General features: G+C 43.7%; 3 protein-coding genes across 9 annotated transcripts; all 3 read right to left on the bottom strand.

Annotated features, from left to right (window-relative positions):
* Nucleotides 1-29,547: 29,547 nt before the first annotated feature.
* LOC121857808 (arylsulfatase J-like) lies at nucleotides 29,548-42,721 on the bottom strand. Of its 5 annotated transcripts, none has more exons than XM_042354045.1 (12): nucleotides 42,515-42,721; nucleotides 41,435-41,602; nucleotides 40,317-40,480; nucleotides 39,462-39,565; nucleotides 39,113-39,270; nucleotides 38,853-38,926; nucleotides 38,284-38,449; nucleotides 36,745-36,842; nucleotides 33,848-33,984; nucleotides 31,618-31,794; nucleotides 30,535-31,469; nucleotides 29,548-29,798 (listed from the first exon to the last, which is right to left on the bottom strand). In XM_042354045.1, exons 2-12 carry the CDS (start codon nucleotides 41,598-41,600, stop codon nucleotides 29,605-29,607), a joined length of 2,373 nt encoding a protein of 790 aa, XP_042209979.1. In that variant the 5' UTR covers nucleotides 41,601-41,602; nucleotides 42,515-42,721; the 3' UTR covers nucleotides 29,548-29,604. The 5 variants fall into 5 exon arrangements, with proteins under 5 accessions (XP_042209979.1, XP_042209987.1, XP_042210006.1 ...); XM_042354053.1 differs by having other exon boundaries at nucleotides 42,554-42,721; XM_042354072.1 differs by having other exon boundaries at nucleotides 41,594-41,602; nucleotides 42,554-42,721.
* Nucleotides 42,722-48,255: 5,534 nt separating this feature from the next.
* Nucleotides 48,256-62,735, bottom strand: LOC121857825 (proclotting enzyme-like). 2 transcript variants are annotated; one of them, XM_042354093.1, is made up of 6 exons: nucleotides 62,608-62,735; nucleotides 55,731-55,921; nucleotides 55,168-55,338; nucleotides 54,935-55,072; nucleotides 54,603-54,751; nucleotides 48,256-48,370 (listed from the first exon to the last, which is right to left on the bottom strand). In XM_042354093.1, exons 1-6 carry the CDS (start codon nucleotides 62,714-62,716, stop codon nucleotides 48,358-48,360), a joined length of 771 nt encoding a protein of 256 aa, XP_042210027.1. In that variant the 5' UTR covers nucleotides 62,717-62,735; the 3' UTR covers nucleotides 48,256-48,357. The 2 variants fall into 2 exon arrangements, with proteins under 2 accessions (XP_042210027.1, XP_042210030.1); XM_042354096.1 differs by lacking the exon at nucleotides 55,731-55,921 and having other exon boundaries at nucleotides 55,168-55,328.
* A 3,534-nt stretch (nucleotides 62,736-66,269) lies between these two features.
* On the bottom strand, nucleotides 66,270-84,955 carry LOC121857798. Of its 2 annotated transcripts, XM_042354022.1 has the most exons (8): nucleotides 84,591-84,949; nucleotides 77,699-77,799; nucleotides 75,620-75,813; nucleotides 75,320-75,517; nucleotides 74,626-74,722; nucleotides 74,206-74,312; nucleotides 67,931-68,064; nucleotides 66,270-67,138 (listed from the first exon to the last, which is right to left on the bottom strand). In XM_042354022.1, exons 1-8 carry the CDS (start codon nucleotides 84,771-84,773, stop codon nucleotides 66,941-66,943), a joined length of 1,212 nt encoding a protein of 403 aa, XP_042209956.1. In that variant the 5' UTR covers nucleotides 84,774-84,949; the 3' UTR covers nucleotides 66,270-66,940. The 2 variants fall into 2 exon arrangements, with proteins under 2 accessions (XP_042209956.1, XP_042209965.1); XM_042354031.1 differs by lacking the exon at nucleotides 67,931-68,064 and having other exon boundaries at nucleotides 67,006-67,138; nucleotides 84,591-84,955.
* Nucleotides 84,956-144,179: the final 59,224 nt, after the last annotated feature.

Raw genomic sequence — 144,179 nt, 5'->3', positions numbered from 1 at the left:
ACTTGCCATACGTCGTCTATAGAGCAGTTGACAAGCAGACAGGTCGGAGAGCACTACTCCCTCTGTGTACATATCTCTTATCCAGTAAATCGAACCTACAAAATCTATACAGGTGTTTGTGTTCGCTCCTGTATATTGAACTTATTACCCAGAACATAGAACAAACACATGATGCGCAAATTTTTCAATTCCACTAAAACATTTTATGAGCCAATCACTCATGGTACATCCCACCTCCGCCCATCCGATGGTAACTCCATAATTAAAGGAAAAGAAGGCATCCTTCAGCGCTGGAAAGAGCACTACCATTCCCTGCTGAACCGAAACACCGATTTGGATGTCCCACTACTCAGCAGGTTCCTCAGCATCCAGAGCTGACCCACCAACAGCTATCCTCCATCCCTGAATGAGGTAGATATGCCATCAAACAAATGAAAAATAACAAAGCCTCAGGGCCTGATGGAATCCTAGCCGAGGTGAATTAAGCAGGAGGACCTCTGCTACCAGCCGTCTTCACTCTCTCCTGGAGAATATATGGGAAAAGGAAGAAATCCCCCAAGCTCTTAAAGACGCCGCCATCGGCAATGTTTATAAGAAAAAGGGAGACCGATCAGACTGTGGTAACTACCACGGAATCCCACTGCTGTCCGTAGCAGGCAAGATTTTCGCCCGAATCCTCCGTAACAGACTTCTTCCACAGGTGGAAAACCTTCTCCCAAAAACTCAATGTGGCATTAGACTATCATGTAGCACTACTGACATGATCTTTGCTGCCCGCCAGATACAGTAAAAGTGCAAATAACAGCATCGTGATCAGCACATGGCCATCATCTACAAAACTAAGGCCTTCGACTCGGTCAACAGGGATGCCCTCTGCCGTTTTGGCTGCCCACCAAAATTCATCGCCATTGTGAGGCAACTCCACGATGGCATGAACGGCAGTATGCTGTACAATGACACCCAGTCTAAGTTCTTCCCCATCCAAACGGGGGTTAAACAAGGGTGTGTACTAGCACCAATTCTCTTTTCCATTTTCTTGGCTGCCTTCCTTATTTATGCCAGTGCCAAATTGCCCACCAGGGTGGACATCCAGTACCTCTTGAAGGGTCTTTTCAACGTAAGACGACTTCAGGCAGGAACAAAGGTGTTGGCAGCTTCCATTACTGAACTTTAGTATGCAGACGATCTCACCCTTGTCGCTCACACTGAATGCGACCTACAGGAGGTCTTAAACACTTATGCATATGCATATGCACACTTCGGCCTTCAGCTGAATGTACGTAAGACTGAGATTCTCTTTCAGCCTGCCCCTGGTTCAGCCACACCACCACCACCCATCCAGCTTAATGGTACTACCCTCTCTACTTTTACCTACTTTCGGTATCTCGGCTCCCACCTTTCCAGAACCGCGACCGTCGCTGAAGAGATTCAATATCGGATCAGATGTACATCTTAAACTTTTGACAGACTCCGTACCGGTGTCTTCAGCTCTAGGGAGCTGAAATTATCTACAAAGTTGCATGCTTATCGAGCAGTGGTCCTCCCCATCCTGCTATATGACAGCGAGACATGGGTCACATACAGGAGGCACCTGAAGGCACTCGAAAACTTTCACCAACACAGTATACATTTCATCCTCCGAGTACGCTGGGAAAACAAGAGAACAAATGCCCGTATTCTCGCTGTCACCAACTGTAGGAGCAATGAGGCTACCAGTGTCCATGAACAGCTACGTTGGACTGGCCATGTTACTCGCATGGACGACAGTAGACTACCAAAGCAGCTACTTTACAATCACCAAACGAATAGTAAACGTAACGCCAGCGGGTAATTGAACAGGTTTAAGGATAGTCTTAAGACAAACTTGAAAACGTGCCAAATCGACCCCCTCACCCGGGAGACGATTACTCCACACCGTAACGCTTGGAGGAGCACCAAACGAGAAGGTGTCAATACTTTCGACTTAGCCTGTCGTTCCAGCATCGGCCTCTCTAGTCACCTCAGAGCTCATCAACGAAGGTGACATCCTTAATAACTCATGTTATTTTATCAGAGCTGGATGATCATCATACTCGATTCCGAGTGACAGCAAAGTAGTAGTAGTAGTAGGTGGTGGTAGACCCCAAGGCTGCATGTCACCGTAACCTATCTTTCAAAGCTGCACATAAGAGGAACGAAAACGACAAAAACAGGGTGTAATCCAAGAGAATTTAGAATTTGGATCAGGGCAGCTTAACTCCTCTGGTGTTCACAGCCTCTGGTAGGATGGGACCAAGTGCAAGATGCTTCTACGCAAGACTGGCCGAGATGTTATCTGAAGAGAAGTAGCAGCCCAGAAGCCACGTTGCAACCTGGTTGAGATGTCGACTGTCCTTTTTTCTGATTATGTCTGCATTGCTTTGGTCAGGGAAACGAGATCTTCGGCCTCAAAACCAACAACAGTCACAGATAATGACTAGAAAGCAAGAGTCACTGAATGCCGCATAGATCTGCGCCTTAATTAGTTTAACACAGCTAGGGTAGCTACTTTTGGATTAGGATATTTAATAATAAAGTAATAGAATGGTGGCAAAGGTGTGGCTATTGGCCACGTGATAAAAAAGTAGTAGTACTAGTAGTAGTAGTAGGAGGAACGACAACGACAAGATAAAGGCATACTGGGAGAGAATTCAGAACGTTGATCAAGGCAGCTTCACTCCTCTGGTGTTCACAACTTCTGGTGGGATGGGGCCAAGTGCAAGATGCTTCTACGCCAGACTCGCGGAGGTGCTATCCGAACAGAAGCAGCAGCCCAGAAGTTATGTTACAGCCTGGATGAAATGTCGCCTGTCTTTCTCTCTCCGTAGGTTTGCTTTGCTCTGCCTCAGAGGAACGAGAGCATCGGCCCCAAAGCCGACAACAGTTGCAGATATTGACTATGAGGCAACAGTCACTAAATGCCGCATTGATCTGCGGCTCAACTAATTCAACACAGCTAGGATAGCTACTTATGTATTAGGATAGTTAATTTTACGGTAATACAATGGCGGCGAAGGTGTGGCTATTGTGGGAGGATGGAGGCCATTTAAAAGAAAAAGAAATAGTAGTTGTAGTAGTAGTTGGTAATTATTGGAGAACCTGTGACTGTGTCACAGGTGGTGCTGGTGTCATCAGTGTCATACAGGCCTGTGACTTATAATTTGAGCTGGTCAAGTCTGTCGGCCACCCCTGTTACCCACAAACTACCTACCCCCACCACCTGCCTCCCAACTGCCTCACAGCTGGCACTTACTACCTGACGGTGGAATCTTTAAACTACAACAATTAGCCTCCTCCACCCCTCTCCCCTCCTCCCCGATCCTACCACATCCTACCCGGAGCAAGCGCACAACACCATGACAGGAAACTGTCGTTGCATCTCTTCTGGCCGGAACTAAAACTGCATAAACTGTGAATGTGTGAGTAATAACCAAAGATGTACTATATGGCGCAGGAAAGGGAACGGCTGTCAGAATCCCCTAGGCCGGGACCCGTCACGGAAAGACACAGTAGCTCCTGCCCTAACAACACCGGCAGACGACAACCTGAACGATAGCAGTGGGCCCACTCAGTTTGAAAATGTAGAGCCAATAAACGTTGTGCCAAAAAGATGAGTTGTACGATACAGTTGCCTCCGCATGAATGTACAGTCTCATTCAAGATTCTTCGAACACTGCTGGAGACAGTTGGCAACTCAAGGCAGGTTTGTTTAATATAGTAAGTAGTATAATATAATTAAACTAAGCAAAGGGGAAGTAAGTAACCAATCACCGATCACTTTTACATTTAATCATAATTTTTACTACATACAATAGTAAACAAACGGCCTTGAGTTGCCAGCTGTCTCCAGCAGTGTTCGAAGAATCTTGAATGAGACTGTACCACAACCTGGGAGTGTGTGATGGTTCGGGTATGAGATATGGCAATGCAACACCATAGTCAGGGTTGACTGAATGGGTGTGAAATACTGAAATTATCTTGTTTGCAATAAAATACAATCAACAATAAAAGGGGTAAATAGATAAACACACTCTATATTACATTTTATGCAGCATTGTTATGTAGCCCTGACCCAAGTCACTAGGACTGAACTACGGGGAACCGGCAAACAGGGTAATCCTCAGTTTCACGCCCATGACTACGGCACTGCATTTCCACATCTCGTAAATGTGCTCTGATACACAACTAGGCCATGGTATGTTCATGTGGAGGCAACTGCATATGAGGTGAATGGTATAGGGGATTCTTCCTCTTTCTATTTTACTTCAACTTCCTTTATCTCTATCCTACTACTTTAAACAATTTGTAGGGAAGGTATTGTAATTACTTAATTTTCTCCTTTCTTTCTACCTTACTCTCCTCTTTTCTTTATTTCTTATTTGGTTCTCTCTTCTTAACCTTCTTTCTTTCAATTTCTTACTTTATTCACTTCTTAGTATTAGGCAGAAGGTAATAGGCAGCTACCAACCAGGGAGGTGCTACCGCCTTGGAAGATATTGGAAGCATAATGTGTTATCTAATGGTAGACCCTGCTGCCATATGGCACCACAAAAATTGTGACCAAGTCCCAGGCTGCTAATCTGACTTTCTGCCTCATTTACACACAATTGTAGGGTCTCAATTGTTTCCCCTACTATTGACAACACAACACATATATTGTTTCTCACTTTTGATCTCTTTCAATTTTGTATTCTTTATTATTATTATTATTATAATTATTATTATTATTATTATTATTATTATTATTATTATTATTATTATTATTATTATCATCATTATTATTTTATTTTATTTTTTTCTGATTATAAAATTTACTTACTATAAATTATTATTATTATTATTATTATTATTACAGTATTATTATTATTATTATTATTATTATTATTATTATTATTATTACAGTATTATTATTATTATTATTAATATTATTATTATTATTTTTATCATTACATTTTTGCCCCCCAGGCCCTGATGTGGGTCAGTGACCTGTGCCCGGGTGGGCTAATCCCCGTAAAAAAAAAAAAAAAACTCTGACCTGTGGTAGCATGGCTCGAGGGTTAGGTTTTACTGTAATTATTTGGTACCAAGATATGGGAAGAGGCAAAGGCGAATACTGCAGGAGAATGATACCCCCAACATACAATAAAGATGGTTTATTGAAATGTAGGTAGACTTATGACTACTTAAAGTAACTCACAACGACAAGGATCATCTCCATGACTCCACTCATTTTGTACTCATCAAATAGGTATACCTTCAAACATCCACCATTTCTTGGTTTACTTTATGATGACACACAACACTATTATCTTATAATAGCACACTTGAACATAATCAATATAGGTTACCTGAGAATTGTAGCTCTTACGTAGGAACAGGACACTTAGCAATAGCACCACATTAATACCTCACTAGCTTCCCTGCGCTACTTTGTTACATTCGCCGAAAATAAAGTGGCGACCCTCATACACTTGTTTACACCAAACACCTACAGAACTGAAGAGAATACACACATGGATGAATAACACACCCAATTAGCAACTCTACTTAGTGTGGTGGACTCATAACAATGCCTATGAGCTGGTCTTGTTTATTCCTCACGCGAGATCAACAGGTGGACAGTGAACCCATACTGGCCTTCGTCCATCTCCATACTGGTGTTGGACAGCGTCCTGGCATACAACGACCACCCGTGGTCTATTAAGGCACCTGTTACAGAGGCGTCATGGGCTTGAGTCAGGACAGAGCAAAGTGTTAGAGGATACATCTTGTAAGCTGATGGCGCATGAACACTTTCCTTTAATGTATACATTGGCTTGTGAAAACCAGGCTATGAGCTTATGTTGATTTTCTAAGATTAACTTTCTAAACTAAGCAGTGTCAGAGCTTTCAAAGGCAAGAATTAAACTGATGTCAAGTATTCATGATGGCAGTGCATGGTGGGTGGAGTTTTGCGAGGAGATAATGAGATTTTTGCGTTATATTCCAGCGATAAGCAATAGACTGTTTGCATTTCAGAAGACTATTAATTTTCAGAATACAATTTGAATACCCTTATCAGATTCTCAGATGTTCGTAGATCAAAAGGAAATGACTTGAGTTTTGGATTGCCATCCCCTAAGTTCACAAGAAACATACTGATTACAGCTGGCGAATGGGTACTCAAAACGGAGGTCAATGGCAGACAGTCAACACATTGGAATGGCATGACGGGGGGGGAAGAGGCAGTTGCGTGGGTCAAAGAAGCCTACTCAGAAGTTGTCCTGTAGTCCTCCACTAACCTCTTTCATCTACCAAAATGTGGGGCCACCGAAGAAATGATCAGGGAGATTGTTACGTTTCAAATGCAGGAAAGTGGCTTTCTTACCGTAGAACTCGGATACCTTCACACTGGTTACTCACCCAAGAGATTATGGTGTATCACTACGTAGGATTTTGCTCTGCTTCCGGCATTCAATGCGTTATGTACTTGATAAATGATGATTTAGTGAATTCCACTAACTTCCAACATCCATCTAAGTTATTGGTTATACTTAGTCATAACCAATGAGTCATTACCCTTGGTAATAATGATAATAGAGGGATCACAGATACGGGCAGATGATTGCACTTACGTTTATTTGGCACAATTCCATACACTGGACTTATAATTTGCATGGATAGGTCAGTCACTCACATTCACGCCACAGTACCGTAAGTTATAAGGGAGAGTTTGTCAACCTGGTGAATTAATCGTTTAGATCTATTAGGCCGGCCTGGAGTGCTCTTGTAGCAAACAGGCCCTCACCATTGATCACTTCCTTTACAGGATGTGTTAACTTGTCGCTGGACTTAAAAAAATCTCGGGGATTTGCACACACAGACCCGTAGCACTGGTAGGCTGTATGGCCCCTAATCTTAAGTCCGCGGAGCAGGAGGTCTTCTCTAACCCAAGGTCTAAAGCCCACTGGCTAAATTGGTTTTTTTTGAGGCGTGAAGTGATGAACAGTACACCACTGTCTCACTGGCCTGCCCCCCCCTACATGTCCCAGTCATGGCTGGCCGGTTACCTTATCTCTACCGTAAACAAACATTTGGGATGGGTTGTGCGGGAGGCCCAACGCAACCCATGACAATCGCCCCTACTAAGAAAAAATTTTTCTCTTGGAGAATAAATTTTCACCACCTGTATACAATCAAGAGAATGCCTAGCCCAGACACACAATTCGACATTCACACTGTGGTGTGTGTGTAACACTAACACTGCAACGGAATGTAGTCGCCAATCGCCACTGAGGGAAAACCTCAACATTTACTTTATTTTTTTTTTGGCTGGAGGAAAACTCCGCGGCGAGGGTGACAATTCCCGAGCAATAGTTCATGCTAAGCGTAAGCATGCTACATTTACATTAGAGCAACGTGTTGTGTGGTGTAGGGTATGTAGACATTGTTTAGGTGGCACAGGTGTTGTGTTATGTTCTCAAGTGTAGAAAGGTGTGAGAAAATTATACATAACATATGACGAGCCGCCAGACGCTTGGAGGCTCGAGTCGACTGGAGTCTAGACCAACTCCGCACTCATTTGGGAAGGTGACCTCTCAATCAGTTGCTCAGGTTCCCCCACAAGTCGAGATAGGAGGTCAGCCCCCACATTCAGGCTGCCCTTGATGTACCGGAGGACGAAGTTGAACTGCTGGAGATACAGTGCCCACCGCATCAGACGAGCATTTGCATTCTTAGACGGTCGGAGATTGGTGAGCGGCATGTGGTCTGTCTCCAACACAAACTCACCTCTGTAGAGATAGTAGTAGTACTTCCTGATGCCTTCCACCACTGCCAGAAGTTCCTTCTCGACCGTGCTGTAATTCCTTTCTACAGGTTTCAACTTGCGACTGTGATACGCGACTGGAAAAACCTCGCCGTCTGCCTCTTGTAGTAGCACTGCGCCAACCCCATCCTGTGAAGCATCGGTCCGGAGGATGAAAGGCTCTTCCTTCCTCACCAGTTGAAGGATGGGTTGCTTGCATAGCAGGTTCTTGAGGGCACTGAAAGAATCCTCTTGTTCAGGTCCCCATTGCACCTTGTTAGAGGCATGTTTCTTGAGCAGGTCGGATAAAGGGAGAGCCACCACGGCAAAGTTTGGGATGAAGTTCCGGTAGTACCCTACGAGGCCCAGAAATGACCTCACTTGTTTTTTTGTAGTGGGCCGTGGTGCATCTTGGACCTTTTTGATCTTCTCATTCTGACAGGTGCAGCGTCCTCCGCCGACAGTGTGCCCGAGGAACTGTACTGCAGCCTGACCGATCTCGCACTTGCTTGGTTTCACGGTCATGTTTTTTTGTTGGAACCTCCGGAACACCTCCTCTAAGAGTTCCAGGTGTTCCTCAAATGTTGCTGAATGGATTAACACATCGTCCACAAATGCCTCAACTCCCTTGATGCCGTTTAGGACTTGCCTCATAACGCGGTTGAAGATGGCAGGGGAGTTTGTGAGACCAAAGGGAAGGACTCTGTACTGATAGAGACCCCCTGGCGTACCAAAGGCTGTGATCTGCCGACTCTTCGGGTCCAATGGGATTTGGAAGAACCCCTTGGTCAGATCAAGTTTGGTAAATAACTTGGAACCAGCTATTCTTGAAAAAATAGTTTTCTGATCACACATAGGTTCAGCATCCACCTGGGTAATGGCATTTACTCTCCTATAATCCCCACAGATCCTGACACCCCCATCCTTTTTTCGGACGACTACCATAGGACTACAGTATGGAGACGATGATTTCTCGATGATTCCTACTGCTTCCATTTCCTCAATTTCTTGTTTGACAGTGTCCAGTAGTCGCATAGGTATAGGATAGGGCTTTACCCGAACAGGTGTAGGGCTGGTCAGTTCAATAGTGTGACAGTCGACCCGGGCAACTCCTGGCTTATCAGAGAAGATGTCCTTGTAGCGATGCAACAGAGAGCCAATGGCATCTCGTTCCTCTGCTGATAGATTTCTGTTCACCTCAACGTCCGTGAAAGTCTCACTCTGGCGGGAGCGTGCAGTGACAGGCCCATCCTCCTCATCACTGTCAGAGATCACTGTGGCAGCACAAGTTACCCCTGAATCACACTGGGAAGGCTCGTCCCTGTCTTCCTCAGTGGAGACTGTACCCCGGATCGGTGACTGGAAGTACTTCTTCAGCATGTTGATGTGGAACTTCTTTCGTCGAGATCCCACCTGGACGATGTAAGTCAGATCCGAGACACGCTCTGCAATGTCGAATTGACCTTTCCACTGAGCCAGTAACTTATTGCGCATCGTAGGCAACAGAACCAGGCACTGATCACCTGGCTTGAAACAACGAAGCTTGGCCTTCTTGTCATAGTAAGTCTTCTGGACCTCTTGAGCCTTTATCAGCTCTTGCTTTGCCAGTTGGCAGGTTTCTTGGAGACGATCAGCTAAGTCAATGACATATGTATAAGTGGTCTTGACTTCCGGATCTGATTCCTCATCATCCCACAGTTCCCGAAGAACCTGTAGTGGTCCCCGGACGGACCTGCCGTACATAAGCTCAAAGGGAGACACCTTGAGCGAGCTCTGTGGCGCCTCCCGGTACGCGAACAGAAGTTGGGGCAATGTAGCGTGGCCACTCCTTAGGTTGTTCGGCTGCCATCCTCCTGAGCATTTTCTTCAGCGTCCCATTAAACCTCTCACAGAGTCCGTTGCACATCGGGTGATAGGGTGTTGTCTTTAGCCCCTTTACCGATAACAACCGCATCAACTCCTCCATCATGGCAGAAGTAAACTGGGTTCCCCTGTCACTGAGGACTTGTTTGGGAATACCAACCCGACAGAAGATTTCCAACATGGCTTCTGCAACAGTCGTGGCCTCAATGTTCCTCAAGGGCACAGCCTCGGGCCACCTCGTGCTAAAGTCCACCAAGGTGAGAATATACTTTGCCCCATCGCTCGCCCTTGGGTTTATCGGCCCTACAATGTCCACCGCCACCCTCTCAAAGGGTTCAGAGATCAGTGGGAGGGGCCGTAGTGGTGCAGGCGGAACTCGCCCTCGATCACTGGTTTTCTGGCACACATCACAATAGCGGACTAGCCTGGTGATCTCCTGGCCCATCCTTGGCCAGAAGAACGCTGCATTGATGCGGTCAAAGGTCTTCTTTTTACCCATATGACCGCCAAGAGCAGTGCAATGACCTAGCTTGAACACAGCCAGGCGGTACTTGGAAGGAACCACGAACTGTAGTCGTGTTTCACCCAGAGACGTCACGGTCTCTCGGTAGAGACGGTTCCTATTCTTTACGAACCTCGTTCGATTCCCAAATGTCTCCTTGATGGTCCCAACTATCAAACTCTTGTGTACCGAAGTGAGCGTGCTGTCATCCTCTTGCTCTTGGACGACATCCTGACTATTGATGAGATCAGACGATGTGGCAATAGCCAATGGGGTGACTCGAGGTTTTGTTTGGGCCATACCCCGAGTGACTGCAGCAGCATTAACTTGGGTCAAAGCGGCAGCATCAGTTTGGGTTGCAGCATCCACTGCACAACTGTTTCTTGCTCCCTTGATATTCCCAATGATGAGATCGTATATAGGTTCCCTCATGACTGCTGCAGTGACCCAACCTGAGAAGAAGGGGGTGTCCACCTCAATCTTGGCCACTGGAACCGTTTGCATGTAACTATTGGCTAATTTAACACTTACTTGTGCTCCGGTGTATTGATGTTGCCCCACCAATTCCTTCCTGACAATACAGCCCGATGCCCCACTATCTCGCATGACAGTCGCTGGAACTCCTCCAACGTATCCAGGTTTAACAAGAAAGGTGGGGTGACCCCTCGAGGAGAGGTTGGAGGCGGCAGTTAGTCAGTAGGGGTGTTGGGGTAGACTTGATTCGGTATGAGCCCCTGCTTCAGGTTGCATGACGATCGGCCCTGCTGGAAGGTCAGGCCACTCCCCGCCCACAGTTTGAACACCGGAGGCTTCCTGCTGCTGGTCTCTTTGTGGATTATCATTGCTGGCACCTTGGCCTACGAATTGAGCCACGGCGGCTTCCTGCCGCCGGTTCCATCGTGGATTGTTGCCCGGGCGCCAACTGTCCTGATACTTCGGGGGGCCTTGGTGGTACTGCTGCTGCTGTTTCTGTTGCTGTCTTTGCGGTTGTGGTTGCTGGTTATTTCCTTGTTGCCTGGGTGGGTTCGGTGGCTGTTTCTGTAGAGGTTGTTGACTTTGTTGGTTACCTGCCGACTCCCTGTTCGACCACCGCCTCCGAGTGTGGTACCCGAAAGCGCTGAAATGAGCGTCTGATTTGCTTGCCATTTCCTTCGACGTCTTAACTCCATTAGCCCTGATTTGAGCCACAAGTTCAGGGGGACAAGACCTTTCTAACTGCGTGCGCACCATTAAGTCTATAATCCCTTCCACGGACATGGGGGTTTCATCCTTACTCATCCACTGAGCCACATAGTCCCTTAAACGATCCCGGAGCTGTGCAGCCGTTTCATTTTCTTCCAACATTGCCCTGTTGAACTGATGCCTGGCCTGCTCAGTAGTCAGCCCATATGCCCGCAGCAGTGCAGACTTCATGTCAGGGAATTTATTTTCAGGACGCTCTAGTCATCGAAGAATCCCTAAAGCTTTCCCATCAAATAGGCTCAGGAACTCAAATTCCTTAATGCTGTCATCAAGCTCGTAGGCTTCTGCGAGATGTTCAAACCGGGAAATGTACATTTCCATGGATTCGCCCTCCTTAAAGGTGGGCATCTGGGGAAATTTCCTATAAGTGACGTTTTGAGTGGGAGAATTTTGGTTCCTTTCCGCTAAGGCCAGTTGGAACGCCCGTTCCCTTTGTCTCTCTTCACGTTCCAGCTTCTTTTCTTCCTTCTGAAAGTCTAGCTGGGCTAAGAGTTCTTCGTGCTCGCGTCGCTTGTCTTCTCTCTCCTCAGCCTTCTCCATGTATGCAACCGCCTCAGCCCCCTCCAGCCCGAGGGCACGTGCTTCCTCAAAAGCCGCTGCACGAGCTGACATGGTGTAGGTGTGGGCGATACAATTGTGCAATCATCCACGGTCTGGGTCCCTGTTCGGGCGCCAATTGTTACGTTTTAAATGCAGGAAAGTGGCTTTCTTACCGTAGAACTCGAATACCTTCACACTGGTTACTCACCCAAGAGATTATGGTGTATCACTACGTAGGATTTTGCTCTGCTTCCGGCACTCAATGCGTTATGTACTTGATAAATGAAGATTTAGTGAATTCCACTAACTTCCAACATCCATCTAAGTTATTGGTTATACTTTGTCATAACCAATGAGTCATTACCCTTGGTAATAATGATAAAAGAGGGATCACAGATACGGGCAGATGATTGCACTTACGTTTATTTGGCACAATTCCATACACTGGACTTATAATTTGCATGGATAGGTCAGTCACTCACATTCACGCCACAGTACCGTAAGTTATAAGGGAGAGTTTGTCAACCTGGTGAATTAATCGTTTAGATCTATTAGGCCGGCCTGGAGTGCTCTTGTAGCAAACAGGCCCTCACCATTGATCACTTCCTTTACAGGATGTGTTAACTTGTCGCTGGACTTAACAAAAAAATCTCGGGGATTTGCACACACAGACCCGTAGCACTGGTAGGACTGTATGACCCCTAATCTTAAGTCCGCGGAGCAGGAGGTCTTCTCTAACCCAAGGTCTAAAGCCCACTGGCTAAATTGGTTTTTTTTGAGGCGTGAAGTGATGAACAGTACACCACTGTCTCACTGGCCTGCCCCCCCCTACATGTCCCAGTCATGGCTGGCCGGTTACCTTTTCTCTACCGTAAACAAACATTTGGGATGGGTTGTGCGGGAGGCCCAACGCAACCCATGACAGAGATGATTCACTCACTACAGCTCCCTGGACCCAATAGCTCTCCATATATTCTGCCAGACAACACACGCAAGTAACAAGATGCAAGCCGGAAAAGTGTCATCGGCAGTAAGATCTCTCACAGAGGAATCTTCTGGCGGTGTGCCATCAATAAACAAAGAGATCATACAACTACTGAAGGATACCCCCCCGCAGTGCAAGTGCAGAGGAAGGCATCAGGTCCCAGGGTGCTTATGTCCCAACAAACGTCGTTATATTTGAGAAAATAACAGGAGGGATAGTGTGAAAAAAACACATTGAAGACACAGAGAGGGGCCGACCCATCAGGCCTTGATGCAGACGGATGGAGAGTGATCCTCAACACTAACAAGTTTGGCGACGCAGCAAATGATATCCACAACGTCACCGACGCCCTTGCAAGAAAGCCGGCAACCGCTTCATCCCCTTGGACAAAAATCCAGGGTGCAGGCCTATAGGGGTGGGGGAAGTAATGAGAAGACTAATTGGACAATGCATAATAGATGTGGTCAACGATGACGTCAGGGCAGCAGCAGGGAACTGGCAAGTATGTACTGGCCACCAGGATTGGGGGTAAAAATGTCATTCACGCCATGAAAAAGATATCTAAGCAGCATGATTGTGAGGCCGTACGCCTGGTAGATACCTCCAATGCATTCAAAATAATCAACCACAAGGCTACATTGCAGAATATCAGGATCAAAATTCCAAGCTTTGTACTGTACATTGAAAACACCTACAGGAACCCATCAGACCTCTATTTAACAAGCTTCAAGGCCCTAAGAGGAGATACCACCATACAGTTAACTGAGGGAACAATGCACGGGGACCCAGTCGCCATGGCAATGTATGCAGTAGGCCTATCAGTGCTCCAACATACAATAAACTATGAAATAACCCGAGGTCAAGCAAGCTGCATATGCCGATGACCTTACAGGAGCAGGAAAAGTGGAGGACATAAAAAAGTGGTGGGACCTGATAACATCATGTGATCCACGAATAGAGTACCACCCAAATGCCAGCAAGTCCTTCCTCATTGTGAAGCTAGAACACTATGAACGGGCAACGGAGGTGTTCAGCGGAAGTGAGGTCAAAATAACAAAGGAGGGCCAAAGACATCTAGGTGTGGTAATCAGCACTTAGGACTTCAAGACCGAGTACGCAACGGGAAAGATATCGGACCCCTCATCTACCCTCTGGAAGACGCATTCAAGGTCGCTTTATGCCAAAACTAGTTAAAAACCACTACTAAACAACAGCAGAAAGTCACTCCTTGCACAGGGAGAAATGGAAATTAGTAATTCAGAGGAGCTACCTGCTCTTGTCAAGCTCACGGCAGCCTTCACAGAGCACAAAGAAGCTAAAATGCAGCAAGCGAGGTGGACACCAATGAATTACACAAGATTCGACATTCCATCACGACAGAACGGCAGCACAACCAAAGTGTAACATTTCAACAACTGATGCAACAACTGTCAGTGAATTTAAGGATTAAAGTAGCTGTAGCGCAGGAGGTGGGCGCCTCGAACTAGCTAACAACGTTACAGATAAGGGCAAAGGGCTTCAGCCTTAAGAAACACGAATGTACAGAGGCCATTGCTCTAAGAGTCTAAGGTATGGTTGGCCAGTAGGAGGTTTGCCCACCCAATGCGTGTGTGGCTCATCCTACTACATCGACCACCAGACCACGCCATGGTGTACAAGAAAGTTGGCTTCATATGCATGAGGCATGACGAAATAAGGGATCTCACAGCAAATATGCTGAAGGAAATCTGCCACGACGTCATGGTAGAATCGACCCTCCTTCCATTGCACGGTGAGAATCTCCATTACAGAACTTCCACCACAACCAACCAAGCCCATGTGGACGTCAGTGCTCGGAGATTCTGGACGCGGAGACAGGAAGCCTTCTTTGATTTCGATCCCATGGCTGCATGTCACCATAACCGTCTCTCGAGGCTGCACACAGGAGGAACAAGAACAACAAGAACAGGGCGTAGGAAAGAGAATTCAGAATGTGAATCACGGCAGCTTCACTCTTCTGGTGTTCACAACCTAGGGATGGAGTGGCTACCCTGGCTGAGACTCTCGAAAGGGCAGTCCAAAAGATGTCCAACTCTTTAAACTGCTAGGGGAACATGTGAGTACGGGGGTGGAGGAGACTGCAGTGGGAGCTGGTAAACAAAGTGAAAGGTTACAGGGAAATAGTGTTAGGAATGCTGACAAAACTAAATTAGACAGCGAGTTAAAACCTAAACGGGGCAAAGGGAGGACTCAGAACACGACTAACTTAAATGTCTACTTCGCGAACAGTAGAAGTACGAGAAGCAAAATGGATGATATTAGGGGCTTGGTATGTACCGAAAAAATCGATATAATAGCATTCACTGAAACATGGATCAACCTAGACTCACGTGAGTTACCTGTCGAATACCAAATTGCAGGTTACAAATTATTACATACCGATAGGCAGATTTGGAAAGAGGCGAAGTAGCAATCTATGTCAGGGATAATCTGAAGTGTGAAATAAATAAGGAAATAAAAACTGAGCAGAATACAAAAACAATTTGGATAGAATTAATATACGGTAGGGAAAAATTAATCACAAGAGTAATATATAGACCTCCCAATCTTGACAGAGTTAATGAGCGACTTATCTGGGATGAAATGCGCAGAGCTTCACTACACAACAAAGTCTGTATAGTAGGCGACTTTAACCTTGGCCAAATAGATTGGATTGACCTTACGGGTAACTCAGAATCAGATGATTTTCTTGAAACGATCTAGGACTGTTTCCTAAGTCAACATATAACCAAACCCACCCGGGGTAATAATATACTCGATTTAGTTCTGTCGAACAGAGAAAACCTCATTAGTAATGTCGAGGTAGGGAACGAACTTGCAAACAGCGATCACAAAGAAATTAGATTCCAGTTAGATTTTCAGGGCAGCAGTAAGGAAAATTCCACAAAAGTCCCAGATTTCAGAAGGGCAAACTTTGATAGTTTGAAGATGCAGTTGAGAGAAGGGGTTTGGCGCTTGGGGGTGAACCCACCTGATAACGAGATCTGAGGTTGCCGAGTTCCACGACAATTTAAATAATAATAATAATAATAATAATAATAATAATAATTAACGGTTTATTTTTAAGAGCATGGCAGCCGGAAGGCTGAAAATATACAATTACATAATTGGGGAATGGTTCTCTTGATTTAATAATGATGTACAAGTAACATAAGTGATACAAATATGATATATAATAATTAGGTGTTGATAATTTTTACAATGGCTGGGACTGGGCTGTTCTTGTGGTAATCAGTTTGTGCTCGTATGGGCTGGTAGGATGCGGTTGGGCAGGTGTGTGGCCACTTGGCCAGGACAGTAGCTTGGGGCAATGCAGGTGTGCTCCATCCTTCAGGTTAGGTCAGGTGAAGCCGTGAGGTCAGGTCAGGTTAGGTCAGATCCAGCCACACTCAGTATTGCTGTGTTTTTGTGCTTTTCCTTCGAGTTGAAATCGCCACTTTTGTATATCACTTGTGGGTTGATCGTCAATATTTGCACTGTACTGTTGATGTGAGGATGTTGATAAATCCAAATGGGAAGGAGGAGATGGGGGAGGGGAGGGCCCGACAGACCGGGCTGGCAGCTGTCTCCATGATCAAGAGACCACACCCGCGTTAGCGGGCAGCGCCGACTACACACGTCCTTACCCTATGAAGGCTGAGGGAAGTGTGTGAGTTACTTAATGCACAAAGGCAGAACATACCATACAAAAAACTCAGATCAAACAACAATGACCCTAAATGGATAAATAATTATTTAAAGAACATTATTGGTCAAATGAAGGCTATAAGTAGGAAGATAAATCGTGGCGAAATTTACCTCCGGGATTATTATAAGGTATTGGCCAGTAGGGTTAAGACCGAGATAAGAAAAGCAAAGAGGAATAATGAGCTGAGGATGGCAAGGGAGGCGAAGACAAACCCCAAGGGATTCTATCAAATGTATCAAACTAAAACACGAGAAAAGATTGGACCAATACAGTCAGATACCGGCGAGCTAACTAATAACAACGGAGAAATGAACAATAATCTGAATAAATATTTTTCAACAGTTTTCACCACCGAAAATTTAAACATGATACCCGAGGCACCGACTCTATTCAGAGATAATGAAGAAAACAAATTAAGCGAGATAGTAGTAACTAGTAACGATGTTAGCAAGCAAATAGACAAACTAAAGCCTAATAAGTTACCTGGTCCCGATGAGATATTTGCCAGTATTAAAGGAATGTAAGGAAGAGCTTAGTATGCCCTTAGCAAAGTTGTTTAACATGTCCTTAAAAAAAGATGTAGTACCAGAATCCTGGAGGATAGCGAATGTAATACGGATTTTCAAGATGGGGGATAGATCACTATCCTCTAACTACCGTCCAATCAGTCTAACATCAATTGTAGGCAAATTACTGGAAGCAATCATTTCAAACTCTATTCGAAACCACCTGGAGAAGCACAAATTGATCAATGATTCTCAGCATGGCTTCACAAGCAGGCGTTCATGTCTAACTAATCAGTTTTCGAGTCGGTGGACGAGGGGCACAATTATGATGTGGTATACCTCGACTTTAGCAAAACCTTCGACAGAATCCCCCACGAAAGACTAATAAGAAAGGTAGAAGCACATGGCATTAAAGGTAATATTCTAAAATGGATTAGGGCGTGGGTTACATGACAGGAAACAGCGAGTGAGCATTAACGGCACTAAATCCCATTGGAACAACGTCACTTGTGGAGTTCCGCAAGGCTCAGTACTTGGACCATTATTATTTATTTTATACATAAACGACATAGATATCGGCATAGACAGCAACATAAGTAAATTTGCTGATGACACTAAAATAGGACGTGTAATTAAATCTGACGAGGACTCCGTAAAACTACAGGAAGATCTCAACAAATTTTTCGAATGGTCTGAAAAATGGCAGATGACATTCAATGCGTACAAATGTAAAGTACTCAGTATTGGAGATGAAAACAGGGAAACCAGATGAACAACGATGCCATTGAGAAATCCGCCTGCGAGAGAGATTTAGGAGTAATGATAAATAGGAATCTTAAACCAAGTAAACAATGTGTTTTTGCTCATAACAAGACTAATAAAGTACTTGGGTTCATACAAAGGAGTGTTAGTTACAAGACTAGCGAGGTCATCTTAAGATTATATCTTGCGCTTATGAGACCTCACCTGGATTACGCAGTTCAGTTCTGGTCACCGTATTACAGAATGGATATAGGATCCTTGGAAAGAATCCAGAGGAGAATGACAAGACTAATCCCGGGCATTAGGAACCTTGAGTACAGAGACAGGTTAAAGCATCTTAATTTGCACTCCCTCGAGAGACGTAGAGCGAGGGGCGACATGATAGCGGTGTATAAATGGAAGTCAGGGCTAAACAAAGGGGACATTACAAAGGTACTCAAACTATCCAACCAGGAGCGAACTCGTAACAATGGTTTTAAATTAGACAAATTTAGATTTAGGCACGAAATAGGTAAACACTGGTTTGGAAACAGAGTAGTGGAAGAATGGAACTAGTTACCAAATATCATCATTAACTCGAATATGCTGGATAGCTTCAAACATAGGTTGGATGCTTATATGAGCAATAGGGGTTGGGTGTAAATGGCACTGCCCAGTATGGGCCAATAGGCCCGTTGCAGTTTCATCCATTCTTATGTTCTTAACCTCTGGTGGGATGGCACCAAGTGAAAGATAGCTTCTATGCAAGACTGGCCGAGGTGTTATCTGAACAGAAGCAGCAACCCAGAAGCCAAGTTGCAGCCTGGTTGAGATGCCGACTCTGCTAAGGTCTGCATTTAATTACTTTGCCTCAGTGGAACGAGATCTTCGGCCCCAAAGCCAACAACAGCCTCAGATATTGACTTTGAGGCACCAGTAACTCAATGTCGCAGAGATCTGTGGCTGCACTAACTGATCACAGCTAAGGTAGCTGCTTTTGTATTAAGATATTTAACATTAAGGCAATAAAATGGTGGCGAAGGTGTGGCTATTGGGCACGTGAAAAAAGTAACAGGATGAGTAACAGTAGTTCTAGTAGCAGTAGTAGTAGTAAAAGGTCACATGACATTTTATGACGATAAAAGTCGACTGATTAAACAAGAGAAAATAGATGAATAATTGAAATGTCAGAGACTAACTGTGGGTGATCCACTCAACACCTGTCACCTGAGGCTCTCGAGACACGCACGCAGAGAGGTGTTGTCCTCGACAACATATACTAAGACTACATACTTCTCTTCCAGAATTTCATCTGTAAAGTAGTTTCAAGAAAAATAACTTTATCAAAATTGTATTGTCTTAATGTGTTACGGAGAAGGCAAGACATGAATAAATGATAGACAATATTAAGTATATGCATTTATAATCAAGAACTGTCGAGGTGTCTCTCACACCTTCATTCAACTGGACACTGACACAACAGCAGCGAGACCTTATATATTATATAGTATATGCCTTGAAGCTGAACGTAATTGTAAACAATATCACAACGTTAAGGTCCACCATAAGTACAGCTGCACACGTCTGCTGGTTGACAGAGTGAGAGGATGACACAACACACACCGTATTTGGCTGGTGGTGGGAACCTGCAGCTAACACCAAAATGAAAAATCATCACGCACAATTAATATAGCAATAATGGATGCCCCTCGTGTAATGAGGATGGCCGGCCCTAAGGCCATCTAGGCGTGAATTTGTTTAAGGTGTAGAAGTTGTCACCAACACACCCGTTAACGAGCTGCATGACCCAGTGTCAAGGAATGTGAAGACCAGACAACTCGCCAACTGTATTGGCAAACTATTACCCCGGAACACGATCCGCAAATTGATTAACATCCATGTTCCCAATTACTGCTAGGTAAACAGAGGCAAATGGCGTAAAGAAACTTGCCCATAGTTTCACCCTGCCCGGGGATCGAACCAGGGTCCGTTCACTTGCGAGGCGAGCATGCTGACCATTACACCACAGGTCGCACAATTAAAGAAGTACAGACAACATCCTCCGAGACACAGGGATTAATTGTGTTAGTTCGTTTCTTTATTTCGAAGCAGAGGATCGTTCACTGGTGCGTGATGACGATTTCTTGATGTAACACCAACAGTCACTAGTAAGGTCGACTGTAGTACAAGAGCACGAAGGTGTTTTCTTTACCTTTTACTGTTTTGTTCTTTGCAAGTCGAGTAAGATGTGGTCATGGGTGTTGTTTACAGCGAGTGATGGAGTAACACGACCCAAAACAAAAATGGTCTCACACAAACTTAGACAAACAGTCATATTATTGACCGCCCTATGACACAATTAGTCTTGCAAAAAAATATAATATAATTAACATGGTCAGAGCTTGATAGATTGCGGCACTATTACTCGCTCGGAGGCTGACACACTATATACTGACCAAGCCTACGTACAAGTTGATGACCGGAGTGAATTACAAATAAAAAGAAGTCAATGAGAATTTTGTATTGTTGAAAATGAAGCTTATTAACTCCATTTTAAAAGCAGACAGTGTGCCTGGTAACATAATAAACTCAAAATGTAGCAATAAATAAATTTATTAATCAAGTGCTAAAGTTTTTGTGATAAATATTAATTATAAAAAAATGTAAAGCTATTTTTCTTATAGAAATCAGTGATAACAATGACAGGCAAATTTCTTAAGCTGGTCAGAAGGATGATTAGATGAAGCTTATGTAATCGAGGTAAAGATGGTGAAATCCTCATTGGAGAAGAGGAAGAAATCAGACCACCACCAGGTTCAGGGGACAAGGAACTGTCAACAGGAAGATCTATAAAGGTGAGAGAAAAGAGATTAACTACGTTACTTTAGTCGAGAGGATACAATATTTGCCTCCTGCCCTTAAGGTAGCTGGTTCGAGCGCAGGACACCCCAAGTCAACCCAACTGCGAATGAGAACCTAACTTTAAAACTGTGGTAAAATGAAAGCAATCAAAGGTAGTGCACTGATCCTAACTAACACCCCAACACCAAGTCCTTGATGTGGCACAGTACTGTATCTGTAATGGTAAGACAGCTGACAATTATTAATATTGTGTCCACTTTTTTACACTTTGTAACTAGGTCGCTTCACATGCACAGAACTAAACACACAAAGTGCTTGAATACATCTCACGCAGATGTGAATAACAAAGTGTGTGGCCAGCACATTGCCTCACGCTGCTGTACTTACGCAGTTGTGAATAAGTTAACTCCTATGTACAAAACTAAACAAACAATATATTCTAAATACTTTGTAACTATCAATACCACACTATCCTGACCACTGGGTCTGTTATACACACCCTTTGTGACCTGTACTCTGTAATCTTTTTGCGCTACCGCTCACAGGATGAGTACGGGGGCGCAATAAACTAGCCGCTGTATCTGTCAAAATTTAAAAAAAATCACTCTTCATATTTGTTCTAACAAAACAAACACCGATCCATTTGTAATTCTCTTTGGAACACACACACACACACACACACACACACACACGCACACACACACACACACACACCCCTTGTTCTTATCTATATGTGTGTAGTGGGTCCTGAGACATGAGTTAACGTTTACTTTTTTAGTTTGTGATTGAACGTAAAGCTGCTGGAATGTCATGGTTCTTTGTCATCACAAAACGTAGTTATTAGACTCGTGATCGGTAGTTACGTCAATGGTGTTTTAATAGGTGACCAGCGGCGTAGGCCTCCCTGTCGCCCCAGGAGATGGATAGTGGAGCGTTGTTGTGCCATACCCCTCCTACCCCCACACACTGTGGCGCCGAGTCAACATGGCCTGACCAGTGGAAATAACACAACCACTATTATTATGGTAGAATAAAATTGGGTTTATTGTAAGTTTACTCTATCGTGGAGGAGAGCTAATATACTGAACGTGTTCCCATACACCAGCCAGACCCTTGTGGGCTAAATGATGTTGACTTTATCGAGCTAATGTCCAGGGCGAAGTATAGGAGTGAATCTTTATGTGGCAGCCGATCCTTAATGTCTTATTGCTGTTTTGTAATGAAGGGTTTTAAGAGTAGAGTGTATAGAAAGAATATTTAGTAGGAAGATGTAAAGAGAGGAAGAATTTGGTAGCGTGGCCGTGTTAGTTATTTACTCTGTCAATACACTTATCTTATCTTATACGTCAACACACATCTATTACATTCTTAAGGACGACTTCTCAAACACCGCTTCGTTACAACTATTTATTAATTACGACAATGACATGGACACATTAATAACACCTTCTATCGAAGTTATTAGGACATTATATTTACGTTACTAGGACATCATATTACGTTACTAGACACTGATTCTCGGACACTAACATGAAATGAATACACTTCCCACGTAAGTAACTCATCCCATGGAAAGCTCTGACAAAAACTCACGTGACCTAGGGGAGGCCTAGCAGGTTATTCTGGGTTGTCTCTATGGGAGAGACTCTTCTCCGTCGACTCTCTCTTGTGAGAGGGCTACGACGTCCTATATATTGGGAGACGAGCCGTCAGGTTGAGCTGATCGGGGGGGGGGGGGCGAAGGGTCTCCTTACATTTGACCTCGCTAATGTAGGGTCAGGTCTGGACTTTTTCTGAGACTAAAGTTGTTATATATATTGGAGACAGGTGGCCTCTTCTGCTGACTGGGTGTCTCTTACATATTTGTTGGGGCCGTGTGACATGGAGAGGGGTGCTGGTTGATTTGTAACCCCCTTGAGCGGCCGCGAGGGGTACCCTTACACTTGACCCCTAATGTCGGGTTAGGTCTGGACTGCTTCTGAGATGTAAGCTGTGGTCTGACAACCCATCACTACACCTCCCGCCAAGACCAAAGCTTCCATGCTCAGAGAACTGATGACACATATATACAGTAACATCATGTGCAGTATCTAATATAGTCCCTGAGGCGATAATGCATCCTCACATTTTACAAACAATAACCTTAGAGATGTATGTTTTTCTACTGGCATAGTTTGATCTGACAAAGCTTACTATACCTCCCGTCAAGATTAAAGCTTCTATGCCAGGAGAAAAAAAATAAGACATATACACAGTAAGTGAACATAGAGTGAGCTAAAGATCCTTCATATCTAGCATAGTGTCCGAGGCAAACTTGCAAATCACATTCTACAAACAATAACAGGTGTTACATTGCCTAACCAGGCCGTGTCAAAATAATAATTCGTCCCTCTCAGTAGTATATCTATAACCTTGAGTTTTGTAATACAAAATATTGATCAAATGAACTCATAGAAAAAGTAATTAATTTTTCTTAAAAAAAACATTTTTTTGTAGTACAAGTTAAAAAAAATCAGAGAATGAAATACTTCAAAATACAAAAAAAAATGCTCCTACTTCACATGTTAGGGTGTTATATCTTATTATTGGACATCAAAAACATCAACAACATCAGTACATTAGTTGGGTCCAGCATGGCTCACGTTCTCCGTCCAGCTGGTATCGGAGATAGGGTATGCTGGCAGCACAACAGCGGTAGTCGGTTGGTCCTTCTGATGAGCCACCTCTTCATCGTCGACTTTCTTCTGATGTCAGCACAGCACGTCTTCTGTCTTCTTTCGTCACATAGCACGTTTTTCTTTCTTCAATACCGCACCTTGTAGGTCGTGTCTCCACACCTTCTGACTTCTTCTCACTTCCTCCTGGTTTCTATCATATTCCAGATGATTTTTCTGTTCATCTGCGCTTCCTCTACATTTAGAGCATTTTCCAACATATTCCAGATGAGTTTTTTCTAGTTCCATCTGCGTTTTTCTCCTGTACAGTTCCATTTCCATATTCCAGATGATTTACTGTCCCATCTGCCTTTCTTTTCTGCAACATAACTTTCCGCCAGTCCGGCCGGGGGTAGCTGGTCACACTGTGGGGGATGCCATCGCTGAGGACGACGTGTGGGGCAGTCTCTGTAGCCCTGGTTTCGCCCTCTGTACAAGAGTATCGGCTGGATCCTTGACCGTCCTGTCCCACGCCCCCACAGCGGAAATCCCCTCCCTGGTGCGGCCTGCCAGGGTTTTGATGTGTGGTGGTGCTGCATTCCACACTCCTTAACTTCCTAAAGTAGAAAAATGTAAAATCTTCTTAATCCTAGACCAGGGAGGACTTGAAAGAATTGGAGTGGTGTGTGGTGGGTGTGGTGCTGCATTCATCAAGCTGCATTCATCACGCTGCTTCTCCTCTGCTTATATGTGCTGTGGTTGGATCCCAGTCATCTAGGGATCGGGGGAAATGACATGGCAGACGAAGCAGCCAAGGTAGCCACACGTTTTAGAAGCGTACACATTCAAGTTCCAGCAAGCGTGCAACAGATTAAGAACCACCTGAGAAAGACTACCAAGCTCCATATCCAAAAGAGCTTCCTTGACGCATTCAATGCTGGTTCTCAATCAGGGAAATGGTACCTGGTGGCTACAAAAGGGGAACCACCATTCGCGGACAAGAAAACACCAAGACAAACCCAAGTTAGCCTTCATCGACTACGACTAGGGTACACGTGCACCTGGCAGACGATCGGAAATGTCGTCAGGGAATGCACGTACTGTCAGGAGCCAGCGGCCAACCCACTGGAACACTATCTCCTCGACTGCTAAGTCACACAAAGTCTGCGAAACAGAATTCGAAACTTCCAAGAACACACAACACCAGCGGCCACTCTAACCCGAAAGGCCCAAACAAACCACATTCACCACCTTCTACGGGTCATCACACGATACCCACCACCCAGATAGCTTAGGAAGTATCCTCCCCCAGCAAGTGCAGACCTCGGTTCGGGGGGCGCGCTACTCCGAAACTGACCACGTCCAAGAGTGGGCGTTGGTGGTAAGCGCTCACTGACCAAGGGTCCGCTCACACTTGCAAACCTGCAGTATCCTTTCATATCTGCAAGTAGGACAACCTCCATCCCAAAATCCCAAATCCGGTCTGGCTGCTCCACGAAATCCAGCCGGAACCACCAAACGGGCCGCCTACAGGCAAAGGCCCGTGTCGGACTACGGTCCGACAATCTCAACAACAACGGTCTTGATTCAGTCAGCCGTTTCTGTTCGAAGTGTAAAGTACAAGCCTCGTAGAACAACTGAAGATAATTGTTGTGCAAGTATTATGGAATTGCTGTGATCAATATAAAGTGAACAGACTAAGGAATTGTACATTGGTAGTGTGCTGACTGTATATTCGAAGTGAGAAGTCCAGCTGTGAAGACATTACCCTGTGAACAGTTTGTGAAAAATGAGTGACTATTAAAGCCGACTACAGTGCACAACTGTGTTTCTGTGATCTGATGGAAATCTACCTGCCTGTTGTTTGTCTGTACACTGATACCGATCGTCGGGAAATTACCGGAGATTGGCGGGACAGCCAGGGGTAATTCGACAACACTTGTGATATATCTAATGCTTCTGTACACCCACGTGCCATAGTTTCGATGCACCCTCTACCCCTACTTCTAACTCGATGGAAGTCGTGGCCTTGGTTTCGTACCGAAAGTCCCCTCCCCAACCCCCAACCACTCTCACTTCCCCCTACTCATCGTTCAGTGGTGCAATGTGGTAGCTCGAAGCTTCGCTAGATTGTACGAATAGCAGTTCATGATGTAATATTTGAGAGAATATACGCACGATACAGGTTTTTTCTAGTGTCTTCACAACACTTTATTTACCATCACTATACTTAACATTACTATACAAGAGGGACCGTTCGGTTTGCAGCCCTGGCTACGACTTCCCTCGAGACAGGAGTAGAGGTGAGGGTGCATCGAAACCATGGCGCGTGAGTGTACATACGACCTGGCCGCTGGTAACCAGTGGTGGAAGCTGGGTAAGAGGTGAAATGGGTTCGTAACAATAATTACGAAAGTTGTAATTTATCTTCTTTTTTTCTATAAGAGTTCTTTTATAGAAAATCTTCCCTTAGTTGCTGGTTATCACGAGTCAGTCTTCTAAAGCATTACCAATTTTTGACAATATGAGTAAAAGATTTAATCACTGTATGTCAAGGTATAAATCTTTATACCTTGCTATATATCTCTCACCAACATGTCAAGGGTTCCAACCTCGGCCCGGAAATACGTGAACACGACCCTACCAAACATTACAGGTATCCCGGTACCCAGTTTCCTCCTGTACTGAAAGTGGATGGGTCCATAACAAAACCCCACTGGACAAAAACCTCACCCCTACCGGACAAAACCTACAACGGAAAAAATCCCCTCAGTAAAAAAAAAAATATATATATATTTAAAGTTTATAGTAGCGAACATTATGTAATGTAATATATATGATAAAGAATAAATTAAAACTATATAAGCATCAACATTTATCTCGTTAAAGTAATAAGACAATCTAATTGGATTTTTTATTAATTTCTTACAAATCCACTCTGACAATATCTCTTATTAATGCCTCCGGGCATTTCCTCCAATGTCTTGCGGCCATCTCTAAAATCAACACAGAGATTTCTGAGTCGTTTTTGAAGGTCTCTGGTCTCCCGTCTTACACGTTTTTGAAGTGGTTGCCCTCTCGCGTCAAGTGTAAGATGCATGGACACAATGGCTGTGTCTTTCTTGATGCACTCAATAGCAGTCCAAATTGCAGGTTGAGGGTAGCCCACCAGCTGTTTTATCCACGATTACAACTCTCACAGAGGTTGGTGGTGCGGTATTCGTTGTCAATTGCAACTAGGTTCATATGCCATTTGTCTGGTGAGAATAATGGAGGAGTAGGTAGCAGGCAGCTATCAAACAGGGAGGTACTACCGCCTGGGTAGATATTGGAAGCATAATGTGTTTCTAATGGTAGACCCTGCTGCCACATGGCATCACGAAAATTGTGACCGAAGTCCCAGGCTGCTGATCTGATTTTCAGCCTCATTTACACACAATTACAGGGTCTCAATTGTTTCTCTTACTATTGACAACACAACATACATAATGTATATTTCTCATTCTTGATTTATTTTTCTCGTTTTTGTATTTAATTATGGTTATTATTATTATTATTTTCAGTATATTATTTATATTTTTAGTATTTTGTTATTATTTTTTGAATTATTATGATAATAATAATAAGTTATTATTATTATTATTATTATTATCATTATCATATTTTCGCCCCCCAGGCCCTGATGTGGGTCAGTAACCTGTGCCAGGGTGGGCTAATCACCTTAAAAAAAAAACTTGCATTGTCACAGGACCTGGATATTGTCTGGTCTGTCCAATGCGGCGGTGACGTAGGTCGCATCAAAGTAATCAACGAGGTCTTCAAGTCCATCAGGAGTATTGTCTTTTATGTAGTCCATTCCATCAGAAACACGATCAACAGGAAGAAAGGCAAGTCCATCTAGCATGCCACAGAAATGCTTGATATCGTCATCTTCTTTGTATCGGTTACTCAGCTCAAGGCTCTGGATGTTTCGCCAGGTACTTTGTGTTAAGTTGTAGAAGCACTCCTTAGCATTAACATGTGGACCAAGCTTGTTGCTGATGGCATTCAGGGCTGCTTGTTAGAAAAATGTGATTGTTGTTGTGACATCCATGTAAAATCTAAGTTCCTCTCCCTTGTCATGAATTGCTGTCAACATTTCTTCATATATCTCTTGGGGTTTGCCAGGCAGGAAGACATAAACACAGCTCACTGCAGATTCTCTAAGAGGGGCATGGATGATGTATAGTTAGTTGTTCAAATAGAGATGGTGCACAGGTAAAAGTCCCATCCATATGCCACGTGTCGGAATCTGCCAGATGACGTAGACCTTCCTCGGTGGCAAACATGATGATACGGTTCCTAGCTTCTATCCCACTGTCATGAATTAGGAAAGGGTGTGGGTCTGATCCACCTGTCATTGTTCACTCGCCTTCAATTCTTAACTCTTGAAGAGATTATGGACCTTTGGGACGGCCTGCCTGTCGATGTCTACGGATAGTTCTCTTAATGGAATCCATCAAGTGCAACTCGCCCCTCTTGAGTCATCTCCGCCATACTGTCAAGTAGGATCTGGCAATTATTTCCACTGTTGGCAACTGCACGTTCTTTTAGAGTCCGTCGGATTTTTGTTGCTCCATTGCAAATGTATCTGGTGTGTGGTTGTGGTCTATGGTGGAAATTATATTTTTGGACATCCAAATCTGAGCTGCTCTCCTGGAACATTCCCAGCGTTTTGTTGAAGAAGGCGTAGACTTCTTTGTGTATATATAGCCACGATAACATAGCTTTTCTTCACCTTTATTGCTGCGTATAATTTCCATTATGAAGTAAAGGTATTTAGAGAGTTTTTCCTAGTTATATTAACTGCACAATTTCACAAATAATTATAACAATGTTAACCACAAAGTAATTAAAAAAACACTCGTGATTTAAAATATTAAATGAAACTTGTAAAAAAAATAGAAACAAGCTATCTAGCTTCTGACTGTATTCAAACACTGCTTAAGTAAAACTGAATTAGTGAACAAGGTTTTTATACAGCTCGTCTCATGATCCCACACGTTATTAAACAGACCTGAGAGACCAGAGATTGTGAGGTCACGGGTCCACTGAGGTCACAAAAGGTGAGGACAGTAATGATATTTGTAAGAAATTGTTAAAAAAATCTAAATAAGTTTGTTTTATTTCTACCATGAGTTTTAATTTATTCTTTACCATATAACCTACACGTCATAATGTTCCATACATACATTGTCTTAGTAAGAGATTGAGATACTATCAAAGTGGATTTGTAAGAAAATTATTGAAAACTTTAAATAAAATGTGTTTTATTTATTACTATGGGGCGATTTTGTCCGTTGTTGGTTTTGTCCGGTGAGGTTTATGTCCTGTGGGATTTTTGTCCGCCTTTTTTTTCCGTATCCCACAGTGGATAGAACAACCCCCCGGACGGCTAGTAGGTTGATAATTGGCGAAAAAAAAAAGGTTTTATTTTTAAGAATTCTGTTTTTGTTACCCACTGATGTTATCTTCAATTTTCTCATAGTTACCTTATACAGAAAACGATGAAATAAATGGCCCTTAGTTAAATTATACAGTACTTCCTTACGGTCGCGTCAGCAACAGGCGACTCTTTGTCTCAATAAATACATTGTAAAAACTCATTCTAAATTCGTACCTGCTTATAATAGATAATGTCATTAACTATATCAGCTCAATGTTCACCACTTAAGACAACAGTGAACAGTGAAATTAATTATATCTCGAGTCATAAATGAATGTTAATGAATACTGAACTAAATACACAGAGACACTAATGAACGAATTTCAGTTGCAGGGGCGGATCCAGGAATATCAAAATTGAGGGAGGGGGTCGGGGGGCGGGGTCCAAGAGGTTGTGGGTGGAGGAGCCTGGCGAGCAGAGCTAGCCCACCCAGTTGGGTAGGGGTGCGCTATACCCCCTCCCCCCGAATTCTTGTTTTAAATCTGACCAATATCATGGGCATTTTGGGGTCATTTTGAAGCCATGTGCACTTGATATTAGGATATATTCTGAAGTCAATAGTAATTAGTTTTTACCTTACAAAAATGCCTGAGTAAAATATTGCATTAAAGAAAAAAATATTGGAACCCCCCCCTCCCCCCGCCCCCTGGATCCGCCCCAGAGTTGACATGAAGTTATCAATATTTTTTTTTACTACGGTGAGGCACTCTGGGGCTGACACCATCCTGGGCTCCAAATGTTGCCCCAGAAGATGGGGTTGGCAGAGGGGTCGTTGGGTTTGATGTCTGCAGGGACATAGCGGGACATCTGATGCAAAATGACCTGCAGCATCTGCCTCACTACCGCCTCCTGCGTCGCCGCCAGGTTGACTCGCTCCTCGGGGTCCTCTGTAAGGAACAATAAACAAGATGTATCTACCATGTTTTACATAAAAATGGATATGGATTCCTGAATGTTAATTTCTTTATTTACCATAATTTTTTCTTATACTCCCCGTCTCGCTAGAAGGAAATGTTTCGTATTATTTTGTTATTCTGTCAGGAATTTGATAATTCTCCCCACATTTCCTCATTATGACACATCAATGTGACATCGTCCATTTACTGTGAAGTGCACCGAGAAGGTAATTTGACATCATAAGTGCAGCATATCCCGTATCTTAGTTACGTTGTTAGATACACACACAAGACATATAATTTACGTTATTAATACAATACCTCTGTAATAAGATAGTTACATCACAACACAGTGTAAGGTGGCGAAAAAATCTAAACATATCTGCTACTATTTCCAGGCTGTAATTACCTGTGTAAGTTTAGTCATTTACGCCGTTTTTCGGCATTTTCATATAGTTACGAGGGGCATAAGGCGGCCCAAAACACATCTCAGTTCGGATTTATGCAAGCACTGCACCCTAAAGCGTTTACATATTTTAGAAGCAGATTATTAACCCTAAATTGGTTTGTCTACGGGAATTATCGAATCATTGTTTGTCTAACTTTTATCATTTGTCTTGGGGCACACTGCGATAAGTATGCTGTTCGTGAATTTGTGTGTGATGACTTCAAGGAAAGTGTAAAAAATCTTGTTATTAGCGAGTCATGAGTGTCAAGTAACAAGTACCTGTGATGTTGTAGAGTCTGATCTGTTGCATGTCGGTGTTGAGGAGGTGTAGCAGCTGCTGGGTCGTCATCTGCCTCCTCTCTCCTTCACTCTGGCCGGAACCATACGCTTCTGAGGTACCATTGGTTTTTTCGTCTTCATCTGTATAGTTCGAAATTTTGGAGCTGATGTTTTCCTTCTCTGAAACAGTTTCCTCGTCTCTATGAGTGGATTCCTTATACCCTGAGTCAGGTTTTGTCATGTCAACCTCCACCACATATGGACCTCCGCTATTACTCTTCCTCACGTGTAGGAAACTTTTTGGCAAGTCGATGTTTTCAGTAACAGCAGTTTTGTATAGAAACATTATGGAGTTGGCTTCCCTACCATGGCCAGAGCTATGAGGGAGAGACTCGTCTGGAAGAGGGGGGATAATGTCGGTATCCTTGGAGCCAACGCTACCTGAACTTTCACCTGACTGGGAATATTCAGGCTGTCTGACGTTGTAGGGTCGTGTATCTGAACGACTAGAGCCAGACTGTATCACCTGTGGCAGTGAAGTGGATGATACTACAGGTGGGCGGTCTGTTGATAAACCTTGATGAGAGCTGATGTGTTTGGTGGTGTGGGGGTTGTGGGTACTAACCGTGTGGGGGTTGTGGGTACTAGCAGTCTGGGAGTTGTAGGTACTAGCCGTATGGGGGTTGTGGGTACTAGCCGTGTAGGGTTTGGGGGTACTAGCCGTGTGGGGTTTGTGGGTACTAGCCGTGTGGGGTTTGTGGGTACTAGCCGTGTGGGGGCTGTGGGTACAAGCCATGTGGGGATTGTGAGTACTAGCATTCTGGGAGTTGTAGGTACTAGCCGTGCGGGGGTTGTGGGTAGTGGAGGTGAACTCTGGGGGTGGTGTCCATTCCCCAGGTCCAGGGTTTCCCACCAGCAGCTTGTAGTCACCAATTCTGACGGCAAAAGAGGCAACATTTAATAAACTCAACGTCACCAACAGACCCTTAACCTCCCCACAACCCTGAATAGGATGCTCGTATGCTAACCTAACCCTTCAGGTATTATTTAAAAGGATATTGGATGACACATACACCAACACACCTGAGCCCAGCCACGAAGTGTGTGGTGTTGTCGATGTTGTAGATCATGTTTGTTCTGGGTGAGGGAGAGGAGCCTGTGATGGCCGCCCATTGGTCTACACCGTCAGTGTCCTCGGGAACAACACCCCCAGCCACGCCCACCAACGTCTTGTACCAGTCCGTTACGTGTACCAACCTACTAACACAAATCACGTAATGTTAGACACAACTTACGTGACCCAGGATGTGAGTTTTCATAAGGTAAAGACTTTTAGGACAGTGGACAAAAGTTGACCCCTGGGACGTATGGTATGTATTATAGCAATGGCTGTTATAATAGTCTTGATGTACGATTTGTTTGGTGGTGATACTGAAAGGTGAGGGACGGTAAGTGGAGGCGATACTGAGAGGTGAAGGACGGTAAGTGTGGTGATACTGAGAGGTGAGGGACGGTAAGTGGAGGCGATACTGAGAGGTGAGGGACAGTAAGTGGTGGTGATACTGAGAGGTGAGGGACGGTAAGTGGTGGTAATACTGGGAGGTGAGGGACAGTAAGTGGTGGTGATACTGAGAGGTGAGGGACGGTAAGTGGTGGTGATACTGAGAGGTGAGGGACGGTAAGTGGAGGCGATACTGAGAGGGGAGGGACGGTAAGTGGTGGTGATGCTGAGAGGTAGGGACGGTAAGTGGAGGCGATACTGAGAGGTGAGGGACATTATGGTGATACTGAGAGGTGAGGGACGGTAAGTGGTAATACTGAGAGGTGAGGGACGGTAAGTGGTGGTAATACTGAGATGAGGATGATACTGAGAGGTGAGGGACGGTAAGTGGAGGCGATACTGAGAGGTGAGGGACAGTAAGTGGTGGTGTCACTGAGAGGTGAGGGACAGTAAGATACTGAGAGGTGACAGTGGGGTGAGAGGTACGTGGTGATACTGAGAGGTGAAAGACAGATACTGGAGAGGTACAGTGGTGGTGATACTGAGAGGTGAAAGACAGTAAGTGGTGGTGATACTGAGAGATGAGAGGCAGTAAGTGGTGGTGATATTGACTGGTGAGAGGCAGGTGGTAGTGGTACTGAGAGGTGAGAGACAGTAAGTGGTGGTGATACTGAGAGGTGAGGGACGTAAGTTTACGGTGATACTGAGAGGTGAGGACGGTAAGTTTACGGTGATACTGAGAGGTGAGAGACAGTAAGTGGTGGTGATACTGAGAGGTGAAAGACAGTAAGTGGTGGTGATACTGAGAGGTGAAAGACAGTAAGTGGTGGTGATACTGAGAGGTGAAAGACAGTAAGGTGGTGATACTGAGGTGAAAGACAGTGGTGGCGATACTGAGAGGTGAGGGACAGTAAGTTTACGGTGATACTGGAGAGGTGAGAGACAGTAAGTGGTGGTGATACTGAGAGGTGAAAGACAGTAAGTGGTGGTGATACTGAGAGGTGAAAGACAGTAAGTGGTGGTACTGAGAGGTGAAAGACAGTAAGTGGTGGTGATACTAAAGACATTAAGTGGTGGTGATACTGAGAGTGAAAGACACTAAGTGGTGGTGATACTGAGAGGTAAAAGACAGTAAGTGGTGGTGACTGAGAGGTGAAAGACAGTAAGTGGTGGTGATACTGAGAGGTGAAAGACAGGTGAAAGACAGTGGTGATACTGAGAGGTGAAAGACAGTAAGTGGTGGTGACTGAGAGGTGAAAGACAGTAAGTGGTGGTGATACTGAGAGGTGAAAGACACTAAGTGGTGGTGATACTGAGAGGTGAAAGACACTAAGTGGTGGTGATACTGAGAGGTGAAAGACAGTAAGCGGTGGTGATACTGAGAGGTAAAAGACAGTAAGTGGTGGTGATACTGAGAGGTGAAAGACAGTAAGTGGTGGTGATACTGAGAGGTAAAAGACAGTAAGTGGTGGTGATACTGAGAGGTGAAAGACAGTAAGTGGTGGTGATACTGAGAGGTGAAAGACAGTAAGTGGTGGTGATACTGAGAGATGAGAGGCAGTAAGTGGTGGTGATATTGACTGGAGAGAGGCAGTAAGTGGTAGTGGTACTGAGAGGTGAGAGACGGTAAGTGGTAGTGATACTGAGAGGTGAGAGACAGTAAGTGGTGGTTGTACTGACTGGTGAGAGACAGTAAGTGGTAGTGATACTGAGAGGTGAGAGACAGTAAGTGGTGGTTATAATGACTGGTGAGAGGCAGTAAGTAGTAGTGATACTGAGAGGTGAGAGACGGTAAGTGGTGGTTATACTGACTGGTGAGAGACTGTGCCTGGGTTAGGGAGGAGGGGGGAGTGGACGAAGGCAGCGCCCCTGGTGCCGCCCTCCCAGAGTGTTGATTTGTTCCCTCTCAGCGGCCAGTTGTTGCCCGAGGTCACTGTTGGTCCACCATTCTGAGAAACACAACTTTTTCTCACTCTAATACTGTAGTGACACTGTCTCTCACTGACTCTAATTTTAGCAATGGACGCCCCTCTCTCCGCTGCTTCTATAACCTTTAAGAGCAAGATCAGTTTCAGCAAAGGTAAAGATATTTTCCCGGCAGAACAAAAGTAAGATAGAAATAAAGAGATGGAACATTAAATATCGTTGTTTATTTTATTTTGATAAGGGAAGTTTAACACACACACACACACACACACACAAACACACACACAATACTACTACTACAACTACTTTGCTGTCACTCGGAATCGAGTATGACGATCATCCAGCTATGATACAATGATATGAGTTATTAAGGATGTCACCTTCGTTGGTGAGCTCTGAGGTGACTCGAGAGGGCGATACAGGACCGGCAGGGTCGTCCACAGATGTTGCACGTGTGGAGGGCTATATCTAGTGCGGGAGGGGCGGTTGCAGAACCTTTCAGGCGTTGGCGCTCGTCTGTCTCGGTATGCAATCGGGCTAACTCGAAAGTATTGACACCTTCTTGTGTGGTGCTCTTCCAAGAGTTACGATGTGGAGTAATCGTCTCCCAGGTGAGGGGGTCGATTTGGCAATGTTTCAGGTTTTTCTTAAGACTATCCTTATAGCCTTTCCGTTGCCCCGGCTTTTTTTTTCGGGGATTAGTTCACCAGGCACAGGTCACCGACCCACATCAGGGCCTGAGGTCGAAAATATAATAATAATGATAATAATAATTAATAAAATAAATACAAATTATAATAATAATACCCCCCTGTAGTAATACTAATAATAATTAATAAAAAAAAAAAAATAATAATAATAATAATAATAATAATAATAATAATAATAATAATAATAATAATAATAATAAATAAATACAAAAATGAAAAATAAATAAGTCAAGAGTGAGAAACGACAGTATGTATGTTGTGCTGTCAATAGTAAGAGAAACAATTGAAACCCTGCAATTGTGTGTAAATGAGGCAGAAAGTCAGATCAGCAACATGGGACTTGGTCACAATTTTTTTGATGTCATATGGCAGCAGGGTCTACCATTAGACAACACATTACGCTTCCAATATCTTCCCAGGCGGTAGTATCTCCCTGTTTGATAGCTGTCGTCTACTACGTTTACAATTCGTTAGATGACTGTAAAGTAGCTGCTTTGGTAGTCTACTGTCGCCCATGCGGGTAACATTGCCAGTCCAACTTAGCTGTTCATGGATAATGGTAGCCTCGATTTTCCTACAGTTGGTGTCAGCGAGAATACTAGCATTTGTTCTCTTGTCTTCCCAGCGAACGTAGACTACGTTGGTGAAAGGTTTCAAGTGCTATATCGCATTGTGGGAAGGACCATTGCTTGATATACGTACAACTCTGTAGATAATTTCAGTTCCCTACAGCTGAAGACACAGGTACAGAGCCTGCCAAAGGCTTGAGACACATTAGAGTAACATTAGAGTAACATTAGGCAGGGTAGTACCATCAAGCTGAATGGGTGGTGGAGGAATGGTTGAACCAGGGGAAGGTTGAAAGAGAATCTGAGTCTTACGTACATTCACCTCAAGGCACTGGCACGAGTAAGGAAGGCAGCCAAGAAAATAGTAGAGAGAGTTGGTGCCAGTATACATCCATATTTTACCCCCATATGGATGGGGAAGAAGTCAGATTGGGTGCCACTGTGCAGGACACTGCCGTTCATGCCATCGTGGAGTTGCCTCACAATGGCGATGAATTTTGGTGGGCAGCCAAAACGGTGAGGGTCCACCAGAGGGCTTCCCTGTTAACCGAGTCGAAGGCCTTGGTAAGGTCGATGAAGGCTATGTACAGGTCACATTCACTGTTTTCTGCACTTATCCTGTATCTGGCAGGCAGCAAAGATCATGTCAGTGGTGCCAAGTGATGGTCTAAAGCCACATTGAGATTCTGGGAGGAAGTTTTCCGCAAAAGCGCAAGCTGAAACCACACATCTTGACTCTCCATTTTCCTGATCCAGTGGTGCTGGAAGTTGCAATGACTATGGAGAGGGAGAGTTGGACTGGATTACCAATAGCCCAGTTTGTTGGGTTTCGCCTTAGTAGCCTGTCCATCTTGCACTGCCTTCATCTGCCGGTCTAGCCGTTGACTTCCCATGTTGATCACCTCCTCTGCCTATACTGCCGTTGGGGTCTTACTAGAGCTCTGTAAGCATGTCTGCCTGATGCGGGGCTCCACTGCAGATTTTTCGTTCGGGGTTTACTCCCGTAGCCTTATACCTACCACAAGACAGGGGAGCAGTGGTGGGCCTATGCGCCATCCCTCTAAAGACCATTGCTACTCAGAGATCCCCTGCTGGTCTATCCTGGGCACACGAGGCATCCAGTTACCGTGTGTTGCCACGAAGAGGCACAGCAGGAGTCATGATGGTGAAGAAGTTGTGTACTGGCAGGGGAAGACTTACGCAAGGTTGCTTCCCTGTTCGCCACAAGGGCTAGCCAGCGGTGGTAGCTGAAAGCGAGATGAAGCAAGGAGTGCCTGCACCTTTACACAAACATAATGCTGCCACACTATATGCATTATACCACCCTGTGCACACACACACACACACACACACACGAAACAAAAATGCCATTTCTGTAATTCAACAATAAATTATCAATTAAATCCTGTACATAGTGTATATTCAGGCATGACGTCACTTAAGAGAGTTTATCAACAACCTTACGATACAATTACCATATATTGAAGACAGACTTAATACACACGTCAGTAGTGAAGACGATGATAGAGTTGTTGTAGTGACGTGTAGCCTTGAGTGCCTTCACCACCCTGCCCACAGCTTCGTCCATGGCCGTCACCATACCTGCCTCACCCACACATAAACAATAATAAAACTCTCACAGATGGTAAATTTGGGGAAGTTTTCAATGAATCCAGTGTAAAAGTTTATACACGCGTTAGGTTTTACAGGAAAATATGAGCCTAACCTAAGCTAATCTATCCTAACCTAACCTGACTGAACTAACGTAACTTAATTGAACTAACCTAACCTAAGCTAACTTAACATAATCTAACCTAACCTAACGTAATTTAACCAACCTAAGGTCGTAAGGGTGCGTCTTTACTTGAGCATTTTAGCTTGTACGAATCAAACGAGCAGAACGCGCCGAGCCGAATCGAGCGCGACAAATGTTTTCCGTTGCTTGTCGGTAGATGGTGCGTGCCCAAAAGGATTCAGTTACTCGTTGGTACGCAGTCAGGACGGGTGTTCCCGCTGTTCCAGCTATTCGGTGTGTTATGGAGTGGGACAGGGAGAAATGTTTAACCTTACTGGATGAATATGAGAGGCATCCTGAGCTGTGGAATCCCCAACATGGCTTTTACTACAACATTAATGTTTTTGTATTACCTTTATGTAATCCTTCAGGGCTTCAATCAAAGCGTTCCATGTTTCTGCGATTATCACACTTATGCGTTGCTTGAATATCTTAAATTTATACTGCAGGCTGGTGTATGACTGCAGCTAGAAAGAGTAAAGTTTCAGCCAAACGATTTTTGACCGGTATGGCTCTTCAGAATGTTGTATCCTTCTTTATAATTCTTGGTCCTAGAAGGTAACTTAATGTTTCAAAGTCCTCTGGTGTCATTCGCGTAAATTTTTCAAATGGCCATGATCCATTTCACTCAACAGGGACATATTTTTTCGTCCATAAAATAGTCGCCTTAACCACACTCTCCTAGATTTCTTCTTTCTTTTGGCTAAGGAGTAAATAATGAAGAATGCACCTGCTGCCACTGTGAGATCCATGGTTCAACTAGGGAAAACGGTGGGAATAAGACGAGCACCGTCGAACAAGCAGAATACAGAGAGCTTGAACTCGAACTACTCGTTCGGTTCGTGCGTCGTCTGCTCGTTTGGTTCGTTCGCGTTAAAATGCTCAAGTGAAGACACGCTCTAAGGCTAGGTTTGATTAGTTTGATTCATGTCATATAATACAGTAATCTAATGCCGTGACTCACAGACCGTCCAGTATCAACAAGTGATTCTAACAACACATTGATTCTATTAACATCCCAACAATAGATTCAATCGGACTACCTCAAAATCTGTCAAATTGAGAATCCCGTTCATAAATATCTGAACATGAACGTGCACAAGAGATGTAAATTATTACCCAATAGTCTAAATTTCTTTATCATGAAAGGAAGATTTGGTAGTTTGGTTTATCTGTTAAATTATTATCATCAATTATATATAACATCACCACTAAGACCCGATCACTAATAATTTCTTCCATTCTCACCAAGTTTTATCCTGCGATCCCTGTGATGAATGTGGTTGTACGGTTTAGTGTAGTTATCTGGAACCTCATTTGGGGAGTGGACGCTCTGGAAGGGTAGGTAGAGGAACATAGGGTCTTGAGGATCCCTGGACTCCAGTAACTCCTCAATGTAGGACGCGAAGAGGTACTGGGGGAGAGGAGATAGTATTACATTAACGACAAGGAGAGTGAGTGTATACAACAGCGCCAGGGGTTCGGTTCAAGTTAGTTAGGTTAAGTTAACGCTGTATGCATTCAGAGCTTGCTAGCTTACATAAGTTTTCCCCCAGTTATTGTTCTCCACCTTCGCCACTTGACCATCAATCATACCAAACACTTTTTAAGAATTGTCCATTAATTCTGATTATTTACGGCGAAAAACTTGTCCTTAACTGAAAATAAATTTTCTGAACATCTGAACGGGGCAAGACATAAGAAAAATAATATAAATATTAGGGAGAATGTTGACCATGGGCCTCAGGAGTAATGACATGTGTGTCATTAAGGGTTCAAGGGTTCAAGTTGTCTTTAGTCTGTGAGGAAAGTTTTACCGTGGAATAGGTGCCGGAGGCGTCCAGGTCTGGCTGGGTGTTGTTCCTGAAGTCGTAGCCAATTTTAACACTCTCTGAAGAACACCACATAGTCAGTTTTTCTACCTTTATGTCTCCAATTGTCTTACCCCCTTTCATATTATTAATCATTATAGATCTTACATTATTATGAGCAGATTTCCAGGTACTAATATCAACATGAGTTAGTAGCTAATGCCATAACCTTACATTAGTTTCAATACAGTACACTGTCTGCTCACCGTCAGCAGCTGCGGATGTCCAGAAGTCATTGGAGCGGTGGCGAACGGGAGGGCGGACGTGGCTGTAGTAGTGCTCGGCGCCGGTGTAGTAGCCAAAGAAGGTGTCAAACCCTCGCTCGGTCGGGGTGTACGCCCACGAACAGTAGCCAAGATGCCACCTGGAGTCCAAAGTCTGGCTTCAGTTCTCATTAATATACCACAGGTTCCCCAAAACCTTGTAATTTTTAAAGGTCTTGGGTTTTGTTGTACGAAGGAATATTGTTCATGGGACAGTACAAGGAACAGTTTTTGCCAAGTGGCAGCCTAAGGGAACTAAGTATTACAACACTATGATAGAGGGTAGGCTCACTTGCCAACGACGTGAGTGGAGTAGCCAGCATCCTTCAGGGACTGTGGCAGGAGTGTGGCGTTGAGGTCTAGTCCCGTCGGCTCCATTGGCCAGAGGACACCGTTCTACGGAAGGAATAGTTACTACGTTATCAGAGATTTTTCGCACATGGCACTGTGTTCATCCTTCAGAATAATGTTGTTGTTATATTGTATTCAAGTGTTTCATCAGCTAAGGTGTTTAAGCAGAGAAACACAAGAGTAGTCTCTGCACTGCGACATAAACTACATTATTACACTTGTCAGTTCACCCAACACTTCTCCAGCGACTGAACACCAAGCATTGTCTTCTAACTTCCAGGTTACATTTTGAGGATCATACCAGCGTTAGGCACAACGTAGCTATCAGAAGGAATGTCAAGTAAAGTCTTACCAACAATTCATTTTTATCGTATTTCTTAAGATGATTCTAGGTGAGCCCAGCATCCTCCCCGTTGTAATTCCTTGATGGGTGCACTGATTAACTTTCTATATTTTCAGATCTTTGTTGCATTGTCTTCAAATTCTGTATTGGTGGAGATAGTCTATTAACCCCTTGTGTACGGGATCCCCTCTGAGCGTTCAGTAAATAAAATAGTCTGGCGTTAACTAATTAAATATTAAAAGTGGCGTCCCCGTAGTGAAGGGGTTAAATCATCATAGGGTCAAAGGTTATGAGGTCAGCTGTGAATTAATGACTTCTTCAAAAGGTCAGGTTAGTTTCCGTCTCTCAGCTGGAAGATTCTGAACACACCACGTTAATGTTCGTCACGTAAGGGATAACAGAACAAACGATTCTCTGTCTACCGAGGGTGAAGAGGCAGTGACTCTGACCCACCTGTCTACCAAGGGTGAAGGGGTAGCGGCCGGTCAGGAGAGCAGACCTTGTGGGTGTACAGATCGGCTGGACGTACGACTGCTCCAGCAAGACGCCGCTTCTCGCTAAAGCTTCCATGTGAGGCGTCACCACCTGGCTGTTGTGCCACGACACGTCGTTCCATCCTGCAGGAGACCAGGTTAGGATCAGGGCAGGCCAAACTCATGGCAATTCAATATCAGGGAAGGTCAAGTCAGGGTAAATCAAGATGCATGGCATGTCAAACTTAAGGAAGCCAAGCTACAGGACAGGCCAAGCTACAGGGCAGGTCAAGATCGGGACAGGTCACCATCCAGACAGTCGATAATGCAACAAACACATGTAATAGCCCCTGTTTTATAGGCAGAAGTATTTATATAAATGGGTTAATTACATATGATTTATATACTCTATCACCCTCTGTAACTTTGCACTAACTATAAGGTAGCATGTTCAGAGCACGTGATGAGGTGTGCCCACGGGAAGTCATGTCACTTAGTGCTGAGCTAAGGCATTAAGTAGCCGGCTCTCTGGCCACCTCTTGCGGCAGTAGTTTGATATCCTTGACGAGAGGAAGACGTTATTGAGAGCCATCGTGGATGGTTCTGTCTTCCCTCGAGGGAGGACGTATATTACCGTTCTCCCTCGACGGGTATACAGGCATTCTTCCTTACTCTCTCGCACAAGGAGGACGTATTTCGAAGAGCTATTTAATAGAGCCTCCGTCCTCATGCTAACACTCATAGCTACAGTGATTAAGTTACGGTGATATGCTCTTGGAACTGTATATAATATATTTTCTCAATAAATACAGAAAGGACATTTGGGTTTGGCTACTCAAACCCTATATACTTTTACATGTTCCAGCCCCATTAACCCAGCAAGAATCAACGGTTAAAGGACCAGTTCACACAAAACAGATCATTAACCCCTTGAGTACAATAATTTTAAGACTATGAGTACTAGGAGTCTTTACCTAGAGTACGATGATTAAGTCCCTTGAGTACGATGATTTTAACCTCTGCTGTTGATGGGTTTACGTATTCAAGGACTTTAGAAAAAAACCCGAGTACTTAGTCATGGTATAGTCAGATACCTACCAAGATCATCAGCCACAATGAGTATGATGTGTGGTTGTGGTGATGCTGATGGTGATGGTGATGATGGTGGTAGTGGTGGAGCAGTGGTGAAGGCAGTCCCCACCATTGATGATGTTATCATCAGGAGGAGGAAGCGAAAGAGCGGATGAATCTTCTCACCTGTCATGTCTGTTGTGATGAAGGAAGAGTCTTGTAATTAACCATACCTACCATGATCATACTACACTGCTTCCATGACAAGATAACACTCTCTGACAACTACTACCATGTTGACATAAATACAATGCACAGTATATACTATCCTACCATAACCATAAAACACTGACCACATAACACTCCCATCATGGCACCATCTCCACACACAGTGCCATCATGCTGCTGCTACTACTACTACTTCTACTTTGCTGTTACTCGGAATCGAGTATGACGATCATCCAGTTATGATACTATGATATGAGTAATTAGGATGTCACCTTCGTTGGTGAGTTCTGAGGTGACTAAAGAGGCCGATACGGAACCGGCAGAGTTGTTCACAGATGTTGCACATGTGGAGGGCTACATCTAGTGCCGGGGAGAGCAACAGCGTCTTTCCGGCGCTGCCGCTTATCTGCCTCTGTTTGCAGTCGAGCTAACTCGAAAGTATTGACACCTTCGCGTGTGGTGCTCCTCCAAGTGTTACGGTGTGGAGTGATCGTCTCCCAGGTCAGGGGGTCGATTTGGCCCTTTTTGAGGTTTGTCTTAAGACTATATTATGTTCACCATGATCATACAGCATTATGGCACCATACTGTTATGTCCACCATGATCATACAACATTATGGCACCATACTGTTAAGTTCACCATGATCATACCACATTGGTACCATACTGTTCTATACACCATTAATCAAGGCACCATGGCCACCAATACTACTCCACATACTAGCACCTCAGTGTGACCATAACTACAAAGGTTATTGTTATCATACTTCCTTTATCATCGCAGCTAGTCAGAATATCAACATCAATCCTCACACCCACAATATCCACACACCATAGTGACACTCATTACCACAACGAACAAACTCCGAAACTTCTCACCTGTCACCTGTCACCCAGAAGTCTGGACACAATACGTACTTGCAATCGTCTACCAAGGGTCCAGGACACACACACACCTCTAGTACAGCAGAAGGTGGTGGTGGTGGCCGCAAGAGACCGTGTTACCTCCGGCTTGACTGCTGCTACATTGAGGGAGTCAGTGCAAGTGACCCTCTCATGTCGTCAACCAGGCAACACCACGACCCCAGCGATTTGAAGGTTATGACTGTTCTTCTGATGGAGGTGTTGCCAGTTGGAGTATTTTGAAGAAAGAGCAGGAGGAGGAGGAGGATGACAGAGAAAAAGGACGAGGAGCAGGAGGGAGGAGCAGAAAAAGTGAGGAGCAGGAGGAGGATGGAGGAGAAGGAGGAGGACGGCGAAGGAGTAGAAGAAGGAAGAGGAGCAGCGGCAGATGGAGGGAAGAGCAGGAGGAGGGCGGAGGAGATGGAGGGAGGAGCAGGAGGAGGACGGAGGAGATGGAGGAAGAGGACAAAGGAGGAGGGGGAGGAGAGATACGCGCGTTACCTCTGTACTGGTGCAGTGAAAAATAAGATAAAATGAAAATAGTTTACAACAAAATGAGGGGCGGTGTAGTGAGAGGTGAAAGGGGCGGTGTAGTGAGAGGTGAGAGGGGCGGTGTAGTGAGAGGTTAGGGCAGTGAGAGGTGGAGGGGCGGTGAGGTGAGAGGGGGAGAGGGCGGTTGAGAGGGAGAGGGCGGTGTAGTGAGAGGGCGGTAGTGTGAGGGGAGAGGGGTGTGGAGAGGTGAGGAGGGGAGTAGTGAGAGGTGAGAGGGAGAGAGGGAGAGGGTGTGTGAGAGAGAGGGGGTGAGAGGGGTTTAGGTGAGAGGTGAGTGAGAGGGTGTAGTGTGAGGGTGAGAGGGGTGTAGTGCAGAGGGGTGGAGGTAGGTGAGAGAGGTGAGAGGGTGTGGAGTAGTGAGGAGGTGAGGGTGTAGTGAGAGGTGAGAGGGGTGAGGGGAGAGGGGTATGTGGTGAGAGGAGGTAGAGGGAGTGAGGCGAGGTGAGAGGGGCGGTATAGTGAGAGGTGAGAGGTGGAGTGTGGTAGTGTGAGAGGTGAGAGGTGGTGTAGGTGGGAGGGGGGAGAGTGAGGTGAGAGGGCAGTGGCGGTGTGAGAGAGTGTGGTGGTGAGAGGTGAGGGGCGGTGAGGGCGAGTGTGGAGTGAGAGGGGTGTAGTGAAAGGTGAGGAGCGGTGTGTGTGAGGTGAGAGTGCGAGGTGAGATTGAAGGAGGACAGTGTGGCTGTACTGACCATGATAACATTAACACAAGCGGCTGTGTTACTTACTCCTGTTGTGCACTGCCACCACTATACCACCATTACTATTACCACCACCATTACTACTACCTCGATTACCATCACTACCACGACGAACATCATTACTACTACCACCACCATTACCATCACCACTTCTACTACCACCAGCTGTGTACCAAGTGTACTACCACCACCACCAAGTGTATACCAATGTGTATTTCCTCGAAACAAGGCGAATAAAGTACTTGGGTTCATACAAAGGAATTTTAGTTACAAGACTAGCGGGTTCATCCTAAAACTATATCTTGCGCTTGTGGGACCTTACTTGGGTCACCGTATCACAGAATAGACATAGAATCCTTCAAAAGAGTTCAGAGGAGAATGACAAGACTAATCCCGGGCATTAGGAAACTTGAGTACAGAGACAGGTTACAGCATCTTAATTTGCACTCCCTCGAGAGACGTAGAGTGAGGGGCGATATGATAGAGGTATATAAATGGATGTTAAGGCTAAGCAAAGGGGACATAACAAAAGTACTCAAACTATCCAACCAGGAGCGAACTCGTAACAATGGTTTTAAATTAGACAAATTTAGATTTCGGCGGGAAATAGGTCAACATTGGTTTGGAAATAGAGTAGTGGACGAGTGGAACAAGTTACCAAATATCATCATTGACTCGAATACGCTGGAAAGCTTCAAAACATAGGTTGGATGGATATATGACCAATAGGGGTTGGGACTGCCCAGTATGAGCCACTAGGCCCGCTGCAATTTCCTCCATTCTTATGTTCTTTCATTTATAAGTTGCCTTCTTTATGTAAAGGAGAAGCGTCGTGGTGTGTGTGTGTGTGTGTATCCTGGACAATGGCACCCAGTCTGAGTTCTTTCCCATACAAACGGGGATAAAAAAGGATGTGTACTGGCGCCAACTCTTCCATTTTCTTGGTTGCCTTCCTTACTCGTGCCAGTGCAAATTTAGCCGGCGGGGAGGACATTGAGTAGAGGAAGAAGGGTCTTTTCAACTTAAGACGACTCCAGGCAGAAACAAAGGTGTCGGCAGTTTCCATTACTGAACTTCAGTATACAGACGACCTCACCCTTGTTGCTCACACTGAACGCGACCTACAGGAGATCCTGAACACCTACGCAGATGCATATGCAAACTTCAGCCTTGAGGTGAATGAACGTAAGACTCAGATTCTCTTTCAGCCTACCCTTAGTTAAGCCACACCTCCACCATCCATCCAGCTTAACGGTACTACCTTCTCTAATGTTACCCACTTTAGGTATCTCGGCTCCCACCTGTCCATCGCGGACATCGATGAAGAGATTCAGCATCGGATCAGATGTGCATCCCAAGCCTTTAACAAACTTCGAAACAGTGTCTTCAGCTGTAGGGAGCTGAAATTATCTGCAAAATTGCACGTACATCGAGCAGTGGTCCTCCCCACCTTGCTATATGACAGCTAGAGATGAGTCACGTACAGGAGGCACCTCAATGCATCTGAAAACTTTCACCAACGTTGTCTAGGTTCTCTCCTCTGAGTTCGCTGGTAAGACAAGAGAACAAATACCAGTATTTTTGCTGACACCAACTGTGGGAGCATCGAGGCTACCATTACCCATGGACAACCATGCTGGACTGGCCATTTTACCCGTATTGACGATAGTTGACTGCCGAAGCAGCTACTTTACATTCACCTAACGAATAGTAAATGTTATGCCAGCGGGCAACTAAAAAGGTATAAGGATAGTCTTAAGACAAACCTGAAAAGCGCCAAAAAGACATCCCTCACCTGGGAGACGATTACTCCACATCATATCGACCTCTTTAGTCACCTCAAAACTCACAACGAAGGTGACAACCCTGGTAACTCATATCATTGTATCATAACTGGATGATCATCATACTCGATTCCGAGTGACAGCAAAGTAGAAGTAGTGGTAGTGGTAGATGCCATTGCTCTAAGGTACGGTAGGCCAGTAGAAGGTTTGCCCTGCCAGTGCGTGTGTGGCTCTTCCTATGACAACGATCGCGCCATGGTGTGCAAGAAAAGTGGTTTCGTGTGCATGAGGCACGATGAAGTAAGGAATCTAACAGCGAATATGTTGAAGGAAATCTGTCATGATGTCAGGGTAGAACCGACCCTTCTTCTACTGGACGGTGAGATTTTCCAACACAGGACTTCAAACACATCCAACGAAAACCATTTGGACGTCAGTGCTCGAGGATTCTGGACGCGGAGACAGCAATCCCTCTTCAAGATAAGGATTTTTTATCCCATGGCCGTGAATCGGCTGGGTTGTCCAATTAACCAGGCCATTCACATATATTTATAATTTGGGTTTAAGTAACGAAACCCAAACTGTAGTTCCTTGTTTTATTATAAAAGGATTGTATCTATAATTCCTGAGTGTAGATCGACCGTAAGTTCCACTATACTGTATATGAGTGAATGAGAAAGGGACGGCGTTTATGTAATATAAACGTTAGATCACGTCCTTACGATATAAGTTGCTGTGAGTGACTGAGGGCCTCGCAGTGTGGGCTTACATAGGATGCTGAGTATGGGCTTCTTCCCTCTTGGAAGAGTTGCCCTCTCACGTGTACAACTCATGTCTTACTCATAGACAGTGGAAAGTTACAGGGGGTGAATCTGAATATAATATCAGATGTATTGACCCATTTATATAATATGTTCTGTTGATGAGACAGGGGCCCATTACAGCCGTATGTCACTGTAACCTAACTCTGGATGCTGCACACAGGAGGAAAGAGAACGACAAAATTAGGGCATATGGGGAGAGAATTCAGAATGTTGGTCAGGGCAGCCTCACTCCTCTGGTGTTCACAACCTCTGGTGGGGTGGGACCAAGTGCAAGATGCTTCCATGTCAGACTAGTGGAGGTGTTATCTGAATTGAAGCAGCAGCCCAGAAGTTACGTTACAGCCTGGTTGAGATGTCGAATGTCCTTCTCTTTGCTAAGGTCTGCATTGCTCTGCCTTAGGGAAACAAGTTCAGCATCGGCCCCAAAGCCGACAACAGTCGCAGATATTGACTATGAGGCAACAGTCACTGAATGCCGCATAGATCTGCAGCTCAACTAACTCAACGCCTCTAGGGTAGCTACTAATTTTTTAGGATATTTTATTTTAAGGAAATAAAATGGTGGCGAAGGTGTGGGTATTGGGGGGAGGCTGAAGGCCAATTTGAAAAAAGAAGTAGTACTAGTGTAACAGCATTCTCTCCTAAACTCAGGACTGTATATATAGACGCTTAAACAATAAATGAAAGCCCAGAAGAAGCGGTTACATCAAGCCCTGCCAATTTAAGAGTTCCAGAACTTATTTAAAACAATTGTGTTTGATACCCAAAAACAGCTACCACAGTAGTGTGTGTGTGTGTGTGTGTGTGTGTGTGTGTGTGTGATAGATTTCCTCAACAGAGTTAACTATATAACAGCTAATTGGAGGTGTTGTTCAGGCAACTTACTGTATAAAGAAAGAAACACTCAATAAACTTAGAATTTCACCCACTTACTATTAACATCAAGAACAATTTTATAATGATGTTACATGTTCGATTTAGACAAGTTCCTGCCATTCCACTTTTATCAATCAATCAATGAATCAAACAACCAATCTATCAAAGTACAATAATCAAGTCTGAGGATTGGCTACCACAGTCCTCTTCTCTTAACATCTGTGGGCTGGGTTTACCAATCCTCTCAGTTTTTTTTAATTTTCTGGGGACCCACTTACTAATTTTATTCATTCAGTCTAATCAATTTCTTCTTTACCCTTGGCCCTTCTACACTCAATTTTGTCCATTAAAATTTATGCAATTATCCATTCATCAATTCTTATAGGGTTAAAGTATCAAATTTACCTTATTCTCTAAATTTCAAGTATTTCTCTAGATTTTTTTTTTCAATTCTAGTACTTCTTTTGTTTTTCTGCCAGTGTAACATATTTCTAGAATTCTACCGTCACAAGCACCATCACCACCACTACCACAATCAATCACCACCACTACTACAATACCCTTTGACTCCTACCTGGTCATTTTAGTCTAATTAACCTTTGACCTGACCCCAGTCTACCTTCATTGATGTTCCTTGACATGTTGATAAGTTGGTGATGTTCCTAAGATGTTGATGAAGGAGTGAGGATGATCCAGAGTTTTGTTGAAGGTAATACATATGTTCTTCAAGTTGCAGAAAGTCGATGGAATGTTTGTTTATTTATTTATTTAAGTCAAAGATCCAGCCTCGTTGTTGTTAATCCTCCAAGTTGTCAATACAGAGAGACTTATTTACATTGCTGATTGTTTAAATAGGCTAAGTATTTCCTCTATAATTGGACAGTCTTTTATAATTGTTAGTTTCACTTGAGTTACGATTCTTTGTTATATGTTGGCGGGTGTGGGAGTGAGGGCTCCCGGCAGTAGAAGTTCTCAAGCCTTGCAGTAGACGGCATCGCGGGTATGGTCTTTAATCCAGCGGAGGTAAGAGTTGACCCTGGTATACACGCCAGGGAAGGAAGCATACCCACAGCCATATCCCCAGCTCACCACACCGATCTAAAACATAAAACAAGGAGGTAAGAATGACTTATTGACTTAATGTACTTTCAGCAGTGAGAAAACAAGTAGGGTATTATTTTCGTTCCTGTTTGCCTATGTCGCAATGTTCTTAAAATAACTTAAGAATGGGTTAGAAGTCTGACGTTCGTCTTGATACCTCCAAAATGTTCTATACTACTGAAGGTATACACAAACACTTGTTCTCTTAAAAGTAGGTTCTATTCTCGTACGGGAGATATATACAAGGGGACCAAGAAGCTCACTTCCGCACCACAAGGACTGACTGTCTTCACTGTCTCTATGTATTACTGGGCGCTGCATGTACAGATGCCAGCATTCACAAGCTGAATACATAAAGTATAAATATGATAATTTATATACATAATATGGTGCACAATAAATGGGAATATTACATAGAATTAATACATGTTCTGTAATACTTACTATACATAATTAATAAGAGTAATATAAGAGTAATATAAGGATACACAGCTTAAGGTACTACTTTGTGTCCATATCATACACCTCCCTCCCTCCTATACGCTCATAGTTTCATCTTGAGCGGACCTTTTGTTTCTGAGTCGCTCGGACCTGCGGAGTACTGGGGCAGAAACACAAGGTGGGGATGGATTTACTTTAAAGACATCAACATTACGGGACTCAACTGGGGAAGGGTCAACACTAGGCAGCTCCACAGGTCGGAGGAAATGACGGTTCCTCCACCATATTCTACCACTAAGAAGATGCACTTGGTAGTCCCTGGACCGGCCAATACCCATGACAACCCCAACCTTGTCCCAGCGGTGAGATACCGGATCTTGAATCCTGACCTGCTGGCCGATACTCAACAGTCATACCGAGCAGCGACATCTGCGGCTCGTTCTGCTGCACGGCGGTCACATTCCTCAGTCTTGGTCTGCCATTCTTGAGAAAAATATTTCGGGTGGGCAGGAACACAAGACCTGAGATGATGTCCATATAGAACCTGGGCAGGGGAGCGTCCGGTGAAATTCCGGGTGTTGCGTAACTCCAACAAACCTCGATCGAAGTCCTCGCAGTCGATATTTCCTGAGGGTAACACCTTAAGGATCAGGTGTTTCACAGTCTTAACTGCGGCTTCAGCGTGTCCATTCGCCTGGGGGTAGTGGGGCGAGGTCACGACATGACGGACTCCCCAACTGTCCATGAAGTCCCGGAACTCGTGGCTGGTGAACTGGGGTCCTCCATCAGTCCTGAGGCGAAGGGGAACACCAACTTCTCTGAAGTAATGCCTGAAATTCCGCATGGTAGCAGTAGCAGTTGTATCATTACCACAGGGGACGACAACAGGCCATCCAGACAATCGGTCGGCAATGACGAGGAAGGACTTCCCTGCAACTGCAAAGAAATCGGCCGACACAGACTCGAAGGGTCTTGAAGGGTTACCGTCGCACATTAAAGGTTCCTCTTGCTAGCTAGGTTGCAGAATCTGGCATGGTTCACAGGCACGGACGGTACTTGTAATGTCCACGTCGATTCCGGGCCAAAATATAGTCTGCTTCGCCCATTGCTTGGTGGCCTCCACTCCTCGATGGCTGTCGTGAAGGCGGGTCAAGGTACGGCTGCGTAGGGCAGCAGGAATAACTACTCGTGGACCATACAAGACGAGGTCTCCGTCACAATAGAGGTCCTCGCGTATCTTCCAGTACGGGAGTAGCGATTCATGAAGGTCGTATCGGTTAGATGGAAATCCCTGAGACACACAGTCGATGAGCCGGATGTAGGAAGGGTCGGCCCGGGCTGCTGTGCGGAGATCTTCAAGGGTCTTGTCTGCATCCGGTGCTATAGACTCTTTTGATGTGAAGACGGCCTTCAATGAAACTACTGACTTGAGGGATGCAGCAGCTGTAGAACACAACATCTCGTCCTCTGGTGTAGGGCGACTGACAGGGGCGCGGGAAAGGGCATCCATGATGCACAACAGCTTACCCGCACGCCACACAGCCGTGAAGAGATAAGGCAAGAGCTTCTCTTTCAGACGTTGAAGGCGAGGATTCTCTACTGCATCTAAGGAGTAGTGATTGATTATAGGTATAAGAGGGCGATGATCCGTGAAGAGGGTGAAGTGCTGAAGTCCTATCAGGTAGAAGCGGCACTTCGCCATCGCCCAGACAACAGCCAACATCTCCAGCTCAATCGTGGCATATCGGGTCTCAGCGTCGGTCAGGAACCGGGATCCACACTGAATTAAGCGGAGTTGTCCACCGCCATGGTCCTGCAGAAGGGCGTAACCAACGCCGTAGAGTCTGGAGGCGTCAGTCTGGAGGACGGTGGGTAGGGCTGGGTCGTAACAGGCGAGGACAGGTGGACTTAAGAGGGCCTGCTTGACTCGCTGGAAGGCCTCTTGATGATCTGGGGTCCACAGGAATGTCCTCCTGGGGTTCAGCAGGGGGTGTAACGGCTGGGCTGCGGCGGAGATGTCAGGTGTAAATTCAGCCAGCTGATTGACCAGACCCAAAAAAGAACGGAGGTCTGTCAGGTTGGCAGGGGTTGGAAAATCCCTGATTCCACTTACTTTCTCCGGGTCAGCTGCGATGCCTGATGCTGAAAGAGTGTACCCACAGAAGTTCACTGATGGAGCGGCGACTACAAACTTGTCAGCGTTAAGGGTAATCCCGTACTTGCGACATCTGGTGAGAACTTCATATATTCGGGAGAGGTGGGCACAGTAGTCTTCGTCATGGAGTAAAATATCATCAAAACCACTTTGACACAATTCGTGACTCCTTGAAGGGCCGCGTCACCACGTTGACAGAATGCATCGCCCGTAGCGACAAATCCCATGGGGCCTCTGCAATACTGGTATCTCCTATATGGTGTGATGAATGTAGTCAAGTGTTGGTCTTCTTCGGCCAACTCGATCTGCCAATAACCACATAAGGCGTCCATCGTTGTAAAAAACGTCGCTTTCGGGTCCACATTTCGAACAGCTGCGAAGGGTGTGGGTGAAGGGTGGGCTGGACGGGAAACTTGCTGGTTAAGTTTTCACAGATCGGTGGTGATTCGTACTCCACCACGAGGTTTGGCGACGGGGACGAGAGGCTGGCACCAGGGTGAAGGTTCGTCTCCGGCCGGCTTGATGATTCCCTGAGCAACCATGGAGTCAAGTTCTTCTCTAACTAGCTCCTTGTAGGCATGAGGAATCAAACGAGGGGTGTGGATGGCAAAAGGTGTGGCACCATCCTTAAGATAAATCTTCATAGGTGGACCCACCATCGGCTTGAGTGGTGTGGATCCCAAAGATTTCTTCGTAACCAACACGTCAGCAAACTCCTTGAGAAGGTAAGCTCTTGCATCAGAAGGGGACGTGTTAGTAGAGATAGGGAGTTCCTTCAACCTGTTGACATGGGTGACCTTTAAAATAGGTTTGGGGAATTCCTTGGAAATAATGGCCAACTCTTGACAATGGCCATATGATAAGAGCGGAGTCGGGATACCATCATGAACATCAATCCGGGCTGAGCAAGACTGCTCACCAAAGGTAAGAGTAGCCCAGAAAGATCCCAAAGCTGGAGCCATCTTGGAACCATCAGCTGTCAGTTTCGTTGTCTGAGAAGAGGGCTGTAGGTTGCTCCGGGGTATTTCCAAACATGCTAAGTGTTGTGGACCAATTACTGAGACATCAGCACCGGTGTCAGGTAACATCTGAAGACTGGATGACAAGTTACCATGAGAAATGACGACATTGATGTGCTGGGGCGTCGTGTCTGTGGAACTATGTACATGACGGCAGGAACGACTGGACACAGCGTCTTGATGCTTGCCAGAAGGAGGGGGCGCACCAGCACTACCTGAGGATGACGTCTTGGATCCTAGGTGGTGTCGTTTCCGTGTCTTCTTACGACAACATTTGTCATAATGGCCCACACGACCACAAAGTCTGCACTGAACTTTGCTCGCAGGGCACTTGACTGTGTAAGCCCAGTGACCCTGGCGGTCGCAACTTCTGCACACGCTTTGAGCAGCTGGGCACTGGGAGGCATTATGCTGTCTCGCACAGCTGTTACACAAAGCTGCTGCTGAAGGTGCAGCTGGAGGGTGAGGGGTGGGGTTACCTTGCTGCTTCTTACCCTTTCTGTAGGAAGACACTGCCCTCACCTGGTCAGGTTGTGAGCGTAAAGCTGAAGTCGCACACCTGGCGGCCTCGTACGCTCGACATATTGTAACCACATCTTGAAGGGAGGAAGTGGGGTCAAGGGAAATGAGACGCTGAACTAGCTCTTCATCTCGGACACGCGTTAAAATGATTGTCTTGAGTTGTGTCTCTTCACAGACTTGAGAATGTCAGGGACAAACATCAACTTCCTCTGAACATCTCTTGAGTCTTACAAAAAATGCGTCAAAAGATTCTCCATCAAGCTGCTTACATTGGAGGAGTTCTCTTCTTCTGAGTGCTTCGTTGCACTGTCCCTTAACGTGTTCCTGTAACTTGTCGAGCACGGCCTCTACCGTCAGAGTTGTCGTAGGAGGCACTTGAAGTGTGTGCTCGAGAGTACGTTGTGTCTCTAAGGACAAGCACATACGAAGCTGTATCATCTGTTTCGGCTGTGGTAAACTTGACAAGTCAACCATTGTTGCATTGTCTTGCCAACGTCGACGCCATTCCCGAAACATCTGATAAGAAGCGTCAGACATCAGAGAGGGAGGCGTGTGTACTGCAGCCTTTTGAAGGATTGTTGATTCGACTCTGGGAAATGAGGTACCAGTACCTCTAGTCGCATCAACTTTAGTAGTAGCAGACGAATCTTGTATGGTAGATCGTTGTGGGGAGGCTAACAGAGAAATCAAGACTTCAAATCTGGCTTGATCCTCTCTTCTTCTAAATTCATCCTCATTTCTACGTATGTCTTCGAGTTCTCTGCGTGTTTGTTCCTCTTTGTGGCGTCGTCTTTCAGACTCTTTGTACCGAATTTCTTCCGAATTTCTCCTTGCAATATCGTCCTGGCGTCGAGAAGTTTCCATCCACTTAATCAGTTGAAGGAAATCTGTGGACGTATGCATCGCAGGAGAGCTTGCTCGCGATGAACAAGGAGATTCTGTGGGTGACTTGGCGTTGTCAGTGTGGGGAGCGTGGGGCCTGAGTGTGGGTGGGGAGAGGTCTCCCAGACTAAAAGTCGTAACCCCATCGTCCAGGGTATCATTTTGATCCCTGTGAGGCATGCCGACAGCTTCTGTACTCTATCTGTGCAAAAGACCGGGTCAGCCCCTCGTAATCTATGCACAGAATTACAGAAGTCAAAAGTAAGTCACAAGAATTTAATATAAGGTGAATGCGTGTGTGTGTGTGTGTGCCTGGTGGGAAGGGAGGCTTGGCGCGCTGCCAGACATAAGAGCGGCTGGGCAGCATCGAGCGCTGGTTCCTCAGTCACCCTCAGACCAGAGACGGGAGAGCACGTACTGTCGGGCCGCTCCCTTAGTCATCTGACCGCAACTTGCACAGACAATTATGATTAAAATACACAACACAGCACTTCACAAAACACTTCACTTCACAGCACAGCACAGCACTGTACACAGCATAGCACTTCACAACACTGTAAGTCTAGAGGCTTGTAGTAGTCTTGCTGCAGATCGTGAAGCTGAAGACGAGACGCCATTAACAGAGTCCGGGCGGGAAGGCTTGGTCCACTGTATCTCACTGAGAAATAATCACTGCGCCATCTGACGTTCGTCTTGATACCTCCAAAATGTTCTATACTACTGAAGGTATACACAAACACTTGTTCTCTTAAAAGTAGGTTCTATTCTCGTACGGGAGATATATACAAGGGGACCAAGAAGCTCACTTCCGCACCACAAGGACTGACTCTCTTCACTGTCTCTATGTATTACTGTGCGATGCATGTACAGATGCCAGCATTCACAAGCTGAATACATAAAGTATAAATATGATAATTTATATACATAATATGGTGCACAATAAATGGGAATATTACATCGAATTAATACATGTTCTGTAATACTTACTATACATAATTAATAAGAGTAATATAAGGATACACAGCTTAAGGTACTACTTTGTGTCCATATCATACAAGAAGATTAGCACTAAACTTAATAATTTAATCTACTGCGATGAGGTCTACACGGTAAGCTTTTGTGGTTGTCTTGGTAACTTATGCTGTGAAAGTTGTCTACACTAACGATGTCTCCTATGTGGGTAGAACTAGAGAGAGAGAGAGAGATTTACCTGATCATAGTTGCCTCTCCGGTCAGTAAGCACGAGTGGCCCCCAGAGTCGCCTTGACAGGCGTCCTTGCCTTTGGTCCCAGCACACATCATTTCCTGCATGATGGCACTCCTGTAGGACAGATACCGACATGCTTTGTTGGACAGCACCTGCATTTGCAAGTGTGAGGTGGATAAGTCTCTGAATCTATCAATTATCTGACAATCTATTGTCTATGTAAAGAAGTTTGTTATCCGCCGATGAAGGTTGTATAATGGCAGACTGATATAGTAATGGGGACTGTGGATAAAGCCAGACTGCTATAGTAAGGTTTAGTACCATTGCCGACTTACCGTAACATTAACCTCTCTTAAGACATCAGAGATGGAGCCGCCGTAGCTGGTGGTCCCCCAACCCGTCACTGTGGCATTCTTCCAGGAGTACTTACGTCTACGAGGCGGCAAACACACGGGCATCACTGTCGCGTTCACCTGCATGTATCAACAACAAAGTCAAGACAAACGAACATTTCCCAGATAACTCTATGCAGGTAATCCTTCAAGACCTGCATAAGAGATAGACTCACCTGTAAGGGGGTAGACAGTTTGAGAAGAGCGATGTCATTTATCATGGTGGAGGAGCTGTACTGGCCGTGGATGATGATGGTGGACACATTCCTGACAACCAGAGGTGTTTCTCCAGAGGTATTAAGGCTGTGTTCACTCAGGTGGATCGTCACGTCACTCGCTGTACGTCCCTGAGACATTATTGTAAGTTAACTATTTACTGCAGTCATAGGCCAAATTATAGAGCACATACGGTTATAACAGACAGGTAGACAAAACAGACAGAACAGACAGATGTATAGAACAGATAGATAGACAAATCATACACAGATAGAACAGACAGAACAGACAGACTAAACAGACAGATAGATAAGACAGATAGATAGACCAGATAGATAGATATATCATACAGACAGAACACAGACAAAACAGGTAGATACAACAGACAGGTAGATAGAACAGATTGAAAGATAGAATAGATTGAAAGACAAAACAGACAGATAGATAAAACAGTTTAGTTAGGGACACAGACAACTTACAAGTGTCGTGACTTACAAAGTGACGACAGTACAAAGTGACTTACAGTGACACAGTGAGCGGCAGTGAGGATGTATCTGTCGTTGATGAGAGAACCACCACAAAACAGTCTTCCATTTAACAGCAGCGCCGCCTGCCATGCCCACGCACCCACGGCCGCCTCCTGCCCGCCTACAATCCTCGCCTTCATCTTCTGCCCACACCTGCACCAATTGTTGCACTTCACCCGAGGCTCAACTAAATGATGATGATGATAGTAAAAATAGTAATAATAATAATAATAATAATAATAATAATAATAATAATAATAATAATAATAATAATAATAATAATAATAATAATAATAATAATAATAATAATAATAAAAATAATAATAATAATAATAATAATAATAAATGATAGAAATACGAATAAGGATGAGAATATAATAGTGACAGTACTACTACGTGGCCTCCATCCTCCCCTTACAGCCATTCTTTCGCCGCCATTTTATTACCTTAAAATTAAATATCCTAATACATAAGTAGCTATCCTAGCTGTGTTGAGTTAGCTGAACCGCAGATCTAGGCGGCATTCAGTGACTGTTGCCTCATAGTCAATATCTGCAACTGTTGTCGGCTTTGGGGCCGATGCTCTCGTTCCCCTGAGGCAGAGCAAAGCCGACCTAAGGAGAGAGGACAGTCGACATCTCATCCAGGCTGTAACATAACTTCTGGGCTGCTGCTTCTGTTCGGATAGCACCTCCGCGAGTCTGGCGTAGAAACATCTTGCACCTGGTCCCATCCCACCAGAGGTTGTGAACACTAAAGGAGTTAGGGTGGTACCCTATTTGTGGACCTCGCGATGTTACCAGGTCCCACCAGTTTTTGATGTCCTCCACTTTTCCTGCTCCTGTGAGGTCATCAGCATATGCCACTTGTTTGACCCCAGTTGTTTCATACTTTATTTCTTGTTGGAGCACTGATAGGCCTATTGCATACATTGCCATTGCAACGGGGTCCCCCTGTGTTGTTCCCTCGGTCGACTGTAGGATGGTATCATCTCGTAGAGCCTTGTTGTTTACTATGTAGATGTCAGAAGGATTCCTATACGAATTTTCAACATACATCGCAAAGCTAGGACACTTGATCTTGATGTTGTGCAGTGCAGCCTTGCGGTTAAGTATGTTGAATGCGTTTGAAGCATCCACCAGGAGAACGGCCTCACAATCACGCTGCTCAAATATCAATCTCATGGCGTGAATGGCCGCCTCCCCACCAGCCTGGTGGCCAGCACACACTTGTAGGTTCCCTGCTGCTGCCCTGACATCGTCCTTTACCACCTCCATTATGCACTTTCCGATGATCCGCCTCAGCACTTCCCCCACCCCTATAGGTCTACATCCTGGATTCTTATCCAGGGGAATGAGGCGGCAGGCCATCAGAGCATGGAGGTGTTGGCAGCACGAGGATGCCAGCTTTCTTGCAAGGACGGCAATGGCAGTGCAGAGATTACTTGCTACTGGGCCAAACTACTTGTACTGAGGATGACTCTCCAACCGTTTGCATTACGGCCACGAAGGGCCGGCACCTCCCTGAGTCTTCAGTGCCTTTTTCCACACCATCCCTCCTGTTATTTTCTCGAACAGGACAGAATTTGGTGGGATATAGTCACCCTGGAACCTGATGCCTTCGTCTTCACTTGCAGGGGGATGTTTTTCTTTCAGTTGTTTTAATGTCTCTGTTTATTGGCAGAACCCCACCGGAGGGTTCCCCTGTGAGAGATCTTACCGCCAAAGACACTTTTCCCACACCCATTTTGTTTTGCAAACTTTCTTGCAACGTCATTGGTGTTTTGCTTACCGTCTCCTATAAATTTTAGTCTCTCCCGCAGTGTTCTTGCTTCACATAGGTGATCATCAAGGGCCCCATTCTGCCACATTGTCAATCTTCTCTTCATTGCCGCCGCATTTTCTTTGTGCTTTGTCTTTGTGTATGCCCTCTGACCGAATAGATGTGGTATTATTGCCAGTATTTGAAGAGCTAAAGGGGCAAGAAAGCAGTCCTGAGTGTACTCAGTTATGAGGCGAATCATCTCCCGAATCATTTCTTTGGTGGCCGCACACTTGGGTGGTTCAAACAGGTTAACTGGCGACCACCTGACAATTTCTGAGGAAGTTTCTTTAACCCATATATCCGCATTTTCCATTGACATGCCATTCCACTGAGGTGGCTGTCTCTCATTCACCTCGTGGACATCTGCTACTATTGGAGCAGCGTTTATTAGTACTACATTTTCAGGTTGAGTAGACTCACTGCTATCATTTAGGATATCATCGCGTGGTTGGGTCCCAGCAATATCCACTGTGGCCTCCTGTGTCGGCTCCCTGCCATGTGGGTTCCGACAATTGTTTCCCTTTCTGCAAACCACACATGGTCGGTTGTTTCTCGTACAATCAGAGATAGTGCAATTTTGGTTCTGGCTAGCACAAACGCAACAATGTCTGTTACCCGGCATAGTGTTCCGCACCTTGGGCGACAGTTACGTCCGCCTCCGACATCTGCTTTGGACCCATACATAAAAAGAAACTAGTTCTTATGAGCAAAGGGCGGAGAGGTGACAGGCTGGTAGGGTGTGTCAATTTTGTCAACATGTTAAAAATCAAATTTGGTAGTCAAAATATTGTGCCTCTTTATGTCTAAACTTGAGATTAGCAAACAAAAATGAATTGAAATAACCCTCACCTACATCAATTATACCTTAAAGTTTCAAATATCAGTATTTCAACAAATTAATGAGACTTGATTAGAATTATTCACTTGATATTAACTAATCTCATGTAAGCATATGGATTATGGAGTATTTTATGGTTCTATAGCTTGTGTACAATATGCATGTCAGAACATGAACATGAACAGGCTCTCCGTGTGGGACAGTTTAATTCTTGTTTTGACTTGTACCAAGCGTGAGGATAAGGCGCCCGGCTCACTCTCCTTCTAGATATCATAGACGGTGGTTTGCTCTCATTGCACTTGCACCTACTCTACCAGACGAATTCTACATTTTAATTATTGTAAGTAGGGCATATTGATTGTCGCAGTTACTTATATCATTGTATAAAACATTATGTTCTAAGAAATTATTATGTTATTTCTGTTACAGCATTTTTGATAAACAAATTGATATTTTTTGAAACAACAATTGAATTATGAAACATTGAAATATTTTTCTATTTGTCAGATAGTGTGAAGATGTCAAAATTGAAGACAAGAAGTCAGTTGTCAACCCACTTGAGCCTGCTAGTTGGTAAAGGGAAGGAGCTTCCTGTATCAGAACTTCCAACAGTGAGAGACATGCTAAGATTAGGGTTACTCCTTCGAGAAAAAAATGCAAAGGACAGAAGGAACTATACAGATAAAGAACTCATAAATGACATGATAGTCCCTCTTCTGCATCAATGGACAAAAGCTAATGCACTATTCAAACCACCTGTGATTAATCAGTGTCGAACTATTGAGCTAAAACTAACGAAATTATGGCACAAAGCAGTTGAAACATCACTTGGTAAAGGAAACTTGGCCAGGAAAAATGAATTTCTGCACACACTTGATACTCTGTTTGACATTTTGACCTGCAAGTGCTCCATACAATTATGTTCTGAATCCAACTGTTCTCACTCAGGTAAGAGAGAAAATAATTCCCACATTGATTGTGGTTGTCCTCGTGAAAAGAAGATCCCTGTTTTAGAGCTTGAATTTATAAAGGCACAGAGGACAAAGGCAGAAGGCCAAGGAAGTATGCAAATGGGTTCAATAGATTATTCAGAAACAAAGAAGCAGATTGCTAATGCCAAGAAGAGAGAACAAATCCGAGAGAGGGAACAAAAGAAGAAAATGAAGAGTGAAGAAGCCATCCAAAGAGAGGAAGAGCTGTGTCAAGATGTTTATCACTTCTTTGATAGTTCTTCTGATGAACAGGAAGCAACATCAGATGATAGTTCCAAAGAGCCATCTGAACCTTTACCAAAGAAAATGAAATACAACACAAGAAATATTTCAAACATTGCTTTAGCTAGTATTCGCCACCATGCTGGACTTCGTGAGGCTGCAGAAATTGCAACTGCCGCTTGGATAGATGCAGGCCTCATCAGCCGAGAGGATGTATCTTTGGTGATAGATCATAATAAAATTAGAAGAGCACAAGAAAAAATAATGAAGGAAATATCTGATCAGCATGAAAAAGATTTAAGCGAGGGAGGGCTCTCCTGTCTTTTGTTTGATGGAAGAATAGATGACACAAAAGTTTTGCTAGAAGTAGAGGGAGTGAACAGAAAGTTTCCAGGTCTCATCAAAGAAGAACACTACTCTGTCTGTTCTGAGCCTGGTGGTCGGTTTTTGTTTCACTTTGCTCCCGAAACTGAAGTAGAAGGGAAGAAACATGCAGAGGTCATTGCTGATCATATTTTATGTTGGGTTCAGGAGAGAGGACTTGGCAGTTCACTGCAGGCTGTTGGTGGAGATTCAACTGCAGTGAACACCGGATGGCAGGGGGGTGTAATGACGCATTTAGAGAAAAAACTAGGAAGAAGACTTGTTTGGATTGTATGTGATTTACATACAGGCGAGCTACCTCTTCGTCATCTCATCCAGGAACTTGATGATCCTACAAAGAGCAACAACAAGTGGTCAGGTCCCCTTGGCATCATGCTGGATGAAGCAACACAACTAGAAATAAATACAACCTTTCCAAAGGTCGCAGTTGGCCCTCCCCTTCCGGCGTTGTCTGAAGGAGTCATCAAAGATCTCAGCACAGATCAATCCTATGCTTATCGTATTGCCCAAGCATTAAGATCAGGAGAAGTGCCTCAGTCATTGGCTCTCTTGGAGATTGGACCTGTCAGTCACAGCCGTTGGTTAACTACAGCTCTTCGTTTCTGCAGGATTTGGATTTCCAAACACGAATTGAAGGGCAAAGTGCTGAAGAATTTGAGGTTAATTGTTGAATTTATTATTGGAGTTTATCTTCCCCAGTGGTTTAGTGTGAAACTTAATCCTATGTGGGTGGATGGGCCCAATCACCTTTTGTTTCAATTGCAGCTAGTAAGAACACAGAGGAAGGTAGTGAGGGACATCGTGTTACCTGTGGCAAGAAGGTCCGCTTGGTATGCTCGATCAGAAGCAGTTTTGCAAGCAATGCTTTGCAGTCAATGTACCAATCTCCGAACCGAGGCTGTAGAAGTCATTCTAAAGATTAGAGGAACGCTAATAGATGACGACCAGTTGGGAGACTGTTCGTTTCATTCAAGAAAAGTTCCCCCAATAAACGTCAATGCCACCAAATTGTCAGAATTGGTTGACTTGAGTTTGGAAGTCTTAGAGCCACCATTGACAACAAGTCTAACTAGCCAAGAATTGAGAAACCTTAAAGAGACTCCAATGCAGGTGCCGAAGTGGCCTTCCCACACTCAAAGTGTGGAGAGATGTGTGAAAATGGTCACAGAAGCAGCGGGCCATGTTTACAGCCACGAGAGGCGAGAAGGTTACATCAAAGCACAAATAGCAAGCAGACTACTGATGACAAGAAACCAAAGCAAAGAGAGTATGAAGGCATTGGTTACTTTCAAATAGACTACGGATAATAAAATATAATAATTTGAAACTTGAAACAGTAACATGTGTGCAAACGCTGGTTATGTTATAAATTCACAAATATGTACATTTAAAAATCCATTTGATGTAGGTAGGACTTATTATAAAAAAAAATTTATGCCAGAATATTGTTTTGCATGCTTAAAGACTACAATAAATTGCTACCAAATTACTCGATTTTCAATTTAGCCAGTTCACCCCCTAAATTGACACACCCTACTGGACAGCTGTGTCCGGGTAGTGCGCGCGTGGATGTATAGGCCACCCCCCTGTGGGCGACAATCCACACATCAGAATGATACACTGGGAGCAAGAATTGTCACACCTAACACTTGTTTATATATCTTTGGCAGAAATAACTACTATTTCTATTGTCGCACTGATGTAATATTAGTTATATATACTCACTTAGTCGGCCGTCACTAAATGAAACGACCGTTACTTGAGGAGGCGACCGCAAGCATAGAACACTTGGCCAAAGTAGGCCTATCGACACTGGCACCTGGCACCTGCTCTAGCCGTCCCACCATATACTCTCAACTCGCTTGGTGATCGCTGGTGAACACACGGAATATTTGCGATTAATGCCGTAAGGGATGAGAAGAACCTTCGGTGACAATGCTTAGGGTGACATCCGATATTCACCTACACACTGTGAAATTCCCGCTCCCACACTCCGAATATGTCCCCTCCAATAATACTTTAGATCAGGGAGGACATTCCACCACACCCACGCCGCGCTGGCCCTACTACTACTAATTTACAAAAGATTTGATCATTATAGATACAAAAGTTGAGAAAATAGACGCAAGTTGCTTTTATTTACTTTTCCACATATTGTTGTTAAGAAAATCAAAACGAGAAATTAATCTCAGTACTGAACCTAATGTTGCCTAATGTATGAGATAGATCAGGGGTTTATACAGGTAGGTGAGGACTGTGATGTATGACAGGTAAGATCATTAATATATGTGGACCAGTTTACAGCCACACGTCCCATCTTCTATAACTGTCTTGGTCACAACTCATAGTGATATTTGACTCATATAAGGTTTTTTTTAGTTGTTTGTGGTATTCTTAGACGTCAACAGATTTCCACCTTAACCCCTTGTGTAAGCGGTCCCATCTGAGCTGAATAAAATCATTTGGCGTCCCAATAGTGAAGGGGTTAGTGGCTATAGTCTATTAAATGTTCGTCTTAACACTAACAGGAAGAAACATAAAGGTCATTATTAAACTTGAGAAGCGAAGGAGTTTAGCATCCAGAAGCCACAGGTAGAAGGTGCATGTACTGACCAATAAAGGGAAGTTCTGAGGTGGTGGTAGACTGATCCTTTTGGGACGCCATCAGGGCCACCGTTAGGGACACCAGTAGGAGAACACTCATAAGGTGTGTGGACGTCATGGTCGCTGTTGTGCGGGAGTTTGCTTCACAACTGTTGTATATATACTGTATATACCCCGTCAGACCAGTACACACCTGTTCATGGGACCCCTTGTTGACATTACAGGTGTGGGGCGGTTGCACGAGGAGAGGGAGAGGGAAGGGAGGGAGGGGGGAGGGGGTTTACTTGCGTCACTAGAAACTGAAGCAGCTTACTGAAGGCGAAATGATGCAAGGACAAAGTTGTATAATACGTTGCTTTTGTAGACTATAATTCTCTTGGAAATATTCTTGATAAACGCTCGAGAGAAAATGGAATTAGACATTAACAACTTAGAAAACAATGTGAAACTAAACTAGAAGTAACATTGACTATTTAAGGCTTTAAGCACGAAGAAAAATTGAAAGATGTCTTATTACGTATATAAACTCATACTCAAAAATATAAATTTATACAAACTTATGTGCACAGATGTAAACAATAATGTAAACTCACGTACTATACATTTTGACATTCATAATTTCAGAAACATTCATCTATATTTGGATAAAGTTTACCAGGTCGAAAAGAAATTATATTATAGTGTTTCATATGCGAAACGTAGCAAAAGAATGGAAGAAATTAGTTTTGTTTTGTTTTTTGTGTGTGCAAAAATAATAAATAATAATAATAATTAACGGTTTATTGAAAAAGTCGGCAGCCCGAAGGTTGAAAATATACATTGGAAAAAATGACATATTACATACAAAGACATGGGGTGGGTGGGTCGTTTAACAAACGCTTTCATTACTGAAATAAGAAGTAACATGAATTGAACATACAAATTATTATAGTTTACAGTTGAAGTCCCGGGCCTGGACTGGTCATGGAGACACCAGGTGGTGTGGTGTTCACGTGGTGCAGTAACTCGTCCTCGGGTGTTGATATGAAGAACCTCACGTGGTCATGGGGACACCAGGTGGTGTGGTGTTCACGTGGTGCAGTAACTCGTCCTCGGGTGTTGATATGAAGGACCTCACGTGGTCATGGGGACACCAGGTGGTGTGGTGTTCACGTGGTGCAGTAACTCGTCCTCGTGTGTTGATATGAAGGACCTCACGTGGTCATGGGGACACCGGGTGGTGTGGTGATCACGTGGTGCAGTAATTCGTCCTCGGGTGTTGATATGAAGGACCTCACGTGGTCATGGGGACACAAGGTGGTGTGGTGTTCACGTGGTGCAGTAACTCGTCCTCGGGTGTTGATATGAAGGACCTCACGTGGTCATGGGGACACAAGGTGGTGTGGTGTTCACGTGGTGCAGTAACTCGTCCTCGGGTGTTGATATGAAGGACCACAAGTGCTCATGGGGACACAGGGTGGTGTGTGTGTGTGTGTGTGTTTGTTTGCGTTCTTTCTCCCACTTGTTCCTAGTTTAAACGCTCATCAAGTCTTCATTTCACTCACAAGTAAATAATTATAAAGATCTATTCATTCCTTTATTGCAGGTATATGACCACTTTACACCTGAAGAAACCTTAACTAATAGTCTGTGAGTTAATGAGATGACACAGGTGAGAAGCACAGGTATGAGATATTTGGGGTAATAAAACTATGGTGTGGAAGGTGGGGGTAGCTAGTCATGGTATGGATAGTTGGGGTAGCTAGTCATGGTGTGGTTGGGGAAGCCAGCTAGCCATGGTGTGGATGGGAGCTAGTTAGCAATAGTGTGGATAGGGGGTAACTAGCCATGGTGTGGATGATGGGTATAGGTATTTACATCACGTAGCAACTACCTTGACGCTATCTGGGTGATCTCAGATCCAGAAATATTTAGCTGGAACGGAAAAAAAATAGCCAGAATGATAAAGAAATAAAGTGATGAACAACAGCAACAATATCGGTATGGTAGACTTTATCAAATGTTGTAGCTCTATTTAAGTTACCCAATAATACTATGTTTATTCCACGAGAATTGTCAACATTAATTATCATCAGTAATTACAACACAAGGCATTAGTAAATACAAATTGAACTGTGATTACATTTTACAATCTTTATACTTCATTTTGACACAGTTCCCTTCCCCACTATATGGCTATAAGCGCCGTACCAAAGCAGGTTGACAGGTAGGTAACTCAGTGGTTGCTCCTACACTTGTTTTGTTTGTCCGGGCGACATCTGAGGCACATTTTGAACCAGGAAGCAGAAATTTGGATACAATATTGACTAAGTGCTTTGGGAGTTTTCTTTTTTCTTATTTTTGACGGATATATCTTTTTTTCATGGCAAGGGGGGATGTGTGCATGGATGTACGTACCTGTCATTTTCTCCTGTCATCATTTTTTTTCCTTGGTCACTTGATAGTATCTGGCATGTAAGTACTTGAGGATCAATAGGTGAGGAGGATTGGAGTTTTTACGTATTTTCTTAGATTTTTTTTTCTTTGTATTAAGGAGTATTTTCCCATTTTGTGGTTCTGCCATAGTATGTGATGAAAAGCAGCGTTATTAGATATAAACCAATCATATTATATGACCCAGAAGTAGATGCCAGTTATTGCCAAGTATTCAGGGAATTTTGTCCTCAACTGTACAATAAGCAGATGAAAGGTGAAAAAATAAAGACGCAGGAATAATACAATAATTATGTACGAAACTGAATCAGATTTTATAACTAACACAAAACCAAGAATTTCATGATCATCATCACTAGGGCCCGGATAGTTATGCATTTGCATATTTCATATGCAAATGCATATTTTGCGTGATTTCTATGATAAGTGCATATTACCTAGATAACTGCATATAAATGCATATTTTGGTAAAATATTCATCTGGCAGTATCTCTTTGTTGCCACTGAATGAGCACACGTGGTACTGGGAGGTGAGGTGAGGTGTGGTTAGGTGAAGTGAGGTGAGGTCACGTCGCTTTAATCTGTCGTTTCCACACCTGGTCATGACTCATTGGACCAGTGAGTTAGTCAGTCAGGAGCAGTGCTGCTGTGTGGAGCTACTCTCTTCTGCTGCTCGTGAAAATGTCGAAAGTACAAAGAAACCAAAATGAAGTGCTGAGATCATATGTAAAGGAATTTGATGCATTTACTACTGATGGAAGTGTACTGTTTTGTAAATATTGTGAAGCACCAGTGACAGCGAGCAAGAAATTTCAAGTCCAACAACACCTTGAAACAAGCAAGCACATCTGACTCGAAGCTGTTAAGTCCAATAGTGCACAAAAGGAGCAACAACTACTTCTTGCATGTTCCAGTAAGTCAGGGCCTGATCGTTCCCAGTTCAACGCAGATTTGTGCAAGGCATTTGTTTCAGCGGATATTCCATTGCATAAACTGAATAACAAGTGCCTAAAGTCATTCCTGGAACAGTATACTGGAAAAAAGGTGCCTGACGAATCAACATTACGTAAGAACTATGTTTCACAATTGTTCAAGGACACGATGGAAATCATAAGGAGAAAGGCTTGTACTATTTTGTTTCCGTATAACCTGCATTCTTGGCTTTATAAGTGGCATTTTTAGTGCATATAAATGCATATTTCCCCTGTTTTTAGTGCATATTTGCATGCATATTTCATGGTTTTTTAGTGCTGGACAAAAAATAATGGTAGAACAAATTCTCACTTAACCTACCATAATCCAACTTAACCTAACCTAATCCAACACCCTAGATAGGTAATGGTGTAAATATGTCTAAACCTCAGGTAATGGGGAGTCCCACTGACCCCAGAGGAAAAAAAAATCAGGAAGTTGCATTTAGCGAAATTTAAAGGAATATACAAACATTTAAAGGTCTTAGCTAGGCCTCTGACTGAAAATGAAAAAAAAATATCTGTGTATATGAAAATAGATTGATTTTTTTTTTACTTATTTACACATGTGCATATAAGTTCGGCGTGGGGATTTTTGGACCCCACCTAAGCTATGCTAAGCTAACCTAACCCAACTTAACCTAACAAACAAACTTAACCTAACATGGTATAGCACAGAGGAGGAGGAGGATGTAATTGGGCTGTTTGTTGATATTAGAGACAGGACTTTCCTCGCCTTATTGATTTCAGGATTTTTGTCCAATGATAATTTGTTTGGCGAGATTTGTCCAACTAATCTTCCCTAAGGTGGAATTCTGTCAAGGGAGATCTGTTCTGGTAAAAACTTATCCACTGCGATTTACTTTTTTCTGAATTTTTCCTTTCTCGTGAGAATTGCCTGACTGGATTTTGTTCATGGTTTACAGAAGACTGTACCATCAACAGTGTACCCAAGACGTGTTTTCAGGTGGCCGACATTCAACAGGACACATCGTCTGGGCCACAATATACTGTTCTTTAACGTCGAAGGGACCACCTCCACAGTAGTAGTAGTTCCTCCGCTGTACAGGGAAAGCTCTCGCACCTCTATGACTCGGCTGGAGGCAGTTGTAGCTGTCATGCTGTAGAACGTCGTGCTGTGGGGGAAGAGGAACATGGCTCTAGACTCGGTGACACTTCATCTGACACTAAAAGGAGTCACAAGCACCTACCAGGGATGAGATGATCGGGGGGAAGGGAGGGGGGGGGTTGTCACGGGTTGAGATTATAACGAGCTGAAAATTTTCGGGGCATGAGCAGTTGAATGAAAACCTAACCTAACCTAAACCAACCTAACCTAACCTAACCTAACCTAGCCTAGCCTAGCCTCGCCTAGCCTAACCTAACCTAGCCTAACCTAACCTGAGCTGATCTAATCTTCTATTCCAAGGGGTAATCCCAACACGTCTTAAACTTTCAATAATGATTTTGATCGAACTGCTCAGGACCAGAAGATTTTCAGCACACCACACCTGCCGACACCACAAACCACCATAAAACCACTCTTAAGTGACACTGTCTACAGGTAACAATAACCAGTTTAGCTTGTGTTAGATGGTAACTGTTTAGGTCATTACAGCTTGTGTCTTGCCTGGATAATTTATCTAATAATAGCTCCCAATATTTGATAGGTAAATTGATGACCTTAAAATATTGCTCTTGTGGCGGTATAAAAGTAATTTTGGTATAGAATAATGGATTTATACAATAATCCATAATAATAGACTAGCAACCTTTGTATTGACCCATTTATCTGAACCATTAGTCATTTACATTATAAATAAAACAATAACATTGTAACCAGGCTAATTATTATGACTATCGTAAGTATCAGATCTTAGACACGTGTAACTTACCAATAGTTCACATACAATAAACACAGAAGGTACCTTAATTAATGGCCAAATTTTGGTCGCCAGACTAAAGTGGTCGAGGGTGCGAGTATCACTAGCAGGGGGACGGAAGACCTCCTCCCTGACCCTCCTCAGTGTGTGTGGCCACCTGTTGTAGCCTCCCCACAGCCCTGGTAACGGATGACTCGGGGTAATGCAATATTACTGACCATTATAACATTCATAATAATGGTGATAATAATTATTGTAATATTATGTATGATGATATTAGCAATGATACGTAATAATGATAATGATGATAAAGATAATACTAATGCTTATAACGATACTAATATAAATAGTGAAACTAATAATGACAAAAATACTGATACTATGAGAAAGTAAAACGCAGCATCGCAGAAAAAATAATCTAATTTCTTGTGACGTTCACGGAGATTCAATGCTCATATCTTGTCCTTAGGTCACTGGTTACTGCCGAAGACACCCTCAGTTAACCTAGATGTGAATGACTACCTTCTTTTGCTGTTTGGGAAGTGAAGGCAGTCGAATACAGTGAGATATACTTACCTGCCTCACTAGGGTGTGTCATAGGAGGGAAGATCAGCTAAAACTAATGGCCCATCACTTTTTTGGTAGATTTTAGTGTATATAAACAGAAAATAATTTCAGTTTCAATATTTTGCAACCTTTTGCTAGGTAAATTTTAGCGTGAAATTTATCGAAAATCTAACGTACAGCTGCATTAATGCATTACAATTAAATAGTGAACATTGCTTTCTGACTTCATTCTTTAACAACCCAACTAACAATATTTTTTTCTGTTTCAGATTCTGATGCATTTATAAGTTGATAATATTTGCGATGGCTGCTTGTGTCAGGACGAGGAACCAAAAATCCAGCCATCTCAGTCACTATCTTGGGTCTGGGAGAGAGCTCCTGAAGTCGGAGTTGCCTACATTGAGAGATGCTTTGAGATACGGTGTTTTAATCAGGCAAATCAGTGAAAAGAACCAAAGAACTTACACAAACAAAGACATTGCCAGTGATATGACCAAAGCTGTCTTGGCACAGTACACTCTGGCTAACGCTCAGTTCAAGCCTCCAGTCATAACAAGTCAGAAGAAGATTAGTGAGAGACTGCTAGCCAGTTGGGAAAAGGCAAGAGATATCTCTCTTGGGAGAGGAAAACTTGCAGTTAAGGACAGCTTTGCCAAGCAACTGGACCATTCATTTGACATAATTACTTGCAAGTGCCCAGTTGTTCTCTGTCCTGAGTTTGGATGCGATCGTGACTGTAAATCCGAGGCCCACATCTCCTGTATTTGCAAGCGTGAACTGAAGATTCCTGTGATCGAACTGGCATTTGTCAAAGCACAGAGAGAGAAGACTGGCAGTATAGGGGCTCTCATGATTTATAGCCAAGATATTCCGGAGTCCAAGAGACAGGAGGCTGCCACAGAGAGACAGAAGAGGAGAAGAGTTGCCGAGGAAAAGAGACTTGAGAAGGCCCAGGGTGAGGTAAAAAGGCCGATGATTGGAGTCAAGCTGATTCAGAGTTTAATGACTTCCCCATGGCTGATCCGAGTGCTGACCAGGAGAATGGTGACTTTGTCCCTAACCCAGAAAATAATGATCCCAAACCTTCCAGGCATAAGATTCGAAATAGGAAAGATATCCCGAGCATAGCTCTGGCCAGCATGCGACACCACACTGGTCTCAGAGAAACTGCAGAGATAGCAACAGCTGCCTGGATTGACGGTGGTGTGATAACACCTGATGATGTTCACCTGGTGATAGATCATAACAAAGTAAGGAGAGCTCAGGAGAAACTTGTCAGTAACCTAGAAAAGGAGTTTGATAAGGGGATAAGAGAAAATGGAATCAATTGTTTGTTCTTTGATGGGAGAAGGGATGACACTAAAGTGTTCATGAAAGTTGGAGATTCTGACAAGTTGTTCCCTGCCATGGTGAAGGAGGAACACTACTCCTGCTGCAGTGAACCAGGAGGGAAGTATTTGTGGCATTTCACTCCAGAGAAAGATGACATCAGGAAACCAGCTGAGATAGTGGCAGATAACATTGTGAACTGGCTCAGAGAGAGGAACGTAGACCAGACCCTGCAGGCCATTGGAGGGGACAGCACCAACACGAACACAGGGTGGCAAGGGGGGTCATACAGTGGATAGAGCGGAAGATTGGGAGGAAGCTGGTCTGGATTGTTTGTGACCTCCACACCAACGAGTTGCCACTCAGACATCTGATCCAGGAGCTGGATGGCAAGACTCTTTCAAACAACAGATGGTCTGGTCCTCTTGGCAAGATGCTGGACTCTGCCACTGAGTTAGAAATAAATCCGAGCTTTGAAAAAATCACAGTTGGCCCTCCACTCGTTGAGCTTGCACATACTGTCATTGACGACCTGAGTACTGACCAGTACTATGGTTACATGATTTGCAGTGCCATCAAAACTAGGGTCATGCCTGATAGACTTGCTTACCTGCAGATAGGTCCAGTCTCACATTCAAGGTGGCTCACAACGGCTCTCAGGTTCTGCAGAATTTGGGTCACTCATCATGAACTGAAAGGGAACCAGCTTCACAACCTGAGACTTATTGTCCAATTCATCGTGAGTGTCTACTTTCCAAATTGGTTCAACACCAAGGTCAAGTCATCGTTCTCCGAAGGTCCGAGGCATGTTCTCTTCCAGCTTGAGCTCCTGAGGAGTCAGCCAAGGAAGGTTGTTCAGATTGTGGAGCAGACTGTGAGGAGATCTTCCTGGTATGCTCATCCCGAGGCAGTTCTGCAGACAATGCTCTGCAGTAAGGATGAGGAGGAGAGAAGAGTGGCAGTCAAAAAGATCTTGGATATGAGACTTATGAGAGGATCTGGGCATGACGAATCAGTTGGTGACGATTCCTTCAGGGTCAGGAAGAATCCTGAAGTCAATCTAGGTGCCAAGACCCTCACTGATCTCAGAGATCTGGATAACATCCAGGCTGGCAGTGAGCCCCCTCTTACCTGCAGCCTCACCAATGTTCAAGTCAGAGCTTTCCTGGACAACCCCATGCATGTCCCTGCCTGGCCCTCGCACACCTAGAGTATAGAGCGTTGTGTACAGCAAGTGAGCGAGGCCAGCAGTCACGTGTACAGCCAGGAGAGGAGGGAAGGCTACATCCGAGCTCAGGTGGTCAGCAGGGAGGTGATGAGTAGAAACAGAAGCAAGAAAGACATGTTCTCTATGGTGTGCAGCAACACCGGGTCGTAGTAGTAAAACCGGTTTTTGTATTTGATGATTTTGTTTCTAAAGGAATATTAATTTAATAAATGTGTCAAGATCATTCGTTCACTATTCTGGATCATTTTCATCCTAATAAATTAACCTGATACATTTTACTTTATTAAGCTATTTAGTGGTGTTGGTAAAAGGGTGGGAATACTGAATTTTCATAAGATTTCAAGTTAAAATTTACCTAGCAAAAAATGAAAACTTTTCAAATCTGAAGATATCACATGATTCTGCACATAGAACTACATCATTAATACCATGGGCCGATTTTTCAAACTCAAAAAAAAAAAATTTGCCTCCGTATGACACGCCCTACTGCCTCACTGTCTCCTTGCGTCCAAAAAATCCTGTGATTTATCATTGTACAAACCGTCATTATTATTATTACTACTCTACAACTATTACTACCACTATTCTCCTATAACAACTACTACTACCACTATACTACTTCAACAACTATTACTACCACAATACTACTACAACAACTACTACTACCACTACTGTATACTACTACAACAATAGCAACTACTACCACTATACTACTTCAACAACTTTTTTTTTTTTTTTTTATAACGTGGTCTCCAGCCTCCCCCAATAGCCACACTTTCGCCACCATTTAATTACCTTAATATTAAATATCCTAATACATAAGTAGCTATCCTATCTGTGTTAAATTAGTTGAGCCGCAGATCTATGCGGCATTCAGTGACAGTAGCCTCAGAGTCAATATCTGCAGCAGTTGTCGGAGTTGGGGCAGAAGCTCTCGTTCCCCTGAGGCAGAGCAAAGCCGACCGAAGGAGAGAGAAAGACAGTCGACATCTCATCCAGGCTGTAACATAACTTCTGGGCTGCTGCTTCTGTTCGGAGATCAACTCTGCGAGTCTGGCGTAGAAACATCTTGCACTTGGTCCCATCCCACCAGAGGTTGTGAACACTAGAGGAGTGAAGCTGCCTTGATCATCGTTTTGAATTCTCTCCCCATATGCCCTTCTCTTGTTCTCGTTCCTCCTATGTGCAGCATCGAGAGCTAGGTTACGGTGACGTGCGGCCATGGGATAAAAAATCCTGATGTCGAAGAAAGCTCGCTGTCCCCGCGTCCAGAATCCTCGAGCACTGACATCCACACGGGCTTCGTTAGATGTGTTTGAAGTCCTGTGTTGGAAGATCTCACCATCCAATGGAAGGAGGGTCGGTTCTACCATGACATCCCGGCAGATTTCCTTCAACATATTTGCTGTGAGATCCCTTACCTCGTCATGCTACTTCAACAACTACTACTACTATACTACTACTACCACTATACTACTATAACAACAACAACTTTTTTTTTAAGCTTCTACTGCTATACTATTTCAACAACTACTACTACTATACTACTACCACCAATTTACTACTACAAGAATTACTATTACCACTAGTTTTTTGGGGGGGGCCTCCAGCCTCCCCCAATAGCCACACCGACGCCGCCATTTTATTGCCTTAAAATTAAATATCCTAATACAAAAGTAGCTACCCTAGCTGTGGTGAGTTAGTTCAGCCGCATATCTATGCAGCACTCAGTGACTGTTGCCTCAAAGTCGACTGGCGGCTTTGGGGCCGAAAATCTCGTTCCCCTGAAGCAAAGCAATACAGACCTAAGCAGAGAGGACAGTCGACATCTCAACCAAAGTGCAACGTAACTTCTGGACTGCTGCTTCCGTTCAGATAACACCTCTGCGAGTCTGGCATAGAAACATCTTGCACTTGGTCCCATCCCACCAAAAACTGTGAACACCAGAGGAGTGAAGCTGCCCTGATCAATATTCTGAATTCTCCACCAATATGCCCCGACCTTGTCATTCTCGTTCCTTTTGTGTGCAGCGTTGAGAGCTAAAGTAGGTTATGGTGACATGCGGCCATGGGATCGAAAATCCTTACGTCAAAGAAGGCTCGCTGTCCCCGCGTCCAGAATCATCGAGCACTGACGTCCATACGAAGCCCCCTTTCTTGCACACCATGGCGTGGTCAATGTCATAGGAAGAGCCACAAACGCATTGGGAGGGCAAACCTTCTACTGGCCTACCGTACCTTAGAGCAATGGCATCAGCGAATTCTTGTTTATTAACACTGAAACCTTTTGCCCTTATCGGTGGCGTTGTTAGCCAGTTCGAGGCGCCCACATCCTGCGCTATTGCTACTTTTTCAAGTTCTCTGGCACTTGCAGCATCAGTTGCTGTAGTTTATCACTTTGGGTGTGCTGTCGTTCTGTCGTGATGGACCGTCCAATCTTGTTTAATTCGTTGGTATCTGTATGTTTATTTTGTATGTTGTATGTATACCATGTATGTACTCTATATATACACATTATTTCTCTAGTCAGTAGCGTGTGGCAATGCCCCTGTTTCATGTCACCACACGCTTCGATAAATGTGCCTGGCGACATCTGGAAGCTGCTAGTATACCACTTACCACATGTCGTCCGAGAGGTCAGAGTGAGGTCAGTTGACCCTATAGGAGTGTAAGGACTACCTGCGCTTGTAAGCGCACCCCTGTATATTTCCGTTAATAAGAACCTACAGAACTCTACAGGTGTTTATGTTCGCTCCTGTAGTTAGAACCAAGTACCCCGAACATCTCCAGTATCCACCTGACTTGCTGCATTCTGAGTTATTATGCGCTCAGTCAGGGCTGATGTGAGCTTGACCGAGTTTTGATGTTAGGTGGCGGCGATTTCCACTGGATTAGTCAATCCCATTCCTCTCAGTCTCGGTGGTAGTGCAAGGAGTGACCTTTCTGCTGGGGTTAAATAAGAGTTTTTCACTAGTGTTGGAATAAAAGCGACCTTGATGGATTCTTCCTGGGGGCAGAGGAGGGGTCCGATATCAGGGATTGGAAATCTACCACTATACTACTACAACAACTATACTGCTACCACTAGAGTACTTTAACTACTACCACCACCACACTACTGCAACAACCATACTATTACAACAACAACTACTACTACTACTACTACTATACTGATGCTGGTAACCACAACTCCTACCAGGCAACATAACAGCTGTATGGTTGGGATGGTCCCTCATCACGTGGAAGCTTCGACCAGACTTTATCCACTCATCCACTGCCGCAACCTCACGTTTTAGGATCCAACTGGTGAAGGGATATGGCAATAATATGGCAAAATAAGTTCAGGCAATAAAAATATAACAACACTGTACATGGCAGCTTTTAGTTATCGTATTTTTTTTCAACTTTTATGTAGGTCAACTTTTAGGCATGGCAACTTTTAGATATGACAACTTCTCGGTATGTCAATTTTTAGGCAAGTCAAGTTTTAGGTATGTCAACTTATAGATGTCAACCTTTAGGTATGATAACTATTTTCTTTCTTTTTTTAGTGTTAGTAATCTCACTATGGAAAACAATAGGCCTACCTAATTAACTCTGTTCTCTGTGATCTTACTTGTCCAAATCCCGACTGAGGAAGACTTCTACTGTCGGGTCGCCCATCACCGCCAGCCTCCACAGTCCTCCCACCACCTGCTGCTGCACCAAGTTACCTGCCAATCATATATCATCATGCCATTAATATTATCTTATGAGGTTATTATCAGGTCATCAAAGGTCATCAAAGGTCACGACAGACTTAGTTCATGGGCCGAGTTAGAAGGGACCAAAGAAGAAATCTTGAAATTTAAGGAAGTGATAGCGAGGATGAAGGAAGAAGACACGAGACAAGGAAAGCCAGTATCTGACGAAACTCAGGTGAATGGAAGGTTGTGAGGAGAGGAACGACCAAAATGGTAGTGAAAAAAGACACCAAGGAAACGACAACAGCTAAGTGTAAAAACTGTAACCTAACCTAACCTAACCAACCAGGACCGAACTCGTAACAATGGTTTTAATGTAGACAAATTTAGATTTAGGCGCAAAAGAGGTAAACATTGGTTTGGAAATAGAGTAGTGGATGAATGAAACAAGTTACCAAACATCATTATTGACTCGAATACGCTGGATAGCTTCAAACATAGGTTGGATGGATATATGAGCAATAGGGGTTGGGTGTAAATGGGACTGCCCAGTATGGCCCAATAGGCCCGCTGCAGTTTCCTCCATTCTTATGTTCTTATGTCAAACGTAAAGATACAGACACTTACCAAGGCCAGGTAGATCCGTAACCAGACAGAGATCGACATTGTCATTGCTGCAGTAGATTTTGCACAGAAACGAGTTGCCATAGTAGTCGTCAGTTGTCACGTTATGGTAGACCCTCATGACCCAGCCGGGGTAGAGGGTAGCAACTTTTAGTGCCAGGACTCTCACCGGCCACAAGTAACTCATGAAGTGGGTGGAGTCTGTCCAGGTGAATGTTTGTTAATTATTTTTATGTACTGGTGCTCTCTCTCTCTCTCTCTCTCTCTCTCTCTCTCTCTCTCTCTCTCTTTCTCTCTCTTTACCTATATCAGTAGTAGAGTTGGGGTTATAATAGGAGAAAGACACCACTCGCTGTCGACCTCGTTGGGTAGAGAAGTGTGAACAGGTTGACTCGCCCTGGAAGGAATATTTCGTCTTGAACCAGGCCGGGTACAGCCACGGCTTCTCCAATACTGACTGGCTGGTCTTCCTGAGGGCGGCCACGTCGAACCCGAACCTGAAGGGAGAAATGAAGGGAGGTACACATAAATATGAAGATTCGGTTAAATTAGGTTAGCTTGGTAATGGTGGTATTCATGTTTAGTTGTATTCTGACGTTATTGGTTCCAACCAACACCTTTCTGACGGAACATGTCCCCAATAACAACACCTGCCTGATGAAATTTGTTCCTACCAATACCTATCTGACACAATATGTTCCTACCAATACCTCCTTAACGCAACATGTTCCTACCAACACCTACTTAACGCAACATGTTCTTACCAACACCTACATAACGCAGCATGTTCCTACCAACACCTACTTAACGCAACATGTTCCTACCAACACATACTTAATGCAACATGTTCCTACCAACACATACCTGACACACTATGTTCCTACCAACACCTACCCGACGCAACATGTTCCTACCAACACCTACTCTTTTTTGTATTTTACGTGATTAGCCCACCAAGGCACAGGTCAATGACCCACATCAAGTCCTGGGGGTATAATAATAATAATAATAATAATAATAATAATAATAATAATAATAATAATAATAATAATAATAATAATAATAATAATAATAATAATAATAATAATAATAATAATAATAATAATAATAATATTAATGTGTATTAATATTAATATTATTATTATTATTATTATTATTAAAATTATAAAAAAATATTAAATTAAGATATATTATATATGTATATATATACTTAACACAACATGTTCCTACCAGCACCTACCTGACAAAACATGTTCCAAACGGGTCAATGACAAAAACCCCACCGGACAAATTCCCCTAGGACAAAACCCCAGGACAAAATCCCCACCGGACAAAAACCTCTAGGACAAAAACTCCACCTCTACCGGACAAAAACCCCATCTCTACTGGACAAAACCCACAATGGACAAAAACCCATCTCTACTGGACAAAACCCACAATGGACAAAATCCCCTCACAGTAAAAGATAAAACAAAATCTATTTATAGTTTTTATTAGCTAACATTATGAAATGTAATTTACATGATAAAGAATAAACTAAAACTATATAAGCATCAGCATTTACCTCAGGTCAAAAAATAAGACAAAATCTATTTGGAGTTTATATTAATTTCTTACAAAACCACCTTGAAAATATATCTTATTGCAACCTAACCTAACCTAACCTAACCTAACCTAACGGGTACCCTAAGGTCTCAAAAAGTGAGGACAGTAATGGTAAGATCTAATATCAAAGAGGGGTTTTTGTCCGGTAGGGGTGGGGATTTTGTCCGGTGGGGTTTTTGTCCGTATCCCGTTCTTAACGACACCTACTTAACACAACATGTTCCTACCAGCACCAACTTGACGCAACACGTTCCTAACAGCCCTTACGTAACACAACATGTTCCTACCAGCACCAACCTGACGCAACATGTTCCTAACAGCACCTACTTAACACAACATGTTCTTACCAGCACCAACCTGACGCAATATGTTTCTAACGACACCTACTTAACACAACATGTTCCTACCAGCACCAACTTGACGCAACACGTTCCTAACAGCCCTTACGTAACACAACATGTTCCTACCAGCACCAACCTGACGCAACATGTTCCTAACAGCACCTACTTAACACAACATGTCCCTACCAGCACCTACCTGACGCAACATGTTTCTAACAGCACCTACTAAACACAACATGTTCCTACCAGCACCTATCTGACGCAACATGTTCCTAACAGCACCTACTTAACACATCATGTTCCTACCAACACCAACCTGACGCAACATGTTCCTAACAGCACCTACTTAACACAACATGTTCCTACCCACACCTACCTGACGCAACATGTTCGAAATAACACCTACTTAACACATCATGTTCCTACCAGCACCTACCTGATGCAGTTACAGCCAGGTTGGGTGTAGCCACGGGAGGGAGTGAGGGCTAACAGTTCCTCTTGAGTCTTGCTGAAGTTATCCTCAGGTTTCTTCTGAATCTGAGAAAAATTGAGTTTAGTTTCCGTTGAGTCTGTTCTGATGGTTGTTGTTGTGGTTGTAGTAAATGTGGTTGTTGTAGTAGGAGTAGTGAATGTGGTGGTTGTAATAGTTGTAGTGAATGAGATGGTTGTAATACTTGTAGTGAATGTGTTTGTTGTGGTAGTTGTAATGAATGTGGTGATTGGCAATAGTTGTAGTGAGTGTGGTTGTTTTAATAGTTGTTATAGTGGGTGTAGTGAATGTGATGGTTGTAATAGTTGTAGTGAATGTGGTGGTTGTAATACTTGTAGTGAATGTGGTTGTTGTTGTAATGATTGTTTATTAGACCACAGCTTACAGCCCAGAGAAATACAACATATAACAGTAAGTAGATGCTCACGTGGTAACCCACATTGGTTGACACACCCTGACCCAGCTCCCTCTCAAGGACAGTCGCATTCGGATTATTATTGTAATATGGAGAGAGCCGACAGCTCTTCACCAGAAGGAGACTACCCTCCCCAGCAGCACGTCCCCAGCTAGCAGAGTCTCCCACAGGAGACATAGTCCAGCAGTCCCTACAACACCACCTTCTGGACCTCCCTCAGGTCACACGTGAGTCTTTGTCAGAGCGATCCAAGGGTGAGTTACTTACGGTGGGAAATGTGTCCATTTCATGTTTGTGTCCGAGAGTGGTAGTTGTAGTGAATGTGGTGGTTGGTAGTAGTTGTAGTGATTGTGGTGGTTGTAATAGTTGCAGTGATTGTGGTTGTAATAGTTGCAGTGATTGTGGTTGCAATAGTTGTAGTGAATGTGGTGGTTTCAGTAGTTGAAATGAACGTGGTGGTTGTAATAACTGTAGTGAATGTGGTGGTTGTAGTGGTTGCAGTGAATGTGGTGGTTGTAATAGTTGACCTCGATCGTCAATATTTATAAGAACAAGGAAAGCCGGTCAGACTGTGGCAAGATTATCGCCCAAGTCCTGCTAAACAGTTTCTCCCTGAGCCGGAAAACTTCCTCCCAGAAACTCAATGAGCTTTAGAGTTTAGAGTACCATCAATTGGCACCACTGGCATGATCTTTACTGCCCAACAGATACAGGAAAAGTGCAGAGAACAGCGTCATGACCTGTACATAGCCTTCATCGACCTACCCGAGGCCTTCAACTCAGTCAACAGGGAAGACTTCTGGCGGACCCTCAGCCGTTTTGGCTGCCCACCAAAATTCATCGCCATTGTGAGGCAACTCCACTATGGCATGATCGACAGTGTCCTGCACAATGGCACTCAGTCTGAGTTCTTCCTCATTCATATGGGGGTAAAACAAAGATGTGCAATGGCACCAACTCTCTTTTCCATTTACTTGGCTGCCTTCCTTACTCGTGCCAATGCCAATTTAGCCGGTGGGGTAGACATTCAGTACCGGAAGAAGGGTCTTTTCAAAATTAAGACAACTCCAGGCAGGAGCAAAGGGGTCGGCAGCATCCATTACTGAACTTCAGTATGCAGACAAACTCACCGAAGTGTGCCTGTGCACACTTTGGCCTTGAGGTAAATGTACGTAAGACTCAGATTCTCTTTCAGCCTGCCCCTGGTTCAGCCACACCTCCACCATCCATTCAGCTTAACTGTACTACTCTCTCTAATGTTATCCACTTTCAGTGTCTCGGCTCCCACCTGTCCACCACCGAGGACATCGATGAAGAAATTCAACATCAGATTAGATGTGCATCTCAAGCCTTTGGCAGACTATGTACCCGTGTCTTCTTCAGCTGTAGGGAGCTGAATTTATTTACAAAGTAGCACATATATTGAGTAGTGGTCCTCCCCTATATGGCAGCAAGACATGGGTCACACACAGGAGGCACCTCAAGGCAACTGTACGAGAATCGAGGCTACCATTATCTATGAACAACTACGCTGGACTAGCCATGTTACCCGCATGGACGACAGTAGACTACCATTCAGCTACTTTACAGTCACCTAACGAATAGTAAACGAAGTGCTGGCGGGCAACTGAAAAGGTATTAGGATAGTCTTAAGACAAACCTGAAAAGTGCCAAATGAATCCCCTCACCTGGGAAACGATTACTTAACACAGCAACGCTTGGAGGAGCACTACACGAGAAGGTGTCAATACTTAGGAGTTACGCTGACTGCAAACCAAGGCAGACAAGCGCCAATAATGGAAATTCGCTGCCGCCGCCCCTCTTGCACTAAAGTGACTAGATGGAGCCGTCCACATGTGCAATATCAGTGGACGACCCTGCTGGTCCCGTATCGGCCTCTTTATTCACCATAAAACTCACCAACGAAGGAAACATCCCTAATAACTCATATCATTGTATCATAGCTGGATGATCGTCATACTCTATTCCGAGTGACAGCAAAGTAGTAGTAGTAGTAGTGAATGTGGTGCTTGTAACAGTTGTAGTGAATGTGGTGATTGTAGGAGTTGTATTGAATGCGATGGCTGAAATAGTTGTAGTGAATGTGGTGGTTGTAGAAGTTGTAATGAATGTGGTGGTTGTAGTGGCTGTAGTACATGTGGTGGTTGTAATAGTTGTTGTGAATGTGGTAGTTTAAATAGTTGTAGTACATGTGGAAGTTGAAATAATTGTAGTGAATATGGTAGTTGAAATAGTTGCATTGAATGTGGTGGTTGAAGTGAAGGTGGTGGTTGTGATAGTTGTAGTGAATGTGAAGGTTGTGGTGAATGTGGTGGTTGTAATAGCTGTGGTGAATGTGGTGATTGTAATAGTTGTAGTGAATGTGGTGGTTGTAATAGTTGTAGTGGTTGTAGTACATGTGGTGGTTGTAATAGCTGTAGTGAATTTGGTGGTCAATAGCGAGAAACAATATATGTATATTGTGTTGTCAAAGTAAGAGAAACAATTGAGACCCTGCAATTGTATGTAAATGAGGCAGAAAGTCAGATCAGCAACCTGGGACTTGGGTCACAATTTTCATGTTGCCATATGGCAGCAGGGTCTACCATTAGACAACACATGATGCTTCCAATATGTCCCCAGGCGGTAGTACCTCCCTGTTTGATAGCTGACTACTACCTACTACCGAATATTATTGTTAATATTGATGATGGCAGTAATGATGATGACTTAATGTATGACTGGATTTTGTATATGAATGCAGCAAGATTTGCTCTTTATGCGTCAGTGACTCATAATATTAATGATTACGCTGGTAAAACATTTCATGATTATGTTGTCTGTCAGTAAAATGTCGAGTCAGCAAATTTGGTCAAAGTGCCAAACTGCTATGAGACAACACATGTGATGATATACGAGTGAAATTCATTGTTAGTTCATCATTCCATGCCAAGAAGATAAATAAATGTTTGTATATCATGTGTCAGTATGATTGAAATATTTGTAATCATCAATATCTCAAGTTGCCCAAGGGTGAGTACTCCACTCCCACCTGGAAATATTTACGCACACTAGAGACTAGGAATCAAAAGATAAAAAACTATTGCCGAGATTTTGAAGTCAAGAGGCACTTCCCCATTTACTTGCCGGAGTAGAAAGAAAGATTATCAACTAACGGAGGAGAGTCAATAAGACGAAATGCCTTTGATTCCACCCTATCTAACGGACAGAAGAAGAGCCACCCCAGATATGAGAGCAGTACTCCAAGTTAGGTCGAATGAATCCCTTATAAACTTGTAGTTGTTATAGTGATGTGGTGGTTGCGATAGTTGTAGTGAATGTGGTGGTTGTAGTTGTAATAGTGGTTGTTTTGGTAGCGGTTACCCTAGTTGTGGTGGTTATAGCAGTTATATTGGTTGCAGTGAATGTGGTGGTTATAGTGGTGATTATCCTGGTGGTTATAGTAGCTGTGGTAATTGTGGAAGTTATAGTGATTGTGGTGGTTACAGTGATTGTGGTGATTGTGGTAGTTGACTTTCACCTTAACATCCATTACAGTGTTCTTCCCAAACGTTGAAAAAAAATCAGTACCACAGAAATATGTTTTTGTAGTGGTTGTGGTGAAAATTGTGGTTGAGGGTTGTGATGTTGATTGTGGTTGAGGGTTGTAATGTTGATTGTGGTTAATGGTTATAATGTTGATTGCTATTTTGGTGATATTTGTGGTTGTGATGTTGATTGTGGTTGATAGTTGTGATGTTAATTGTGATTGTGGTTGTGGGTTGTGATGTTTATTGTGGTTGATGGTTGTGATGTTGATTGTAGTTGTGATGATATTTGTGGTTACGATGTTGATTGTGGTTGATAGTTGTGATGTTAATTGTGTATGTGGTTGTGGTGATGATTGTGGTTGTAATGTTGATTGTGGTTGATAGGTGTGATGTTAATTGTGTTTGTGGTTGTGGTGATGATTGTGGTTGTAATGTTGATTGTGGTTGATAGGTGTGATGCTAGTTGTGATTGTGGTTGTTTGCTGTGATGTTAATTGTGATTGTGGTTGTGGTGATGATTGTGGTTGTAATGTTGATTGTGGTTGATAGTTGTGATGATAATTGTGATTGTGGTTGTGGTGATGATTGTGGTTGTAACGTTGATTGTGGTTGATAGTTGTGATGCTAATTGTGATTGTGGTGATTGTTGTTGATAGTTGTGATGTTAATTGTGATTGTGGTTGTGGTGATGATTGTGGTTGTTATGTTGATTGTGGTTGATAGTTGTGATGTTAATTATGATTGTTGTGATGGTTGTGGTTGTGATGTTGATTGGGGTTAATAGTTGTTGTTGATAGTTGTGATGTTGATTGTGGGTGATAGTTGTGGTTGATGGCTGTGATGTCAATTGTGGTTGCTGTTACAATTGTGGTTGTGATGTTTGTGGCTGATAGTTGTGGTGATTGTAGTTGATAGTTGTGGTGATGGTTGTGGTGATGGTTGTATGTGTGTGTGTGTGTGTGCGGTGATGGATATGTATGCGTGTGTGTGTGTGGTGATGGTTATGTGTGTGTGTGTGTGTGATGGTTGTGTGTGTGTGTGGTGATGGTTGTGTGTGTGTGTGTGTGTGTGTGTGTGTGGTGATGGTTGTGTGTGTGTGTGGTGATGGTTGTGTGTGTGTGTGTGTGTGGTGATGATTTGTGTGAGTGTGTGTGTGGTGATGGTTGTGTGTGTGTGTGTGTGTGTGATGGTTGTGTGTGTGTGTGTGTGTGTGGTGATGGTTGTGTGTGTGTGTGTGTGTGTGTGTGTGTGTGGTGATGGTTGTGTGTGTGTGTGTGTGTGGTGATGGTTGTGTGTGTGTGTGTGTGTGTGTGTGTGTGTGTGTGTGTGTGTGATGGGTGTGTGTGTGTGTGTGTGGTGATGGGTGTGTGTGTAGTGATGGTCGTGTGTGGTGATGTTTGTGTGTGTGTGTGTGGTGATGGTTGTGTGTGTGTGTGTGTGTGTGTGTGTGATGGTTGTGTGTGTGTGCAGCAGAGTGAGAGAGAGACAGGGGGGAGCAGGTGTACAGAGTGATGAGGAAGCAGTATGATAGGTGAAGTAATATTTACCTGCGCGTGGTAATTACCCTCGATTTATTATATACACATCACGTCAAGATAAATTGGGATAATCGTTTAAATTAATCTTAAAAGGTCGGTGCTGTTTTTACCTAATAAGGTTGATGTTATTTCATTTGGTAAAACTTAATGGAAATTAGTTCACATATGGCATAATTTGTTCTAGTTCTTTTTCTGTTATAACGTAACCAATCTGTATTCAAAGTAAGTTAATTAATGTTTAAGTAACTGGATTGGATTGAAGCAAAAATTCAAATTAAACAGTCTGGTGTCTGATTTTCGAAACTTTGACCTTGACCTTTGACCTATGAAGGTCAAACTTCTTATGAGACACCACAAATGGACTGTAAAGTTAGTTCCAAAAGCAGATGTCATTTGTATTACACGTAAGCAATGTTTTTTTTTCTTCAAATGTGTTATTTTTGGATGAAAAACGATCATCTTTTATGTAATTTTCTTGAAAAATGTGATATAATAGCGAAATAGGTCAATGGAATTTTTTATGCATCATTCTTCAATAATTAAAATGGAAAATTTCCGAGTTATCGCGAACAATATGGTTTTTGAAATTTCGATCACAATTCTTTTTACCTTTGACCTTGACCTCACCATTACATTATTGGTGATAACACAGACACACAGACACAAACATACAAACAGGGTCATTCCAATACCCTCGGGGGCGAGGCAACACTTGCACATCCAGCAGTACCTCGCAGGAGAGTGGCACGAGGACAATCGTGAAACAAAATCCTTTCATTGGATGAATCAGACAGGCAATGAGACGATAAGATATTCGTGTAGCAGCTGATGATCTAAAACAAAACCACAACCCCTTGAATATTCTCTTTTAAAGACACGCAGAGATACACACAAAAACACCGCATGAATTCACACATAATGTATCAAGTCACACTAACACAAAACTTTCTTTAGTCACATATTCACGTCAACCCTATAAACATACACAGAAAAGAGAGCGCGCACGCACGCGCACACACACACACACACACACACACACACACACACACACACACACACACACACACGAAGCAACGCTCCCGTGCCCTCGCTGGGATCAAAGGTCACCATCAAGTTTAACACCATATAGTTCAGATTTATTTCTGTAACTTTACTTCGCAGATTCTTAAATGGTCGTCTGTTTAATGCTAACCTTAACTGGAAATATTAACCTGTATTAACTAATTCAACAACACAAGAATGATACTGAGGATGACCTCAAGATTACTCTTAACTGTAATGAAAAAGATTATTATTTTTTATTCCCTAAAGGAAAACATAAGTCTTATATTTACCTGATCTGATATGAACATTTCCGGGTGGTCTTGATGATGGGCGATGATGGGCGGGAGAGGGAGACGGTGTTGCACCCACATTATTGACGTCGTAGCCACTATAACCAACACCCCCATTATTCGGGACGCATGGCGGGGTGTACCTCCCGGTAAGTGGTAGCGATGTATTCTTATTACACTCATAACGCACACAAATACATACGCACACGCCGGCAGAACACTACTCTCACCCCTCAACAAGCAGGAACAGCCAGTCTCTCTCAGGGTGTTGCTTCCCGTCAGTTACACAGGTGGGGTTTTGGTCACTGTCAGCAAAATATTCTGGTTAATTTATTAATTCAGCTGTGATAATAATTCCACTATTACTGGTAACTATCATTAACATTACCGATGCTATAATAGCTACTCGTTAGACCACCACTACTACAACTATTACTACTAACACTACAACCATTACAACAATTATCATTATTACCATCACTAACACTACAACTATTACTACGAACACTACAACCAACTACAGCAATTATCATTATTACCATCACCAACACTACAACTATTACTACTAACACTACAACCACTCCAACAATTGTTATTATTACCATCACCAACAATACAAATATTACTACTAACACTACAACTATTACTACTAACACTACAACCACTCCAACAATTGTTTTTATTACCATCAACAATACAACTATTACTACTAACACTACAACTATTACTACTAACACTACAACCACTCCAACAATTGATATTATTACGATCAACAGTACAACTATTACTACTAACACTACAACTATTACTACTAACACTACAACTATTACTACTAACACTACAACCACTCCAACAATTATCATTACAGGTTGACAACCCTTTATCCGAAATTCCGAAAACCGAAAGGCTCTAAAAACCGATTTTTTTTTTTTAACAGGGATTATTAGCCCACCCAGGCACAGATCACTGACCCATCGGGGCCTGGGGGGCAAAAATGTAATAGTAATAATAATTATAATAATAATAATATTCATAGTAAATAAAATTTTTAATAAAAATACACCAAAATAAAATAATAATGATTACAATAACAATAATAATAATAATAATAATATAATAATAAAATTAATAATAATAATAATAATACTGTAATAATAAAATAATAATACAGTAAAGAAATACAAGAATGAAAAAAAGATCAAAAGTGAGAAACACGACCTAGACCTATGAATTATTATTATTATTATATTTTTATTATATTTTCGACCCCCAGGCCCCAATGTGGGTCAGTGATCTATGCCCGGGTGGGCTAATACACAAAAAAAAAAATAAAATAAATTCTGAAAACCGAAAAATTCAGAAAACCGAAATGCCTCTGGCCCCAAGGATTTCGGATAAGGGATTGTCAACCTGCATTACCATCACCAACACTACAACTATCTAATATACTATAGGACTAGGCGTGTGTGTGTGTGTTAGTCTATTCTGGGCAGCCGAAACGGCACATTCGTTTTTCATCAAACTTGGTGGAAAAATAGCAAAATATTCGTAGAGTGGAACAAACCTGGTCCCATATCGATGGTTTCTTTAGAAAGCCATTACATAACCATTTTATTTACGCTGGAAAACGATGCAAGTTTCCGGACTTGGCACACCCTCATTCGCTGTACACTGTCAGCACACGATTGCAGTTATCGTATGGCTTCCCCCCACTTTTTTTCTTAGACTACTTTTTTTTTGTAATGTTGTTTAGATCAGTAAAGGAAGGAAGATGAGTAAATAGAAGAATAAAGAAGAGGAAACAGAAAATAGTTAGAGATAACAAGTGGGGGGGAGCTGAGTTTCATCGTGCGTCTGGATGCGCAGTTTCAACGTTACCAGACGACCTTACAGCTACAGTGTATACTTATTCCTGTGGCTCATGGAAAAGGAGAAGAGATAAAAAAATAATAACAGCAATGCATGGAGAAGATGACTACAACAGACACAGGGTGAATATAGACAGTGAAACAGACAGGAGGTTGACAAAAATAGACAGATTCATACATTCACAAATAGACAATATGGCAACTAACATGACAGACAGACAGCTGACTGACTGGTTCACATTAGACAAACAGACAGACACACGCCAACAACGGATAAGACAGACAGATTTAACGACACAAAGAGTACAGACGGGCTTACATTCAAACACCACACAGACGAACAGACAGTTGGGATGGCAATAGACAGGACGGATAGACTTGAGACAGATTACAAGGCATTTATAAACAAGAATAGCACCAAATTGACCATAGCTGCGTCAGTGAGGGTAGGAGGTCTTACATCCACCAGCGTAAATAGTAAGACGCATTGAAAACTAACACCCTCGCGCGTAAAGAACATCAATGGTCGGTCAGTCATGTGAGATGGGCCTAAAACTGACTAAAGGAGATGATGACTATGATGACTTAACACAGGTGATGACTTAAGCAGATGGTGACTAATCTAACCAGAATCAAGGTCACTTCACTTCATAATATATTTTACCTCGGAATGATTATCGGTGATTCATAATAATTTTTTTTTTATGATTTTAACCTCTCCTTATGGAGAATATTTCTTTTACTACTTATTCTAACCTTTATGCTATTCCTTCTTATGGTATATTAGATACTGTAAGTATCACGACCACGACCATGATTATAACAACCAGGACCATGATTATAACAACCAGGACCATGATTATAACAACCAGGACCATGATTATAACAACTACGACCATGATTATAACAACCACGACCATGATTATAACAACCACGATCATGATTATAACAAGCACGACCATGAATATAACAACCACGACCATGATTATAACAACCACGACTATGATTATAACAATCATGACTATGATTATAACAACCAGGACCATAATTATAACAACCACGACCATGATTATAACAACCACGACCATGATTATAACAACCACGACCATGATTATAACAACCACGACCATGATTATAACAACCACGACCACAGATTATTATAACAACCACGACCATGATTATAACAACCACGACCATGATTATAACAACCACGACCATGATTGCAATAACCACGACCATGATTATAACAACCACGACCATGATTATAACAAGCATGACTATGATTATAACAACCACGACCATGATTATAACAACCACGACCATGAATATAACAACCACGACCATGATTATAACAACCACAACTATGATTATAACAACCTCGACCATGATTATAACAAGCACGACCATGAATATAACAACCACGACCATGATTATAACAACCACAACTATGATTATAACAACCTCGACCATGATTATAACAAGCACGACCATGATTATAACAACCACGACCATGATTATAACAAGCACGACCATGAATATAACAACCACGACCATGATTATTACAACCACGACCATGATTATAACAACCACGACCATGATTATAACAACCACGACCATGATTATAACAACCACGACCATGATTATAACAAGCACGACCATGATTATAACAAGCACGACCATGAATATAACAAGCTCGACCATGAATATAACAACCACGACTGTGATTATAACAACCACGACTATGATTATAACAACCACAACCATGATTATAACAACCACGACCATGATTATAACAACCACGACCATGATTATAACAACCACGACCATGACTATAACAACCACAACCATAATTATGACAACCACAACCATGATTATAACAACCACGACCATCTGGAAAACGATGTAGCTATACGCTGTCAGCAGGACGGCGTTTGCGCGCTAGCCAAGCATGAGCGTTCGAACTTTCACGCCTCGGTAAACTGTACCACCTGACTTGCCACCGTGTACGAAGGGCCCATGATCACTTGTTACGACTAACACTACAATTTTTTTTTTTTATAACGTGGCCTACAGCCTCCCCCAATAGCCACACCTTCGCCGCCATTTTATTACCTTAATATTAAATATCCTTATACATAAGTAGCTATCCTAGCCGTGTTGAATTAGTTGAGCCGCAGATCTATGCGGCATTCAATGACTGTAGCCTCATAGTCAATATCTGCAGCTGTTGTCGGCATTGGGGCCGAAGCTCTCGTTCCCCTGAGGCAGAGCAAAGCCGACTGAAGGAGAGAGAAGGACAGTCGACATCTCATCCAGGCTGTAACATAACTTCTGGGCTGCTGCTTCTGTTCGGAGATCACCTTCGCGAGTCTGGCGTAGAATCATCTTGCATTTGGTCCCATCCCACCAGAGGTTGTGAACACTAGAGGAGTGAAGCTGCCTTGATCAACGTTTTGAATTCTCTACCCCTATTTGCCCTTATCTTGTCGTTCTCGTTCATCCTGTGTGCAGCATCGAGAGCTAGGTTACGGTGACATGTGGCCATGGGATAAAAAATCCTGATGTTGAAAAAGGCTCGCTGTCCCAGCATCCAGAATCCTCGAGCACTGACGTCAATACGGGCTTCGTTAGATGTGTTTGAAGTCCTATGTTAGAAGATCTCACCGTCCAATGGAAGGAGGGTCGGTTCTACCATGACATCACGGCAGATTTCCTTCAACATACAGTATTTGCTATAAGATCCCTTACTTCATCATGCCCCATGTATATTAATCCCCCTTTCTTGCACACCATGGCGTGATCGACGTCATAGGAAGAGCCACACACGCATTGGGAGGGAAAACCTTCTACTGGCCTACCGTACCTTAAAGCATTGGCATCTGTAAATTCTTGTTTATTGAAACTGAAACCATTTGCCCTTATCGGTAACGTAGTTAACCAGTTCGAGACGCCCACCTTCTGCGCTATAGCTACTTTTTTTTTCAAATTCTCTGGTACGTGCAGCAACAGTTGCTGCAACTTATCACTTTGGCCGTGCTGTCGTTCTGTCGTAATCGACCTTCGAATCTTGTTTACTTCACTGGTATCCACTTCCCCTGTTGCGTTCTGAGCTATTATGTGGTCTTTGAGGGCTACCGTGAACTTAACTGAGTTTTGATGTTCAGTGGCAGCAATCTCCTCTGGATTGGTTAGTCCCATTCCTCCCAGTCTCGGTGGTAGTGTAAGGAGTGGTCTTTCTGCTGGGGTTAAGTGAGGGTGTTTCACTAATTTGGGAATGAAATTGACGCTGATAGCTTCTTTCAGAGGGTGGAGCAGGGGTCCGATATCAGGGATAGTGCGCATGAGGTAGTTTCAGCGATGCTTGACGCCATGGGTGAATGCTGCAAAAGCCGCATGTGGCTCTGTGTTAGCAATCTCAGACAGAGCTTGGATTTCCCTAACCCACTCATTCACCTTTCCCGTTGCGTATTCGGTCTTGAAGTCCGTCGTGCCAATTACTGCGCCTAGGTGTCTTTGGCCATCCTTTGTTATTTTGACCTCACTTCCACTGAACACCCCCATTGCCCGTTCATAATGTTCTGGCTTCACAATGAGGAAAGAGTTGCTGGCGTTTGGGTGGTACCCTATTTGTGGACCTCGCGATGTTACCAAGTCCCACCACTTTTTGATGTCCTCCACTTTTCCTGCTCCTATAAGGTCATCAGCGTACGCCACTTGCTTGACCTCAGTTGTCTCAAATTGTATTGTGTGTTGGAACACGGATAGGCCTATTGTGTACCTGCGTTGTTCCTTCTGTTGATTGCATGATGGTATCCCCTCTTAGAGCCTTGTTGTTTACTATATAAAGGTCTATTACTACTAATACTACAACCACAACAACAATTATCATTATTACCATCACTAACACTTCAACTATTACTACTAACACTACAACCACAACAACAATTATCATTATTACCATCACTAACACTTCAACTATTACTACTAACACTACAACCACAACAACAATTATCATTATTACCATCACTAACACTTCAACTATTACTACTAACACTGTAACGTGCCGAGTTTTCTCTTTTCAATAATTTACCATCCAGCTATTCTTTTCTGTTAGTAGTCTATTTATCCATATACTTTTAAGTTCTGTGTAGTACTCTTTCGAATGAGTACCCTGTTGTATATACTTATCCTTCTTCAATTCTTTACCTATATATATATATATATATATATATATATATATATATATATATATATATATATATATATATATATATATATATATATATATATATATATATATATATACACACTTATTATGTATTCTTGCTCATATACTGATATGTTCTCTATCTCTATATACCTATATTCTTATATATTCTTATATAAGTAACTCTTATGCTTCTCTACTTATGTTTTCCAAGTCAATGCTCTTTCCTTTCTGAAGTATACTTTGTTTTATGTCTTTCTTATACATGGGTTAGTCTGGGGAACCATGTTATTCTTAGTACAACACTTTTTATACTTACAAAGGGGTAGCTGCCACCACCCAGACTTTTCATTATATAACATAACTCATGGAAAGTTGTTGGGTAGTGTGGTAGATGTCTAGGCACGTGAGTAAGTATTATTTTCTGGGAACCAATGTGTGGAAGGAGTAGAGTGGTGATACTCGTAGTTTACTAATTCAATATTTATTAACAAGTGAGTGGAGAAGATGCATCTTAAATTCACTCAGGCTAAACAGAACCGCATTTAACTTATTAAATCACCAAACACTTCAAGAGCTTATTACCTCATCCAACACCTCCAAATACTCATTACTTTATTAGACAATTGGGATATCACTACCTTGATACATGAGATTCCGTACTATTACTCACAAGCCATCACTGGACCCTCAGGTCTTACTTTAACAAGTAACAAATTACCTCTTCACTTCTTGATTAGAGCATGATACTCTCAGGTTATTCGTTCATGGGTACTACAGATGAATACATAACACACTGGGCAATTCCACAATTAGTAACATACCATATTTCTTATCATTTCACAAGGAACCACCTGGTACCTTGAACTCTCATTCAGGGGTTCAATACTTAACCTGGGATGACTATATTTCTGCTAGTCATCCCTAAGCATGGAAATTAATACGGCTCCATACATATAACCAAGAACAGTAGGTAGACCATGATCATATGACGGAGTCAGTGGGCCAGAGTTGTTTACAGGCTCGCTCGCTAGCTCGGAGCGCCTGGCCCGGGAAAAGTTGACTCGTGGCGGTGGGCCGTGGCGTCTGCCAAGGAATCTCGCCACCTTAAAGACGTCTTTCGAGAGACATCGTGCCCATAGGCGGCTCCCGAACCTCAGGAGTGTTGCTAACCCCCACAACAGCGTCTGGAGACGTGGAGGAGAAATCACAGAAGGAGTGAATATTTAACTTCACTATACAAAACATACGTCTGGCACCGGTTCAGACGATAGCTAGACCTCTACTTTACTTGACTCACTTGGCACTGAAGGTACTATGTTAAAACATGAACACTGATATTCACAAAAAATTACTAAGTTAAACTGAGTTAATATGGCGGCGTGGAACACCATGAACATACCTGGAGACGTGGAGGAGAAATCACAGAAGGAGTGATTTCCCCTCGCGCGCCTGCATATATACGGGCCTGAGGGCATATTCCTACTAGAAAGATAAATTTCACTAACAATAGACCCTCTATTCACAGTAGTCGTTGGACACCTAGCTGTGACCGTCAGTGTCACAGATCAGGCTAATTTTCTACATCTATATTTATGATTTAATCAGAGATTGAGTTTGTCAGTAAAGAGGTGAATTGAAGTTATATATGCGTTCGCAACTCTATTGGCCTGACCGCAAACCACATCCCCGGTCAAACGGCCGTTAAATCTGGGAGAATTTTGAGTTTGACAGGAACTGTTCAGAAGATGAATGACTTTCTTAAATAGACAACTGACACTAACTAAACTATGAACATCAGATTCTCTGATGTCGGGGTGACAAAACAATATAACTTCAGTAGCGATCAGAAACCCATGGATATCCCCACGGACGACCTAAAATACGCCACTCTAACTGGCAAACTCAACACTCGCTTACTAACAATAAGGACAGTTGAAGCGTTCAACCCCACTCACACTGGATCTTGAATGTTCCAACTGTAAACAGACATATCTAAGTTGACTCAAAACAAAGGTGTTCTCTCTCACATTCAAATTCATTATATAGAGAGGTTGGTTTCAGTAAGTCAGAGAAAATGGGATAACGGAGGACTGAGGCGTCTTGAAGTGATGAGAAAACGGACTCCTCAGATGGATGACTCAAAATAAAGCAGAGGTACATGTTTTGTGGGCAATTGAGCGTAATATGAATCATTTGATTTTGGCGTTAACTGACGTGTACGACCGTGGTCGTTACAACACTACAACCACAACAACAATTATCATTATTACCATCACTAACACTACAACTATTACTACTAACACTACAACCACTACAACAATTATTATTATTACCACCACCAACACTACAACTATTACTACTAACACTACAACCACTACAACAATTGTTATTATTACCCCCACCAACAATACAACTATTACTACTAACACTACAACCACTACAACAATTGTTATTATTACCCCCACCAACAATACAACTATTACTACTAACACTACAACCACTACGACAATTATTATTATTATTACCATCACTAACACTACAACTATTACTACTAACACTACAACCACTACGACAATTATTATTATTATTACCATCACTAACACTTCAACTATTACTACTAACACTACAACCACTACAACAATTATTATTATTACCATCACTAACACTACAACCAACTACAACAATTATTATTATTACCATCACCAACACTACATCAATTACCACTAACACAAACATCACTACAACTGGTAATACATCAACTGTGACCAAGTTAAACGAACATAAACAATAATTCCATACATAGCAAATTACGGTGTCAAAAATAGTAGTCAACCAGGTCTTGTTGTGCAACGTGTAGCTGAACCTTGATGACTCCAAGTCAATATCAGTCCCATTCATTGACAACTGGGACAACTTCTATGGCAGAAGGGACCTTTATGCTAGGGATGGGGTGCACCTGTCTAGGGATGGAGTAGCAACCCTGGCTGGGGCTCTAGAGGGGGCAGTTCAAAAGATATCGAAGTCTTTAAACTGCTAAGAGAACATGGGAGCACGGGGGTGGAGGAGACTGCAGTGGGAGCGGGTAAACAAGGCGAAAGATCACAGGGAAATAGTGTTAGGAATGATTACAAAACTAAATTAGACAGGGAGTTTAAAACTAAACGCGGTAAGGGAAGGACTCAGAACACGACTAACTTAATTGTATACTACGTGAACAGTAGAAGTATGAGAAACAAAATGGATGATATTAAGGCCTTGGTATGTACCTAGACACACGTGAATTACCAGTCGAATACCAAATTGCGGGTTACAAACTGTTCCATACCGATAGGCAGACCAGGAAAGGAGGCGGAGTAGCAATCTATGTTAGGGATAATCTGAAGTGTGAAATAAATAAGGAAATAAAAACTGAGAGGAATACAGAAACAATTTGGATAGAATTAAGCGACGGTCGGGAAAAATTAATCACAGGGGTAATATATAGACCCCCCAATCTTGATAGCGTCAATGAGCGACTTATCTGGGATGAAATGCGCAGGGCTTCCATACACAACAAAGTCTGTATAGTAGGCGACTTTAACCTCGGCCAAATAGATTGGACTAACCTTACCGGTAACTCAGAATCAGAGGATTTTCTCGAGACGATCCAGGACTGTTTCCTAAGTCAACATATAACCGAACCCACACGGGGTAATAATATACTGGATTTAGTTCTGACGAACAGAGAAAACCTCATTAGCAATGTCGAGGTAGGGAACGAACTTGCAAACAGCGATCACAAAGAAATTCGATTCCAGTTAGATTTTCAGGGCAGACGTAAGGAAAATTCCACTAAAGTACCAGATTTCAGAAGGGCAAACTTTGACAGTTTAAAGAGGCAGCTGAGAGAGGGGGTGTCGCGCTTGGCCGTGAACCTGACAGATGACACCGACCTGATAACGAGATCTGAGATTGCCGAGTTCCACGATAATTTAAATAGTGAGTTACTTAATGCACAAAGGCAGAACATACCATACAAAAAACTCAGATCAGACAACAATGACCCTAAATGGATAAATAATTATTTAAAGAACATCATTGGCCAAAGGAAGGCTATAGGTAGAAGGATAAATCGTGGCGAAATTCACCTCCGGGACTATTATAGGGTATTGGCGAGTAGAGTTAAAACCGAGATAAGGAAAGCAAAGAGGAATAATGAGGTAAGGATAGCAAGGGAGGCGAAGACAAACCCCAAAGGATTCTACCAAATGTATCAAACTAAAACACGAGAAAAGATTGGACCAATACGGTCAGACTCCGGCGAGCTCACTGATAACGACGGAGAAATGAGCAATAATTTGAATAAATATTTTTCAACAGTTTTCACCACCGAAAATCTAAACATGATACCCGAGGCACCGACTCTATTCAGAGATAGTGAAGAAAACAAATTAAGTGAGATAGTAGTGACCAGTAACGATGTTAGTAAGCAAATAGACAAACTAAAGCCTAATAAGTCACCTGGTCCCGATGAGATATTTGCCAGAGTATTAAAGGAATGTAAGGAAGAGCTTAGTATGCCCTTAGCAAAGTTGTTTAACATGTCCTTAAAAACAGGTGTAGTACCAGAACCCTGGAGGATAGCGAATGTAATACCGATTTTCAAGAAGGGGATAGATCACTATCCTCTAACTACCGCCAATCAGTCTAACATCAATAGTAGGCAAATTACTGGAAGCAATCATTTCAAACTCTATTCGAAATCACCTGGAGAAGCACCGATTGATCAATGATTCCCAGCATGGCTTCACAAGCGGACGTTCTTGCCTAACTAATCTATTAACATTCTTTTCATCAGTTTTCGAATCGGTGGACGAGGGGCACAATTATGATGTGGTATATCTCGACTTTAGCAAAGCCTTCGACAGAGTCCCCCACGAAAGACTAATTAGAAAGGTAGAAGCACATGGCATCAAAGGTAACATCCTTAAATGGATTAGGGCGTGGTTACAGGACAGGAAACAGCGAGTGAGCATTAACGGCACTAAGTCCCATTGGAGCAACGTCACAGTGGAGTTCCCCAAGGCTCAGTACTTGGACCATTATTATTTATTATATACATAAACGACATAGATATCGGCATAGACAGCAACATAAGTAAATTTGCTGATGACACTAAAATAGGGCGTGTTATGAAATCTGACGAGGACTCGGCAAAACTACAGGAAGATCTAAACAAATTTTTCGAATGGTCTGAAAAATGGCAGATGAAATTCAACGTCGACAAATGTAAAGTACTCAGTATAGGAGATGTAAACAGGGAAACCAGATACCAGATGAACAACGATGCCATAGAGAAATCCGACTGCGAGAGAGATTTAGGAGTAATGATAAGTAGAACCTTAAGCCAAGTAAACAATGTGTTTTTGCTCGTAACAAGGCTAATAAAGTACTTGGGTTCATACAAAGGAGTGTTAGTTACAAGACTAGCGAGGTCATCCTAAAACTGTATCTTGCTCTTGTGAGACCACACCTGGATTACGCAGTTCAGTTCTGGTCACCGTATTACAGAATGGATATAGAATCCTTGGAAAGAATTCAGAGGAGAATGACAAGACTAATCCCGGGCATTAGGAACCTTGAGTATAGAGACAGGTTAAAGCATCTTAATTTGCACTCCCTCGAGAGACGTAGAGCGAGGGGCGACCTGATAGAGGTGTATAAGTGGAAGACAGGGCTAAACAAAGGGGACATTACAAAGGTACTCAAATTATCCAACCAGGAGCGAACTCGTAACAATGGTTTTAAATTAGACAAATTTAGATTTAGGCGTGAAATAGGTAAACACTGGTTTGGAAACAGAGTAGTGGATGAATGGAACAAGTTACCAAATATCATCATTAACTCGAATACGCTGAATTGCTTCAAACATAGGTTGGATGCTCATATGAGCAATAGGGGTTGGGTGTAAACGGGACTGCCCAGTATGGGCCAATAGGCCCGCTGCAGTTTCCTCCATTCTTATGTTCTTATGTTCTTATATGCAAGATCAGCCGTGGTGTATACCATGCTGTAGTAGTCACAGGAAAAAAAGTCACAGAAAAAAAGTCACAATTTTGGCTAGGAAAAAAAGTCACAGGAAAAAAAGTCACAATTAATTTATGGTGGCCGGTAATAAAGGTTAGGTTAGGTTAGGTTACTGAAACTGATTGACATATTAACCTTAAAAAATGTGAGAATTCGAAAGTTAACTTTTCTTTTTTTCCTGTGACTTTTTTTCCTGTGACTTTTTTTCTGTGACTTTTTTACCTGTGACTTTTTTACCTGGATTCAGAACACCACGTGGCCCGTGGAGCTGAAGCCCACGTGGTCAACCTCACCGACTCTGACTTCTTCCACACCTATGAGAACTTAATACACGAGGAAGACGAACAACAAGACCCAAACACAAACGAATGGACACTTCAAGAGAGCAAGAAGAGGAGGAGAGTGAGAAGAAAATCGACATCAAGCTAAGAAGGCCAAGACATTTCCTCCACACAAGAAACCAACACACACAATCAAGCCGACCAAGCACTGAACATCCATTGCCCAACCCAACACGCACCTGACGCTTGACCTGACGCTAGCCTGGCTGTGTCTTGTCGCCTCCCGGCCGCGTCCAGGCGAGTTGCTGCTGCCTCCATCTTATAATCCCTCACGCAAGCGGTGTTTAGCCACTGCATCTGTTCTCTCCTCCTAAAATTCACTTCAATCCTCACTTTATTCTTCCCCTGAACCTCCTTCCCCCCTGTCACTAGCATTTTTCGATTCGATTCGGCTGTACGCACCATGAACGGTTACGAGTTTGATTACGTGGCGCGGATACGTCCGGATACGCCGACCTGCCCCAAGAAATTAAACCTCCTAGTTCTCCAGAAGTTTTTTGAAGCTAATGGGATCGTGGGGGTCACCAAGGTGGAACGTCTAAAGCTCCATGGTGACATCAAGATCACCTTCGTCGAGAAGGGCATGCCCGTACAGCTCGCGGAGATCCCAGACATCAACGGCATTCCTTTCAAAATAATTGCCAACATGTGGGACAACTTGAAGCTGGGTGTAATCTCCCACGCCGAAATTGCCCACATGGACAAAGCAGAGCTGAGTGAGCTCCTCAAGGGGCAGCAACTTCAAGTTGTGAAGAAGCTGTCCGACACCACTGCCCTCATCGGACACCACTCCACCTTACCCAAGGAAGCTCAACTGGCGTGGGTAACAGTGCCAGTCAAGCCCTACTGCAGACCGAAACGGTGTTACAAATGCCAGCACTATGGACACACTGTAAACAAGTGTGAGGCGCAGGAGGACACCTGCTCCATGTGTAGCAGCCCTGGACACCGCTACACGGTCTGCCCCAACAAAGAAAAAAAATGCGCTGCTTGTGGTGGCCCACACTCCTCCGCCGACCGGACCTGCCCCAAATGGAAAGAGGAATGCAGGGTAGCCAAGGCTCGTCTTGAGAAGAAACTGAGCTACAAAGAGGCCCTCCTTGCTGTACGCTCCCAAGAAAAGAAAAAACCAGAAGAAAAGAAAACTCAAGAGAAGACGCCCACCACACAGAACCAAGAACACCACGTGGCCCGTGGAGCTGAAGCCCACGTGGTCAACCTCACCGTCTCCGACCTCTTCCACACCTATGAGAACTTAATACACGAGGAAGACGAACAAAAAGACCCAAACACAAACGAATGGACACTTCAAGAGAGCAAGAAGAGGAGGAGAGTGAGAAGAAATCGACATCAAGCTAAGAAGGCCAAGACATTTCCTCCACACAAGAAACCAACACACACAATCAAGCCGACCAAGCACTGAACATCCATTGCCCAACCCAACACGCACCTGACGCTTGACCTGACGCTAGCCTGGCTGTGTCTTGTCGCCTCCCGGCCGCGTCCAGGCGAGTTGCTGCTGCCTCCATCTTATACTCCCTCACGCAAGCGGTGTTTAGCCACTGCATCTGTTCTCTCCTCCTAAAATTCACTTCAATCCTCCCTTTATTCTTCCCCTGAACCTCCTTCCCCCCTGTCACTAACATTTTTCGATTCGATTCCGGCTGTACGCTGATTGGCTGGTAGGCGCGCGGTCGGAGCTCAGTTGGGAGTTGTAGGGGAGAGGAGCCACTACAGAATCTAGTTTGGGGTGAGCGGGAAGCGTTTGGTGAAGAATAAATTTTCCCGTCACCAGAATGAACTCAACTGAAGCCCGGGGACAATTGAGAGTGGTGGATTGAGATTATGAGATTGTACCGGAATGGAAAAGGATAGTGACAGAGGTGGATTGACCTAAATTAACGTATGTTGCATAATAACGCCGGTCAGGATCAGATCCAGGATTTTATGAGGGGGGAGAGGGCCCAGATTTTTGGTGGCATGGAAATAAAGTCACAGAAACGTCAAAATTTTGGCGAGGGAAAAAATTCGCTTTTTATTTTAATACTATTAATGGGGAAAGCAATAAAGCTAAAAGTAGGGGCTGTTAATAATAATAATAATAATAATAATAATAATAATAATAATAATAAACAATTATTCAGTCACGTTGGCATACAGGCTTACAATTGGATAAGCATGTTTATACACTATGCAGTTATACAGTTCAGCATAAATAGACACTGTAGGTATACAGTGTACGTAGATTGTGGGAGTATACAGTATCCTGTGTACCAAGACAGTGCAGGTAAATAACTATGGTAAACAGTAAGACAACTTGACCAAAGATAACCGACAAAGCTGTCAGGTGCTTATTTCCATGAGGATCCACAGATTGATAACACAATTTATCATGGCGGCTTTATTGGTTTATAAAAAACATATATTAAATATCTTTAACAACAAAGTAATGAAACAAAGTCTGGCGTCACACTGCCCCGACAACGACCACAAAACTCTCACACATTTCTGCCATAACTTGGTTTTACAAGAACATAAGAACATAAGAAAGTGGGATACTGCAGGAGGCCGACTGGCCCATACAGGGCAGATCCCTTTCACACCCATCCCAGAACTTCCATGTGCCTATCCAACTTCGTCTTGAAGCTCCCTAGCGTCCCCGATCCTACTATAGCACTCGGTAGCCTATTCCACATATCCACAACTCTATTACCAAACCAGTGCTTGCCTATATCCTTTCTGAATCGGAATTTATCTAATTTAAAGCCATTTGTTCTAGTTATTTCGTTATTACTGAGCTTCAGAACATCTTCCATTTTACCCTTGTTAATCCCACTTACCCACTTGTACACCTCTATCATATCTCCCCTAACTCTACGCCTCTCTAATGAATGTAAGCCTAAGCTTTTCAGTCTTTCTTCATATGGAAGGTTTCTAATACATGGATCATTTTGTCATTCTTCTTTGTACTCTCCAAAGAATCTATGTCCATTCTATAATAAGGACACCAGAACTGAACCGCATAATCCATGTGTGGCCTCACTAATGCTAGGTAAAGTTTCAAGATAACGTCAGCAGTTCTGTTACTCACAGACCTAGAAATGAACCCAAGAATCCTGTTTGCCTTTGTTGCGAACGCTAATACATTGTTTTCTTTGGTTTCAAGTCGTTGCTAACAAATACACCTAGATCTTTTTCACAAACTGAGTTTTCTATTTCCGGGTTACCTAGTTTATACTTAACGTTTGTATTCGTCTTCCCTATCTGTAGTACCTTGCATTTATCAGTATTAAAATTCATTTGCCAGTCTACTGACCACTCATGTAAGGTATCTAGATCTCTTTGAAGGTGTTCAAAGTCACTGTCTGAATTTATCACTCTCCCCATTTTGGTATCATCTGCAAATTTACTAATCCTACTAGTTATGCCTAAATCAAGATCATTAATGAATATAACAAACAGCAGAGGGCCTAATACAGATCCCTGGGGAACTCCGCTTTTGACCGCACCCCAGTCTGACTTTAATCCATTTATGCTGACTCTTTGTTTCCTACCAGTTAACCATGACCTAATCCATTTTAATAATGATCCACCTATTCCATGTGCTTCTACCTTCCTTATCAATCTCTCATGAGGGACTCTATCGAATGCTTTACTGAAATCTAAATAAATTATATCATATGACTTATCATTATCTACCGCTTCATATACTTCTGAGAAAAAGCTAAGCAAATTTGTGAGACAAGAACGTCCCTGGGTGAACCCGTGCTGAGAAGAATGAATTAAGTTGAATGTTTCAAGGTGGCTTCTGATTTTTGTAGCAATAATTGACTCTAGCAACTTGCCTATGATTGACGTGAGACTAATGGGACGGTAATTTGATGCAATTGATTTATCACCCTTTTTGAAAATCGGTACTACATTTGCAAGTTTCCAAGCTTCTGGCACTAGGCCCGATTCTAATGACTTATTAAATAAAACTGCGAATGGATTACTCAACTCATCTCTACATTCTTTTAATATTCTAGCATATACCTCGTCTGGACCAGGCGATTTATGAGGCTTCAGTTTGTTAATTACTTTAAGCACATCGTTACTAGTAATATTGATATTCATTAACATATTTTCTATACTGTCGTTATATACCTTATGAAATTCTGGAAACTGTGCTAGGTTTTCATTTGTGAATACGGAGCGAAAATGACTATTTAACGTACTACACATTTCTAACTCATCATCAGTCATTTCTCCTGTCGTAGTTTTAAGGGGACCTATTGTATCTCTAACCTTTGATTTATACAGTTGATAAAAAGCTTTGGGGTTATTTTTCGATTCGTTTGCTACCTTGATTTCATAATTTCTCTTTGCTTTCCTAATATCTGTTTTTACCTGTCTTGTTAGGTTCTGATAGTAACCAAGTAAGTGATTTTCGCCTTTCTTAACTTTTCTATATACTCCTTTCTTTTTCCCTAGAAGATCTAAGAGTCTATTATTCATCCATTTTGGTTGGTTCCGTATCATGCTTCATAGAATTGCCTAACTGTTTACTATTTGTGTGTACCTGCACTGTCTACGTACACTATATACCTGCATTGGCTACACACATGGTGAGCTGTAAACTTTGCATTGTCTACGCACATGGTGAACTGTATACCTGCATTGTCTACACACATGGTGAACGGTATACCTGCGTTGTCTACACACATGGTGAACGATATACCTGCATTGTTTATACACATGGTGAACTGTATACCTGCATTGTCTACCCACATGGTGAACTGTATACCTGCATTGTCTACCCACATGGTGAACTGTATACCTGCATTGTCTACCCACATGGTGAACTGTATACCTGCATTGTCTACCCACATGGTGAACTGTATACCTGCATTGTCTACACACATGGTGAACTGTATACCTGCATTGTCTACACACATGGTGAACTCTATACCTGCATTGTCTACACACATGGTGAACTGTATACCTGCATTGTCTACACACATAGTGAACTGTATACCTGCATTGTCTACACACATGGTGAACTCTATACCTGCATTGTCTACACACATGGTGAACTCTATACCTGCATTGTCTACACACATGGTGAACTCTATACCTGCATTGTCTACACACATGGTGAACTGTATACCTGCATTGTCTACACACATGGTGAACTCTATACCTGCATTGTCTACACATATAGTGAACTGTATACCTGTATTGTCTACCCACAAGGTGAACTGTACAGTATACCTGCATTGTAAATATACATACCAAAGCAGCTGTAAACTTGTATGCTAATTTTCCTGAAATAATATTATTAGTAGTGCAGTATTATTATCAATGTTTCACCACCAGGGAAGATATTGGAAGCATAATGTGTTGTCTAATGGTAGACCCTGCTGCCATATAGCATCACAAAAAATTGTGACCAAGTCCCAGGCTGCTCATCGGACTTTCTGCCTCATTTACACACAATTGCAGGGTCCCAATTGTTTCTCTTACTTTGACAACACAACATACATATATCATTTCTCACTCATGATATATTTTTCTTTATTTTTGTATTTATTTATGTCTTTATTATTATGTATAATTTATATTCATTTTTATTTGCATTATTAATATTTTCTAATATTATAATTGTTATTTGTTTATATATTTTTAATTAATTTTTTATTATCATTATTATCATCATAATTATTATTATTTTATTATATTTTCGCCCCCCAGGCCTAGATGTGGGTCACTAAAAATGACCTGTGCCCGGATGGGTTAATGCCCGCCAAAAAAAAGAAAAAAGTCCTGGTTTGGAAGACACACTAGGGTGTGTTGCCCAGTGTGATGTAAGTTCCGAACGTTTGAACGTACAGTTGCTAAAACAACTATCTGTGCATACTTTGTGGGAAACAATATGAGAACATGGACGACAAATTTTGGTATATGAGGGCTGTCAGACGTAAAATTTCGGAGCCAATCGACCCCCAACCTGCACAGATAGTTGTTTTAGCTACTTACCTGACACAACGCACCAAACAACATGGCAACTTTCCTCTTGGTACTCCAGTTTCCTCCCATAGTAACCCTGGAAAATAAAGGCTATAATATATACCAAAATAACGATACACGGATCAACCTCCCAAGCGGCTAGTAAACTGATAGGTAGTTAAATGGTAAAATAATAACTACTAAAATATTACATTGTAGTTACTCCTTATCATTGCCCTTATTTTCTTCCCCAAGGTTCGTACTGTCAGAAAACGTAACATCTATACCACAAACTAAAGTATCTTACAGGCAGATTCTTCATCCATATGAGACAGATCTTTTATTTCTTATAATATTGTAACCACATATCTGCACTTAATGACCATAGATCAGTATCTCGCTAACACATGTATTTTCATTAAATGTCTCCACTTAAAGTACACCAATTACCGTACATCTTGAGGTAACACTTTGTTACCTTGTAAGGTCGAGGACTTGAACCAACAAAGTACGTAACTTGTGTCAGTGGACTTAATTTCGTTGTGGATTTATTTGTAATTTCATTATGCCGACAGCCTGGTATAAACAAACAGAGACCGGTAATATTCACCATTAATATTGAAATTATAGATTAATTTTCTTTTTTCTTGTATCCTCTTCACCACTGATCGGCTCGTTAGCCGCTTAGGCGATCGGTCACGTCACTGTCACGCACTGTTGGCAAGTACTAGTCATGTACTGGCTCTCTGTTACGCACTGTTGGCAGGTACTGGGCATGCACCGGTTCCTGAATGTACCTGAATCTGCTCTAGTGTTGGTCAAGTCTGGTCTTGAAGGAACTCACACTCGGTGCCTCCGCAACACTTTCTGGCAATTTCTTCCAAGAGTTCACAACTCTCACTCCGAAAAAGTTTGCCCACACAGTTTTGAAGAAAACTTTCTTACGTTGAACAAGAAAAAAGTTACTTGCAGGAATTACAAATTTCGTACTTTTATTTCCCAATTTTTTTTTGTCCTGAACACTGTGCCTCCACCCTTAACATTCTGCCAACACCAATTTGTTTGTACACACACGAACACCTTCAAAGACCTTTCCACACGTGTTATCAGGCAACATGTCCTGCTCGGGATGCTTTCAGTCTCTTTCAATTATTCGAGTAAATTTCCAACGAAAACCGGTTTAAAGACCATTTATTTGACAACAAACTTTAGAATAAGTCCACATATCCCCGACGGGTGAGTTATTGCTGTGATGAACGAGACAGTTTTCAAGGTGATTAAATAAAAAATAAAAAAATAAAATAGCAAGAAGGAAAATATATTGCCCATTAAATGATGACACTTTGAGGATATTGTATATTTAATATATCACAAAAAACTACCAAGGATTGGTACTCTTATATGAAATGTTTTGTTTGGTTTTATCCTCTTCGCCACTGATCAGCTCGTTAAGTTAATATTTTCCTCAATTACCGTGAAACACTTCCTGGCCAATTTGGAGGACCAGGCTTCGTTGTTGGTGTGTACGAGGTTAAGTTCTTAACACAAGAGTATAACAGAGGACGAGATAATGAAGTATAAGGGTCATCAGGGGAGAGAGAACACTGTCTGTAACTAATCATGAAAGTGTGGTTTATTAAGAAGAAGGAATAACGAAATAACAGATTGCTAGAGTTATTACAGCAATAGGGTGTGTCATAGGAGGGAAGATCAGCTAAAACTAATGGCCCATCACTTTTTTGGTAGATTTTAGTGTATATAAACAGAAAATAATTTCAGTTTCAATATTTTGCAACCTTTTGCTAGGTAAATTTTAGCGTGAAATTTATCGAAAATCTAACGTACAGCTGCATTAGTGCATTACAATTAAATAGTGAACATTGCTTTCTGACTTCATTCTTTAACAACCCAACTAACAATATTTTTTCTGTTTCAGATTCTGATGCATTTATAAGTTGATAATATTTCCGATGGCTGCTTGTGTCAGGACGAGGAACCAAAAATCCAGCCATCTCAGTCACTATCTTGGGTCTGGGAGAGAGCTCCTGAAGTCGGAGTTGCCTACATTGAGAGATGCTTTGAGATACGGTGTTTTAATCAGGCAAATCAGTGAAAAGAACCAAAGAACTTACACAAACAAAGACATTGCCAGTGATATGACCAAAGCTGTCTTGGCACAGTACACTCTGGCTAACGCTCAGTTCAAGCCTCCAGTCATAACAAGTCAGAAGAAGATTAGTGAGAGACTGCTAGCCAGTTGGGAAAAGGCAAGAGATATCTCTCTTGGGAGAGGAAAACTTGCAGTTAAGGATAGCTTTGCCAAGCAACTGGACCAGTTATTTGACATAACTACTTGCAAGTGCCCAATTGTTCTCTGTCCTGAGTTTGGATGCGATCGTGACTGTAAATCCGAGGCCCACATTTCCTGTATTTGCAAGCGTGAACTGAAGATTCCTGTGATCGAACTGGCATTTGTCAAAGCACAGAGAGAGAAGACTGGCAGTATAGGGGCTCTCATGATTTCTAGCCAAGATATTCCGGAGTCCAAGAGACTGGAGGCTGCCACAGAGAGACAGAAGAGGAGAAGAGTTGCGGAGGAAAAGAGACTTGAGAAGGCCCAGGGTGAGGTAAAAAAGGCCGATGATTGGAGTCAAGCTGATTCAGAGTTTAATGACTTCCCCATGGCTGATCCGAGTGCTGACCAGGAGAATGGTGACTTTGTCCCTAACCCAGAAAATAATGATCCCAAACCTTCCAGGCATAAGATTCGAAATAGGAAAGATATCCCGAGCATAGCTCTGGCCAGCATGCGACACCACACTGGTCTCAGAGAAACTGCAGAGATAGCAACAGCTGCCTGGATTGACGGTGGTTTGATAACACCTGATGATGTTCACCTGGTGATAGATCATAACAAAGTAAGGAGAGCTCAGGAGAAACTTGTCAGTAACCTAGAAAAGGAGTTTGATAAGGGGATAAGAGAAAATGGAATCAATTGTTTGTTCTTTGATGGGAGAAGGGATGACACTAAAGTGTTCATGAAAGTTGGAGATTCTGACAAGTTGTTCCCTGCCATGGTGAAGGAGGAACACAACTCCTGCTGCAGTGAACCAGGAGGGAAGTATTTGTGGCATTTCACTCCAGAGAAAGATGACATCAGGAAACCAGCTGAGATAGTGGCAGATAACATTGTGAACTGGCTCAGAGAGAGGAACGTAGACCAGACCCTGCAGGCCATTGGAGGGGACAGCACCAACACGAACACAGGGTGGCAAGGGGGGTCATACAGTGGATAGAGCGGAAGATTGGGAGGAAGAGGGTCTGGATTGTTTGTGACCTCCACACCAACGAGTTGCCACTCAGACATCTGATCCAGGAGCTGGATGGCAAGACTCTTTCAAACAACAGATGGTCTGGTCCTCTTGGCAAGATGCTGGACTCTGCCACTGAGTCAGAAATAAATCCGAGCTTTGAAAAAATCACAGTTGGCCCTCCACTCGTTGAGCTTGCACATACTGTCATTGACGACCTGAGTACTGACCAGTACTATGGTTACATGATTTGCAGTGCCATCAAAACTGGGGTCATGCCTGATAGACTTGCTTACCTGCAGATAGGTCCAGTCTCACATTCTAGGTGGCTCACAACGGCTCTCAGGTTCTGCAGAATTTGGGTCGCTCATCATAAACTGAAAGGGAACCAGCTTCACAACCTGAGACTTATTGTCCAATTCATCGTGAGTGTCTACTTGCCAAATTGGTTCAACACCAAGGTCAAGTCATCGTTCTCCGAAGGTCCGAGGCATGTTCTCTTCCAGCTTGAGCTCCTGAGGAGTCAGCCAAGGAAGGTTGTTCAGATTGTGGAGCAGACTGTGAGGAGATCTTCCTGGTATGCTCATCCCGAGGCAGTTCTGCAGACAATGCTCTGCAGTAAGGATGAGGAGGAGAGAAGAGTGGCAGTCAAAAAGATCTTGGATATGAGACTTATGAGAGGATCTGGGAATGACGAATCAGTTGGTGACGATTCCTTCAGGGTCAGGAAGACTCCTGAAGTCAATCTAGGTGCCAAGATCCTCACTGATCTCATAGATCTGGATAACATCCAGGCTGGCAGTGAGCCCCCTCTTACCTGCAGCCTCACCAATGTTCAAGTCAGAGCTTTCCTGGACAACCCCATGCATGTCCCTGCCTGGCCCTCGCACACCCAGAGTATAGAGCGTTGTGTACAGCAAGTGAGCGAGGCCAGCAGTCACGTGTACAGCCAGGAGAGGAGGGAAAGCTACATCCAAGCTCAGGTGGTCAGCAGGGAGGTGATGAGTAGAAACAGAAGCAAGAAAGGCATGTTTTCTATGGTGTGCAGCAACACCGGGTCGTAGTAGTAAAACCGGTTTTTGTATTTGATGATTTTGTTTTCTAAAGGAATATTAGATTTAATAAATGTGTCAAGATCATTCGTTTCACTATTCTGGATCATTTTCATCCTAATAAATTAACCTGATACATTTACTTTACTTTAAATAAGCTATTTAGTGGTGTTGGTAAAAGGGTGGGAATACTGAATTTTCATAAGATTTCAAGTTAAAATTTACCTAGCAAAAAATTAAAACTTTTCAAATCTGAAGATATCACATGATTCTGCACATAGAACTACATCATTAATACCATGGGCCGATTTTCCAAACTCAAAAAAAAAAATCGCCTCCGTATGACACACCCTATTACAGCAAGCAAGCACACACACACACACACACACACACACACACACACACACACACACACACACACACGACAAAATCCATTCCCTGCAGCAGCCAGTCGTCTTGAGCACCAATATAAAACAACACGACAGATATTTATTCTTCAGCTCATTCACATTCAACATACTCACTCTGCATTTCAGTTGCTCCTTCCCTCGTTGTGTGGTGTGTGTGTGTGTGTGTGTGTGTGTGTCTCAAGCCCAGACAATAGCCGAGAGTCGTCTTGCATCAACATTCAATAGTCTCACAGGGGCGCTGGGGATCATTGCACGTCTCTTCGACAGACGTATGTTTGATCCAGTAAATTACTGGTGGAAGAACTTCATGCTGTGAGAAAATCTGGGACGATATGTAGTTGATGAGGTGAAGATGATGATTTGTAACGAATAGAGAATAAAATGGTTTGACGGAGACAGAAACTGGAATCGAAGAGTCGGGTTAGGGAGCGTCTTTATGTGTGTTATAGTGAGGTAATTTATATCATCATAAAGACAATAAACCAAGTCGCTCTCCCTCAGTTGTACACTTTTAACACAGCCAGCGTCCAGGTAAACATCCTCACCCTCCTCTTCAGTCTTACTTCATAAAAACATAAGACGCTTCAACCTGCTTGATTAGGTAACTCCCTTCTGGCATCGTCGCTCTGTTTACTGTGTTAACATTTACCGAGCTCAAGTGTCTGCCTGGGGGAGAGTCTTCCTCACTGTTGCCACCATTCAGCTAATGTTTACACATAACGATCATATATATAAAGTGACAATTTCTGTGTATATTTTTCTGGCTGACAAGAGACAGTTGTTTGAAAGGTTTGAAAGGAGTTTACTCTAACATTGAGGCCGTGGTCACGTTCACTGAGGAGTGTGAGAACCATGCTCGCGAATCGGTACCATGGCAGAATATAATCAAATAAGAGACGCTGGTATTGTAAATTAATGGAGTCATCGCTAGAGATTATCTTATGTTATCTTCGTCTTTATAGTCGATAATCCCATTGTTATCATGGCACCAGCCGTTACCATGACAATAGTGAGTCAATTTTGACGTGACCTGCAGAAAAGTTTATCTGGTGGACCTAGTCACATGTTGATAAAGCCTGGCAAGTTTAGTGTAAATCCTTCGGCCCACTCTCGAGTTATTGTTGGGACACAGAGGCATAAGAACATAAGAATGGAGGAAACTGCAGCGGGCTTATTGGCCCATACTAGGCAGTCCCATTTACACCCAACCCCTATTGCTCATATATCTATCCAACCTACGTTTGAAGCTATCCGGCGTATTCGAGTTAATGATGATATTTGGTAACTTCTTCCACTCGTCCACTACTCTATTTCTAAACCAATGTTTACCTATTTCGCGCCTAAATCTAAATTTGTCTAATTTAAAACTATTGTTACGAGTTCGCTCCTGGTTGGATAGTTTGAGTATCTTTGTAATATCACCTTTGTTCAGCCCTGAGTTCCATTTATACACCTCTATCATATCGCCCCTCACTCTACGTCTCTCGAGGGAGTGCAAATTAAGATGCTTTAACCTGTCTCTGTACTCAAGGTTCCTAATGCCCGGGATTAGTCTTGTCATTCTCCTCTGAATTCTTTCCAAGGATTCTATATCCATTTTGTAATACGGTGACCAGAATTGAACTGTGTAATCCAAGTGAGGTCTCACAAGAGCAAAATATTGTTTTAGGATGACCTCGCTAGTCTTGTAACTAACACTCCTTTGTATGAACCCAAGTACTTTATTAGCCTTGTTTCGAGCAAATACACATTGATTAATTGGCTTAAGATTCCTACTTATTACTACTCCTAAATCTTTCTCGCAGTCGGATTTCTCAATAACATTGTTGTTCATCTGATATCTGGTTTCACTGTTTACACCTCCTATACTGAGTACTTTATTTGTCCACATTGCATTTCATCTGCCATTTTTCAGACCATTCGAAATTTTTTTTAGATCTTCCTGTAGTTTTGCGGAGTCCTCGTCAGATTTAATTACACGCCCTATTTTAGTATCATCAGCAAATTTGCTTATATATATCGGCGTAGACAGCAACATATGTCGTTTATGTATATACTAATGGTCCAAGTACTGAGCCTTGGGGAGCTCCACTATTGACGTTGCTCCAATCGGATTTAGTGCCATTAATGCTCACTCGCTGTTTCCTGTCCTGTAACCACGCTCTAATCCACTTTAGAATATCTCCTTTAATGCCATGAGCCTCCACTCTTCTTATTAGTCTTTCGTGGAGCACTCTGTCGAAGGCTTTGTTAAAGTCGAGATATACCACATCATAATTGTGCCCTTCGTCCACTGATTCGAAAACTGATGAACAGCATGTTAATAGATTAGTTAGACATGAACGCCCACTTGTGAAACCATGTTGGGAATCATTGATCAACTTGTGCTTCTCCAGGTGATTTCGAATAGAGTTTGAAAAGATTGCTTCCAGTAATTTGTCTACAATTGATGTAAGACCGATTGGACGGTAGTTAGAGGATAGTGATCTATCTCCCTTCTGGATAATCAGTATTACATTCGGTATCCTCCAGGATTCTGGTACTACACCCGTTTTTAAGGACAGGTTAAACATCTTTGCTAAGAACATACTAAGCACTTCTTTACATTCATTTAATACTCTGGAAAATATCTCATCGGGACCTGGTGACGTATTAGGCTTTAGTTTGTCTATTTGCTTACCAACATCGATACTAGTTACTGAACTCCTTCAGGTAGGTGTCCTGCCAAGCAGGACACCTGCGAAGGAGGAGCAGGCGTGGAGAGTGGTTGTCTCCAAGGGGACTAGGGTCAGAATCAGGAAAGCTAACCAGGTTGTGGAGTGCAGTTACCCCTACCAGGTGTTGGAGGAAGCTGGCGGGGAAGAGAAGAGGCAGGATGGTGTGGTGCAAGGAGAGGAAAGGACAGCTGTACAAACCCTGCCCAGAGGTAAGGTCGTGGTAGTTGGGGACAGCCAGGTGAGGTTTTTAGATTGGACTTTTTGTGCAAGAGATAGGACACGTAGGAGTAGGGTGTGTTTTCCTGGGGCTGGGATAGGGCATGTAGCTGAGAGGATAGATGGGGTTTTGTCAGGGAGGGTACCAATCCAGTAGTGTGTCTTAGTGTGGGAGGAAACGACATAGGAAAGGTTAGGAGTGAGGAACTTTTCAAGAGGTATAGGGAGGCGCTGGGGAAGATTAGAGATAGGGGAGGGATCCCGATAGTATGTGGTGTCTTGCCTAGAAGAGGGGTTGGTCGTGAATGGCTGTCCAGGGCAATTGCTATAAATTGCCGACTGGAAAAACATTGTGCAAACAATGGTTGGGCATTCATTGATAGCTGGCAACGATTCCATGGCAACGACTACCTGTACAGTCGTGACGGAGTATACTTGTCTCGTGCGGGGGTAAAGACCTTGTCTGCATCCCTGGAGCGTGAAATTGTCATTCCAAACGGGTGGTTTCGCCAGTAGAGAGAGATCGGGGAAAGTGGGAGTCAAAAAACAAGCAGGTCCTGATAAGTAAAATTGGTTACTCAGGACAAGGGGTAAAACAAGACCAGGGAAAGGTAGGTTTAAATGTATACTATACAAACAGTAGGAGCGTTAGAAATAAAATTGGCTTGCTGAGAATGGTTGTATGTACCGAGAATGTAGACGTCATAGCAATCACCGAAGCTTGGATGAATCTGGAGGGCAAATTTTTTTTATCAGAGTACCACATAGAAGGGTACAACCTTTTTCACAAGGACAGGGAAGGTAGGAAGGGGGGAGGGGTCGCACTCTGCATTAAGGATACATTAAAATGTTGAATTAATAATTCAATAAAGGGTGAAATAGGAACAGAGTCTCTATAGGTAGAAATCACGGAAGGAAGAGAAAAACTAATTATGGGAGTGATTTACAGGCCCCCCGAGTCTTTGGGAAAGAAGCAGATCAGCCCATATGGCAGGAAATGAGTAGGGCAGCAAAATATAACAACCTGTGCATTATGGGGGATTTCAACTTCAGAAATATTGACTGGGACAACATTGTAGGGGACTATGAATTTGAAGACTTCCTAGACGCAGTACAGGACAATTTTTTGAAACAACTAATTACAGAACCTACTAGAGGTGACAATATATTAGACCTAGTATAAACAAATAAAGAAAATATTATCAGAGATATCACAGTAGGGGAAGAACTAGGTAACAATGATCACAGAGAAATCAGGTTCAGCCTAAATTGGGAAACGAAAAACAATGACAATATGGTCAGAGTCCCAAACTTTCGGTTGGCGAATTATCAGGGGTTAAGAAGGTACCTAGGTGAGGTCACCTGGGAACAGGCACATCAGTCCCCAGTAGGAAGTGGTGAGGTCACAGATGAAACAACAATTGATCATGACAATAATATATTCACTAGTATACTACATAAAGCACAAGAACAAAATATACCATACAGAAAAATTAGGTCAAATAAGAATGAGCCAAGGTAGATGACCAGAAAACTTAAATATGACATAGGAATAAAGAACGGAATTTATAAAAAATTAAAGGGAGGGGAGCAGCAGCTCAGAAATAGGTATAATGAACTATCTAGGGATGTTAAGAAAAATGTAAGGAAAGCAAAGAGAGACTATGAAATCAGAATAGCAAGAGAATCCAAGGTGGAATCCCAAGGGATTTTTCCAGGTATATAGAACAAAGGTCAAGGACAGAGTTGGGCCTTTAAAGTCAGGGAGGGGGGAAGTGATAAATGACAGTGAAGAAATAAGCAAAGCATTGAACAGCTACTTCTTATCAGTTTTCACAGAAGAAATTCGCGAGGAAATTCCAGAGGTGGAACTGATATTTAGGGGAAAGGAAGAAGCGAAATTAAAGAATATCACTATCAGAAAAGAGGATGTTCTTAAGAGGATAAATAAACTAAAGAAGACAAAATCCCCAGGCCCAGATGAAATTTTCCCTCGAGTCTTGAAAGAGTGTAGGGAACAGATTAGCGGACCCCTCGTAAATTTATTTACAAAATTATTAGACACGGGAGTTGTGCCAGACTTGTGGAAACAGGCAAATGTAGTACCCATATTCAAAAAGGGAGACAGAGCATCAGCGTCAAATTACCGGCCGATCAGTTTGACATCAGTAGTGGGGAAATTTCTTGAATCAATTACAGCAGATAGCATCCGATCGCATTTAGAGAAAAGCAAATTAATCTATGATGCTCAACATGGGTTTACAAAGGGAAAATCTTGTCTAACAAATCTGCTGACGTTTTTTAGGAAAGTCTTCGAGGTAGTAGATAATGACGAAATTATGATGTTATTTACTTAGACTTTAGCAAAGCATTTGACAGAGTACCGCATCAGAGGCTTCTGAAAAAAGTTTAGGCTCATGGTATAGAGGGGAAAGTTTTAAATTGGATAAAATCATGGCTCACTGATAGAATGCAGAGGGTCAGCATAGATGGTGTTAAATCTGAGTGGGGCTGTGTAACCAGTGGGGTTCCCCAGGGGTCAGTACTAGGCCCACTCTTATTCATAACACTGGGCTGCATTTGAAAAAAAAATTCATGAGGTGCAGGGTTTCTTAGCTGATTCTTTATGTATTTTGCGTGCTGATTCCAAAAATGCCATTCATTTTGCCCAATCAGGTCAGATTTTTATGCTATGGGAATTAGGAAAAATCGAAATTCTTAAATATGATGACAAAATTTTTATGCAAAATATATCATAAGAAATGTAACCACAACACATAGGACCAAAATATGTAAACTACATAGATGCCTTTACAGTTAGACATGCATAAATGGCTGTCGCAGAGAATTTCTTTGGTGGTTGGTGTCTGGGGCGTCCCGTTTCAGACACCAACAGTAGTCGGCGAGCATGTTGATATCCCAGCGACCCTGGTACCGCTCCTCCATTACACGGATATCTTGATGGAAGCGTTCTCCTTGTTCCTCACTCACATCACCACAGTTCTCTGGAAAGTAGTCCAAGTGGGAGCTGAGGAAGTGCATCTTGATGGACATGCATGCACCAAGAACTTTGTAGCTCAGAAGTAGGTCCTCAACAACTCGTTCATACTCTGGACTTCTGTAGTTGCCAAGAAAATCGGAGACAATAGACTTAAAGGCATGCCAGGCTTTCTTCTCATTTACATCCATGCTGCAATCAAACTTGGGATCTTTGAAAAGCTCTCTGATCTGAGGGCCATCAAAAATTCCTGCATTCAGCTTTGCCTCACTGACTTTTGGAAATTTTTCTTTCAGAAAATTGAAAGCCTGGCTTTTTTTGTCCAGTGCCTTTACAAAGTTTTTGAACAGACCGAGCTTGATGTGCAGTGGCGGAAGAAGAATGTTCTGCGGATTCACCAGAGCATGGGCAACAACATTGTGAGAACCTGGAGTAAGTCCACTTCTTGCAGGCCAGTCACGTTGCATGTAGTGCTGCTTGTCTGCTCGACTATCCCACAGACAGAGGAAACATGCCATGTACCACTAGATGAAAAAGAAATTTAATTGTGAAAAAATATATGTAAAAAATCACGGACATCTACTCTTTTCCTTTGCGTCACGGGGGACATTTAAATGGCCGGCGAGCACGTGGGTGTATTTAAATGCATCGTAAGGGCATTAAAACTGACCGAAATCTTTTCTGTGAGGCTTGCCAATGTCTCGGATGATTTTTTTAATGAACGAATATGAGGACCCCATTTTGAGCGAAAAATGCCAATATTTTACCTGAATCTCCGCTTAAAATGCTATAGCACAAAATTCTGACCTGATTGAGCAAAATGGATAACATTTTTGAGATCAGCATGCAAAATACACCCAGAAAAGCTTAATAATACACAAACCTCAAAAACTATGCAGGGCAGTGTATAATCAACATAAGCCATCTAGATACTGCGATCAGCAGTGACATAAGCAAGTTTGCGGATGACACCAAAATAGGGCGGCAGATTAATTCAGGGCAGGATGCAAATGCACTACAGGAGGATCTAAATAAACTGCAGGGGTGGTCTGAAAGATGGCAAATGAAATTCAACACCAGCAAGTGCAGCATACTTAATATTGGAAGAACAAATACTGTCAATGTATACAGCCTTAACAACATCAACCTAGAGAAGTCGACTTGTGAAAGAGACTTAGGGGTGCTTGTAAGCCTGGACCTACGGCCCAGAAAACAGTGCGTTAATGTTCGAAATATGGCAAACAGAGTATTGGGTTTTATATCTAGAAGTGTAAGTAATAAGAGTGAAGAGGTCTTATTGCAACTATATCTGGCGCTAGTCAGGCCGCACCTCGATTATGCGGTTCAGTTCTGGTGCCCTTATTATAGAATGGATATCAATTCACTGGATTCGGTGCAGCAAAGAGTGACGAAAATGATTCCGGGACTTAGAAACCTTCCATATCAAGATAGGTTAAAGAAACTAAACTTGCATTCCCAAGAAAGACGAAGAGTGTGGGGAGATATGATAGAAGTATTAAAGTGGGTGAAAGGAATCAATAAAGGGGATATAGATAAAGTTCTTATAATATCCGAACAGAATAGGACTCTGAGCAAAGGATTTAAGTTGGATAAGTTTAGGTTTAGGAGGGAGATAGGAAGGAACTGGTTCACAAATAGGGTGGGGGACGAGTGGAACAAGCTGGAATGCTGGGAAGTTTCAAAAGGAAGCTGGATAGATTCATGGATGATAGAGAGTGGTAGTAACTCTCGACAGGAGCTGCCATTCACAGGCCAACCGGCCTATTGCAGACTCCTTATTTTCTTATGTACTAGTCACTACTATCCCGCTTAATTTATTTTCTTCGCTATCTCTGTATAGAGTCGGTACCTCGGGTATCATGTTTAAATTTTCGGTGGTGAAAACTGTTGAAAATTTTTTTTCAGATTATTGCTCATTTCTCTGCCGTTATCAGTTAACTCGCCGGTATCTGACTGTATTGGTCCAATCTTTTCTCGTGTTTTAGTTTGATACATTTGATAGAATCTCTTGGGGTTTGATTTCGCCACCCTTGCTACCTTCAGTTCAATATTCCTCTTTGCTTTTCTTATCTCGGTCTTAATCTACCGGCCAATGCCTTATAATAATCTAGGAGGTAAACTTCACCACCATTTTTTATCCTACCTTTAGCCTTCCTTTGTCCAATAATATTCTTTAGATAATTATTTATCCATTTAGGTTCATTGTTGTTTGATCTGAGTTTTCTGTATGGTATGTTCTGCCTTTGTGCATTAAGTAACTCATTTTTTAAGTTGAGTGGAACTCGTCAACCCCAGATCTCGTTATCAGGTCATCGTCAACCGTCAGGTCTCCAGGCAAGGTGAGGTCGCCCTCTGTGGGTACATTGTGTGAGGTCACCTCATGTGAGGTCATGTAATTCACCCACAAGTGAGACACCCCTTCTCTCAACCGCCTCTTCAAACTATCAAAGTTTGTCCTTCTGAAATCTGGGACTTTAGTGGAATTTTCCTTGTGTCTGCTCTGAAATTCTAACTGGAATCTAATTTCGTTGTGATCGCTGTTGGTAAGTTCGTTCCCTACCTCGACATTACTAATGAGGTTTTCTCTGTTTGACAGAACTAAATGGAGTATATTATTACCCCGGGTGGGTTCGGTTATATGTTGGCTTAGGAAACAGTCCTGGATTCTTTGAAGAAAATCCTCTGATTCTGAGTTACCTGTAAGGTCAATCCAATCTATTTGGCTAAAGTTAAAGTCGCCTCCCATACAGACTTTGCTATGTATGGAAGCCTTGCTCATTTCATTCAAATAAGTCGCTCATTAACTCTATCAAGATTAGGTCTATATATTACTCCTGTGATTAATTTTTCCCTACCATCGATTAATTCTATCAAAATTGTTTCTGTATTCAGCTCAGTTTTTATTTCCTTATTTATTTCACACTTCAGATTATCCCTGACATAGACTGCTACCCTGCCTCCTTTCCTAATCTGCCTATCGGTATGGAATAATTTGCAACCTGCAATTTGGTATTCGACAGGTAACTCACGTGAGTCTAAGTTTATCCATGTTTCGGTGAATGCTATTGTAAAGGCCTGGGACTTATCAGGATCTTAAAAAAGGAAAGTTAAGGACCATGGTTTTTTGAGGAATAACAAACAACCGTTCGAGATTGACATCTCTTTACTATAAAAAATATAACACAAAACTCTGACACCACTCAACAAACATCAAACACCAAATGAGCGAGTGTGCAGCCATAACTAGCAGGAAGATCGTTTCCACTCTTACAGCTATTATATCGATTTTTTTGGTACATACTAACGCCTTGATTTCATTTATTTTGTTTCTCATACTTCTACTGTTTGTGTAGTAGACATTTAAGTTAGTCGTGTTGTGAGTCCTCTCTTTGTCGTGAAGTAATCGAGTTAGGGAATGAAATACCGACAGGTTTTTGGAACATAGCAGCATCAGTCGAGGATCGGGCTCTGTATGAGCGATGGCTTAATCAATTTGCCACGATATAAGGCATTTTACAGATTTATTCAATATTTTAGAATATTCTAGCAAAACAAAATATCCCTTTCTTCCGTCTTGGGATTCAATGACAGACCTATGTTCATATATCCAGATGGTTAAGAACACCAATACCCAAGGATGGTGAGCGTTTAGTATGTAGAAGTCAAAGATAATGTTGACCTTTCTCCGTGTAAATTTTTTTAAGCAAAAAATAATCTATTTACCGTAATATACTGTACAAGTTGACTTATATTCAGTTCTTGACCCCCAAAAATATATATTTCTCCTAATATACACAAAGAGTCAATTACTGTCATCAGCAAAATTACCATCTTCACGTCTTCTTCTCGGCCATGTTTGTCTTTCATATTAACCATATTGATCTGATCCCTGAGTATATTGACACAAGTATTGGCTCAAGATCAAAGACACAGCCGTTTAGGGAAGTTCCTGGAGTTTTGGGGTCTGAATTGTCACAATGTTCTGGGCATATGCAGTTCGATCAAAACAATATTGAAGGCTTGAAAAGTGATGAGATAACCCTTAGGAATAAAAGAGTAGGTTAGGTTAGGACAGCTCAGGTTAGATTCAGTTAGGTTAGGTTAGGTTAACTTTTGCCTAGTACATGATACCGGGTTGAGGAGATAGTCGACTGAGAGGACAACGTAATGAGAGGTGGATCACCTGATAGCCATAGTGTATTTACTAACCTAGAATACGAGCTTAAACACCTGAACTGTTAATACGTACTAACATCAACCAGGGAGAAATTGGCATAGGCATAGTCGTACGATTGAAAAGACATGAAATTGACGGGTGAAAATTGTTATGCTGATTATATACAGGCAGATGTTATGTTAGATAATGAACTCGACAAACAATCAAGAGACAAACACGATACTATAAACAGTGACGAAGAAAGACCTGTGTCAGGTTGGACACTTATTAGGTGTTAGATAAATATTAGTTTAATAAAAATATATGATTTCAAACTAAAGTAAACAGCAATGGATTAATGACCATAATGGTAAAGAAAAAATTACATCATTTGAGTGGATGCAAACCTTCCCGTGATTCCATAATATCCGGTAATGGTGGAGGAGACAGTTAGCACCCGAAGGACTATTTAATTGCACTAAAATTTCTGGAGATTCTAAATGCATGATAGTAAACAGGAAAATAAGAAGATGGAAACGACAATGCACAGAACCTGACCAAACCAATCTAACCTCACCTAATACCCTACACCCCGGGTTAGGGGCCTCTATCCCCGGCATATTAAGCAGAAAGAACATACTGTACCTTGATATCAGGTACCAATGAAAGCACTTTTCTTCGAGCGGTATGGTGTTAATTTTACGTTTTTTTTTAATGACGTAAGAGTACGATCGATTCGGTTGTTGCACCGAAACGTAAATTTCTTCTTCCCTGTCAAGTTCTCTGCCGCATTTTGAACACTTGCACCTCTTGAAAACTAGTCCATGTCGACAGATGAACTCTTGGAGACGGTCTTCATCCTCCACAAGCACATATAGATAACTTGCGATGCGATCCCAAACACGACGCGATAACAACGCCCTTGAAAAACAATATGGCTTTCTTCTTCAGTCCTCCTTGAGGAAGAACAATATGTATATGAGCATACAATTCAGTTAGACTCCAATGCTATTCGAAAGAAACTGGAAATGTATCCAAACCCATGATATGGGATCTTAATCCAACTATACGAATCTCATCCTTTATACATAGAATAGGTTCAAGAACCAATTGCACGAAGAGAAATAAAAATAAAGGTATTGCACAGGCTATAAACATGAAAACCAGAAAAGTGAAGCCCATAGAATTGAAAACAAATGATAATTAAGCCAATATTTATGGTATAAAACTCCCAATGTGACATTCCATCATTATTTGTGAATGTTTACAGAGACCGATTTATTTATTTATTTGTTTATTTATTTACTTTAAGAGTTAACGACAACATGCGGCGCCACAGGAGAATTATCGGCGTAATATTTACGGTATTTATTTTTCTGGCTTACAAAGCACCGTAGCGACATGTAACTACTGCCATATGACCAATACTTCGGTGTATTTCATCCAGTAATTTCCCCATCTTTCATGCGCTGTTGACTACATGTGATTTATGATCGTAGAGAGAGAAAAACGAAATAAAATAATAAATAAATCAAAGGAAAAAGTTGTATCGTGTTTATTACTTTTGTCCAAACAACACCTGAGGAAAATATGAACGAATTATAAAAAGTCCTTCTGGTGCTAACTGTCTGCTCCACTATTACCAAATATCCAACTAGTGACGCTTGTTGCTGTAACTCAATGTAATCACCGCTGGAGGTTGTTTCAAGTCATCGTTTTCTTTAACCACAGAAAAACCACACGGGTTATTTTTGCGAAAAGAGTTAACATGGAAACACTTATACATTACACTGCCCTGCATAGTTTTTGAGGTTTGTGTATTATTAAGCTTTTCTGGGTGTATTTTGCATGCTGATCTCAAAAATGTTATCCATTTTGTTCAATCAGGTCAGAATTTTGTGCTATAGCATTTTAAGCGGAGATTCAGGTAAAATATTGGCATTTTTCGCTCAAAATGGGGTCCTCATATTCGTTCATTAAAAAAATCATCCGAGACATTGGCAAGCCTCACAGAAAAGATTTCGGTCAGTTTTAATGCCCTTACGATGCATTTAAATACACCCACGTGCTCGCCGGCCATTTAAATGTCCGCCATGACGCAAAGGAAAAGAGTATATGTCCGTGTTTTTTTACATATATTTTTTCACAATTAAATTTCTTTTTCATCTGGTGGTACATGGCATGTTTCCTCTGTCTGTGGGATAGTCGAGCAGACAAGCAGCACTACATGCAACGTGACTGGCCTGCAAGAAGTGGACTTACTCCAGGTTCTCACAATGTTGTTGCCCATGCTCTGGTGAATCCGCAGAACATTCTTCTTCCGCCACTGCACATCAAGCTCGGTCTGTTCAAAAACTTTGTAAAGGCACTGGACAAAAAAAGCCAGGCTTTCAATTTTCTGAAAGAAAAATTTCCAAAAGTCAGTGAGGCAAAGCTGAATGCAGGAATTTTTGATGGCCCTCAGATCAGAGAGCTTTTCAAAGATCCCAAGTTTGATTGCAGCATGGATGTAAATGAGAAGAAAGCCTGGCATGCCTTTAAGTCTATTGTCTCCAATTTTCTTGGCAACTACAGAAGTCCAAAGTATGAACGAGTTGTTGAGGACCTACTTCTGAGCTACAAAGTTCTTGGTGCACGCATGTCCATCAAGATGCACTTCCTCAGCTCCCACTTGGACTACTTTCCAGAGAACTGTGGTGATGTGAGTGAGGAACAAGGAGAACGCTTCCATCAAGATATCCGTGTAATGAAGGAGCGGTACCAGGGTCGCTGGGATATCAACATGCTCGCCGACTACTGTTGGTGTCTGAAACGGGACGCCCAGACACCAACCACCAAAGAAATTCTCTGCGACAGCCATTTATGCATGTCTAACTGTAAAGGCATCTATGTAGTTGACATATTTTGGTCCTATGTGTTGTGGTTACATTTCTTATGATATATTTTGCATAAAAATTTTGACATCATATTTAAGAATTTCAATTTTTTCCTAATTCCCATAGCATAAAAATCTGACCTGATTGGGCAAAATGAATGGCATTTTTGGAATCAGCACGCAAAATACATAAAGAATCAGCTAAGAAACCCCGCACCTCATGAATTTTTTTTTCAAATGCAGCCCAGTAATTATACACCAAACAACCCCAGAAAGAAAATTGGTTTCCCGATAAAATGAAACCCTCTAACTCAGTGGTTCTTAACCTTTTTAGGGTCGCGCCCCTTATAGCAGTTGGTCCTCATCTCCACGCCCCCCTCCTTCCTTCATTTAAAACTTTAAAACCATGATCATAAACACCACCACCACCACATGGCCATAAACATCACTCAAAGTAGACAACGCGTGATTACAATCCATTTTTGAGTTGGCAAATTTCATTCTCGTTATTAAAACGAAACAATTAGCCTTCTTTTCAATTGATATAAGTAATTATCATTATTGTTTCGTTCATAAAAAGTCTACCCTACATCATAGCTCAATTGAAGAAAGAAATGCGTGAGTGTGAGAGGTAGAAAGTTGTCACGGACGAACATCGCGGGCGACTGGCACTGGAAATCGTCTTAGTCAGTGTTGACAATTTTTCAAATGTGAATTATCGTACTGGAGCCTCAAAATTGTCGTTTCTTCATCAAATTACCGTACCCTTATCGACATTATTACTACCTTAATTCAGTCACTTTTAGTGGAATTTTACATTTTGTTTGACGTAGTTATCATTTACGACATTTTGAAGTATCTGTGGGGAACGAATACCCTCCACCCCCCCCCCTACGAAAATCCAAATAAGTCACACACCTGTTAAGGCCATTCCTTATGTTTTGCTCTGGATTACTCTGAAATTACTCCAGGCCAAGGTGCCCCGGTTGAAACCGCTGCTCTAACTGCTTGATGACGTCACGTAGATAGTTTGTTGGGTTCATGGAAATTTATCAGAACACAACATTGGTTCTTATACACAATAATAAAGACACAAGTTTCCGTGTTTAGTATTGCTGCTCAAGACCTCGTACTTCTCATTTTATCCAGGTAAGATGATTTGGCTCATAACCGTAAACTCTTTGACACTGACAACTGTGTATCTATTCAATATACTTGCATCATAATGTCAGCACAAAACAAGTATAGGAAAATAAAATGACAGTAAAGACAACATAAGAAAAATTTATTTCAACTAAATTAAACCTTGTTGAACTAAAACTGGTGAAAATTCCTTCCAAGAAAAACATAAACGTTACATAGCATTCACATTAATTATCACACGAGAACGACGCAGTTATGGAGTGTGGAGAGGACTTATTCAGCCTCGTGTACTGTACCTCGCTGAAGGATGACACAACATTTACTCCTACAAGAGATTCATGTCAAGAAAGTGGAGACAAGAACCGGCAGTGTGATGCATCTATCTAAGGGAAGAACACTACTGAGAGAGGAGTGATAGCTTCTTATAAAGTCGGGCGTTTAAGAGGTACTGAGCGTTGTAGTCTCCTGTTAAGAGAGAACAAATCAGAAGAATTATGGGAAGGCACTAGGAACACCTTGGTCCGCACTCGCCAGGTTCTGTTCTATTAAAAGGGGAAGTTCCCGCCACAGCACACGTGGTTGGGGTGACGACGACAGTTGATGTCCACTCTGGAACAGTAACTGGGAACATCTGGTACAACGCTTCCGCCACAGCACGGGTGATTGGGATGGCGGCGGCAATTGATGTTTAGCCCGGAACAGTAACTGGGAACACCTCGTGTAACGCGACCTGCAACGTCACCGATATGGATGATGAGAGGAAATAATGGACAGGAGACAACAACCACGACCTAAGATAATCATGAAAAAAGTCAATATTTCAGAAACCATCAACACAAGTAAATGGTCTACAGAAGGAATTGTTTGCAAATAATAGATTACTTTTTTTAGTGTTCTTACATCAATCTCACCGTCCTTGTTTTGATATCATAGACACACCAGCTATCCTAGAGTCACAGACACTCCAGCTATCCTCCTAGTCACAAACACACCAACTATCCTCCTAGAGTCACAGACACACCAGCTATCCTCCTAGAGTCACAGACACTCCAGCTATCCTCCTAGAGTCACAGACACACCAGCTATCCTCCTAGAGTCACAGACACACCAGCTAGCCTCCTAGAGTCACAGACACACCAGCTATACTCCTAGAGTCACAGACACTCCAGCTATCCTCCTAGTCACAGACACACCAGATATCCTCCTAGAGTCACAGACACACCAGCTATACTCCTAGAGTCACAGATAGACCCGCCATCCTCCTAGTCACAGATACACCAGCTATCCTCGTAGAGTCACGAACACACCCTGTCCTCCCTAGTCTGGGGTGCAAGCCTCCAGTCTGAATCACCCATCCTCTGGGTCACAGATCACCCCGCTATCCTCCTAGAGCCACCAGATACATGGCTATCCTCCCTAGGTCACAGACACGCAGCTGTGACCTGCATTCACCCGATTTTCTGTCCTCCTGGGGTCACAGATGCACCCCGCTATCCTCCCCTGGGAGTCACAGACACAGCAGCTATCATACAGTCGCGACGCCGCTATCCTCCAGTCACCGAATACCGCACTATCTCTGGGTCACGATTTGCCGCCATCCTCCCCTAAATTCTGGAATACCAGCTTCTCCTGGAGTCGTCACCCCTGTCCTCCTGAGGTCACAGACACAGCAGCTATCCTCCTAAGTCACCGGCACCACTTATCCTCCTGAGTCACAAAACTTCCACTATCTCCTCGGTCCTGAACGTAGCTATCCTCCTGGTCCTGAAACACCGTGGCTATCACTCTAATTCCAGCACCACTATCATCTAGGGGTCTTGAAAACACCCGCTATCCTCCTAGAGTCACAGAATGCACCCTTTGTCTTCCTGGTCACAGATATGCCCTTGTCCTCCTGGGGTCACAGAAACACCCGCTGTATCCTAAGTGCTTCTATCTCCTGGGGTCACAGATGCCGCTATCTTCTAGGTCACGAATGCAGCTATCCTCCTGAGTCCTGGTGCCCTTTAATCATCCTGAGTCTGTAGACACAGCAGCTATCTCCTGGGTCACACCCGCTATCCTCCTAGAGTCACAGAAACACCCGCTATCCTCCTAGAGTCACAGATACACCCGCTATCTTCCTAGAGTCACAGATACACCCGCTATCTTCCTAGAGTCACAGATACACCCGCTATCCTCCTAGAGTCACAGATACACCCGCTATCCTCCTAGAGTCACAGATACACCCGCTATCTTCCTAGAGTCACAGATACACCCGCTATCCTCCTAGAGTCACAGATACACCCGCTATCCTCCTAGAGTCACAGATACACCCGCTATCTTCCTAGAGTCACAGATACACCCGCTATCCTCCTAGAGTCACAGATACACCCGCTATCCTCCTAGAGTCACAGATACACCCGCTATCCTCCTAGAGTCACAGATACACCCGCTATCCTCCTAGAGTCACAGACACACCAGCTATAAGAACACTGTAGGTTACTCACTGTTGACGGTGTGTGAGTCGTCAGCCGTGGCTGGCAGGAGGACTGCGGCCATCACCACCACACTCAGCACAAACACCACGCAAAACCTGTCAACAGTAGATATAACATAATTATACAGTATAAGTATGAGTCCGCCTTTAGCCCGGCGCCGCGCGTGGAGACAGGGGGCGATGTACAATAACCTTACGTACTCTAAAGCATAACAGCAATAATGTGAGATACTTGGTCCTGTACTCTTATGGCCACTTGTCGTGTCACGTAACTAACTTCGTCGTTTCACTTAACTCATGAAAAAAAATTGATTTTTCGGTCTGGCGAGTGTATGGTGTTGTGTCCAGCTGCTGTTATGTGATGCAGTGATATAATGATAAAAACATAAGAATATAAGATTCGAGGAACTGCAGCAGGCCTATTGGCCCATACTAGGCAGCCCCGTTTACACCTAACCCCTGTCGATCATTTATCCATCCAATATATATATATATATACATATATATATATATATATATACACATACACAATATACATATATATATACATATATATATATATATATATATATATATATATATATATATATATATATATATATACACACACAAACACACTAGTGGAATCGCTGCCCTCTGGGCAGCTCTTTCGCTAGGCCACGGTAGGACGCCACCCTCCTGGAGGCTCCACATTGTCTCACTGTAGTGCATTAAGGTATACCACATTTTTGGTTTTGCCATTAGCAGCAATTATGTACAGATTTTTGCCAGTTCCCAATCTGGAGCATCCAACATAGCACTGTCCATGAGAGAAGCAAGGAAACACCAGGTTTAGGCCAACCATCTTTAAGGACTGTCCCTGGCTTTTGTAGATGGTCATGGCAAAGCTCACTTTAACCGGGAACTGAAGTCGCTTGAACTCAAATGGCAGGTCAGTGGTGATGAGAGGTATCCTTGGTATAAACACGTCCTCTCTTTAGCTTTTCCTGTCAGTATTGTAGCTTCCAGTACATGTGGCATCAAGTGCTTCACCACCAGTCTTGTGCCATTGCAGTGGATTGGTGGTTCAAGATTTCCTAAGAGCATTATAGGAGTTCCAATCTTGAGAGTGAGGTGGTGAGGAGGCATTCCAGCGGGCTCCAAAGAATTATGGAATTCTGCAGGGTACTAGACTGCTTGGTCCTGGTCGATTACTGTATCAACAGATTTGAATGAGGTCTCACTGCCTGGAAGCTGTCTGCGTAGAGTCATGTTGATTTCAGCCACTGTTTCATTCTTTGGTGCCAGAACTGCGCGTTCACGCAGCCAATTGTGATCCTTGTAGTGGTGGATAATGTTTGGGTAGACCATGTTAGTGAGATCAGTTGAGGACTTTACAACATTTCCACATACTTGAGCACTTATTTATCTATTTATTTATTTATTGGGCACTCCCCTACATCCTTGTGTAAGTTGAAGCGCAGAAGCGTTTACAGCGCCCAACAGGGAAGCATGCTAAGTTCATGCTTGAATTTATGTCTCATGAGTTAAGGGCGTAGAAGCCTGAAGAGTCAAGGGCGTAGAAGCCTGAAGAGTCAGTGGTTTATGTCATCAAGTTATTAGAAGCTCCAACAACTTGTCCCTGAATACGAATTCGCAACTTTCGACTTACAACGGGTACCTACTTTACTGCTAGGTGAACAGGGACTAATGGGGACTACGAAGTAAGTCCAAACAACTTCCACCGGCCCGGGAATCGAACCCGCGACATCTCGCTTGCGAGGCAAGAACGGTACTGCTTCTACCACCGGTCAAGCTCCCTTGAGGAATGATTATTTGTCCTTCTGAATCAACAGGGAAAGTTCCATTCCCAATCTGTAGTAGAAGGTTTGCAAACCGTCCAGCATCCTGATCCCCTTGTAGATGTACTCTCATGTTTGTGGATAGGGTGAGTGTCTGAACACTTCTCCAAAGGTATGATGCCTTGAGGCACGCATTCAGTTCATCAGCTGGAGTGCTTCGATGAATGACAGGTAGGATCTGGCGAAAGTCTCCAGCAATGACCATTGTAACGCCACCCATGAGCTGGTCATTTTCTCGTATGTCTTGCAAGGTCCTGTCCAATGCTTCAAACGCTAACTTGTGAGACATAGTGCATTCTTCCCAGACTATGAGGCTGCATTTTTCTAAGAGTTTTGCCTTTGCCGATCCTTTTTTGGTGTTGCACACTGGATTCTCATTGTAAGCGAGGTTGAGAGGCAGTTTAAAAGTTGAGTGTGCAGTACGTCCTCCTTCTAGTAGTGTTGCAGCAATGCCTGAGGATGCCACAGCAAGAGCAATTTCCCCCTGATGACGTACTTTGGCCAACAGAAGGTCGATCAAGAATGTTTTTCCTGTCCCGCCAGGTACATCAAGAAAGATCATACCTCCCTGCTCCGCTTGTATCGCTTGCAAGATCTGTTCATGAGCCTCACCAGGTGAGGCTCATTTTCTTCAACAAAATTCACCAGAACTTCAGCTGAGTAGTCTGTTTTTCTAAGCAACTCCCTGTTTGCAGCTACTAGTTCTTCTCGGTTTGGGGAAGGCAATCCAAAATCATTCAGGTTTTTTCCGCATAGGTCCATCACTTTGTCTTCCAGCATGATCAGAGCCCTGTTGAACATGTCATCCATGAACTTGACCAGGATGTTCTCTTTTTGCTTGATGAAGCAGATCCTCTGAAAGACTTTCTTGGTGTTTTTTCCAGAGCTGGCTTGGGTTGGAAAGTCCACATGCAGCAATCATGATGGCAAACATGTTCCTCATTCTCATTGGCGATTGAGTAGCTGCTGCCTCTTCTAATGTGTCATTCCAGTGACCATCATCTTCCAGTAGGCCAAGGAGATTGCACGCTTCCTGATAGGTTCTGCAGACTTGTCCATTCACTGTCTTGAGTGCTGCATATGATGTTGGACCACGGATGTGGTGCAAAAGTAGTCTCAAACAATAGCATTCAAAGTTGTTGGGGTGAACTGTGTAGACACGTCCCAAAGCATTGCCTGACTTTATCCCTGGATATCCTTCAACATCGGATCCTTGAGCTCTTCTCTGGAACTTTTTCATTGAAGTCTGCCATATGTAGAGCTTGGGTAAGTCAACATACAGGATTATTTGAGCAAACTCATCTTCCTGTGAAAGCTTAAAGAATACAGTGAGAGTCGTATCAGCAGGATTTGCTATTTGATTTTGTAGAGACTCTTCTGTGAAGTATACTCTTTGTCCATTTTCCAGGTGAACAGACATCGTTCGCGTATGGGAAAACTAAAAATTCTCCATAGGGGTTCATTGCTGCATATATAACGGCCCTGCTGAAACTGTCACCTCATCATGATTTCCACCCGTTTCCAATGCAAAGATCGCTTGGCCAGAGCCTTTGTTGACGTATCTGCAAACATACTTGATGGACTTGACTGAATTACAGAACTCCACAATGATGTGCGCATTGAATGCTTTACTCAAAAGAGGATTGTAGGGGACCACCCATATAACATATAACATCATCCTTCATCACTACATATAACATCATCCATCATCACTACATATAACAACATCCATCACCACGACATATAACACCATCCATCATCACTACATATAACACTATCCATAATCACTACATATAACACCACCCATCATCACTACATATAACACCACCCATCATCACTACATATAACAACATCCATCATCACTACATATAACATCATCCATCATCACTACATATAACACCATCCATCATCACTACTACATATAGCACCACCCATCATCACTACATATAATGACATCCATCATCACTACATATAACATCATCCATCATCACTACATATAACACCATCCATCATCACTACATATAACACTATCCATCATCACTACATATAACACCACCCATCATCACTACATATAACACCACCCATCATCACTACATATAACAACATCCATCATCACTACATATAACAGGGGTCACCAAACTACGGCCAGCGGGCCGGATCCCAAGTCCTTCCCCGGCTCGTGGTAGCTCCGCCTACGCTCTGACGTTACCAAAGCTTTCGTTCTGGCTTGCAAGTATTGAACAGAATGATTATGCGGCCCGCGCTCGTCATTCTTTCAGTTACCCGGCCCACTGTGAAAAAAGTTTGGTGACCCCTGACATATAACATCATCCATCATCACTACATATAACACCATCCATCCATCATCACTACATTTAACATCATCACCACATATAACATCATCCATCATCACTACATATAACAACATCCATCATCACTACATATACCATCATCATTCATCATCACTACATATAGCACCATCCATCATCACTACATATAATACCATCCATCATCACTACAGATCGGTAAAGTAGTTTCTGAGATTCTCGTGCGGACACACATACACACAAACATAGAAACACAGACATACTTCTTTGTTCCTTACGATTTTTTTTCGATTTTTCCACCAAGTTTGATGGAAAACGATTGTGCCGTTTCGGCTGCCCAGAACAGACAGACAGATAAACAGACACATGCCTAGTCCTATAGTATATTAGTTAATGAGATGTATCAAGTGAAACATGTATATGGAGCAAGTAACAAGATCACTAGATTACAAGATGTTGTAACCGCTAGATAAAGGTTAGGATATAAGTACCTCTGGCAGTATGTTCCTATAGCAGACAAACAACACTAAATGTAAAGTGTGTGGCCAGACATACAGCCACACACTTGAACACTACGTCCTCGACTGTGTGAAGATAGAACTCAGACAGGTCCATGTAGGCTATGTATCTAAGCTACTGTGCAGAGTAGCAACCTTGTATATAAGCTACTGTGCCGAGTAGCACCTATGTATATAATTACGTGGCAACACTGCACGTGTTATGTGGCAACATTGCCCCGAGGCTGCCATATGGCAAGGCAGTCTCAGTCTGACTGTGTGAGCCGTGCATGGCACACGCTAGTCACCACTTGAATTTCTCCTATCCGAATAAACGGACTTCAGTGTTACCAGGTGTTTCCCTACCCATCACTGCATTCTTCAGGGAACACTTGGAACCTTCAGTCTGCTAACACTGTGTGAAATGGCACAACACTTCATCTCTAAAGGCAAGATAGCCGACATATTAAGATTGTATCCACTCTTTTGCACTTAGTAACTTTATCAGTTCTCATGTATAGAACCAAATACACAATGTGCTTGAATACTTCTCACGCAAATGTGAATAACAAAGTGTGTGGCCAGACATACTGCCTCACACACCTGTACTCACGCTTTTGTGAATAAGTTACCCTTTATGTATAGAACTAAACAAATAATGTAATTGAAATACGGTGTAACATTCAGTGCCATAATATCCTGACAACGGGGGATAATTATTATGACCCGTTGTAAACTCTACTCTGCAAACCTTTTGCGCTACCGCTCACAGGGTGAGTGTTGGGTGCACAATAAAATAACCCGCTGGCAACAAATCCATCAAATCTCTAGGTGGCCTTGGTCAGACCCACGCACCACTGCTCTCCTTCCTTCCATCCTGCATCGCCCTCCACCATCCTCCACCATACTGCATCGACTTCCACCATCCTCCACCATCCTGCATCGACTTCCACCATCCTGCATCGCCCTACACCATCCTGCATCACCCTCCACCATCCTGCATCGCTCTCCACCATCCTGCATCGCCCTCCTGCATTGCCCTCCACCACCCTCCACCATCTTGCATCGCCCGCCACCATCCTGCATCGCCCTCCACCATTCTCCACCATCCTGCATCGCATCTCCATCCTGCATCGCCCTCCCATCCTCCACCATCCTGCATCGCCCTCCATCATCCTCCACCATGCTGAATCACCCTCCACCATCCTGCATCGCCCTGCACCATCCTCCAACATCCCATCGCCCTCCACCATCCTCCACCATCCTGCATCGCCCTCCATCATCCTCCACCACTGATCGCCCTCCACCATCCTGCATCGCCTCCACATCCTCCACCATCTTGCATCGCCCTCCACCATCCTGCACCCCCCTCCCCATCCTCCACCATCCTGCATGCCCTCCCATCCTGCATCGCCCTCCACCATCCTGCATCGCCTCCATCATCCTCCCATGCTGAATCGTCCTCCACCATCCTGCATCGCCCTCACCATCCTCCACCATCCTGCATCGTCCTCCATCGTCCTCCACCATGCTGAATCGCCCTCCACCATCCCATCGCCCTCCACCATCCTCCACCATCCTCCATCGCCCTCCACCATCCTCCACCATCCTGCATTGCCTTCCCATCCTCCACCATCCCATCGCCTCCACCATTCTGCATCGCCCACCACCATCATCCACCATGCATCGCCTTCCACCATCCTGCATCGCCCTCACCATTCTCCATCATTCTGCATCGCCCTTCCACATCCCATCGTCTCCATCATCCTCCACCATGCTGAATCGCCTCCACCATCCTGCATCGCCCTCCACCATCCTCCCCCATCCTGCATCGCCCTCCACCATCCTCCACCATCCCATCGCCTCCACCATCCTCCACCATCTGCATCGCCTTCAACCATCCTCCATCATCACCATCGCCTCTACCATCCTGCATCGCGCTCCACTATCCTGTATCGCCCTCCATCATCCTCCCATGCTGAATCGTCCTCCACCATCCTGCATCCCCTCCACCATCTCCCACCATCCTGCATCGTCCTCCATCATCCTCCACCATGCTGAATCGCCTCACCATCCCATCATCCTCCACCATCTCCATCATCCCATCGCCCTCACCATCCTCCACCATCCTGCATCGCCTTCCACCATCCTCCCATCCTCCTCCGCCTCCCACCATTCTGCATCCCCTCCACCATCATCCACCATCCTGCATCGCCTTCCACCATCTGCATCGCCCTCCACCATTCTCCATCATTCTGCATCGCCCTTCACCATCTGCATCGTCCTCCATCCTCCTCCCACCCATGCTGATCGCCTCACCATCCTGCATCGCCCTCCCACCATCCTCCCACCATTCTGCATCGCCCTCCACCATCTCCACAATCCTGCATCGCCCTCCATCATCCTCACCATGCTAAATCGCCCTCCACCATCCTCCATCGCCCTCACCACTCCTCCACCATCCTGCATCGCCCTCCACCATCCTCCACCATCTTGCATCGCCTCCACCATCCTGCATCGCCCTCACCATCCTCCACCATCCTGCATCGCCCTCTACCATCCTGCATTGCCCTTCACCATCCTGCATCGCCCTCCATCATCCTCCCACCACTTAGTCGTCATCCTAACCTGTGCCCTCCTATCTCCCATCCTCCGCCCTCTCCCACATCCTCCACCATCCTGCATCGCCCTCCATCATCCTCCCACCATGCTGTCGTCCTACACCATCCTGCATCGCCCTCCACCATCCTGCATCGCCCTCCACCATCCTCCACCATCCTCCCACCATTCTCCATCATTCTGCATCGCCCTTCACCATCCTGCATCGTCTCCATCCTCCTCCCACCATGCACCCTCCACATCTCATCGCCCTCCCCATCCTCCCTGCATCGCCCTCCACCATCCTCCACAATCCTGCATCGCCCTCCATCATCCTCCACCATGCTAATCGCCCTCCACCATCCCATCGCCCTTCCACAAATCTCCACCATCCTGCATCGCCCTCCACCATCCTCCACCATGCCATCGCTCTCCACCATCCTGCATCGCCCTCCACCATCCTCCACCATCTTGCATCGCCCTCTACCATCCTGCATCCCCTTCACCATCCTGCATCGCCTCCATCATCCTCCACCATGCTGAATCGTCGTCCCATCCTCCATCGCCCTCCACCATCCTCCACCATCCTGCATCGTCCTCCATCATCCTCCACCATGCTGAATCGCCCTCCACCAACCTGCATCGCCTCCCACCAATCTCCCACCATCCTCATCGCTCTCCTCCACCATCCTCCACCATCGCATCGCCTCCATCATCCTCCACCATGCTGAATCGTCCTCCACCATCCCATCGCCCTCCACCATCCTGCATCGCCCTCCACCATCCTCCACCATGCTGAATCGCCCTCCACCATCCTGCATCGCCCTCCACCATCCTCCAACATCCTGCATCGCCTCCACCATCCTCCCACCATCCTGCATCGCCTCCATCATCCTCCCACCATGCTGCATTGCCCTCCACCATCCTGCATCGCCCTCCACCATCCTCCACCATCTTGCATCGCCCTCACATCCTGCATCGCCCTCACCATCCTCCCACCATCACTGCATCGCCCTCTACATCCTGCATCGCCCTCCCACCACCATCGCCCTCCCATCATCCTCCACCATGCTGAATCGTCCTCCACCATCCTGCATCTCCCTCACCATCCTCCACCATCCTGCATCCCGTCCTCATCATCCTCCACCATGCTGAATCGTCCTCCACCATCCTGCATCGCCCTCCACCATCCTCCACCATCCTGCATCGCCCTCCTTCCACCATCCTGCATCGCCTTCCACCATCCTCCACTATCCCATCGCCTCCACCATTCTGTCGCCCTCCCATCATCCACCATCCTGCATCGCCTTCCATCCTGCATCGCCTTCCACCATTCTCCATCATCCTGCATCGCCCTCCACCATCTCGCCGCCCTCCACCATCCTCCTCCATCCTGCATCGCCCTCCCATCCTCACCATCCTGCATCACTTCCATCCTCCATCCTGCATTCCCTTCCACCTTCACCTTCCATCCTGCATCGCCCTCCACCATCCTGGATCGCACTCCTATGCTGCATCGCCCTCCCTGTCTACCAATCTGTCGCCCTCCCATCCTCCACCATCTTGCATCGCCATCCACCATCCTGCTACGCCCTCCACCATCCTCCCCATCTACATCGCCCTCCACCATCCTCCACCATCCTGCTTCGTCTCCTAATCCTGCATCGCCCTCCACCATCCCCCACATCCTGCATCGCCTCCATCACCCTCCGCCATGCTGAATCGCCCTCCACCATCCCATCCGCCTCCATCATCCTCCACCATGTTGAATCCCTCACCATCCTCCCATCCTGCTTCGCCCTCTATCCTGCATCGCCCTCCCATCCTCCCCCATCCTGCACCTTCCCATCATCCTCCACCATGCTGAATCGTCTCCCACCATCCTGCATTGCCTTCCATCACCCTCCCACCATCCTGCATCGTCCTCCATCATCCTCCACCATGCTGAATCGCCCTCCACCATCCTGCATCTCCCCTCCCATCCTCCACCATTCTGCATCGCCCTCCACCATCCTCCTCATCCTCCCACCATCCTGCCACCCCATCATCCTCCACCATGCTGAATCGCCCTCCACCAACCTGCATCGCCCTCACAATCCTCCACCATCCTGCATCGCTCTCCACCATCCTCCACCATCCTGCATCGCCCTCCATCATCCTCCACCATGCTGAATCGCCTCCACCATCCTGCATCGCCCTCCACCATCCTGCATCGCCCCTCCACCATCCTCCACCATCCTGCATCGCCCTACCATCCTGCATCGCCCTCCATCATCCTCCACCATGCTGAATCGTCTTCCACCATCCTGCATCGTTCTCCACCATCCTCCACCATCATGCATCGCCCTCCACCATCCTCCATCATTCTGCACGCCTCCACCATCATCCCATCCTGCACGCCCTCCACCATCCTCCATCATCCTGCATCGCCCTCCACCATCCTGCATCGCCCTCCACCATCCTCCTCCACCATCCTGCATCGCCATCCACCATCCTCCACCATCCTGTATCGCCCTCCACCATCCTCCACCATGCTGAATCGCCTCCACCGTCCTGCATCGCCTCCATCATCCTCCACCATGCTGAATCGCCTCCACCATCCTCCACCATCCTTCTCCCACCATCTCCACCATGCTCAATCGCCTCCACGATCCTGCACGTCACCATCCTCCACCATCCCATCGCCTCCACCATCCTGCATCTCCTCCCATCATCCTCTACCATGCTAAATCGCCCTCCACCATCCTGCATCGCCTCTCACCATCCTCCACCATCCTGTACGCCCTCCACCATCCTCCTCACCATCCTGCATCGCCCTCCATCATCCTCCACCATGCTAATCGCCTCCACCATCCTGCATCGCCTCCACCAACTCCACCATCCTGCATCGCCCTCCACCATCCCTCCACCACCCTGCACGACCTCCACCTCCAATATCCACCATCCTGCATCGACCTCCACCATCCTGCACCGCCCTCCACATCCTCCACCATGTTGAATGCCCTCCACCATCCTCCACCATCCTGCATCGCCCTCCACCTCCGCCTCCACCATCCTGTGTCGCCCTCCACCACCTCCACCATCCCGCATCGCCCTCCATCATCCCTCCACCATGCTGAATCGCCCTCCACCGTCCTGCATCGCCCTCCATAATCCTCCACCATGCTGAATCGCCCTCCACCATCCCATCGCCCCCTACCATCCTGCATCGCCTCCACCATCCTCCACCATCCTACATCGCCCTCTACCATCCTGCATCGCCTCCACCATCCTCCACCATCCTGCATCGTCCTCCATCATCCTCCACCATGCTGAATCGCCCTCCACCATCCTGCATCGCCCTCCACCATCCTCCACCATCCTGCATCGCCCTCCACCATCCTCCGCCATCCTCCACCATCCCACGCCTCCATCATTCTCCACCATGCTGAACGCCCTCCACCATCCTGCATCGCCATCCACCATCTTCCACCATCCTGCACGCCCTCCACCATGCTCCACCATCTGGATCGCCCTCCACCATGCTGAATCGCCCTCCACCATCCTGCATCGCCTCCACCAATCCTCCACCATCCTGCATCGTGCCCCACCATCCTCCACCATCCTGCATCGCTTTCCACCATCCTCCACCATCTGCATCGCCCTACCATTCTGCATCGCCTTCCACCATCCTCCACCATCCTTCGCCTCCACCATTCTGCATCGCCCTCCACCATCATCCACCATCCTGCATCGCCCTCCACCATCCTCCACCATCCCATCGCCCTCCACCATCCTCCATCATTCTGCATCGCCTCCACCATCCTCCACCATTCTGCATCGCCCTCCACCATCATCCACCATCCTGCATCGCCCTCCACCATCCTCCACCATCCTGCATCGCCTCCATAATCCTCCTCCATCACCATCGCCCTCCACCATCGTCCACCATCCTGCATCGCCTTCCACCATCCTCCATCATTTTGCATTGCCTTCCACCATCCTGTCGCCTACCACCATCCTGCATCGCCCTCCACCATCCTCCACCATGCTGAATCGCCCTCCACCATCCTCCACCATGTTGAATCGCCTTCCACAATCTTCCACCATCCTGCATCGCCCTCCACCATCCTCCACCATCCTGCATCGCCCTCCACCATCCTGCATCGCCTTCACCATCCCCTACTATCCTGCATTGCTTTCCACCATCCTGTATCGCCTTCCACCATCCTGCATCGCCTTCCACCATCATCGCCTTCCACCATCCTGCATCGCCTTCCACCATCCTGCATCGCCCTCTACCATCTATGCCCTCCACCATCCTCCACCATCCCATCGCCCTCCACCATCCTGTATCGCCTTCCACATCCTCCACCATCCTGCATCGCCTTCCACCATCTTGCATCGCCCTCACCATCCTGCATCGCCCTCCACCATCCTCCACCATGCTGAATCGCCTTCCACCATCACCATCCCGCCCTCCACCATCTGCATCGCCTCCACCATCCTCCACCATGCGAATCGCCCTCCACTCCTGCATCGCCCTCCACCATCCTCCACCATCCTGCATCGCCCTCCACCATCCTCCACCATCCTGCATCGCCCTCCACCATCCTCCACCTCCTGCATCGCCCTCCCCATCCTCCACCATCCTGCATCGCCCTCCCCATCCTCCACCATCCTGCATCGCCTCACCATCCTCCACCATCCTGCATCGCCCTCCCACCATCCTGTATCGCCCCCACCATCCCTCCCCACCATCCCATCGCCCTCCCATCCTGTATCGCCCACCACCATCCTCCACCATTCTGCATCACCTCCACCATCCTCCTGCATCGCCCTCCACCATCCTCCTGCATCGCCCTCCACCATCCTCCTAATCAATGCTAACATCTCCTACACTCACATACTCAAGAATATTACTGCCTCAATCTCACCACACTTACACATACTGTCAGACCACTTCCGTACAAACGTTCACTCTCACACACACACACACACACACACACACACACACACACACACACATCCCTGACCACCGAAGGGTCAAGACGTACCTGGCGCTCCTCTCCAGAGCAGCCAGGTCAACTGTTAGTTGGCCCATACCAACCCCCTCCCCTGAACCCTCCTCCCCACCGGAATATCAACAAGTTCTCGCCAGAAGTTACATTCATTCAGGAAAGGAACGGAACCAGTGTTAAACAGAGGAACAGTTGAACAGTGCTTAAGTCAGTGAGAACAACTCAACAGTAACAGTCGTACCCAAGTTAACCTTTCACACAGTGAGGTCCCAGGTACCCAGTGATAACGGCCCGTGAGACCAACAACAACCAGCGATGTGTTAATCCGTTTTCGATAGGAAGACCTAAGACCACACCCTCACTCATATAACACCATCTGTGAGGGAATTACTACACCACATGTCCCCCATAACACCATCTGTGAGGGAATATTACACCACGTGAGGTCCTCATAACACCATCTGTGAGGGAATTACTACACCACGTCAGGCCCCTCATAACACCATCTGTGAGGGATACTACACCACGTGATGCCCCTCATAGCACCCATCTGTGAGAAGAAGTTACTACACCACGTGAGCCCCTCATAACATCATCTGTGAGGGAATTACTACACCACGTCAGGTCCCTCATAACACCATCTGTGAGGGAATTACCGCACCACGTCAGGTCCCTCATAACACCATCTGTGAGGGAATTACTGGACCACGTCAGGTCCCTCATAACACCATCTGTGAGGGAGTTACTACACTACGTGTCTGCTGTTCAGTGTTCAACACCTCAGCGCACATGATCTACGTGACCTCTACTGTAAACATTAATCTGTATGTTCACTGAATGTTCCTTCACCTTTCTCTAATGAAGGCTTTTGCTAAACCACCAATGTATGTAATAAGTAATTTATGTTTAATGTATATTTTCGGTCTTCGGGATGCAGAACTTTTTCAATAATCTGTTAATTATTATTATTATTATTATTATTATTATTATTATTATTAATAGGTTCATTATCAACTGTTGTCATGGTGACGGTTCGCGCAACTTTAAAACGGTCTATCGGGTGTTGAGGAAAACGATGACACGAGTGTCTCAAGCGGTGACTGCATTAATTTTCTGTAACAACGTCATAACTTCTGTTTACACATCCTTGGAAACGGTTCGCGGGCAGGGTTTATTTATATCCGCTCAGACGAAGATTATTCCTCACCAATGACATCATCCTAATGAGAGACCCAGCATCAGCCTCCAGGCTCCCCCACCTCTTCACAACTGGTAGCTCGTGCACCAAACACCTCACCTCCATTATTTTGTTACCACTTGTCACGTTACGTAACTTACTTCCTGTATGGCGTTGTGTCCAGCTGCTGCCATGTGATACAGTGATGCAATTAGTGATAGTAGCATAATAACACTGCCATAGGCATTAATATTTCACCCAGCGTGGACAACATTTACGTGACAGCTACAAAAAGGTACAGTTCAGAGAGTACAGTCCACTCGTCTGGCTGCACCTCAACAATATACAGTACACCTGGTAACCCTCAGCCTCCAACCTCCCGCACACGCTGCTGGGATAACGTGCTGGTCGCTAAAGGCTAGTAAATAACCGTATAAGAAGTAGCAGAACCCACCTGGCCATATTGTAGCGGTGGGGAGCTGGGAACGTATGTAACGGCTGGTCGAGAACTGTCTGGTGGCGTGCGCGCGTGTGTGTGTGTGTGTGTGTGGAGGCGGACCAACAAGCTTGCTGCTGCTGGCCTGCTGCGTCACTCACAGGAAGGTGACGCCTGGGAATACCATGGCAGTGTTGTTCACCTCCAGTCTGTTAATAAAACCCAAGATAATTCCAACAAACCCAAGATAATCCGAACAAACCCAAGATAATTCTAATGAAACATAATTAAATACCGGTTTTAATATCAAGGCAGGATTACCATTTACCATAATTAACTGATCTGTGAAAACGAAACCATTAGTTTCGGAAGACACAATAACCTGGAACACTATTGTAAAGTATAACCACAGTTCACCTTCACAGTGTGTACATTAGTTTGTGCCTCAGAGTGAGCACAATAGTGTACACACCTGAGCGAGGACATGGTAAGGCAGGTGAGGACAGGACCACCAAGGTGACCCTGACACTCATCTGTAATGTTATAATGTTATTACTGCACTTCAACAACTAAATTCTTTAGCGGCGTAACAAGGTTGGTAATGAGGCTAATCCATCAGGAGTAAGACATTGTAAGACACGGACGAGGGTGTGACCCGGAGGACACGTGTGTTTTTTCCTTGAGGATTCAACAGTTATGGTGAATATTCGGAGAAAGCTCTTTAGTAAGGGACTGAAAGGAAGTTTAAACTAAACACACGCGCATGCATTTACATGTACACACACACACACACACACACGCTTGCATTAACGTACACCCACACACGCATACATTCACGTACACACACACACACACACACGCTTGCATTCACGTACACACACATACACACATAAGAACATAAGAACATAAGAAAAATAGAGTCTGCAAGGCCGGTTGGCCTGTGCATGGCAGCTCCTGTCGAGAGTTACTACCACCTCATCATCCATGAATCTATCTAGCCTTGAAACTTTACAGAGTTCCTACTACAATGCTTAAGCTTGTTCCACTCGTCCACCACCCTATTTGTGAACCAGTTTCTTCCTATCTCCTCCTAAACCTAAATTTATCCAACTTGAATCCGTTGCTCCTAGTCCCATCCTGCTCGGATATTATAAGAACTTTATCTATATCCCTTTATTGATTCCTTTCACCCACTTAAATACTTCTATCATATCTCCCGCACTCTTCGTCTTTCTAGGGAATGCAAGTTAAGTTTCTTTAGCCTATCCTGATATGGAAGGTTACTAAGTCCCGGAATCATTTTTGTCATTCTTCGCTGCACCGACTCTAGTGAATTTATATCCATTCTATAATAACAGGAACTGAACCGCATAATCGAGGTGTGGCCTGACTAGCGCAAGACATAGTTGCAATAAGACCTCTGCACTCTTGTTACTTACACTTCTAGATATAAAACCCAATACTCTGTTTGCCTTATTTCGAACATTAACGCACTGTTTTCTAGGCCGTAGGTCCGGGCTTACAAGTACCCCTAGGTCTCTTTCACAAGTCGACTTTCTAGGTTGATGTTACACACGCTTGCATTCACGTACACACACACACACACACACACACACACACACACACACACACACACACACACACACGTACGTACGTCAGCAAATATAAAATGGACACTTTGGCAATGATCATCGAGAACCTGTTTAAAGTTCACGTCATGGCTCTTGTCGTTCTGGTGATCATTACTTGTAGTTTTATGGTGAAAGTATTACTTGGAAAATTTTATTCTTTCCTTTCCTTAAAACTTTAGATACACTAACCCCTTCAACTACGGGATAACACATTTAAACTTTTTATATTTTATTTGGCGAATACCAGACGATTTTATTCAGTACAAATAGACCCTCGTAAGCAAGTGGTTAATTTGTTATCACTTTGGAGGTTTGCTAAAAACAGTCAGAGAACATTTAGAGTGAAGGACTGTGGTCGTCAACCCTTAGTTATGAGGACGGTACTTTTGATTAAGTATAGAGGTTAGGTTAGGTTAGGTTATATGATGACCCGGGAAGGATCTCTATGACGAGCTATTTGTAACAGCTCCAGCCAACCACAGACACACACACCGGGATGTTTCTATGTTGGCGCAGGGCCACATGATTGGAGTTTTTCTACCCCATCCCCCACGCATTTTGGCGTTGTTGACGAGTCTCAAGCAAAGTCTTGATTCCTAATTGGCAAGTCTCGAGTCTTTTTGACGAGTCTGAAGTATAGACACAATCCAAAGTTTCGACACCCCCCCTGGCTGGGTGTTCGCCGAGGCCAGGGTTGAGGTAAGGCTGGGTGATCGGACGCAGACATGCACCTTTATAACAAAATTTCAAACATTGTTGGCACACATAACAATAGCAAGTTAGGAGTGAGGCATTAGAAACTTGCGCTGTTCTCGACCCAGTTATGAAATATGGATATTGATAAACATCACATGTGTAACGGCCCCTGTCTCATCAATAGAACATATTATATAAATGGGTCAATACATCTTTTATTATATTCAGATTCACCACCCTGTAACTTTCCACTGCCTATGAGGTGACATGTTCAATGCACGTGATAAGGTGTGCCCCACGGGAAGCTGCATCATACTATGCTGAGTAAAGGCATAAGTAGCCGGCTCTCTGACCACCTGAAGCGAGCAGTAGTTTGATATCCTTGACTAGAGGAAGACGTTATTTGAGAGCCGCAGTGGATGGCTCTGTCTTCCCTCGAGGGGAACGACGTACCCATACCGTTCTCCCTCGATGGGTCACTACTCATCAGTCGCTCAGATCAACTAATATCGAACGGACGTGATCAACGTATATATTTACATAAACGCCGTCCTCTTTCTCGTTCACTCATAAATAGTGGAACTTATGGTTGATCTACACTCAAGAATTATAGACATAATCCTTTTATAATAAAACAAAGGAACTTCATTGGGTCTCGTTACTAAAACCCCAATATTTAATTTATGTGAACAACCCGGTTAATTGGGGGATTAACCGACGGATTCACGTGTTGATGGACTAAAAGTTTCGTGACACTACTACAGACAAAGAATAAGTCCCATCACCGCCTTATCCATCGTCTTACAGTAGACTTGCTGATCCCCATAAGCCGACTGATTTCACTAATTGATGTTCCACCCTGACAGTGACCCACTATCAGAGCTCTGTTGGCTATCACCTCCGGGCGATTGGTTCGAGTGTTAGGTGGACGTAGCCCACGTCCTCCAGCCAGAATATCTATATCTGTTGGAAATTAGCTCCAAGTGACCAAACACCATGATTAGGACGTCATAGATATTTATCATGTAGGTGAAAAAAAATAATCATATGCGTAACTAGTTGTAATATTGGTGACCTCTGTGCCATAACTCTCATAATCCGAAACATTATGAAGTTAAATTTAAAAACTAAAAGCAGCAGTACATAGGAAACAAGGCAAGTGACCAAGAAGTAGTCACTAATGATGACACACGGCCAGGCATCTACGCTGAGGGTCGAGGTCTTCGGCAAAGTGGCTGCTCCGGACCAGACAAAAATTGTTTGGGTGATACTACGATTAATGTGAATTGCAACATTCCAAGCCAAAATACTCCAATGTAGATACTGATACATCATTAAATATTGTAAACATGACTATATGAATTCCTAGTATGTGTGAAACCATAATATTCCCAGGGTTATGGTAATATCTATACATGTACTGTACAGGCCTCACCTTGTCGACTGGCCGCTCACTCCCTCTTGACGAAATTCAGCTCGGATATTATAAGAACTTCATCTATATCACCTTTGTTGATTTCTTTCACCTACTTAAATACTTCTATCATATCTCCCCGCACTCTTCGTCTGCCTAGGAAATGCAAGTTTAGTTTCTTTAATATATCTTGATATGGAAAGTTTCTAAGTCCCGGAATCATTTTTGTCATTCTTCGCTGCACCGACTCCAGTGAATTGATATCCATTCTGTAATATGGGCACCAGAACTGAACAGCATAATCGAGGTGCGGCCTGACTAGCGCAAGATATAGTTGCAATATGACCTCCGCACTCGTATTTCTTACACTTCTAGATATAAAACCTAATACTCTGTTTGCCTTATTTCGAACATTAATGCACTGTTTACTAGGCCGTAGGTCCGGGCTTACAAGTACCCCTAAGTCTCTTTCACAAGTCGACTTCTTTAGGTTGATGTTGTTAAGACTGTATACATTGACAGTATTTGTTCTTCCAATATTAAGTACGCTGCACTTGCTGGTGTTGAATTTCATTTGCCATTTTTCAGCACCCCTGCAATTTATTTAGATCCTCCTGTAATGCATTTGCATCCTGCCCTGAATTAATCTGCCGCCCTATTTTGGTGTAATCCGCAAACTTGCTTATGTCACTGCTGATCCCAGTATCTAGATCGTTCATGTAGATTATGAACAAGAGTGGGCCCAGTACTGACCCCTGGGGAACCCCATTGGTTACTCAGCCGCACTCAGATTTAGCACCATCTACGCTGACCCTCTGTGTTCTATCGGGAGCCAGGATTTTATCCAGTTTAAAACTTTCCCCTCGATACCGTGAGCATTAACGTTTCTCAGAAGCCTCTAATGCGGTACTCTGTCAAATGCTATGCTAAAGTCTAAGTAAATAACATCGTATTTTTCGTCATTATCTACTACCTCTAAGACTTTCCTAAGAAACGTGACAGGTTTGGTGGTAATGTGATAAAACCTACAGTATATAGGGTGTAAATGAAACATCCACTGCTGTTAGTGTCGCTTATTAACAATAATAACGCCAGATGCCATATGATTTGTAATGGGATTAACATTTAGAGCAAATTTTCGAAGTTCCGCCCCTCTTGGTAGATGCAGGCTTCAGCCCGTCACACACGTTCAAAGACCACAGGGGTGTTGCGGATGTTTGTCACACTTTCCTCCACACAACGTCACAATTCCTCACGGTTTGGGACCTCTGTAACATACACCTTGCTTTTTATGTGGCCCCACAGGTAGAAATTAAGGAGATTTATTTCTGGTGACCGTAGGTTTCATCGCATTCCTACCAAACATGTAATATGCTGTAACTCCGAAACTATTGAGAATTAACAATTTGGTCATTTAGTCATTTATCTTTATTTATGTCTCAGGAATACACCGCCTAACTTATGAAAAATATTTACGGAACACTCTTTTTAATACTTGTCCACTTTAACAGCAAGAAATCCGAGATCGGACCAGCCACCGAAAAAAGGGTAATTATTCATTATACATTACATCAAATTCATTTAAATTCAAAAGATAAAAAGTTTAAGTAACCTAATGGGTGGCAATAACTATCAAAGCACAATACAAATATTTTTCAACATAGAAATTTATACATCATATTCTAGAATAAAAAGGAAGTGAATAAGACAGACTACTTTCTGTAATTTTGTGAATTTTGCTCAAATTTAGTAACAGGTGTTGTCGTAAGTTCCGTTATGTGAATATTAGTGAAGTTTGAGAGATATTTGTTCTAACGAGCACACTAGCTGTCGACCCACACGCTAGAAGGATCAGGACAGCTGCTACAGTCAGTGTCACCTGATCCATTTCCTCCAGTAACTTTGTGGTTTAGTGAGTGTGTTTCATTGTTCTGCAGGTCACCAAGATTTCCATCGTCAACATATGGCTGACAATGACTGAGCTGATTGTCTGCTTCTGTCAGGAGAACATTTAAAGCAACTGCAAAGAATGTGTTCTCGTCTGAAACTCAGAAAAGCGATATATGAATTTTGATTGTAATTGTTTGAAGCATTTAGTAACGTGTCAGCTGTCAGATAATG

The sequence above is a fragment of the Homarus americanus genome, unplaced genomic scaffold, assembly GCF_018991925.1.
Source record: "Homarus americanus isolate GMGI-L3 unplaced genomic scaffold, GMGI_Hamer_2.0 scaffold40402, whole genome shotgun sequence".
Lineage (NCBI taxonomy): Eukaryota > Metazoa > Arthropoda > Malacostraca > Decapoda > Nephropidae > Homarus > Homarus americanus.
This window is presented reverse-complemented; position numbering and strand designations above follow the sequence as displayed.

Bases quoted from the DNA above. Each gene is read 5' to 3' on its own strand.
- LOC121857798 (XM_042354022.1), bottom strand. From the start codon at position 84,773: ATGAGTGTAATAAGAATACATCGCTACCACTTACCGGGAGGTACACCC. The intron at 75,814-77,698 runs GTAGGTGCTGGT...TTCTCCCTTCAG, and splicing joins CCTGGCTGTAACTGCATCAG to GTTCGGGTTCGACGTGGCCG. The intron at 67,139-67,930 runs GTACCTTCTGTG...CTTCCCCCACAG, and splicing joins AAATTTGGCCATTAATTAAG to CACGACGTTCTACAGCATGA.
- LOC121857825 (XM_042354093.1), bottom strand. From the start codon at position 62,716: ATGACGTCCACACACCTTATGAGTGTTCTCCTACTGGTGTCCCTAACG. The intron at 55,339-55,730 runs GTAAGTCACTTT...ATAATGTCTCAG, and splicing joins CTGCCGCTCACTGTGTCACT to GGACGTACAGCGAGTGACGT. The intron at 54,752-54,934 runs GTAAGTCGGCAA...TTGCAAATGCAG, and splicing joins TAAGAGAGGTTAATGTTACG to GTGCTGTCCAACAAAGCATG.
- LOC121857808 (XM_042354045.1), bottom strand. From the start codon at position 41,600: ATGACAGGTGAGAAGATTCATCCGCTCTTTCGCTTCCTCCTCCTGATG. The intron at 38,450-38,852 runs GTAAAACTTTCC...CCTCTCCCCCAG, and splicing joins CCTCCGGCACCTATTCCACG to TACCTCTTCGCGTCCTACAT. The intron at 29,799-30,534 runs GTACTTGTTACT...TGTTCCTTACAG, and splicing joins CAGACTCTACAACATCACAG to AGGACCCCGAGGAGCGAGTC.